The sequence below is a fragment of the Nipponia nippon genome, unplaced genomic scaffold (genome assembly GCF_047370975.1).
Source record: "Nipponia nippon isolate SJK-2023a ecotype South Korea unplaced genomic scaffold, ASM4737097v1 scaffold_30, whole genome shotgun sequence".
Lineage (NCBI taxonomy): Eukaryota > Metazoa > Chordata > Aves > Pelecaniformes > Threskiornithidae > Nipponia > Nipponia nippon.
Genome location: NW_028262348.1, coordinates 5895222 through 6017117, shown reverse-complemented (window position 1 = coordinate 6017117; position 121896 = coordinate 5895222). Strand labels below are relative to the sequence as shown.

Genomic DNA, 121896 nt, shown 5'->3' with positions numbered 1-121896 from the left:
ACTTCAATTCCCATTATTTGCACTGGTTCACAAGTTCTCCCATCCATTCAGCTTGTAACCCTTGGCAGCTTTAGCGAACCTGTTCCGGCACTGCTCAGCATCAGCCTTGCTGTTGACAAAGGGGTTCAGGCCCATCTGTGTGAATATAGTTAGTTATACTTAGGTATCTGTAAAGCTCAAGTTCCAGGCTGCCTTTGCACAGCTGCCCCAGCCCCTTGAGGGGTCCCAGTTTCTGTGGGTGCGGCCGGAGCCCATCCTCATGAACAAACACTCATGCTAGAGGAGCAAAGCTGCTCTCGGTGGTGCCCGGTGGACCCGGCCAGGCATTGGGCAGCTCATGCGTGCCCACCCTGCTCCAGCAGCACATGCTGGTGGCTGGGAAGCTGGGCTCCCAGCACGGTGACTCGCTGTGCCCAGGTCCTGCCCCACAATGCCAGAGAGCAGCTGCGGGCAGGGTCTGCACGCACCGGGCATAGCCCACCGCTGCTCTTGCAGGGCTCGGGAGGAATGTGGCTGCAGGGTGGCAGGACTCTCCCTTTCCCCAGGCTTTTAGGGGGCTTTCCTAAGCATCGTCTGGGTGAGCAGCTTCCCCACGTGGAGTCTTGGTGAGGGACACACAGCAAAAAACAACCAGACCCATCACAGAACCAGTATTTATGAAGGTGACCAAGTCAGCCCGTTGCTCACAAGCCACTACACAGAGGTGCGAAGCAGGGCCACAGCACGGCGGGGACGTGCCGCTCCATCTGCAGCAGCGGCAGCGAGGTGGGACGTGGAGCAGCGCTGGCAGAGAGGGGTTTACCAGGGAGCCGGCGCATTGTACAGGGACTCCCCCATGGCCTCTCTAGGCCCCCCCTAGGGACTGGCCAGCAAGAAGCAATGGGACTGGCTTGCCCACAGTCCCTGGCTCCTCGCAGGATGCAAATGACATTGCACATCCAGCACAGCTGCAGGGAGCAGGGTGTCCATGCTGTGAGGCCTGGCAGTTTGGCAACCTCATGCTTGACTGATTGTTTCCGCCATGTATTTCTTCCAAAACGTGCTAAAACCCTCTTCCCTTCCACTTTAGGCTGCCCATGGGCAAACCAGCCAGGGGTTGCTGCAGCAGTGCTGCTGGGACCCCCTCCCTCCAGGACACCACGGCAGCCAGGGTGAGTCCCAGAGCACAGGGATGCTTGCTGGGGAGGGGCAACATTGAAAAGCACCCACAGAGCCCATCCCGAGCCACTGAGAGCCTGTGGCAGGCTCACAGCGGGCTCAGCCCTCCCTGCCAGGGCAGGCGGCAGTGCAGGCTGTGCTGCTGGGGTGCAGGGGAAGGGGGGAGCTGGCTCCAGGCAGCCCAGCCCAGGGATGCTGCTGGGGACCACCGGGGACAAGGCAACAAATTTGGGGTCATGAGCCCCCACACCCAGCACAGGGCTCGGGCAAAAGCCTGGCCCTGGCAGGACCATGCAAGGACCTTCCAGAAGCACGGCCCCCAGCCCACCCTGAAACAGCTGATGCCAGGGACTGGGAAGATGCAGTTGGGCTTCTGCTGTGCCAGCCCGCACTGGCTTTGCTGGGGTCCCTGCCCAGCCACTCGCTCTGGCCACGTCCTTTCTCCATCTCATGTCCCCAGCTGCTCCTTGGCCCCCCTTAGCCCCAGCCTTTTAGGAGAGTGGCCCTGGGGATGGGGACGGCAGGGATGCCGGTGGGGAAGCGCATTTGGCCCCTGCCTCCTTCTGCGAGTGGGCTCAGCAGGAGGCAGGGGACTCCACAGGGCTGCAGCAAGATCCCACGCTGCAGCCAGGATGAGACCCAGGACAAGTAGTGTTGGGCTGCCTGCCCCGGTCCCCAGGGACCTGCTGCACCCCTCTGCATCTCCGGCTGCGCAGATGGGCCAGCAGAAAGGAACTTTGCTGCATGGAGCCTGGGTGTGCTCAGGGGAAGGTGGTGAGGATGCGGCTCCTCATGAACAGGGCAGGCACTGGGCTGAGGGGGCTGAGACCCAGTTCCTGAGTGCTGGGGATGGGGAGGGAGGGAGCCAGCCCTTCCCCATGCTGTGCAGGGAGCTGGTGGGGAAGGGCAAGCATCCTCGACATCTCCGGATGGAGCCACAAGCCCAGGGCAGCCCCAGTGGCTCTGCTGCCAAAGGGACCAGGAAGAGGAGAGGGGGTCTCTGGCCTTGCCATGGCGAGTGGATCAGATGCTCCCATAGCCAGGTGCCCCCGTCCTCCGGGGTGTCATCTCTTGCAGTCTTCAGTGTCGGTGTCCGGCAGCCCGGCGGCAGGCTGGGAGCTGGGCTGGACCGCCTGCACCGTCTCCTCCAGGCTGCCACTGGGGAACACCACGTAGCGGGCGCTGACGCGCTGCGGCCTGGGCTCCCGCAGGTTCTCCTTGCTGTGCCAGATACCGTAACCGAAGTACACGAGCAGGCCTGCAGCAAGGGACAGGGAGAGCAGCGGCTTCAGCAGAGGCCGGTGGCTGGCACAGATGCAGCCGGCATCCCAGTGGAGGAGCACAAGCCATGGCATCAGGGAGGCTTAAACAAGCTCCTTGCAGGTGGAAAAGGATCATGTAGCGTGTTAAGAGCAAGGGGGGCAACCCCAGTCCCGGGGGAGGGGAAGCCCCTTGCTGGGAAGGGCTCCTTAAGTCCCAGGGAGTCGCCTCAGGAGCAGGGGCTGGTTCTGGTCCAGAGCTTGAATGGGGATCCAAACCTTAATGGGAACAAATTGTAACACTCTGGGAACCAGAGAGGGCCAAGGAGGTGCTGGGAGACCTCAGCTTATGTCTCCAAAGGGGAATCAGAGACGGAAAGGGGCACAATGCTCTTTATAAACCCATCACCGGGGGAAAAGAGCTGCCAAAGCCACCAGCCGGTGCCGAGACAAGCCCTGTTCCCCTCTCCCCCGAAGCAGCCGCCGCCTTCACGGGGCTCCCGCTGCCATGGGAGCACTCACCTAAGAGCAGCCAGATGGCAAAGCGGAGCCATGTCATGTAGCTGAGCTTCAGCATGAGATAGATATTGAGGACGATACTCAGCGCTGGGGAGAGAGGTACCAGGGGGATCTGCGGGAGAAACAGAGCCAGGGGGTGGTGAGACCATCCTTAAAACCATAGAGACAAAAGCCAGCACTGGTAAATGCAGGGGACAAAGTGACTTTCACCCTGGGCTTTCTGAAAATTACTTTTTTTTCCATGAAAAAGGCAGCCAAAAGAAATAACGGCCAGTTAGGGAGCCAGGAGCTGGGAGCCAGGCTGCATGCCAGGCTGGCAGGGTGGTCGCAGATTCTGGAAACAGCCCAGAGGCACTGTCACAAGGACCAAACAAGCCCCCAGCTCAATCCAGAGCCAACGTGGTCCTTGCTGGAGAAGCTGAGGCAGGGGCATGGCAAGGAGGTGGTGTTACTACTGGTATTAACTGTCCATGTGGCTGTACTGCACCAGGGCCCAGATGGGGCTGGTGAGGGAAACTGGAGAGGGGGCAGCACAAGAAGCACAAAAGTGATTTGGAGGCTGAAGAAAAGAGCTCCACTGCGAAGCTCGAGGGCAGGCCAAAGGCTGAAGGACTTGGGATGGGCAGGAGGGGAGCAGGGGGGCTGTGGGGATGTGGAGAAGGGAGCTCAGGGCAGGCAGAAGCAATCCCACGGGATGGACATGGAGCTGCTGGGGATGTGCCCTCCCAGGGACTGGTGTCTGTGCAGAGTGACACCACAGGCACCAACACCTCCCCATACCCAGTGCTTGCTGATGCCCTCTTCCTCCTCCTCCTTCAGCAGTTGTGGTGCTTTCACCAGACAAGGATGACCGTGGCCTCCTGTGGGTCCATCAGAGCTGCTCCCACCCCACTGACCCTGGCAGAGGGACAAATTGTGCCTGCGCCCCTGGGCGTACCTGGAAGGTCTGCATGCCGTGCTGCTGCTCGTGCGCCCAGATGAGGAGGAGGCTGAGCAGGAAGCCCAGGCTGAAGAGGACCAGCAGCAGGGAGTAGCTCCAGGTGGGCAGGTGGAGGTGGGTGTTGCCAAACACCAAGATAGAGCAGAGGCAGATGGCGGACACCATCAGGGTCACCACGGCCACCGTGACCACCTCGCCTGGGTAGAAGTCACTGAGGAACTCCAGGTAGGGCTCAAAAGCTGCCTTCAGCTGCCCCGGCTCCCGGTGCTCTTTGCTCTTGTCCCTGTCCACCAGCTGGAGCTTGTCAGAGAAGGACTCGTACTCCTTCAGCTCACCGGCGGATGGACCCTCACGAGGCTCGGGGCTGGGCCGACCACCGGCCGCTGGAGCAGGGGCGTCCACCTTCTGCTGCTGGAAGCGCAGGACAATGATGCTCGCGGCCACGAAGGTGTAGGCCAGCAGCGTGCCAATGGACAGGAACTGCACCAGGGCTTCCAGGTCAAAGACAAGGGCCAACAGGGCCATGAGTAGCCCGAAGACTACAATGCCGACCACGGGCACCTGCGTGCGGGGATGCACTCGGGAGAAGACCTGGAAGAAGAGCCCGTCCTCGGCCATGGCGTAGACAATGCGCGGCAGGGAGAAGAGGTTGCTCAGCAGGACCGTGTTCATTGCTGAGGGAAGGGCAGAAGAAGGAGGACCACGTCAGACCCAAACCACCCTGGTTCCCAGCCCCCATCACGAGCGAGGCAGGCAGCTCCCACTGCCGCTGCCTGTACTCACCGCAGATGGAGCCAGCAGCCACCAGGAACCCTGCCCAGGCATAGCCCCTCCTGTAAAAGGCATCCGCCAGGGCAGAGTCAGGGTCCAGCGTGTGCCAGGGCACCATCAGCGTCAGCACCACCGACACCAGGATGTAGGCCCCAGTGGCCAGCCCCAAGGAGAAAGCGATGGCCCTGGGGACAGCCCTCTGTGGGTTCCTGGCCTCTTCGCTGGAGGCCGCAATGACATCAAAGCCCACGAAGGCATAGAAGCAGGTGGCTGTGCCAGCCATGATGCCTGACAGCCCATACGGGGCAAAGCCGCCCTCCTGGGCACTCCAGTTCTTGGGCTGTGCGAGGATGAAGCCCATGATGAGAATGAAGAGGATGACACCCATGCTGATAGCTGAGAAGACATGGTTGAGCCAGGAGGACACTTTGGCCCCAAAGGAGATGAAGGCGGTAGCTACCAGCAGGATGGCAGCCGCCAGAAAGTCGGGGTAGTGGGCCAGGAATGGCACCTGCCAGGCACCCACATGGGTCTCGGTGAAGTTCTTTATCTTGTGGTTGAAGATGGAGTCCAGGTAGCCGCTCCAGGCCCTGGCCACCGCGGCTCCTCCAATCATGTACTCCAGCAGCACGTTCCAGCCGATGAGGAAGGCCCAGATCTCACCCACGGACACGTAGGTGAACATGTAGGCAGAGCCTGTCTTGGGTACCCGGGCTCCAAACTCAGCATAGCAGAGAGCAGCCAGGAGTGAGGCAAAGCCAGCAATGATGAAGGAGATGATGACAGCGGGGCCGGCGATCTCCTTGGCCACAGTGCCCGTAAGGACATACAGCCCAGAGCCCACCATGCCCCCGATGCCCAGCAGTGTCAAGTCAATGGTGGAAAGGCATCTGTTGAAGGACGTCTCCATCATGTCATCCTCCAAGGTCTTCACCCGGTTGAGTTTCTGGCAGAAACGGGTAAGGTCGGCGGAGCGAGGCAGCCATCTTGCCATCCCGGCGGCAGCAGGCCCTGCCCTCCGGCAGGGTGAGGGGTCCACAGCAGCGAGACCCTGCCTGGAGACCTGGCAGGGAGGAGCAGGAAGGTGTGAGCATCCCATCCCGCAAGGAGGTATTGGGTGGTGGGGACAGGGTGGAAAAGCCACTGTGGCGCATTCAAGGTGTCCCTCACTCCTCAGCCAGCGTGGGGCTCAGCACTGGAGCATGTCCTCCTGTAGGGTGGTGGCACAGGACAGCCAGCCACCCCACACAGGGACCTGTGCTTGTGTGCCAGGTGGGAGGAAAACCACAGCACCCCCAGGGCAGCATCCCCCAAGCTTTTATTTTCAAAACAGAGCTGCATTAAAGCCCAAACCAGGCTGCTCTGGCCCTGCTGAAGGTTTCTTTGCTGCTTCCCCTCCACCTTATTCAACATCTGCCTGACCTCCCTGGCATGTTGGGAGCCCACCGAGGGGCCACACAGCGTCTCCTGGCTCCCAGCATCTCGCTGCTTCCCCAGGGAAAGCCCGGGCGTGGCGCGGAGGCGTGCAGCAGGAAGTCCAGAGCGGCTCCAGCGAGGACGTGGGCGTCCCCCGCCAGACCAGGAACCACATCCAGCGCCTGGGGACCAGCCCCGGCTGGCAGCCGCTGCCGGGAGAGTGGGAGGGTGCAGCTCTGGGGACCTTCAGGTGCTGCTTCATGGCTGTTCCGTGGGGTGGTCTGTGATTTTGGGGATGCTCTCCCCTTCCAGCCGCCCTCCTCCCCGTGCCAGGATACGGGTCTGCCTGCATCCCCAAACCATGGATCCTGCTCAGAGGGCTCATGCTGCTCGGTGCAGCCCTGCTCCCTGGGTCCGTCTGTCTCGGAGGCCAAAAGGTCCCAGAAAGGCCAGCGCGAGCTGATGCCACGATGCTGGCCCGTGGGGACAACAGGCCTGTTGGCACCAGCCGTGCTGGCCGAGACCCCCCCAGCTCCGCTTGCCGCCTGCATCGGAGTCCCCATGAACGGAGGGACTGGCAGTACTGGGGTGCCCGACACCAACGCACCCAACAGCTGCGGCAGGACGCGGAGCTCGGCACCCGCTGGGCAAGCGAGCATCCCTCCCGGGGTGGGGGGGTGGTCGCGGGTGGGGATCCCCGGGCCGGGGCGTGTGTTCAGCCTCCGGATTCATCCCCGGGCGGGGAGATGGGAAAGTTTCGCCCCTGCTCAGCCCACCGCGATGCCGCTCCTCGGGCGGCGCCGAGCCCCCGCCCCAGCCCCGCTCCCGCCGAGCCGCAGCGCCCGCGGGGCGCCCCCACGCACCGCCCCCGGCCCCGCTCCCGCTCCCGGCCCCGCTCCCGCTCCCGGCCCCGCCGGGTCCCGCTCACCTGCGCGGGCGCGGCCAGCGGCCCCGGCCCCCACCTGCTCCGCGCCGCCGCCGCCGCCGCCGCCGCCGCCGCCTCCCGCCCCGGCTCCGCCTCCCCGGCCCGGCGGAAGGGCGGGGGCCCGGCGCGGCGGCTGCGGGGAGCCCCCGGGGGGAAGCAGCAGCCGGGGCGGGAGCCTCCGGAGCCCGGCCTGCTCCGAGCCCCGGGATGCTGCAAGGGCAGGGCGGGCGGGCGGCACCAGCCGCAGCCCCAGGGGTGTCTCTGTCGGAGCTGGGAGCAGAGGTTGGGGTAACGGGGGAGCATCCCCCGAACCCCACGGAGAGGCTGACAAATTTTTGGCAATGCGCCGAGAGCGTGGCGGTGGGTCCCCCACGACCTCGTTGCTGCAGGCTGGACACCGGCCCCGTGGGGTGCATGTGCTGGGCTGGAGCACTGCAGCCTGAGCCACACACAGAGGGAACAGGGAAGGGTGGAGTAATTATCCCAAATCCCAGCCGATGGACACAGTTCTGGATGGAGTGAAGGGCTGAGACCCTGCTCCTCTTCTCCTTGGCTGTTCCAAGGAGGAATCTGCCTCTACCCCCTATGCTCTGGAGCTGCTGCCTGGACGACAGGGACCTCCTCCGTGCTCAGGTATTTGTCATGAAGAAGCAGAGGTGCAGGGGAAAGCGGCTGGAGGGGCAGCAGGGGAAGGTGAGCTCTTGAACAGGCCCGTCCAGCTCACGGTCCTGCCGCCCAGGAGTGAAGAAAGCCAGTACCTGGGCAAGAGCACAAAACCCGAGCAAAAGCATGTAGTGCTTCCACCTGCCTCGAAGTACCTGCCGCTCGGTGAAGGGGAATCACCACTCTCCATCTCTAAGTCAAAAGGCATTTCTTTTCCAGAAGTGTCTCACCTCCTCTTGAACCAACATAAACCTTCTGCTTCTCCAGCCCGCGTGGCAAGGAATTTCCCAAGCAATCTCCAGCTCCACCTAAACCTGCCTTTTACAGGCTTCATGTAACACCCCAGCTCTTCTGTTTGAAGAGAGTGAAGTCCCTCTCCCTGTCACCAGCAGTTTTATCTCTAGCCTGTCCCTTCTTGGGCACCTCATTTTGAGACAGAGGAGTCCAGCTTGGCTGGAAGGTAGTCCAGACCTCTGGTGTCCCCAGGGCCTTTGCAGAGCCTGTTCCAGCTCTACTGTACCCTTCTTGGGATGAAGGGACCTGTGTTTGGGTACTAGTGCATCAGCGACTTCACAGCAGCAAAGTGTATTTCATTTTCTTCTCTGCTCCCTGCCTAATGTCTAATTTGGTTTTCTGATGGCTACTGAGCACTAAAGCTGATGTTTCCTCAGACCCATCAGCCATCACCCCAAATGTCACTCACTCCTGAGTGGTAATGGCCAACTCAGAACCCACCGTGCAACACTAAGGGCTCCCACCTGCAGAAATTCACCCTTATCCATGCTGAATTGACCTCCTTACATGGAGGGGACCCCACTATCCTCCTCATCAGCCCAAAGTATAAAAAAATGGAAGCAGGAAACAGGACTTGTTCCCTTCTACCACTCATCATCCTCCTTCCTCCAGCTCATGGGTGAACACAGGGCTGGCACAGAGCCGTAGCTCTGCCATCAGCCACCTTGTACCAGAACGGGAACTCGATCCTCTCCTGCATACCCTCTCCATGTGGCTTCTGGCACATGAGGTGACTTGGGCATGAACTTAAGGTCCAGCTCCGTGGGTGGCTGGAACCACTTGAGCTGCCACCAAAGGGGTCCCCAACCATGCACTCCTGGGACACCGGTCAAGAGCTCAGGGGCTGCACAGGTAGCTGAAACAAGGAGATGAGACAGCCAAAATCTGGTAATCCTTCGCAGCACTTCCAGCTCCTTTGGGTCACTCTCACCAGGTCTGACCCCAGCCCAGCTGTCACCAGCAATAACACAACTGCAGCAGCATGAGCACAGCCAGTGCTGTAGGAAAGCGTCACCCTCTAGTGACACAAAGGCACTTGCTTGGAAAAATATCTGTGCAGCCTCAGCGTTGTACCGCCCAGCAACGCTTTGTGGGGGGGCTGAGCAAGTTTTCCTCTGCTGAAATTGTGCTTACCAAATACTCCCTGATTATGAGCTATCCCAGGCATTTTATTCCCTTAAGTTAACCTGTTCCACCAATTAACCACATCTGGCCACCCTGCCGCTCTCCACCTTGCATGGAAAACCTTTCTGAAACACAACCTGACTGCAGGCATGGAAAATTTCAGCTTGGATCGGCTGCCTGGCAGAGCCATCTGCAACCAGATGGTGGGAGCAGGAAGCCCGAGAGCTGCCGTTGTCATGGCAGTGCCGGAGCAGCCCACCGCGGTCCCCAGCACCAGCTGCCCCTGGGAGAGACGGCAGCAGAGATGGCAGTGACCGGCTCTTCTGGCTTTTGGCGAGCTTGGAACCAAGGTGGGGTCCACTTTTTGTGGCACAGGGCAGCAAAGCGGGGCTGAACCCACCAGCAGCAATCCCAGCCTGCTGCATTAGCCGCCCCCGAGCTTCTCCAGCCACAGCATTGGCTCTCCCGCTGCTCCAGCAATGCAAGAGTGCTCATGTCAAAGAAGGGGGGTTCCTTCTGGAGGCAGCCCTACCCCCCCACATCCAGGCAGTCAGTCTCCTTTCCTGCAATCGGACCCATTGTTCATCCCTGCCTTCCTCATCCTCACCTTGGGAAGCAATTTGGCCAAGCTCTGGCCACACACAGAGGAACACGGATGCCTTCACCCGGTCAGCACCAGAGACTACTCTGTATGTGTCCTCACAGGCAGGATGAAGGTGTCTCCAGAGGAGAACGTTGCCCACTCTGCTCCTTGCCATTTTAGCAGTCGAGTGCACGGCTCCCAGCTGAGGGTCAAGTGGCAACACAGTTCAAGGTGGTTCGTGGGGATCCTGCAATGGTGCAGGTCCCACATCAGCCCACTTTCCAGCTGGGGATTTTTGTCCAGGAGGTGGAGACCCCACAAGAGCAGCACTGCTTGTCCCCAGCTGCTGAACCACAGTGGCACGTTCCCATGGGGAGGAAACACCCACCCGTGATGGAAACGGGACGGAGCCTCAGCCCTGAATTTGCAAAAGCCTTATTGGTCCTTGTAGCTGCTGATCTTCAGTGTGTTTGCCTACAGCAGTGAGCAATGCCTCCACCACCACCGCTCCCTACCAAAAGGCCACCCACAAGCTCTTCTAACACCTTTGCAGGTTTCCTTACTTTAGCTGGTTCTCCAACTCTAGAGCTGGCTTGCTCTAGCTTCAGTGATCTGCTTTCACGTGAACATAAGGGCTCGCAGTACCTTGGGCAAGGGGTACCTACCCATTTCCCAGCCTCAGTAATTAACAGCGTACTGACTCTTCTCACCCGGCCTTCTGCTGTGAAAAGAGATTGCTGCAGTAATAGCAGAGGATGCAGGCAAGAGCAAACAGTAACGCAAAGGAGATGTCTCCCAAATACAAGCCTTGCTCTGGGAATGCCAGAAAACCCTTAAACAGTGACCCGTGTGTAATCAAAGCCCTTCAATGCACGGTGGCCCAAGTCTTTGAACCATCCCCAACAGCTTCTCTGACTTGAACTTCATCCATGAAGAACAGAACTGATTACAGACTCTCCCTTGGACCATCGGGTTTCCTGTGGGCAGCCAACATTGCACACTGCCTGGCACCAACACATTTCTTACACACTTGAAGCGATCTTTTACCAAGTTCTCAGCAAGTGCCCCACCTACTTCTGTGCACCGAGTCCCAGGGATGCGACTCAGGCTCTCGGGGTCATCAGCTCAGCCCTGAGAGGTCTCAGAAACACTCAAGGTTCCCCCCCCCGCCCCAGCTTTAATCTAGTGCACCCCAAACCCCACACTCATCAAGCAGGGATGGGACAAACGTAATCGCAATCACTGATATTTAGAAAGCTGCAGCCCTGGAAGGCAGGACAGAGTATTTTATTTCTCTCCTTTTGGAAACTGGTTTAAAGTAACAAAGCAAAAGCTCTCAAGCCTTCACTGCTATCCAAGCTGGGTGGGAACACTGCAAACATCACAGTCTAGTAACACTGGGCAGAGGCCTGAAATCCTCCTTTAATAAAGCTGATGCTGGTATCTGCCTAGAAGTCTCTCTGGGAAGGGTCTGCGTGTTGAAGAGGCTGTTTCTGCCTCAACACACACAGAAGCATCTTCTTGTAGATAAACCTTGGACTTTTTATCCCCAGCTGCCAACCATCTGTGATGGCAAGGCAGCACCGGATGGCGAGCCCACTTTGCTTCCCTGTCCAATACGGCAGCTACTCACCATTCCCTACCAGAGACACTTGCTCCTCCTTCTCGAAGCGGAAGAGGAGATCGCAATTTGGAGATCAGATTGCTCACCCATTCAGCTTGATTCACCTAAACACAGGGGTCACCCATATACGGCTGGGCTGGGTTTGCTGCCTCAGTGTCTGGCCCAGTCTTCCTTGGCATAGTAAATGGCCTCACCGTCACTGCAGCCTGTCTGTGGCAGATTAACACCCTCTGTCATCTCTCGTCTTAGCGAGATGTGCAGCATGCATCTTGCTCCGAGAACCAGAGAAGCAGTCTGGTGCTCCCCAACCAATCTACTGCTCTGGGGGTCTGCCTGCTCCAGCTCTAAGGTTATCTAAGGGCCTCAGCTATTTCTTCTACAGCCAGTAGCCTCTTCCTGACACAATATAAAGAAAATGCATTAGCAGTCTATTCTTTAGAGGGAAGTCAGAAGAAAACTCTGGAAAGTAAACAGCAGATTTGCTCGTTCAGGAAAAAGCCTTCTCGGACTCGGATTCCTTCTGTTGTAACTTCCGAATCAGCTCCAGTAAATTCATCTGTAAAGTCAACTCCTGCAAAGGAAGAGACATTTTTGCAAGAATAAGATGATCCCATTCCCTGCTGCAGGAAGCAGAAAGGACTGGTTTGTACCACCCACTCAAGAGCTGCTAATCTTCAGGGAACAAAAGAAAAAACATGCAAATACAAAACAAAGCCTTCATCTCATTTAAGCATTTTTATAAAACACAGGGCAGTAATATCTTAAGAGATCTGCTGCAAACTGCAGCTGTCTTAGGAATTCCAGGGCTTTACGATTCATTAATGATTCAGAAATGTACGTTCTTCTTGACCGTGATTTAGTGATAAATGCAGTGAGGGCCAGCCAGTTCTGCAGGTTTCCCCTTCTGGAGCAGCCTCCAGGAGCTGGGCAGCTGCGTCCCCTCGCACAGGCACAGCCACACACCCCAGAGGAGGTTCTCCGGGTCGGCACAGCTCCCTCCCCTCATCCTTCAGCAGCACCTTCAATACCCTGGTCCTTTTCCAGCACAGAAGGGCAGGAAGCAGGAGGGATCGCTTTGGGTACTCTCTAAGTGGAGTCTAAGCCACGTGCAACACGCTGCTGTGCTGGTGCATCAAATTCCCTTTAGGTATTTCATTCCCCTTCAAAAACTCCCTTTTCCATGACTGTAATCAAATGGAGACCACCGTCTCCCATAGTCACCAACATCAGCTTACGGTTTCCTTACCATCTGCTTGTTCTTTACTCACAGTTAGCTCACAAGCCACTTCGCACAGAGACTGCACAGTGGCGTAGCTAATGCAGTGAACCCTGTTCCATGACTCAGGCTTGCAGACATTACATTATGGAAATAAAAATCTATTTTTGTAAAAATATATCAGCTGCGTAAGCAGGCACTTTATACAAGGGACCTGGAGGAAACACATCAGCTGATGGCAAATGCATGCAGAACAGATTCCAGCAGTGATTTCTTATACGATGGTGGCATTCACAGGTACAAGCCAAGGTCTGGGTCTGGTTTGCCAGCTATCGTAAAGGCAAACATAAACAAAACCCAGCAAACAGGAACTCTGTTAAGAGTTAGTACTTACAAAAATAACATAAAAGGCAGGGGCAGGAGGGGAAAGAGCTTCTTTCATTGAACAGATAAGGAACGGCAGCACAGGAAAAAGAAGAGGCTTGTTCAATGCTACACAACCAGGAATCGTGTGGGTTTTAGAAAATGCCTGTTTAACTAACTTAGTTTAAGCTGTCTTTTCTCACTAGTAGGTCTTTATCAAAGTGAAATTTAATCAGCTGAAAAAACAGAGTTAAGAACAGCCTGTTTCTGCATTCCCTGCAAACTTCTGTGGCATTATAATGAGACTTTGAAAGTTTTATTTTTTCATTCCTGCGGTGGCGTTAAGACAACAGAGAAAAACCCAGGCGATTGCTCACAAGTTTTAAGAGCAGATGCACTGGGGAAACAGAACAATTTTCTAATCACAGTCTGAGATCATCATCTCCAGCAAGTCACACGCAAGAATTAACAAGATGCCTAATAAAAAGACTTCTTGAAGGCAATTTGTACAGCTAAGCTAGGTACAAAAGTGAAAAACCTATGCAGCCACTTATTTTAGTATTATTCAGACCCATTCAAGAGTCACAGGACTGCAGGCTGTTGGCACAGCATTTCTTCCCTCCACACTGGGAAAGATATTGCAGAAAGCTGGGGATGTTGCCCCGTCTAATGGGTTTCTGCTCCTTCATTACGAACCTGGTATTAGGTCTGCCCAGGGCAGATTGCCCATCAGCTGATGAGGCGAAGGATGGATCACTCTTTCTGACCCAGCGATTCAGAATTCATTAAGAACAAGATTTTAAAATAAAATATAAAGATATTAACACAAGAGTACTGTCAGATCTTACACTCCCCGCCTGAACACCAACCTGTGGGTTGGTGGTGATGTAGAAGCCAGACACCCCAGCCTTCTCCAGAGTGCTCTGTTGGTCTATCACTTTTTGGTCCAGTTCCAAGACTATCTTCTCATCCATCATTCGCTGTTCCTCTCGAATTCGTTGCTCCACAGCCTGAAAAAGATAACAGTCGACAGAAAAGAAGTGGAATATCTGCCATCCTCCTATCTTTTTCTCATCTCTAAGTCTTTTACTGAAACCAAAGAGCACTCCTGAAGCACTCCTGCTCTGACGAGCCCAAGGACAGCAGAGGGCAGCAAGCACAGCCCCAGATCTTACCTCCTCCACTTGCCATGTCTCATAGCAAAGCTACCACTCAAGAAAATGCAGGGAAGTCACTGGGACCAGCCTGCTTTCTGTGTGCTTGGAGGTCAGGAAAGACCACGAGCAACAGATTGGTATCTGAATGACTTTTCCTGATGAGCCAAGGTCTGAGCAGCAGGCTGTGGCTGAGCACTCCAGCAGCATGGGCTCAAAAGAAGTCAGCAGTCCAAGAATCCCACACCCCTCACAGGTATGAGGCTGAAGAAAGACTTTGAGGAGTAACACAGGCCACCGAAGCCCATCAGGGTGCCAGCTCGGACACCTCCCTGAACCTCCATGTTCCCTGAACACAGAGCTGGAGCTGTAAATCACACCCAGATCCCATTTATTCACTAAGAGAGCTGAACTCAAAAACCTAACTGTGCAACTGGAAAGCCCATTTATTTTGTATTGACAACAGCAAGCTGAAATCTTGCTTGGGACTACAGTGTGCTGGGGCTCTACGTTTAGCAGACTGAGGACATTATCAAACGAGGACTTTGCAAAATAGCCCCAACCAGGAGAACACAGCCCCTCCTGCCTCACCGACATCTGCCTAAACCTCAGCCGAGAAAACTCTGCATGGCCTCTGAAGAAGAAACGGAGCACAGCGAGCATGTCCTACGTCAAAGGCACGCTGGAAATCAGGAATGGTGGTCATGCTCTAGGAGCGCTTGCATGTTCTGCTAGCTGCAGAAAGGGGCACTGCTAGTCAGGTCTGGAGGAAACCTCAACCTACCAGAAACTCTGCAGGAGAGGGGAGAAGAGAGCAGAAGGATTGTAGAGGATAAGGAGAGCCCAGCTCAAATAAAAAGCCACATGTGCATGGAGGTGAGGCAATACAACCTTACTGGGTTGCACTGAGCAACAGACTTCTTTCGCAAGCCACAGGGAAAGTCAGGAAGCATCAAATCCCATCTAAACACAAAGGAAGGCTCCTTCTCTTGCAAGAAATAAATGGCACAAGTTTCAACACTTCACTCATGCAACACCACCCCTTTGTAACACAGTAAAAATGCAGGCGTTTAGCTGGAAATATTCACAGGGGTAAGTTATCCTCACTGCACAGAAAGGGAGACGTCACAAAGTCCAGGATTTCCTACACCAGTGGCTGGTGGTTTAAGAGACCTGGGCAGATCCACCCGAGAAGGGAGCCGAAAGCCTGTGCACTGCTACAAGTCCTGGGGAAAATCCAGAATGTGAATGACAGAGGTCTTGGTCCTGAACAGCCTGGAAAAGAGCCGAGGTTTGTCTTCAGCAGAGATGTTATCAGTGGTTGCCTGCAAAAGGCCTGACCTAAACGAAGAGCAATTATTACTTACATGGAGCAGGAGCTACCTCATGTAACCTTTCTTGGATGTACAGCAGTCAATTAGAGTCTTACATTTTTAATTATGTCCATATGTTCGGGAAAGCTTCGCAGAACTACACGCTATTAAGGAGGATGCAGGACTGTGATCCACCAAAAGATTACCATACATCAGCTGCTCCACAGAAAATACTTGGAGCATTACCTTATTAGAATAAATGTGAAGAAATTCGAGACAACTTAAACCTCAATAAAAGGTGAGGTAGAAGGGCTAATTGCCTCCTTCACTATGGGATGCTAATGAACCTAAGAAAGCTCTGTCCTTACACATTCTTCAGTGTAGAGGTTTGCACTCTTTATGGAAGATATGAAGGATTCAAACCCCTTGCTCCCCAAAGACTTCGTTTCCTCCCAGCCACCTTGGGGGAAGGAGGAGGCACCACACCATCGTCTCCTCCACTTACTGTGCTGGAGCAGTGACTTTCCTTGGGTTTGAAAAAAACAGATTTAAGTGCCTACGTACTGTTTAGGGTTGGCACCTGCTTCTGGGCTACAGAAGAATGCCAAAATCTTGGAGAAAAATAAGGCTTAAACACAAACTTTGGCGTCATCTCTGGTGGCTGGTGACCCTGTATGATGGGCAAAGCTTTTCAGAATGCTATGGGTTCCACTAGGAAGCCAGACATCTAAAAACTACATCTTGTATTACCCTTCCTGGGAGCCCAATCCCAAGCTATCTCATGGGAGCTGGTCTTCGAAGCCTTTAACCACAGAGGGCAGCTCCAATTAGACACGTACCAATTATTACTGCGATGATCAATCTATTCCCGAAATGCTCTACAGCAAAAATATCAGAGCATAAAAAAGGGAAGAAGTAACTCTAGTAACACCTGGCAGAGCAAAACAGAAGAGAAAGGTGGGGGAAGGTGGAAGGAAGCAGGAAGAAGTTGCACATCAGGTAAGACAAGGGGAAATGACCCATATATGGTCTACTTAATGAGTGAAGACAACATTGGAAACGCTTTAAAACAGACAGTATAGCTTATTACTTGCTGCAAGTACAAGTTATTTAGAGACAGAAGTAACAGGGACAGCTAATAGAGGGACAGCTAACAGAGGTCCAGCCTGGCTTTAGTCACCTTGATAGGAAACAAGGGATGTGGAAACACCAAAACAAAAGATCCAGCAGCGAGTGCTGGCGCGGTGCTTGTCGTGGGCAAAGGTCAGGAAAGAGCCTGTATTTAAACAGTTATCTGTTTGCCTTCTGTGGAGTAAAGTATATCCCCTCTACATTTAAACTCCATCGATCAAGATAACTAGCTACTTGCAATTTCCTTTACCTTATAAAACTGCCTCTGTCTTATCACTAATATACAGATAACTCCTTTGGGACTGAACGGGCTACTCGTGCTGAAGTGCCTTTCTCCAAATACCTTGGGATGCTTGAAGAAACTATTTCTATGCTTATGTATCTCCAGGCAGTTCCTCCTTATCAGTGCTACTAAGCAAAATGTGATTTTTTTGAGTATTCTCTGCTTTCTACTTGCTGTGACGTAATGGCAGATTTCACGTACCTTCTCCGTGTTTTCTATCAACTTGCTGCCTATCTGTATACAGGCTTCAGCCCGTCTTATAACGAAGACTCGTTAAAGCACTGTGGAGAACATCGCTCTTTTGGAGTGGGCTCCTGAACTGCCATGATTCCCACATCACGCCTGGACCACGGCTATCCCAGATGGCAAGAGCCTGGGCCCCCCTGCTCTTGGAAGGACAAATGGCAGAGCAAGAGGAGGGGACCCCCAAGTCAGGGTGGGGAACCTAGGGCTGTGCTAGCAAAACCCGACAGGACGGCTGGCGGCTCCCACGGCTGCAGGGGGACAGGGACACAGACGGACAGGACTAGTTAAACCCTCTGGAGATGCTGCGATGCTCCTGTGATGCAGGAGCATTCCTGCAGCAAAGCATGAGTCCCCCGGGGAAGGGACACAACCTCCGCGCTGGGGGAGGGCTGTGCCCGGCCTGGTCCCCCCTTACCTCCATCTCCCGCTGCTGGGCGGCACGGAGGAGAGGCAGGTTGTGGGGCCTGCAGCACTGCTGGGCCTCCTTGTGTCGGTGGAAGAGCTCCTGCTTCATCCCTACGACGGGGACAGGCTGCGGGTCAGGGCACGCCACCGCCATGTCCCCTCCCGCCCCGCTACGTGTGTCCCCACCACCTCCCCGCAGTGCCCCGGGCCTGCCCCTCAGTGTGCCCCCCCACCTCCCCCCAGTGCCCCCACAACTTGCCCACCCCACTGTCACCCCTCCGCCCCCCCGGATCCCCTGGGCCTGCCTCCCCTCCGCCGCGTCCCCATCACCTCCCCGCGGTGCCCTCACCGCCTGCTGCCCCCCACTGCCCCAGGACCGCCACCCAGTGCCCCCCCCCCCCCAAGCGCCCCGGGATCGCCCCCCGCTGCCCCGGGCCTGCCCTCACCCGGTGCCCCTCCCGCCTCCCGCCCCGGTGCTCCTGATCTGCCCCCCCCGGCGCCCCCCGCCCCCGGACCGCGGTGCTCGCTGTGCAGCTGCAGGCGCTGGCTGTAGAGGTTCTTCTCGGTGAGGTGCTGGATCTCCAGCAGGCCCTGCACGATCTCGAAGACGGTCCCGTCCAGCAGCGCTAACGCCAGGTCGCTCAGCGTCGTGTAGGAAAGGCGCTGCTGGCAGGCGCTGCCGGTACCGGCGACGGCACCGGGTCAGCTCCGGTTCCGCTTCCGGTTCACCGTCCCCTCCGCCGCCCTTCGCTCACCTGGGCAGCGCCTTCACCAGCGCCTGCAGCTCCGACAGCAGCCGGTAGTGCCGCTCCTGCTGCCGGGAGAGCTGCTGCTCCGCCGCCGCCTCATACCCCCCCACCCCGCCGCCGCCGCCGAACTGCTCCATGGCCCCGCCGTGCGCCGCCGCCCCGTGCGCATGCGCGCCACGCCCACCGCCACGCCCTCCATCCCCGTCCCCGCCCTCCATCCCGGCGCTGCAGCCGGGGCCGCGGCCTGAGCATCTCCCGTGGGAGCCGGGCCCGGAGGGGCGGCAGCGGCGGCAGCCGGCATTCCCGCACTTCCCCTGGGATCCGTCTGCGTGGGCGCAGCGGTGCCTCAATGGCTCGAGTCGAGCCATTGAGGCACCGCTGCGCCTGCCGGTAGAGAAGGGCGAGACCACTCGGCTGCAAGGGTCCCTTCTAATCCCTTCAAACACACGGAGTTTATTAAGTTCATTTTGACTTCAAACGCACGACTGGGATGGCAATGGTTTCTTTTCGTGAGCGCTCGGGTGCAGGTAATGAGATCAATGTTTAGCGCAGGCCGAGTTGCAAATTCGTTTCAGTAGCAGGCATGAAAAGGGTCCTGGCTTGAATTAGCAAAATGAAAGATCCACTGAAATGTATTAAAAAATGCCTAAAAAGTATCGGTTTAAACATGACTTCAAAGCTTACAAAAGCTGCGCTGCCTGCTCGAGGGGAGTAGAAACATCCGTGTTACAGAAGAACACGGAGCGTCCCCAGGGAAATGGGGCATCCCTAAAATCTCCCTGAATATAAATTGCTCTTTTTTTTCCCCCTGGTTGATTGCCTCGGATTTCCATGCAAGGATCCCCAAATCCCAAATCCTGGAGAGGCTTTGGGTGTGCTGATTGCAGATCCCTCTGCCACTGGGCTGCTCAGACCACTGCCTTGCACAGTTAACCCTGCCGTGTCCGTCTGTCCTGCCCATCCCTTGCCTGCTCTTCCCCCAGCCTGGCAGCAAGGTCCCCGGGAAATGGCTGCACCATATTTTGAACAGGCAAATCACCTCAACCCCATCCTTGGCAACTGCCAAGAGGTTTTTGCCGCGCTGGAGCTCCCGGAGGCAGAGCTGTGGCACAGAGCCTGGGTGGCTGCAGCCTGCTGAGCTGCTGGGGAAGAGGAAACAGGGTCTTTTAAATTAAAAGCTATTAGCCGTGCTGCTCAGCTCCAGCTGGGGTGATATGAAAGACCAGGATAAAAGCATTCCCAACACTTTCCCATCCTCCGCCACAAAGATTTGACAGCAGCTTTTGCTAAATATCCTCCCCTGGTGTCACCTGAACCCAGGGTTTTGCTGTCCCAGGATGTTTCTCCGGCAATACAACCTGAAATCCTTTCAGCAGCCGTGGATGCTCGGGGATGGAGGGGCCAAGACTTCACCTGGTACCAGCACAGGACCAGGCAAGCTGTCTGCCCCCAACACGGCTGCCTGCACTGGTGAGGACCTGAGTGCAGCCTGCCTTGTCCCCATCCAAGCATCACATGGCCAGTGTCACGGCACAGAGCAGACCCTGCCTTGATCTTGCCACCTTCACCACCTCGCTGAGGCTTCTGCTCTCTTCCCAAGGCCATTTCGAGGGGGAGTTGAAGCCCGGTGGTGTCTGGGCATGGGGAGGGTTGTCTTGACCCCAGACTGAGCAGCAGGGTCTTGACCTTGACCCTGAGCAGCACCAGACTGGAGGGGAGAGCCCATGCATGAGGCTCAGAGGGCCGGCATGGCCATGAGAGCTGTGCACAGCAGCCACAGGGAGCCTGTGCACCCCTGCGAGTGGAAAGGGGAGGAGAGGGGGGGCTCAGCCTGGGGAAGGGGGGAGCACGTTCCCAGGGACAAGCTCCAGCAGTGCTGGCAAAGGAGCAAGGTGTTATCCAGTGCCTTTGCACCCTTAGCGAAGGTGTCGCACTTGAGCCGGTGGAGGGAGGGGGGACCCCGGGGCCTCTGCTCTGCCACGGACATTCCTCTCCCTTCCTTTGTGCTGCAGGAAATCTGCGCTTCCTCCCTTCCCAGCGCTGCTCCCCGCTCAATCGCTACCAGATGTGGGTCCCATGCGCTTCTCATTAGCCCAGCAGGCTCTGAGCGCTGCCTTCTGCAGCCTGGCGGGCTGGGGCCTGCACAGGCTGGGCTTTTGGGGGACCTGGTGCAGATATCTGAGCCAGTGTGCATGCCATGATGTAGCTGGCCCTAGTTTGCGTAGAGCTTGTGCTGCCTTCGTGCTGGGCTGGGATGTGGTGGAATGCTGGCGGTGATTCAGGGTGAGCTTGCCGTCGTGGATGGAGCTGGAGCTGGGGGACAGGGCTCTCCGCTGGGACCTGCACAAGGGCCATGGAGACAGAGGGACAAGGGGCACTGGTGCTTCAAGTCAAGGGAAGATGCTCAGTGAGCCGAACTGCAGCTGGGTCTCCCATTGGGGACAATCTGCAGCCCCAGGCTGGGTCTAGGAGCATGGGAGAGGTGGGTGGGTGGCACGCATGGGGACCAGGGCTGGAGAGCACGGGGTGACCTGGGGGTGTCCCATGCTCCGTATGCATCAGGAGGCCCAGGCAGGGAGCATATCATGATGTGCTGGGATGTGCATGAGGCTCCTGGGGTGTGGGCTCAAGTTGGGGTGGGGGAGTCCCCAACCAGGTGACGGTGTCAGCAGTGGTACCACAAGCAGCTCAGGTGGCACAGCATGGCAGGAGAAAGCATGGGCCCTTCCCACACTCCCCAGGACCTGCTAGCACACAGGAGAAGACTACAGCAGCTGGACCCAGGGGCTTGAGAGCAGAAATGGCCCTGCAGTTGGCTTGTGATGTCCAGGAGGAGCCTTAACCTGGCCTGGATTGAGCTACGGAGGTACAAAAGGGGTGAGAAAGCTGCTTCTGTCCTTCCCCACCCTGCCACCCCCACTGTAGAGCTCGCCCTGGCGAGAGGGGCTAGGGAAGAGCCCAATGGGACCTGCAGGTGGTCCCACCACATCATCACGCTCTGGCTGCCACTGGTCCCTGTGCATGGAGGCATGCGCCTGGCCAGGCAGGATGAGGCCACATTCGGGTGTTCACAGCTGTGGGGCTCCGCACCAGGAGGGCGGGATGCTCCTTGCCTTGGCACAGAGGGAGCCAGGGACTGATCCTGGCTCACTGCTTCTTCTTGAGCCCCCAAAACTGCAGGGCTTTCCTCACACCGTTGGTGAAGAGGCGGGTGGGGAGAAGCAGGGGGACAAGCACACATCCTGGGATGGAGGGATGGGATGTGCAGGGACATCCAGAGGGCCAAAGGAACTCTGTTTCCCACTGGAGATGCTCGCCTCTCCCCTGAGTAAAGGGACCCCGTGGTGTTCAGGCTTCTTGCACTCACCCGCAGGAAAAACATCTCCCGGCATGGAGAGATTTCCAAAGGTGTCCGCTGCCCATTTAGGGAAGGGATGCCTGGATGTTACCTTCCCCCAAAGGGCATGTTTGCTTGTTCAGAAATGCTGGAAAACAGGATTTTTATGGCCTTGCTGGACCCCAAGTCGAGCAGAGATGGCAGCAGGAGCGGGGTGCCCACGTGCACGGAGCAGGACAGCTCATTTTTGCAACTGGAGCACATTGCAATTAGGAATAAACCTCCAGAGAAACCTGAGTGCAAACCCGTCTGCAGGAGATGGCTGCCCCAGCCTGGTGTCCCTGCGGGAGAGCCGCCACGTCACCACGGCTCTGAGTCACCGCTCAGGAGCCGGGAGCTCCCCCCGTGGCCGCTCAGCCTTCGGTGAGCATGGTTTCAAGCGGGCATCCAGCTGTCACCGAAAGAGGCCGATGCACCACGGCTTTTGCTCCGAATGTGGCTTTATTGGTTTTACTGTGGGGTGGGGGACAAGGCAGCATCATCTGGGGCTCGGGCCAGGAGCTGGCGACCATCCCACTCTCCGCGGCATGGCTACGGATTGGGTTGGCTGTGCCGAAGCCGGTGATTCGACAGCAGCTCTGCCCAAGCCACGGTGTGCTCGGTTAGTCCCCGGCTGGTACCCGAGCTGGGGATGGAGCCAGGGTGCTTCTGGAGCAGCAAACCCCCCACAGGACCAGGTCTTCGGGTGGCTTCTCTACTCAGGGCCGGATCCTGCCCTCCTCACGCAGCTTTGGATGGTTTCCCCAAGTCTCCTTCAGCTCCTCCTTGGACCCTCCAAGAGCTGCATCAGCCCCCTGCACCCCTGGGGAAGGGGCTCCAGCACCAGCCCCCCCATCCCCATACTGTGCTGGGCATGTGGTCACCCATCGTGGTGTATTTGCTGCCCATCACCAGCCTCCTTCCCTCCTTTTTTGGGCCACTTTAACCTTGTGTCTGACCTCAGCCTTGTGCACACTCATCCCCTGGGTAAGGGGAGCTCATGGCCAGGACTGCCAGAGCCTCACGGCCTCGGGCTCACCGGATTTATTCCAATTTAAACACAGTGGAGTAAATGTGTTTCCCCCACTCTGGCCTCTGGAGCTGAATATCTGAACGGGAATTTCACCCCTGAGCTGCAGCTAAAATAAGATCTGGATTGAGGTGGTCGCTGGCTCTCGGTGGTGGCGGGTGAAACCTCCGTGCTCCCTTCCCAACCAGCTGCCGATGTAGCTGGCGGAGCAAGGGCTACCAAGCTGGAAAAGCTGGGTTTGACACGCTGGGAGGAGCATGCGTGGTCGGAAACATGTTGGAAAACATGGCCAGGCTTTGGTTGCCTCGGCTGAGCATCCATGGGGACTCGAAGGAGATGCTACACACACACACCCCCTGACTGCACATCCTTCAGCGAGAGGAGACATGGATGCTCAGCCAGGGTGAATTTGTGCTAGTTGTGGCTCAGCAGCCCAGGAGCTCCTCATGTCTCCCCTCCCTGCAGGGCAGAGGGGTTGTCAGAAAGTCTGTTTGACACAGGGTGACAGGTCTATACCACCCCATACTGCCTGTGCGGCCCTGCCTGGCGGCCCTGGGCTCGCTCTGGGCAAGGGACGGGAGCTGCTTCCCCCACACACTGCTGGAGGGGCTCCCGGCTGGCACGGGTGCTCCTGGGTCACTGCACCTGGGAGGGAGATGGTGTGAGAGAGAGAAGCATGTGGACTTGGCTGGGAGTTATGCGCAGGGGCCAGAGGCTGCAAAGGGTGAAAGGGTGCAAAGGATGCAGAGGGATGCAAGGGTGCAGCAGGATGCAAGGGATGCAAAGGGTGCAAAGGGATGCAGCAGACTCTGCAGCCAGCCCCTTCTATCCCTTAGCCTGGAGCCGCCCATTTGCCAGCTGTGCCCCTCTATTTCAGCGGCCTGAGTTTTGGGGAATGGGCAGTGACCCAAATTTGTGGGGCCTGTCTTCTGGGCTAAGGGTGCTGCAGGGGGTCCATCTTGCTGTGCCCCAGCAGTCCCCACACTAGAAGGGGAAAGCTTCAGGCCACGCTCCCTTCCCCTAAGGATATTTTCAGGGTCTTCAAGCATCCCAGGGGGACCAAACCCCCGTCCCACCGAGGTGGCTGCTGCTCCTCACCTGCAGACAAGGCGCCTATTCAGCCCTGCGCCCCGACCCGTCGCCCCTGCATCCTGTGCAGCTCTGCAGGGGGAGCACAGCCAGCCCCCAGCAGCAGCCGAGGCTGATCATGTGGCTCCTAATGAAATCCAGACCCTGGCAGAGCGATGACATTGCGCCGTGATTTGTGCTCCCATACAGACTAAACAAGGTCGGGCGCATTACGGCATGTGGCTGGGCCAGCACAGGCGTGGGGATAAATCAGGTAGCAACGGTGTGGATGCCTCTGCCTTTCTTCTGCCTAATTCTTCTTCTTCTGCTGCTTGAAGCACTTGGATTCAAGTGCACTTGTGCTTTCTGTAATGCAAAAATTAGGGATTTTTCCAAAATGATGCCGGACAGAGCTTCCAGAGGCTGGAGTAAAGGCTCAGGCTCTTGGATCTGCTCAGGGATGGCTCTGTGTGCTAGAAATGCGTTTGCAGCCCAAAGCGCTGCAGCTGCTGAGATTTGTGCCTTTGCTCTGTGTAGTTCATTATGGCCAGGGATTAATTGGTGCCCTGGATCACATGCAAACACTTCCGCTACTCCATTCGGTGAGGGAGAGTCTTAAAATGGAGCCAAAGTGGGTTTGCTCAGCAGGCTGCCTGGGGAGGTGTTGCATGCATGCCTGATGCCTGCTGAGCGGGGGGCTCCAGCTGCAGATCCCCCTGAGCTGCCCTGGGCTGCTCAGGGCACAGCACTGTCTGCCCAAAATGACACATTCACATGCACCCCATCCTTTGGGCTGGAGGTTCAAGGGGCTGCAGAGCGTCCCCTGGAGACCCCAACGAGCCAAGAGCATGTCTCCAGTTCGAAGCCCACCCTTCAGCTTGGCCCATGCAATGTGCTGCAGCAGATGATGGGGCAGAGGAGTGTGATCGTGGCCTTTTGCCCAGCCCTGGGTGCTCGTTAGTGGGGACAAAATGGCTTTAGGGAGGTGCCAGGTCCCACTCGCAGAGCCAGGAGTTTCTGCTGGGCTCAGGATGGTGCAGGGAGGTAAAGTCCCCACCAGACACACTGCTGCCCTGCTCCCCCAGTGGGTCCATGCTGGGGGACCCCCGCGCCTGTGGTTCCCCGTACCCCAGGTCCTCAGGGAGATGCCCAGCACGGCACTTGATTCAACATCACAAAAACCCGGTCTGTGGACATGGTGTCCGGAGGTGCCTGGGTGGCGCTGTGACGTGGCCGGTGGTGGCAGGGCTGGCACCTGGATGCTGTGGGCTGGGGGCTGGCTCAGCCTGGCCTGGCCATGCTCACCTTCAGCTCCTGGAGCTTATATAAATATATAAGTATACAAGTGTGTATATATATACACATATATATTAATATATGTATATAAAAATAAATAGAAATATATACAAATGTATGTGTGTATTTATATAAAATATATAAGTGCATATACCTATACTTATATATTTATAATTGTATATATTATATACTCCAGGAGTATATAGGAGATTGTGTGTGTGCATATATATGAAAATAACTATATAACAAAAATTTACTCCTGGAGTGTATAGGAGTGTAAATATATTTTTTAATATATATATATGTATTTGTGTGTGTATAGATGTATATATAAAAAAAAAAATACTTACTCCTGGAGTATATATTTATATCGATGTCCTGTGTCTCGTGGCATCTCAGGCACAGGGAAAGGCTGCAGTGACAAAACCACCTCCCCAGCAGCCCTCTATGGGGGAAAAGTCTGCAAACAATCACGAAAAGGCTCCGTCAACCCAAGGGAAAGCTGCAGATGCTGGTTCAAGATGTTCATGCCACTCCAGGGCTGGTGGCACAGGGTCCTGGAGCCACAGCCCACTCTCATGGGGACCCCTGGGACCCCAGAGCACTGGGCACAGCTTTCTCCTTCCCGCTGGGGGCTGATGCTGGTGCTGGGCATCCCATGGGACCGCAGTGCCTGTGCTTGTGGCACCGCAGGCTCCTTCATGCCTGCGGCTGGCAGCAGCTGAGCCCTGCCCCAGGAGCAGAGCTGGTGGGCAGAGGGTGGTCACGCAAGCAGGAGACAATGCCTGCAAAAAGGCTGCTATGTATTGCAACTCAAATGCTAATGGAGTCCTCTGGGGACGTTGATGAGGTCACCGATGGCTGCAGTGAGGCATGTGAAATGATTTTGGTGGCGTTGCAGTGGCTGCTCCTCTTTGGGGTCCCAGTCTGCAGGGCAGTCTGCTCAGCCCGGCTGTGGGGAGCCCCGTGCCAGCTAGATGCTGGCTGTGTGAGGATGTCACTGACGTGTCCAGGGGACATTCCAGTGCCCCCAGCCTGGCCGTCCCTGCAGCTGAGTGTCCTGGGGAAGGCAACCAGGGACCATTACATCCACTTTTGGGGGTAAAGGAAGAATTTCTCCATGTGTAGCACGCACCCACGCAAAGCCACTACATGCAGTGTAGGCTGAATGTATATTTATACCCCTATCAGTTTACCCTGGCTTGTGCTGTAGCACTGGTGGAGCTGATGGAGCTCCCCAAGCCCCTCACAATCTCCCCTCCAGCATGAAATACCCCTGGCACTGCTGTCCCCTCTCCCAACAAGCACTGAGAGAGGAATTGCCTATATAATTTTGGGTGCCTGTTGTCTCACACGTGTTTCGTTCTCATTGGAGTTCCCTTCCGAGTTTATTTTTGGTAGGGCCTGAAACAGGAAATGAATTGCTGGCAACGGGCTCGCTTTTATCACTGCTCGCTGGCCAAGCCAAAACAAATGCGCCGTTGTCCAACCCAATTGCTCCTTCTTCAGTTTGGGAAACTCGGACGAAATGTGAAGACCCATGTTACAGTGTTGGTGGAGGAGAGGACAGGCCACAAGTGCCACCACGCTCCTCTGCTTCCCCTGGCCGAGGTCCTGGTGGAGACGAGGGCTGGTGGCCACTGGGCAGGTCCTGCTCCATCACAGCATCTCCTGCCAGCCTCATCCACTGCTTCTCCTCAGCCATGGGAGTCCATGCAACGTGCTTAGTCAAGCCATCACATTGTCACCAAAAACCCCTGACCTGTCTGTCAGGGAAGGTGGCTCCTGAAGGTGGCTTCAGGAGAAAGTGGCTTCTGCTCCATCCTTGGTGAGCAGAAGACTAGTTTTTCTCTACATTATGATTTCCTCCTGTGATTGAATTCAGCTGGTTTTTCCTTGAGGTGAAAGGTTTCTGCATGTCCAAGAGAGCAGTGGAGAGCAGCTAAGAAAAGCAAGTGTATTTATGCTGTGTATGATCTTTCTGGTGGGACTCACAGCTGCAGGGGAAATTTTTTTATGGTTTTCAGCCTCTGCTGATTTGTGGACCCTAAACAAAGTCCCCTCACAGGTGTCTATTGCAGGGTGCTGTCAGTCAGAGATAACCAAAGTGCAGTGGTAGGAGGAAAGCCTGCAGGCCCTGGTAGGATGCTTGGAAAGGACATTCATGGTCACAGTATGTGAAAAAATCAGCCCTTCATGATGTCTTCATGAGGCAATGCCTCATCCATTGCAATGGTGATGTCCTTCATGGCCGGTGGCATCACAGGACATTTCTTGGAGAAACATCTGACCCATCTGAGCTGGAAGGACCCTGCTGAAAATAACCTGAAGGCTATGGTGGACCTCAGGTTAAACATCAGCTTGTTGTTGCTCTTCTCCAGAGTCAGGCAAAGTCCATAGTGGGGGACATTGGGAAGGGCATGGGCAGCCACCTGAAGGAAGCTGCTGCCTCTCCACCCAGCAGGGTTCAGACATCAGCCTCCCAGTTCAAGACAGATGTGAAGAAACTGGAGAGGCCTGGAGGTGGGCTATCAACATGGTCACGTAGCTGGCACACATTGTGCCAGGAGAGGTGGAAGGGGCTGGGCTGGGTTAGCCTGGCCACGAGGAGGTGAAGGGGGTCTGAGAACAACCATCAGCTAAGATGATGGAGTCAAATCTTTCTTGGTGGTGCCAGACAATACGATGGGGGACAACACATGTCCACGTGGTGCATTGCTGCCCTGGTTGGGCTGGAGCCTCCAGTGACCTGCCAGGATGCATGTCAGCATCTGTGATGTGGGATTTTTACATTTACCTGTAGGCTGCTCACTTGCAGGCTCTCTTCTGGCTTGGTGGGGCTATGGTCGGAGCCCGTGGATGGGCTCATGCCTGGGTGAAGCTCTGCTGTCCCAGGATAGCCTGGGGGGACTGGGGCAAGCTTACAGTACCCAACCTTCCTGGGGCACCAGCCCCAGCTTTGCTGCCTGCACAAGTGAGAAAGTGCCTGAGAGGAGGCTTGGGCTATTCCCAAATTCACCTTGCTGGGTCGCCATCATGAGCATCGTGGCTGGTTCCTCCCAGATGCTCTTTAGTGCTGATGTGAAGAGGTTTGTACAGGACAGCATGATGTCTGTGACAACCTCTTTCCTCTTTAATTTTATTTATTTTTGCACTTTTATTGCCTGGATTCAACGCCTTTCCTTCTCCCAGACCTTTCTGAGCCTCCTGGAAGCCTCTTCTGTTTCTCCAACGGCCTCTGTGGTGGAGGGATAGGGACTTCAGTACCATCACAGGTCTCATAGACTCAGTAAGCCCACTTTTCTATTGATTTTGTCTGTTTCAGCTTTGGTGACATTGAGCTGATTCATCACTTCCCATTACTCTGCTGTGTGATGGTCCAGTAGTTTCAGCTGTCATCTTTCATCTTCCCAAGTAAAACCTGAAGGAAAGGGGAGGGAGAGTGAAGGAACTCTGAAAGGTGGCAACGCCAATGAGTCGCGTGATGTCCCACCCCTTTATTCTTCAGCTTTTTGCTATGAGATGATGCTTCCCCAGCCAGTGTCACAGATACTGCGCTGTCTCCAGCTCTGTGATGCTGAGCGATGCCAGGGAGTGTGTCGGAGCCCTGTCCTCTCTCAAGTGCATTGCTAGGCTGGCTGCAGTCCTGGTTCCAGGTGTTTTTATCCCATTCTGGTGTCCACCAGCTGCCTCCATCACCTCCAAGATTGCCCCACAGTTGGCCTTTTGGTCTGGTGGTCTTCTCCTGGGCCATCATCCCTTACCGTGCACAGAAATCAGGATGGCTCAACAGCGGGCACCAGTGCTCCTGGCTTCCATGGCAGCAGAGTCCCGTTTTCATTTCTCATGGCAGGGAGGGTCCCCTCCAGCCCATGGCTCTGGCTCCTCCAGGGACAGCCAGGCAGAGCAGTGGGTGCTGCAGCCCCACGGGCTGGCGAAGGCTCTGACTGAGGCTGAAGGAGCCTGGCAGGAACAGAGCCACTGCCCCAAAGGACCCAGAGCCCCTCTGCCTTCACCAGCTGCATTTATAGCTCTACAGGCAGTGTGCCCTGGGCAAGGGCCAGCAGTGGCAGGGCAGGCAGTGCTTTGCTGCCCTCGGTCTCCTGGGGGAGGCTGCAGACCACCGCTGCCTGCCCGCCGCAGACCCAGGCAGTGACACAAAGCACAGGCAGCGTGCGGGTAGCGTGCAGGCAGAGTGTGAGCAAAGCACAGGCAGAGAGCAGGCAGAGCATAGGTAGCAGGCAGGGAGCTTGCAAAATGCATGCAGAGATTAGGTAGCATGCAGGCAGTGCACAGGCAAAGTGACAGAAGCATGCAGGTAGTGTGCAGGCAGGGTGCAGGCAAATTGCAGGCAGGACTGCTCAGGAATCTTGGGCAAAAGCTGTGTGGGAGAAAGCACATCTCAGCTGGTCCCTGGGCTTGTCCCAGCCTTGCCACATGGCAGCACGGTGCCTGGGGCTGCGTGGAGAGCCCAAACGCTGCCAGGGTTGGTTGCCCCCTGGAAGAGGGGGTTAGAAAGGTGGGGGTCAGAGCCCTGCATGCCACTGCCAGCCCCCCGTGTCCGCCCACATTTGTGTCCCAGCACCCCGAGCACCCAGCTGGGGGTGGACTCTCTTTGCCTGGTGGCCAGAGCTCTCTTGAGCCCCAGGGTCCAATCCTGGCTACATGGGAGAGGGTCTGATCACAAGCCCAGTCCCCCCCTCCCAAGGCTCTTGCTGGACTGGGGAGGATGCTGGATACTGGGGGGGGGGATGAGGGGCTCCTAATCTTGCCCCTAGGGCTGGTCTCTGCTGCCAGGCGAGCACGTAGCAGCAGCCTCAGTGGGGACCTGCCTCCCCACCCTGCCTACCTGCCTGTGACCACCTGCCTGTACTTGCTGCAAGGTCACCCATCCCCCCACTGTATCCCACTCAGGACCAGGCTGAGCATCCAAGCTAGACCAGGTGAAGCCCAGCACGTCACCTGCCTGTGGGGAGTGTGGGGCACAGAGAGACGGCACCCGGCTACAGAATACATTTTTATTAGGAAAGCACTCTGCAGAGGTGCCAGGCTCTGTCGTACCAAACTAATCCCTCCAACTCCACTAGATGGAATGCGGGAGCCTGAAGGGCATCCAGCTCTGGCCATAAACAGTGCTTTCCTCTTGGCCAGAAGCAACCCCAGGGGCGGATGGGAGGGAGGCATCGGTCGAAACCAGCTCGACCCCACACCGGGCATGGCACGGCTGTGGTGCAACTGGCAATGGAGAGCTGTGCCTGGAGCCCAGGGTGCTGGGGCAGGGGTTTGCCGCCGGTGTTGGATGCGGGAACATCTCCGGCAATGCCCTAGGTGCCAAGCAGCAGCACCCTCCCTCTCCCGTGCACCGTGAGCCCAACAGACCAGAGTGGGGCGCGGGAAGCGAGCGGCTCCATTACTGCAGAATATACCGTGGGTACGTCTAGTACAACAAGCGCTGCTTATGCGATTGATAATACTGCTACAAAAAAGTGGGGGGGGATATGCCACGCACGGACCCCCCCAGGTTGGTGGCCGGGCCGGCTCCCTGCGGTTCTGCCCTGCGTGGGGAAGGCAAGATGCCAGACCTGGGCAGGGAGCAGGCAGCAGGGCATGGATGGGGAGGACCAGGTCCTGGGGCAGGGGACACTAAAGGAAAAAGGGGGATGAGAGAGATGGAGGGGGGGGAAAATGGAGGCTCAAGGCACTTCCAATGCCCCCTGCCCAGTCCAGGCTTCCCCGACCACTGGCCATGCTGGCAAACGTCCTTCCTCCCAGCGTGCAGCTGGCCGGTGCGGGGCCAGTGCCCAGCTCCTGGTCACTGCACTGCCTGAGCAGGCACAGTGGCTGCTCTGGGCTGCTCCAGGCTGGCTTCTCGGCTCTTCTTCCTGGGAGGCTTTTTAATGGGGGTTTTCTTGGCCACTTGCTCGTTGGGGAGAGCCTGGTCCTGGCTGCTGCCGGTGCTTGGCTTCTCCACCCGCTTGGGCTCCCCGGCTGCTGGCTCAGCCGCCCCGGGGATCAGTTTCTGCAGATGGGGAGAGGTGGGCAGCAAGGGCTTGCTGGTCTTCTGGCTGCCGGCGGCCACCGAGCGCTTGGCTTTCTGTGGAGGGGTGGGCTTCTCCCGCTGGGTGCCCACCCCATTTGCCCGGATGCCTCCGTCCCCCTTGTTGAGGCTCTGAGTCTTTTCCTTCAGCTGGGCAGCCAGCTCGGAGGCCAGGTGGGGATGGAGGGGCTCAGAGCGGGATTTGCTGGCACCAGGGCTGCGGGGAGCATCCCTGTTTTCCCCGGCCCGCCGCTCCGGCTGGAAGGCGCCCATCTTTCGGAAGGCATTCTGCACCGCCCCGTTGATGCTCTCTGTTGGCTCCGAGCTGGCTTTGCTCCTCTGCTTGGGCTTCGAGGGTGACTGGGGCTCCCCAGTGAGGCTGGCTTTGCCCTCGGGGACACCAGGCTCCTTCGGTTGCTTCTGAGCTTTCTCCTTGCCCCGCATGCCGCCCTTCTCCTCTGCTCTGGTTTGCACACTGGCCGACGTCTCACTTGGGCTCCTCTTCCTCTTGGCCAAGCCCTGGCCTTGCTCAGGGCTGCCAGACTGGGCAGCCGCTCGCTCTGGGGACCGGCTGGGTGCTGGCAGCGAGTTGGACTGGCTGGAGTTGTACCTGCCATGGATCCAGGAGACTTTGGGCTTCGTGGCTGGGTCTGGGGGACGGGGCTTGGTCCTCTCTGGCGATGGCGGCTTCCCAGGGTTGCGGGGCTCTGTGACAGCATCGTCTTCCTCCTTGGACTGCTTGGAAAGACGGGCGACCCGGGCGTAGAGCGCGGCACCGGCCGAGCCCGAGCCGCAGGAGGAGCGCTCGCTGTCTGAGGACTTGAGCAGGGGCGTTTCGCTGCTGTCAGCCGGGAAGGCTCTGACGGAGCCCGTCTCCTTCAGGAAGGTGTATTCACCTGCTTCCTCCCCACTGGCCGGGGCCACCAGCTTGTCCCCAGGGCTGGCGGGTGTCCCCCTGTCCCTGCTGTCACCTACACTCTCTGTGGAAGGAGAGCACAGGGGTGTCAGGCAGGGATGTGTCCAGAGAGGGGAAGGACCGAGATGCTCCTGCAGCACAGTGGGATGCCATCACACCTGGTTCCCCCCCGCACCCTGATGTGTCCCCAGGTCCCCCTGTCCCCTCCTCCAAGTCAGGGACCCCAGCACAAGAATGCTCTTAAAACAACCCCAGAGCAGCAAATGCCAGAGGATGGAGCTCTGAAACCACGTCGGAGGCAACATTAGCACCTGCATCCCTTCCCGGCACAAGGAGCCAGGGTGACACGGTCCCCACCATGCAAAGGTGACACCTCTCTACTGAGCAGGAGGTGGCCCCTGGTGATGGCCCCAAAGTCCCCTGGGGAAGCACCCCGTCCCCCTGCTCACCTTCGTGGGGGACGCAGTACACCGGCCCCTCATCTGTGGTGTCGAAGGAGGAGAAGGAGCCACGGGATGACCAGGATGGGGAAGGCTGCTCCACCACAGATGGCGGCTCGATGAAGCTGCAGTTCAGGGTGTTCTCCAGGTCGTGGTGGGCCACTGTGAGGGCAAGGAACGTCTGTCAGTGCCTGTCCTGCTGGATGCCCCTGGCCACCATGCCAGCCAGGAGGGTGGGATGCTGCACAGCTCCTCCCTGCCCAACTTGCTGGCGGCTCCTGGGGACAGTGACAGCATCCCAGGCATGGGGACAGCTCTCACCACACATGCCTACCAGGTCCCCCAGCCAAGTGCCCGCATGCAGAGGCCATCAACCAGCAACAGTGGTGACCAGCATCCCCCACGCTTGGGGACAAGTGGCTGTGGACAGCAGAGCCTGTGCAAGCCTTACACCTCCCATCTATCCCCTCCTTCCACTGCAGGTCTCCAGCTGCCCAAATCAAGGATGCACATGGCAGAGGTGGCACATAAGCCACCCAAACCCCTGGGTCCCATGAGGACCCGGCAAGCATCCCAGTGGTCACCCATGAGCTGCACAACACAGCATGGCCACCCCATAAAGAAAGTCCCGGTGCTGCAACCGTCCCCTTCCTGGGGAAAGAAATGAGCTGCCAGCTTTAATTGCACTCATTTCCACTTCAGCATCACCGTTTGCATTTGCCTTTTCCTTCTGCTTCTGCAAAAGGAGGTAGAAGGATGGTAAAAAGGTGCCTGTGGCAGGGGAATGCGCAGCACCCTTTTTTCCCAGTTCTTCCGCTTTTCAGTCCCTTTGCCAGCTTCTCCCATCCTGAAGCTGAGGAGGAGCATCTGCCCCTCACCCCGGTACTGCCCCCTCTGCCACAGGGGCCGCCCACAGAGAAGCCATGCAGAAGAGAAAAACCACCAGAGAGGAAAAACTTTGTGTTAAAAATATTTTCAGTTTCAATGGTAAAAAAAAAAAAAAAGGCTGAGCAGTGACAGTTGTCTGGGCTGGGAGGGACTGGTTTTTCTGTTTGATCATTTTTAAGGTTTTTTGATGGATAAGTCCGTGTCCCAACCCATCCCATGGTGCTTTCCTGGGTGCCTGCAGCTTTGGCATCATCCTCGGGGTACTCGCAGGACCAACCCTCCCAGAGAGCTGGGCAGCATCAGATGCTCTTGTCCCCATCCCCTGCCTGCTGGCTTTTGTCCCCCAAGGTGGTGGCAAGGGCTGCAGCCCAGGCAGAGCCCTCCTTTGCAGCAAGGGCTGCAAAATCCCAGCGTGCAGGGCAGGTTCCCCCAGTGCAGCAGCTGTACATCAACATTTTCAGGTATTTGTAACCTTTGCCCACACATCCCAACCATCTAAGTCATGCTGCACTTTCCTGCTCGGACTGTTTGATTCTTGCACCATATCCCTGTTTTACAATAAAATAACTCTAAGTGTTATTGGGATGCCCACGCAAACATTTATTCTTTATTAGGGAATCTGGCTTCAGAGATACAGGGTAATTAAAATGATGGCAGCGATGCATGCTCGCCCCTGCAAGGTTTGGCTTCTTGAAGAAAGGAAAAAAAAAAAAAAAAAGCAGCGATATTTAAAGAGCAAACGGCCTGGAGAGGGGGAAGCAGCAGTTTCAACATGGCTTTCCTTGTAATAAAAACCAAAAAGGGAAAATTAAAAGCAGCCGGCTGGAAGCAGATGAAGGGAGATGCTTCCTGAGAGTGGGTGTGACGAGCGGCTGGGACTCACAGCCACGACCTGTCTCTGGGACTCGAATGAGACCCAGGATATGGCCAAAGGATAAAAAGAGGATGTGCAGTGCACCCGGAGCCAGGTGTAGGTGCTCCTGCATGGTCCCCTGGGATTTATCCCCCCCTGGCCAATATATCACGGGCTGATGAGACTGGGAGAAATGCGCCCATTTCCCTTGGGTTCCCTCCTGCTGCTTCTCCCCAAAACTTCCCAGGGTCACAGCATCAGGGTGCTGACCCCAGCCCTGCTTGCACAGTGGCCGATTGGTGTCAAGACCAGGACAAAGCGGTGAGGAGCCACAGAAGGGCTGTGGGAAGGTGGCCCTGGAGCGCTCCTGGCTGCCCTCTCCCACTCATCCCAAGCTCCCCACAGTTGACATCACTGTCGGGGCTGGTTGAGCTTTGCCGCTCAAAGGAGATGCGGCGGTGGGGTGCTGGAGTGGTGCAGAGCGTGGGTTAGCCCTGGCATCCGTGGAGGGACACACAACTGAGACCCATGCTGGTACCACTGACCGTCCCAGGTGAGCAAACCCTGTGAAACTTGAGGGATGCCCAAACCCTGCCACCATGGCCACTGGTGTCAGCCCAGGATGTGGCTGTGCAGGCTGGCACCTCAGGGGCAACCCCCAAGGAGATGCTGCAGATCCAAAGCTGGTGCTGACGTGGGAAGCAGCTTTTGAGGGGTGCACCTGGGGCTCCAGCCACCCGATGAGCTTCGGTGGGGCTTCACAACCTGCTGCCCCACCTGGGGAGGTTCTACCATGCATGGGCTTGTGCTCACTGGTGGCGACCATGGTCAGGTTTGAGCTCAGAGGGGAAAATCTGCCCGGCGCTAGCAAATGCATGGCCGTGGCGGCAGCTGTGCAAGAATATGAGCAGACCTGGAGTGACCATCTACCAGGTGTCCTCGGCCTCAGTCAGCAATGGCTTCACCGTGACATCCCCCAGGGTCCTGAGCACCTCCAGCGCTGACCTGGCACTTGGGATGGGGCATTTCAGCATCCCCTGGACCCCCCCACCAGGGCAGGACCAATGTGGGGAACAGGTGGCCTCTGCCACCGTGTACTGGCCATCGCGGCTTCCAGGTGGAGCCACGTGCTGATGTGGCACCGTGGTCACTAGGCATCACAGGGATGCAGCTGCTGTGGGCACCCTGGCAGGTCTCCCTTGCCCAGGGCATCCCCAGACCCAGCGGGGGCTGAAGGCATCACTGGACCCTGCACCAGAGGGACCAGGAGCGGCTGAAGACCACACAAGCTCTGCTGTGCCGTGTAGGATAACACGATGAACACAAGACAACCCCTGACCAAAGCCTTTCCCTGCAATGAAATAACAACCCGTAACCGTGTGAACAGGCTCCGGGAATAGCCCCAGTCCGCCTGGGACCCGAGACCATCCCGAGCATCCCTCCGGCACCAGCACTGCATCCTCAGCCTTTCCCAGGGCAGCTGCTGCCCTGTTTACACAGAGCAGCTGGGTGGGCGCCAGCTGCCTCTGGGCCGGTGCAGGGAAGGCGCAGGCAAGCTTGAGCCCCCCTGCCCTTGCTGCACACAGGCACCCTCTGTCCTCCCCGAGCCCTGCCCAGCCCTTTCCACAAACACGGTCTCTGTTATCCTCTGTTATCCTTGCAGCAGGAATGTTTCTTCGGCCCTGGCGCACCCTGCTGCGGGGCAGGGCTTTGCCGTGCCTCACACGGTGAGGAGTCGTTCCCCCTGCTTTGATGCTGGAGCTTGGGCACAGCGTGCTGGGATGGGGGCCACCTCTGTCACCCCCCCGTCTGGGATGGGAGATTTAGCCTCACGCCGAGCTGCTGCATGCCAGGATGCGGCTGCTCGGGGCATCCTGCCAGCACTGCACACCTGGGGAGGTGCTGAGCTTGGGGGGACATGGGGCTGAGTCCCATGCTGGCATGCTGGGGAGTGCTGCCTTCACCCCCTGGTTTATTCAACAGGGTCCTCTCTGAGGCAGCACATCCCCATCCTCACGCTGGGTTGAGCACAGGGAAGTTTCAGAGTGTGCGGGGTACAGTGTTCCCCAGCTGCCTGGATGTGGGGGGTCCCCAACAGCCCCAACACCCTCGGATCAGGAGCTCTGCTGGGTGTGAGCAGCCCCTCTATGACCCCGCTTCATGCCTGGGCAGCACAGGGAGCTCACCCAAAATCTCTGCCCCTCCATCCTCAACTCTGCTGTGCACAGCAGAGGGGTGGGCTCGAGCCCCAGTTTGGATGCTCTGGCCCCATGCAAAGCTGGAGCAGGGTGAGGTCAGGACCAAAAGGACAAACAAGGCATTTCGCAGCTGCAACAGGGACTGTTCCTCCACCTGGGGAATGCAAAAACCTCACAAAACAGCTCAGGGGAGCTCCAGGCACCAGGTACCTGCCCCCGTGAGGCAAAAGGATGCACTTTAGAAGCTGCAGACTGAGAAAGGGCTGAGCTCCTGTGAGCCAGGCAGCTCACACCAAGCATTGCAACAGTCCCAGGGACCTGTGTGTCCCTGTGACTGCTGCACCGTGCTCACTGCCCTGAGTTTGGGGCTGGAAAGGATGCTGTGAGTCACGTGTGCTGCGGTGCTAGGAGTAAAGCCCCCGGGGTTTGACTCTCTGCCCCCTCCCCAAACCCCAGCACCTTACCTACGACCTTGGGTAACTTCTGGCGGCGCAGGGGGATGCGCGGGAGCTTCATGCCAATCCGACTGAAACGCCCGCACAAGCGTCTCGGTGGCTTCTTGGCTGCTGCTGGGTCCTGGCTGGAGCTGCAAGAGAAGGCAACGGCCCCATCAGAGGCACTGGCACCCGCTCCGTGGCGGAGACAGCTTTCACAGGGTGTGACAGCAAATCAGGAGCTCAGGGATGCTGCAAATGCAAAGGGGTTTTGGGGAAGAGCCTGGGGTGGCTCAGGGCAGGAGGGTGCCCAGGGCACAGGGGGGCAGGGACCTCCCGGGGCTGCTGCCAGCCCCAGGAACCAGCTTGCACATTGCACCGGGATGCAGAACCGGGGGACGATAGCAGAGCTGGATTCAGTTGTGGCCATCGGCAGCCCGGCCCTAAAACACCCGCAACACCAGGTCAAGACTCTGAATCTTTAAAAAAAAATAAAAATCATCCCAACCCAAAAACAAACACATGGCTTCTCTTTATTTGCTCTCTGGTTTTGAAGCCTCCTGAAGCCGAGGTTTCAAGCAATTATCTGCAGCCGCAGGAGTGAGCGGTTTCGCATGTTGATGCAAGGCAACCTGCAACGTGCCCGCTGCTGCTGCGGTCCCTTGGGATGCGCTGGCAAGGGACCCAGCTGTTTGGAGACATCGCAGGGGTCCAGGCACCCCGAGAGAGAGGAATCTATTTTGAGCCATTTGCCCTCTCCCTGTGCAATATTTCACCACGCGGGGCTGCATTTGTGCTTTTATCTGCAGGATAATTACATGCAGCCCCCAGGCTCCCCAGGCCAGATGTGCCGGGCTGGGATTGAGCTGGCAGGGCTGCAAGGGGAGGCTTCCGGAAAATTCCCGTGCAGTGGCTGGCGGCACGAGGGGGAGCTTTCTCCGCAGCCGGAGGAGCTCCCATGGCCCACTCATCCTTTGCTGAGCAGCACAAGACTTCCCTCCCTGCAATGGGGCTGTCCCCATCCCCATCCCTGTGGCAGGATGTCACCCAGTGCTGCTGAAATGCTGCTGGCATCCTGACCTTGCTGCAGGAACTCACCCTCCCTGCCCCAAACGTCCCTGTGCAGGACAGCTGGCAGTGCCACAGCCCATCACCCCACCAGGTCTCACCCTGTGGCCCAGGGGTTTGTTCTGGGGGTCTCGGTCACGTCTTGATGTATTTTAGGGTTCCCTTTGCAGATCAGCTCCAGCCCCCCAGAGACTGGAGGGGACCTGGTGGGTTTCCATGCATCGATGGCCCATGAGAGGGAAACAAATCAGGGAGAGCGGGAAGGGGGTCCCCAGGCAGGGCTCACCCCAAGCCCCTCCATCAGCCTCCCAGCTGGGTGCTGCCCTGAGGATGCAGCGGGACTTGCTCAGACCCTGGGGACTCAAAGGGTGCATGGTGCTGGGTGTGCAGCACTGCTCTGCCTCAGTTTCCCCACAGCGCTGCTGTCCCAGTGAGGTCCCTGCATCCTCCCACCAGTCCCAGCCCCACACCAGGCACTGACGTCCCCAGCTGTGCCCAGACCTGCAGCTCCCCGCACTGCTCAGGCTTCGACGCAGAGTGCAGCAAGAGCCTGCCCAGCCCCAGCACTCACCCATGGGCTTCGTCCTTCTTGCGGCAGACGCAGCAGCAGCAGAGCAGGGAGAGCAGGAGGATGAGCAGCAGTGCCAGGAGGGCTCCTGCCCCGATCACTCCCATCCGCTGGTTGGCCTCTGCAAGACAAAACCGTCCGGCTCAGCCCCGGTGATGGCCCCACAGCGGAGCCCGGTGCCCTGACCCGTGCCCGACAGTACTCACCCATGTGGCAGGCACCCGTCAGCGGGTCACAGGCGCCGTCATGGCAGCTGCAGGCTTCGGCACAGTTGGCTCCATAGCGGCCAGGTGGGCAAGTCAGGTTACAGCTGGAGGGAAGACGCCAGGTGAGAGCCCTCGCCACCCCTGCTGCTGCCCTCTCCCAAACCCTCTGTGCTCTGGGGAAAAGCAGGGGCCACTTCTCCAGGCTGCTCCAACATAGTCCCCCTGCACCCTGGGGACCCCGTAACCCCCAGGGAGCAGCAGCCCATTGCCTGCACAGTGGCGTCACTCATTGCTCGGGGATTTGGCCCACTTGGAGCTCAAATGCTCTCACTGCTCCCTGTGCGGGACTCTGCAATTAGGTGCGGCAATTACAAAAGGTCATTAACCCAGCAGTTGCATCTAAAGACAACCTGGTGTCACCTGGGGGGTTTTCAGCTCAGCTTGGTGGTGATGTGGCTGTGGCACGGTCACAGGCAGAGCCACGGTGGCCATGAGCTGGGAAAGTGCCCAGATTGATTTTATTTTTTTGGCCTCCAAGAAGGAAAAAAAACCTGAGCAGCCTCAAGGCATCCGCTCTGTTGGGGCAGACCCTCCTGGTTCGGCTAAGCCCAGCGTCAAATCTCCACCGCTGGTAAAATGACCTCCTTGACAGCGTCACCAAGGTGATGGGGACACACATGAACAGGCACCGACCCACAAGCATAAAGGGCTTGAGCACAGAAAACATGCAATGGGCACATGCCAAAGCAACCGGGGCTCTTGGTGTCAGTGGGACCAAGCAGACCTGCCACCCCTGCGGTGGGACAAGGCACTGCGGTGCAGGACCCAGATGGATTCAGGGTATGCTGGAAGCATGGCCGAGCACCAAACCCTCCACCAGCTGCTCACTGAAAGCAGCATCCTGCCTGGAGCTGCTGCAGCCGTAAGGAGCCAGCGGGCCCCAGCCCAAACCTGCTCCCCTGGGGACGCAGCTGCCCCACAGCCCTCGGCGCCGTGCCTGGAGGCGGCTCAACCCATTTCACGGCCTGCCGACTTGCAAAGCGCCACCCCAGCCGAGCCTCGTGCCCGCCAGGTGCTGCGTGTATGCCGGGATGGGCGCTGAGCCCCTGCGGCCGCTCTGAGCAGCTGTGCTGGGGCAGCAAATGCTGCAGGATGGGAGCTGGGATATTTCCCTGGCAATCCAAAACCCCTCACCCCGCCACTTGGACCCACATTTCTGCCCCAGGCTGAAGAGAGAGAGGAGAGGGGGGCAATTTTTTCTCAAGAGGGTCCAGACACCTCTGGGAACGCTGCAGAGGGGATAAAATATTCGTAGTGTGCACAAAGAGGTTTAGCAGCCTTTCCTTTAGCATCCTCCTGGCGTAGAGCTGAGAGGACAGCCCTGCAGGGTGAGGACATCCCTTCTGCCTTCCTTCCAGAAATCGTTCCCTTTTTAGCAAAATTATACACTGCTGACAAAAACACTAGTTTGCACATAGTCACAGGGATCTGCCTGAGCACCAAGTCCCCAAGCCTGCCCGGTGTGCACCCGTATGGCACAGCTCAGCCCGTGGTTACAGCTCCAGGATGCTGCTGGGGCTGGGGCTGCATCCAGAGCATCAGCGGTTCCCACATCCCGAGCATCACTGGTTCCCACATCCCCAGTACTGCGCCAGGGCCTCAGAACAATTTAATTCACGTGCTGCCCTCCAGCGCTGTGCTGAAATCGCTGCCACACACCCCCAGTGAGCACCAGGACCATCTTACCTCTGGCTTTGCTACCAAAGGTGGCAACGATGCCCAGGACAGGCATCCTGAGCTGGCACTGGTGCCCAGCCGGGCTGCCTCCCTTCTCGACTCTGCAGCTCTGCTGGCAGCACAACTGGTCGGCAAAGCCCCAAAAAACCCCACCCAAAATCCAAACGCTCCCTGTTTCTAAGTCCCGAGAGAAATGCCAGCACGGGCAGGATGCTGGTCCCAAATCCCTGCTGCCAGCCTCACAGTTAATTCCCAGGAAAATCCAAGCAACACCTGGCAGGACCTGGGGGAGCTGGTATGCATGCCCTGGCTGGGTGGGAAATGCTTTCCTCGCCTTTTCAAACAGCACTTCAGTCCCACGCTGGAAAAAAACACCAGGGGATGTACGCAGGGGATGTATGCAGGACTCCAATGTCCCTTGTGCCCCTTCCTTGGGCAGGGGAAAGGGCAAGGACCCAGCTCTTCCCAGGGATGAGGAAGACCCCGGCTGAAGCCACAGCTCACAGCAGGAGCACTCCGCAGATGCCATGCCCGTGAGGCTATTTGCTATTCTGGGATGTGGTTTTCTCTCTCTTTTTGGCTAGAAATTCCACCCCGGACTTAAAAAAAAAGAAACAAAAACCAAACCACTGTTTTGTCGACAGCATTTGTTTTTCCCAAATGCCGTTTCCTAAGCAAAATCCCTCTCTCGCAGCATTACCTTGCTGCTAACAGCTCCACGAGCACGTCCTTTCCCCTCTGCTCCAAAAATCATCTGAATTATTGCCCATGAGCACTTCCACCTCAGGAAACCTCTTGGCTGGGAACCGCGTAGGACCCAAGGGGGCAGGAGGTGCCCAAGCATCACCCATGCCCTGGGATGCACCCCAAAGTGTGGCTCACTTACTAGGTGCCATGGGAGCCTGGGTGGCAGAGGCACTGGCCGGTCTCGAAGTGGCACTGGCCGTTGACGCAGTCACTGCAGACGAAGGCACAGTTCTCCCCATACGTCCCGTTTCGGCACTTGGTTTCACACCTGGGGAGGGATGAGGGCAGGCGGCTGGAGCACCCCCAGCTCCCGGGGACCTCTAGCATCCCTCCTGCCTGCAGGCAGGGAGATGGGGCTGTGCATTGTCAGCCCCACTCAGGTGCTGCAAAGCCCCAGACCCAATCCTGGGCACAAGAGCCTGTGGGAAAGCATCCCAGCTTCACAGCTGAGCCCTACCGCGAGCACCCAACATTACCTGGGGGCATGGAGCTGGGGTCTCACAGGCTCTCTCTTGTCCCATGGCCATGCCAGCAGGCTCAGCCCATCCGTGCCCTCCCCTCCTGGCTGCAGAAACCCACAGCCACCCCTGGTCCCCAGACAGGAAGCAGCAGTGAGGCTGGGCATCACCCCACCGGGGCCCAAACCTGCACCCACCCACACTCACCGATCTCCGATCCAGCCCGGGTTGCAGTGGGAGCACTTGCCGTTGATGTGGTTGCAGGTGTGGCCGTCCTTGCAGGGGGGACAGAGCTTCTCACAGCCCTCTCCGTAGAAGCCGGGTGAGCAGGGCTGGTCGCACTTGGTGCCGTTCCAGCCCGCCTCGCAGGTCAGGCAGCGCCCGTCCGCCACGGTGCACGGCTGCAGGCTCTTGCACTGCCCGCACCTGCAATGGCCAAGGAGGAGTCTGTCACCTGGTGCAGCATCCCCGAAACCTCCCTGCCACCTCCCACCAAGCCCACTGTGCCAGATCAGGCCTAATGGGGTCTGGCCACTCACCGCCTCCTGCAGCCTTGGCCGTAGAAGCCAGCTGGGCACGGCTCGCGGCAATACTTCCCTCGGTAGCCCGGCTCGCACGTGCAGGTCCCATCCACCTGGTTGCACCTGCCCTTGTAGCACTGGCAGTAACGGTCACAGCGGGGCCCGAACGTCCGCTCCCGGCACTGGCAGCGCCCCGTGAACTGCTCACAGGGTGAGTTGTTGCAGGAGCACTGGTTGTTGCAACCGCGGCCCCACCAGCCTGGCTGGCACAGGCAGTTGCCCGTCTGCTGGTCACACTGGGAGTTGTGGCTGCAATAGCAGGAGCTGGAGCATTGGGGTCCCCACCAGTTGGGCTCACATGTACATTTGCCCGTCTTCTGGTCACACTTGCCGTGCTTGCAGAGGCAGACGTTCTCGCATTTGGGACCCCAGCGGTTGGGGTTGCAGGTGCACTGGCCTGTCACATCCTCGCATTGCCCGTTGGGGTGGCAGCTGCACATCTCCTTGCAGTCGGGACCCCAGAACTGCCGGGGACACTCTGAGGGCAGAGCTGTCAGCCCTGGCACTGCCCATGGGACAACCCCACCACTGGGCACTGGTGGAGACCCCTGGCCCCAACAGGACCTCTCGACCGCAGTACCCCCCCCCCCTCCCAGCACACTGGATCTCAGAGGAGAACCCTCCAAAGGGACAATGCCCTGGGGACAAAGCCAGGGGGACAGGCAAGGGTAGACCAAGAGCATGTGCAGCCCCATCTCTGATGCTCTGCTCTGGAAAGTCACCCTTGGATAAGCCAGCACCCCAGAGCCACCCCAGCAAAGCCCACTGAGGACATACAGGCGCCTGCCGGTACTCACTGGTGTCGCAGTTGGCGCCGAAGTAGCCGTGGCGGCAGCGGCACTCGCTGGGCCTGACGCACACCTCGTTCTCCTTGCAGGTGAAGTTCCCCTCGCACACGGCTGGACAGACGGACAGACAGCAGGCATGAGCACAAATGCCACGGGGCTCGTCTCTGCTCCCTCAAGCCCCCCCCTAGTCCCGCAGAGCAGGGGAAAGGGTGCGCGGTGGCAGTCCGGGTGCTGCTGAGCTGTGGCACTGTGTCTGTCCTGGCAAGCACCCGGGCAGGCTGAACCGGACCCTCGCCAGAAAAATGCCACCAGCCTCCTGTCACCCTGTTCAGCTCCATCTCTGCCTCCCAGCTCAGCCCTGTCCTTGTCCATCAGCATCCTGCCACCCAGCCCAGCTCCATCCTGGCCACTAGCCTCCTGCCACCCAGCTCAACAGCATCACTGCCACCAGCCTCCTGCCACCCAGCCCAGGCTTGTCCCTGCCACCGGCTGCACCCAGTGGCAGCATCCCTCGCTCAGCTCCGTATTGCCTGCAGAGGCAGTTCTGTGCAGGGGCTGCCTGCAGGCACCAGGGGAAAACGGGTACATGGGGTGGGGGGGTTGCCGGCAGCCACTAGCACGATCCCCCTGTCCCCCTCCCTGCACTCCTTACAGACCGCAGCAGTATAACTGCCACCCCCACAACCGCCTCTCCCGTGCAGGCCACCAGTCCCCAAAGGCCACCAGCCCCACTCCTGCCGAGGGGACCTTGCGCTGGGGCCAATTCCCAGAACGGGGCAGGCGCAGAACGTGCGACAGGCAGCACCGCAGTGCAGGCAGGCGCAGGCAGACCCTGCATGGCCCTGGACAAGCCTCCTTAGCCACCGGGAGAGGGAGAGCAGACCACCCATCCCATCCACCTTACCTGGGAGTTCTTAGACCTACGGTGATGGATACTATAGAAACCCCTAAAATAGACAGATTACACAGGTTAGGAGCAGTGAGTCTAATGGTTAGAGCAAGTTGGGGCAGGGATGAGATGGGGACAGCTCGCTGGTGGGACTGTCCTCCCCCCTGCTGTCCTGGCAGACCCTGTCCTTCTCCCTTCCTGCTGGCACGCCGAAGGGACCGCATCCTGTTCCCGGTGCGCGGGCACCCAACGCATGCAGCGAGCGGTTACAAGGGCTCATGCACGGTGGGTTAGTTGGTTACGTGGTCTTTGCCGCCAGCTGCAAACTGTTGGCACCCTGGGCTGGTGTGCAGAGCTCCTCCAGCTCTCCTGGGGCAAGGTGAGCCCTGTGGCCAGCTGAGACTGTGGGGAGTAGCACAGAAACCCCCAAACAGCCACCTGCATCATGGTGGCAGTGCAGGGGATGAGAGCTCCAGGGGCTTCATGCTGAGCACCCATGCCGGGCTTGCCGTGGCCCCTGGTAAGAGCTGTAACGCCTGGCGTGGCCCCAGCTGGGGCTGTCCTGCCTGCAGGCTTGGTGGGCCCTGCCTGACAGCCTGCCTGCCCCGGCAGCCTCTCCCCAGTGGGGCTATGATGGACACGTGCCTGGTCCTGGCGGCTGCTCCACCGCCGGCGGCTCTGGCTTGGCTCCCCATGTTGCTGCAGCACCCATGGGAACTCTCTGGGTCTCATCCCTGCAGCTGCACCTTCCCTGTCCCCACGCTTCACCCTGGGGGACACCTCGCTGTCCCTTAGGTTCCAGAGCAGCACCCCCAAATCCTTAGATCCAAAGCTGGCTGGTATGGAGAGAAACCCCCCAGCCTGGGAGTGGGGGTGATGCTTCCCAGAGGAGCCCACTGGGGGCTGGGGCACCCCAGACCATCACTGTGGGGGCAGGGGGTACCCCAGGGCTGGGCTCTCTGACCAGCACCCCAACACTGGGGCTGAGCACCCATTCCATCCACACACTGCTGGCATTGAGCACTGCAGGGAAGCAGGACAGCCTCCAACATCCCCAGGGAGCTTGGCTGCAGGCAGAGGTCCCCGGGACAGGGGGTCCCCGCTGTGGGGCACATCAGGATGGTCCCTGACAGCGCTGGTGAGGCCAGGAGGGCTCAGCAAAGGATAGGCAGATGAGCAGTGTCCAACGAAGCAAAAGGCCAGCGCTTACCTATTAAACACTCGCTTCCTTGTTGCCTCCATCCTGGGCAGCACACGAGCACTGAGGAGCTGCAGGAGGAAAAAAACACCACAAATGGTTATGACCTTCAGAACGCCCTGGTCCTTCCCAAAAACCCACCAGGAGCACTGACGCCGTGATGGTGAGAGGTCCTGCTCCCAGTTAGTTGAACCCTGGCAGGGGGCTGCTGCACCCCCATGGGGCAAGGAGAGCTCACCCCCACCGAGCATGGGGGGCTCCCATGGCACCGGCTTGAGATGCCGCACGAGCCAGCCAAAGCAATGCCGGGAGTGAGGACAGGACAAGTTCCTTCCGTTAATCAAGACCAATGAAACAACAAAAGTCACATTTGCAACCGTTATTGTTAAAAACAAAAAAATCCCAAAGACTCCTACAAACTGGGAAAACAGGGAAGACTCTAAACGTCCCAGGGGAAAACCAACTGCTCTGCACCCAAGGGTCCGGCAAAGCAGCCTGCTCCCGGGACGGGATCGGTGCCTGCAGCCAGACGCCCACCTTGTCTCCCCTTGGCGCTGGACCTCCCCGCTCAGGAGGGTGCTGCAGTGAGCGGGGACCGGAGTATGCGCACCTCTTCTCTGCCTGCCTGCACCCTGCTGCCCTCTTCTGCCTGCCTGCACGCTGCTGCCTGCATGCACCCCACTGCCTGCCTGCACTTCCCTGCCCTCCTCTGTCTGTATATACCCTGCTGCCTCCATGCTCCCTGCTGCCCACATGCACCCCACTGCTCTCCACTGCCTGTCTGGACCCTGCTGCCTGCCTGCACTCCACTGCCCTCCTCTGCCTGCCTGCACCCCCATGTACGAGCTGGGCAATGGCAACTGCAGGATGGGTCCCTGAGCTCTTGGGTGTCCTGGAGTGCCACCAGCTCCAGGAATCACTGTGCACAGGATCATCATCCAAAGCGTTTTTGGCACAAGCTTGACCCCGGGCAACACCAAGATGGGGGTCTCAGACCCCCGTGGAGGCTCAGCCAGGGACACCCTGCAGGGACGGGACATGTGGGGACTAAGAAGGGACACCTCACCCACACTTGTTCAATGACTCCCCCCAGGCGAATGGCTGGAGGCTCACAATACTCCAACCCAGGTGTGGGGGACACGCTCCCCGTGCCATGACACTGCAGGGACCCCCTGGGCGGGGGAACACTGCTCATCCCCGGGGTGACCCGCACTGCCTGGTCCCCGATGGCAACCGGAGTGATGCTGGAAGGTTATAAACGGCCTGAGCGGACGCTGCAGTCGAGGAAAACTTCACCCGGGCTGGTCCGGCGGCGCAGCCTGGAATGCGTTTTTCTTTTTCTTTTTTTTTTCCCTTTTCCTCTTTATATGTAACAAATGTAGAAGAGGAGGAGGAGACAGCGAGGAAGTATTCGCTCAAAACCCAGCGCAGTCACAGGACCACGTCTGGCTGCCAGACCGACTTGTCCTGGGGCTGGGGAGGGAGCTGTCAGCAGCCCCCCAGCCAAACGCGGGTACCGGGGAGGCTGGACACAGCTCCCACCGCTGGCCCCTGATCGGGCAGCACCCGCATGGCCGAGCCGGGAGCATCACGTCCCTCTTTTTGCAGCGGACGGTGAAAAATTGGAAAGGAGGCAGAAAAGAACCACAAAAATGATTCAAGGCCTGGAAAAAATGCCTTGCAGCCGGAGCCCAAAATAGCTCCATCTATTCAGGCCGTCGAAGCAGTCGCGAGACGCTGCAATGGCAGCTGGCCCGTACCCCCTGCGCGGGGACCCCGGGGCTCGAGTGGGGGGTTCTGCTCTGGCCAAGTATGCAAGGGGATGCATGGTGTTAACGGCAAGGGGGGGTCAACCACCAAACCACCTCCCTGAGGACCGGGTAGGCTGGAGACAAGGTTCTTCTCTGCAACAGGCTTCAGGCTGCCCTTCCCGAAAAGCCTCGCCAGCTGCGCTGGGATGCTCGGGCACAGGCGGGGAACGGTCCGCGGTGCCCTGACCCTCCCATGGCACAGCCAAAGCACCCGCTGTCCCACCTGGGGTTGCTTTCACCTCTTCACCCTTTAGAAATTCAGTGTTTGGTGGGTTTTAGATGAAACCATCGCAAGTTTGCAAGGGGAAACCCCTCCACTTGGGAAACCTCCTCCCTCGAACAGCTCAGCCGGGCCATCAAAACGGGCATCACAGATGATGCACCAAAAAGCATTAGCCATGATGAAAGCCCTGAGCCGATGGCAGGGAGCCGGGAGCCGCTGAAACACGGCAGCAGGAGGGAAAAACCCTTCCCCTGCCGCAAGCCGGAGGAGGCAAGCGGGACTACGATCACCACCAGCCAGGACCCCAGCCCACCCACTGCCTCTCTGGATGCAGGATTCGTGCTTATCTTTTAACAGATAGCTAATCTCTCCTTCACCATGCCCGCCGATGGCGTCCCGCACCCCTCCACTCAGCCCCCGCCTCATTTATCAGCAGCTTTGACAGCAAATAAACTTGCTCTCATTGCAAGGAGAGGCAGCTGGGATGCGGCACGGGGTAACTGGTGCTCCCAGTGCAGCACATGGACTGGTCCCTGAGCGCAGCCAGCCTCAGGTAGGGTCGGTGCTGCTGCAGAGGTGACCGGCACCCATCAGGGCGTGGGTCTAAAACACGTCTCGTGGTCTCAGCTTCTCCAAAGACAGCTTGCTCCATGTGCCCCATGACCACTGCAACTGGGAGAACTGGGAGATCTGTTTAAAAGCTTGCTCCTGACCCACAGGGACATGTCACCGCAGACATGCACAGTGCAAATACATTTTCTATTTCTTTTTCTTTTCTTCAAAGCACTACAAATGCTGGGAAAAAGAAGAAAGAAAAGCTGCCTCCAAGGTGTGGCCGGGGCTTGGGAGCTTTGCTGATGTGGAGGAAAAGGAGCGGGGATGTGGGCAGAGCCGGAGCTGTGACCTGCAGGGACGAGTGCTCGATGCCAGCGCCCCTGGCACATGGCCACATCCTGCTCACGTCGAGCATCAGCGGGACATAGGATCTTCGCAAATGCTCCAGGGGTTTCTGTGGAGGCAGAATATTTTTCTTGCAGATTAATACCCCACATTGCTCCCTAAAGCATGTGCCCTTTACCTACAGCTACAGAGAGGGCTCCTGAGGCAGGAGGGATGGCTTCTTGTCCAGACCAACGCAGCTGCCCCTAATTAACGAGGAACAGGCTCACACCTCCAAAAGCAGGAGCGAGATCCCAGGACTTGGGTGGCAGCTGCTGCCCGTGGTCCCAGGTGAGACCTCCCTGCTCTCAGCCCACCGGACGGAGCTGCAGAAGAGCCCTGTGGGCACGCAGCGCGTCCCCAAAGCCCAGAGCATCGCCGTCACCTTCCCCAGCCACACGCCCATCCCCATTGCTCCCCACCCTGCTGTTCCTCCCGAGCATCACCCCAGCACTGAGCTCCTTCTTTCTCCTTGTCTCCCATCACTCAGTGCCACCCAGCTCCCTCTGTGTGGCACACAGGGCTCTTGGGACCCCCAGGTCCCAGCCAGTGGCACTGCCCCCCAGCTGATGCCAGCCGCAGCTCCCCGGCCCAAAACCAGCCTCGGGGTGCAGGCGAAGAGAGATCCCCTGGTGCAGGCAAGGGTAGGATGGCGTATGCAGACGGAACCCCTTCAGGCAGAGAAAGAAAAGAAAAATGTTTAAAACCAAAGATTACCAAAGGAGAGCATTAGTGAGAGCACGACAGGGACAAAGCAATGCCCACGTGTGCAGGGCTCTCATCAGCCTGCATCCCAAATGGCAGCTTTGGAGAGGGTCACGCCAACTTGTAATTGATTATAAAAGAGCTTCAAATTTAGGAGCAAGTTGCATTTAGTACACAGAACTTTAACACCAAATAGCCCCCTTTCTCCTACCCGCTAGCTGGATCTCAGGAGGTCGCAGGAGAGGCTGAAGCAGAATCCTCCTCTTGAGTCCTCCAAAACCTGCAGCAGGCATCCCCGAGGGATGCCTGGATGTGCTCGGCAGAGCCTGGCACTTGCACAACCACACGGCCACAAGTCCAACCAGCAGCTTTACCGAGCTCGGGGCAGGGACACCAGGACCTCCTCCCCAAGCCACCTCCAGCCTGGCTGCCCCCGGCCCCCAGCACAAGGCAGGACCTGCAGCACCTGCCCTGGGTTCTTGGGGCCACCAAGGTGGGTTTGGATGGTGATATATGGGGTGTCCTCCATGCCGAGGGGAGCAGCACAGTAAAGACGGGGGTGGGTGCCAGGCATGTGGGTGGGGAGGGAAGAAGGGTTTGCAGAAGGGTGAGAGGTGGAAAACGATATAAACATCATCTCAGCTTCCTAGGGACCATCCCCTCCCCACCTTGTCTGGCTCCTAGGCTGCCTCCAGGCCCTGTTTGCCACGGGAGGATGGAGACCACCACCTGCCCACCCCAAACACCCTGTTCTGCTCGCCAGCGAGTGCCTCCTGTGCACCCCACGGCTGGCACAGGGAGCGAGTCTGAGCCCTACGGCGCTGGGTGCAGCATCTCCCCCACCTCCATCCAGCGGGGATGGGGGGAGTCCCTGTGCAAGGGGGAGCACCCAGGCACCCCATCCCCAGCACCTGGGGCAGGATACTGGGAACAGCAGGGGGACACTGTTCACGTCCCCTCTGCCACCCCGGGACATGGTGGCAGTTTTGCTGGGAACCAGCTTAGCAGATCACGGGCAGCCGAGGAGGGACTGCTCCCCGCATCCTCCCCTGCTGAGGAATGGCACGGGGCCGGGAGCTGCGGCCGCTCTGGCTCGTGAAATGCCTCCTTAGGAAACTCAGCCTGTAATTTGAGGAGGGGGCACCAGCGCCCTGCGGCCCTGCTGAATGAAGCCATTATGTGGGCCCCTCTCACTCACAGCACATGTTTTCCTTGTGGACTCGTCTGACCTCATGGGTGAGATGTAAAGGTGCATTTATGGCCTGGGCCCCCCATAAAGGGCAGGGGATCCTGCTCTCCCAGCAAGGAGGGAGTGGCTGTGGGTCCTCTCCCCGCTTTGCTGGGGCCAGCCTGGCTGAGGAGCCTGGCCAGCACCAAGCCCGAGCTCTGCAGAGAAGCTTGGTCCACGGTGATGCTCTGCAAAGCGACCCATGGTACATGGAGAGCACTAGGAGTGGGGACAAGGCAATGCCATCTCTCAGGGCCCTGCCCCCAGCCAGGCCGGCAGGATGTGACCCCCGGGGAGAGCCAGGCAGTGCCAGCACCCACTTTCTGAAGCCAAACCTAAGGGTCCTGGAGCTGCCAACTCTGCCATTCCAAGCAGCCCGGGGCAGCTCCACCAGGATACCCGGAGCATCCTGCATCCTGCCAGCCCAGGCTCGGCTGTGGGACTGGCCCCGGAGGGTGCAGGACCGCCCCCCCCCAGTGCAACCCGATCCCCGGAGGCACCCAGGACGAGCTCCCCACGGCAGAACCGGCCCGGGGGAAGCAGGATTGGCCCCCCACAGCACGACCCGATCCCCGGAGGCACCCAAGACCAGCTCCCCGCATCAGAACCGGCCCTGGGGAGAGCACGACCGACCCCGGAGGCATCCAGGACCGGCTCCCCACAACACGCCCGGCCCCTGCGGGATGCAGGACCGGCCCCGGGGCACGCAGGACCGGCTGCCCACAGCAAGACTGACCCAAGGGGGAGCAGGACCGGCCCCGGTGTGCCCAGCACCGGCTCCCCGCAGCACGCCCGGGGAGCAGAACCGGCCCCCCCGCTCCCGGCCCTGCTCGGGCTGAGCTCCTCGCCCCTTCCCCGGCGCCCGGTTCCCCCCGCCGCAGCCCCGCACAAGACGGACTTCGTCTTGGAAGGCGCCCAGCGCCGCGGCTGGCCCGGGGGAGGGGAGCGGCGAACCCCCCCTCCCCAGCCCCGCCGCACCCCACCGCGCCCCGGCCCCCCACCCGCGGGCCGGGGGTCCCGCCCCGCCCGGGCACACCTGCCCGCCCCGCCGCTCCTACCCGCCGGCCCTGCAGACGTTCCTGCCGCGGGGGCTCAGCTCCTGCGCGGCTCCGCGGCTCAGCAGCAGCAGCAAGGGCAGCAGCACCGCGACTCCGGCTCGGGCGCGGCGGGGCGGTCGCAACCCACGGGCCGCCATGACCGTCGGAGCGGCGGGGCCCGGCTTGACCCGGCCCATCCCATACGGGGCCGGGCGCTCTCCCCCCCTCCCGCCAGCCCCGGCTCCGCCGTGCCCGGTACCCGCCCTGCCCCGGCTGCTGCTCGGCGGGCGGAAGCCGCAGTGCGAGGGCTCCGCCGCCGCCTCCCCCGCGCCCCTCTCGGCAGCGGCGGGAGGGGCCCCGCCGCCAGCCAGGAAATTCCGCATTGGTTCCCCTGACGGCGGGCCAGGCTCCGGGGGCCGCCGGCCGCCGCCTCCCCAGCCGTGGGGCAGCACCGCCCCGACGGCCTCGACGGTCCCGGGGGGGTCTCTACCGGGTAGGCAGCCCCGCGGAACCGGCGGAGGGTTTCCAAGGGCGGGGGGGGGGGGGAGGCTGCGAAGTCCTGGCTTCCAGTTCAGCCCGGGGGTCCAGTAGCTCCCGGGAGTCCTGGGAGTCCAATGGCTCTGGAGTTTGGATGGTCCCGGGGTCCGGCAGCACCGGGGTTTGGCTCTCATGGTCGTTTGGCAGCTCCAGGTCGCCGGGAGTCCTGGGAGTCTGGCAGCCCCGAGGATTCGGCAGCTCCAGGGGCCCGACAGCTCTGGGTGTCCAAGAGCCCCGGGGTCTGGCGGCCCCGGGGGTCTGGCAGTGTCAGGTGCCCAAGAGCCCTGGGTGCCCGACAGTCCCGGAGTCTGTCTGTCCTGGTGGTCTGGCTGTCCTGGGTGCCTGACAGCCCTGGGATCTGGCTGTCCCAGGGGTCTGGCAGCCCCAGGGGCCCAACAGCCCCAGGTGCGTGACAGCCCCAGGGTCCAGCTGTCCTGGTGGTCTGGCAGCTTCAGGTGCCTAGGAGTCCCTGGGAGTCTGGCAGCCCCGGAGTCTGGGATCCAGCAGCTCCAGGTGGCTGACAACCCTGGGCGCCCAAGAGCCCCAGGATCTGGCTGTCCCAGGAATCTGGCAGCCCCAAGTACCCACCAGTCCCAGGATCCAGCTGTTCTGGCACCAAGCAGCTCAAGGTGTGCAACAGCCCCAGGATCTGTCTGTCCCGGGGGTCTGGCAGCCCTGGGTGCGCAGCAGCCCTGGGGTCCGGCTGTCCTGGTGGCCTAGCTGTCCTGGTCATCTGGCAGCTCCAGGTGTCTAACAGCCTGGACAGTGTCCAGGTGTCCGACAGCCCCTGGACCAGCCTGTTGGGAGCCAGGCAGGGACCCATGGGAGCCAAGCAGTGCCTGCAGTGGCAGGGCCAAGGGGGCACGACCCTGAACAGTGACCGAAGGGCTTCAGAGCAGCCACTGGTTAACCCACCATAAGGACACAGATGGGAATTGAGGGGACACACTGGGCACCCGCAGTGCTCCCTCACCCCTGGCCCAGTGGGGCAGCCTGGGCAATAAGCTTCCTTGGCCTGACAGTATAGCCATACTGAATGGGCCAGGGCTCCCTTGGCCACCACCCTGTCCCAGCTGGCTTTTCAGCATCATGGTCACTGCAGGAGATGGCTCAAGCTTGTCTGAGCTCCAGGGACATCCGATAGCTGTATGGTGAAAGCATGGACAGAGGATACCCCAACCATCTCCCATGTGGTAGGACAAAAGCAGCTAAATAGCTGCATCAATATCCTGCCACGTGCTGGCTGCATCCAAGGAGCTGTGGAAGGGTGTATGGACAGTGTGCATCTCTCGCAGAGCTGGGTCTGAGGGTCATGCATCTCTGGGGGTTTCCTGCAGATGTGGAGCCTCCATCACACTAGGCGTGGGTTGGGCAGCATCCTTCTGGAGAGGCTTAGGGAGTCCTGGGTGGTGCCTTGAGTACCTTCCCAGCCGAGCAAAGAGTAAATGAGTTCGGTGGATTCTCACCACCAATGTCCTTCAGTGTTTGCAGTACGTGGGGCTGATGTGCTTTTTCTCCTGCTCAGACAAGAGATTCCCAACGGGGAAGTCTCTGGTGGTCTTGCTGGTGGGAATTATTCTTTTTTGCAGTTACATCCCAATAAATGTGCCTGCAAGAGTCTCGCTGACCTCCCAATGCCCAGCCATGAGCAGTAGCTTGTGCAAAGTGCACAGACGGTTTCAAATCTACAGGACTACCCCCTGCAAACATGCGTTCTTTGCATTGGCTTTCAGAGACTTCCCCAGAAGCCACCAACAACCTGCAATTTTGACAGTCCAGATTTGTAACATCCTGGTCCAGCACCTTGTCTGGCAGGATGCAGCAAGCTCAGGTGCCCTGTGGCCACTGCAGGGAGCAGCCAGGACCCTCCGTGGCATGAAGCTGGGAAGGCAAAGCCGGGCACATTCCTCCTTCCCGCTGAGTGACATTGGCATTGGGCCACTGGCGGGGACTTGGATGTCAGTAACCATACCTGAGGTTGCCTTTTCCCCATTCCCTGTACCATGGGTGTATCGGCACATTGTGGCTGACATCCCACTGGCAGCATCCTTGGTGCAGAGGAAAGGTCTGGTGGTTTACCCAGTATAACCCACCGACTTTCCTTTTCAGACCTGAGCTTTCAAATGGGCTTGTGACAATTTGGTAGCCCCCCCTTTTTCCCCTCTGCAGCACCAGTACCTTTCACATGCCCCCAGTCCCCTCCCGCACATTCAGCAGCACTGGGAAGCTTCCCCTGCTCCACATCCCTGTCCCCCAGTTCACTCGCAGGACCTGTCTGGAGGGTGCCCAGAAACACGTGGGTGGCCCTGCTTGGCTGCACTGATGTGTGAGGAGTTTCCTCAGGATGACTCTCAGCCCCGGGTTGAGCTCAGCATCCCTTTCTGTCTGGGAAAGCAGGCTGGGGAGGGAGTTAACTCCAAAGTTAGGCAGGAAGCCAGGCTTAGCGGTTGCATCCCCATGCCTCCCCTGGCAACCATGCCCACCTGGAGCTGTGGCCTCGCTCTGGCTGTTTCCATAACCGGGATTCCCTTCCTATCTGCTTGCTCCATCACCTTCCTGCTGTGCTGAGTGTGCCTGGTCCTCCTCTGCCCCCCCCCCCCCCCCCCCCCCCCAGATGAGCCAGGGCAGGCTCGCACTGCCACACTTTTCCCACACTGTTGCTTTGTGCAAGGACGCTTTTGATTTTGGCTGTTTTCTGGCTTCAGTAAACAGTTTTCTCTTCCTGAAGGCAGCAGGTCCTGTGCTGCTCTGTTTTTACCAGGTCTAACCCACACCAGGGCAGGGGTTGGGCCATAGCCAGGGAGATAAGCTGGTCCCTCAGGATATGCTGCCAGTTGGTAGCCAGAGGCTGGAGAAGCTGCTGAGGGTGCTGCAGGGGAGGAGGCGGAGGGAGGATTTACGGTGCTCAGGGGGGTATCATGGTCTGCGCTGGCTGGTGCTGCCAGGGCTGGGGAATCACACGTCCCATGGGTATCAGCCACCCATCCTGCCTCTTCCTCTGACCCCAGCGAGGCTGTTGCCCGTGCCAGCACCCTGCAAGCACAGCTTGATGCTTTCCATTACACCACTGTTTGCAGTTCCTTTTTCAGATTTCAGGCTGGAAATGCCCCGCCAGGTGCTTGTCTCCCATTGAACTGTGTTTTGGAAAATATCAGAGAAAAAAGAAACCCCAGCACTATAGTATTTCTGAACACAAAACTAAGGAAAAATATGATGTTTTGTTGACGGTTCGCAAATCTCTGCAGCTGTTTCACCGGGCAGGACTGCACGGCAGGGCAGCGGGGAGTCATACGATACGAGGCGCTCATCACCATCCTGCCGGGACGTAGCCAGGCTCTGCTCCTTGGAAGAAGCCCCCGCTCACGTGTGCGCTTGGGCTGCTCACAGCATTTGAACACAAGGCTGCTGAGATGGTTGCTGCAAGGATACGGGCTCTTTCCCCATGCAACTCCCCCTGCTGCTGTAGCCAGCATCCTTGCAAGCGAGCGTGCTGCAGCACCAGCTACTGGCATAACCGCCACTGTTTCATGCCTCCCCTTCCTTCGGGACAAGCAGAAAGCAGCTTCCAGCAGCAAGAGCTGGAAGGGTGGGGAAAGCCTGAGATACAGGGAGGGTTTGGTTGGGTAAACACACCCAGAAATAAAAGGAGCGGTTGTGGTTTTCTGGCTGAGCGTGGATAAAGGTTGCTGGGAACACGGGGATCTGGGGGGTTTCAAGGGCATCCAGGGCCCTAGGTAGACAGGAGGCAGCATCCTGCACCCCGACCCCATACGCAGCCCCTGCAAACAGCAGCACATGCACAGCAGAGGCATGCTGCAGAGCGCCCTGGAGGTGCACAAGTTCTGTCTGTCCTGGGAAGAGTGCTGAGGAGGGGGTTAACTCCAAAAAAGGGAGTCTTTTGATCAAGAGGGGCTGTGTACAGATACATGAAGCTGCTGGCATGGAAGCTGCAACATCTGCTCCTGCAATAGCTACGCAGGTGGCCAGGCGTCTTTGCAGAAGCCTGCAGCAGACAACAGCTGCTCATATATCCAGCCAGCCCTGGGTCCACCCACACCGGCAAAGCCCAGGCCCTGGGGCAGCAGCACACTCCATGCCACTGCCGCAGCATCCTGCATGGGCTGGAGAGGCAGCCTGGTGCTGGGAGCGCATCTCCTCTCCTCCCCAAAATACCAGGAGCCCAGCTGCTGCCTGCTCCAGCACTGCTTTTAAATACCAGGAGCCCTGGCCCCATGCTCCAGCCATGCTCCCTGCTCCTCCAGGTGTTTTTTAAGGCATGGGAGACTCAGCTAGGGAAAAAGGCAGTAGCTGAACGCCTCTGGAAAGCCTAAACTTCACCCCTTTGGCTTGAGTAGCTTGCCAGAAGTAGAGAGAACAACCCAGGGAAAAAGGAGATGCTGCCTTATAGCTGTCAGGCAGGGAAGCCCAGAGATGCTCATGGTCCTGCAGAGCCCAAAATGAACCCAGCAGAAACTGCCCCTAATTTGAGGCAGTGAAAGCCTGCAGGGTGCATGTCCCCCAAAAGCAGATCTCAGGGTAGGGAGAGGCTCTCTCAGAGCTGCCACCGCCCTCCATGAGCAGCACGGAGGAGCGGTGGGGACTCATATGATACGAGGCGCCCATCACCATCCTGCCGGGATGCAGCCAGGCTCTGCTCCATGGAAGAAACCCCTGCTCACGTGTGCACTTGGGCTGCTCATGGCATTTGAGCACAAGGCTGCTGAGATGGTTGCTGCAAGGATACGGGCTCTTTCCCCATGCAACTCGCCCTGCTGCTCCATTCCCAGGCCTGGAGAAGTTTGGCCTCACTCGGTGCAGCCCATTTCCAGCTCCTTTCCACAAGCCCTGGCCCTGGCTCAGGCCAAAGGGTGCAGCTGGAGGGGGCTGAGAACAGGCACTAACCCCCTATTTGAGACCAGGGTAGTGAAGCAGAGCCCAGGGACAGGGAGCTGCCCAGTAACTCCAAGAGAGAGACAGGAGCAAGAACAGTTACGATTTAATCATCACCATTCTCTGCAAATCCAGTGTGCAGCAGAGCTGAGCTGTGGTCCAGATCCTGGTGCTTCCCCGTGGCCATCACCCCTGCCTGCAGCAGACCTGGTCCAGCAGCGGAGCTGGGACTGCTGGCCAGTTCCTCTCACCCCTCCTGCCCCACTGAGGACAGACAACCCTGGGCAGCTTTGGCTCTGCCCAGCTTGGTGGGATGAGGGGAGAGCCTGGTCCTGCCCAGCTCTGGGCTGTGCAAAGCTGGTAAGCAGCCAGGTAGTGTCTGCCCTGGGACAGGTAGCAGGGACCGATCCTGCCCCTGCCCAGTGACCCTTCACAGGTCACTGTGGCCTCTGCTTTGGCGTCTGCCTCCATGGAGCTGGAAGAGACCAAGCCCCAGCCCTGGCAGAGACTGGAAGAGCTTTTGGCTGAGGCCAGCTTGTCCCCAGGTCACCCAGCCCACCCTGGACCTGAGCCTGTGGCATGAAACAGGCAGCGAAACCTCCCCGTGCAACCCTGCAAGGGGAAAACCCTGGGACAGCACTCACTGAGGTGAGGGAACGCTGGAAGGAAACCCCAGCATCTCCCCAGAGAGAGCCCAGGGCAAGCACAGCTCAGGAGCCCCTGGGATGGCAGAGGGACATCCCTCAGGGCAGTGCCAGCTGGGGCAACCCTACAGTAGTATGGTTCAAACAGCAACAAGGATGCTTCCCCTCCCAGGGCAAAGGGTGCTGGGGGGAAATTGCAGCAGAACTAGAATGGGTAACAGCAATAGTGGTTATAGGTGAAGGCACAACAGACCCCAGGCTGGATGCCACAGGTGGGGTTAGTGGTTGGGGCTGAAGAGGCTGCCGGTGAGGAGCCGCCTCTTGACCTCTCTCCAGAGAAGGTCCCGCTCCCGGTTTGCCCTCTGCATGAAGCCCCTGTTCTCCTGGGCTCTCCGGGACAGGTAGGGCAGCACCTCATTCACCGGGCCATAGGGCACGTACTTGTAGACAGGGAAGCCAGCCTGACCTGGAGGGAGAGAGGCAGGTCAGGGAAGTACCAAGAAAGAAAAATAATAGAAAAAAGCAAAAAATAAAAAAGGAGAAAGGCAAAAAATAAAAAAAGAAAAAAGGCAAAAAAGAAAAAAAAATAGATAAAAAAGGAAAAAGCCTCTCCCGTACTTCTTGGGCTGTGCCGATGGAGCTAGGGATGGCGAGTGGGAGGGTCGCAGCGGCCGGAGGCTGCGGTTGAGCACCGGGGAGGGGAAGCCTGGGAGCGCCCCAGCCAGTCCTGGCTGAGCCTGCCCGGGCAGGGGGAGCGGCAGTGCGTCCCTCCCCGGCTCAGCACGGGGAGCTTGGGAACGCGCCGGGGGGAGCAGGCCGAGGTCACCGGGAGCCCTGGGAATGTCGGCAGCCAGGGCCGGGCCAATTCAAGAAGCATTCAAGCAGAAACATCAAGTTAACACATTTTTCCAGCATGACCAGAGGAGGTTGCAGACAGGCAGCCAAACCCCACTTGCAAGGGGAACTCCAGGACAGAGCAGCATCCACACTGGACAACTGCCCGGCCTGCCTCCTGCTGCTCTCCTGGCCTCAGGTCTCCACTCCGGACACTGGTGCAGGCAGGGGGATCAGTCCCTGACCTGAGCTGGGCTACCTGGACCCTTGCATGTCCCTCTGTCCGAGCCCCTGGGAGCTTTGCTCTGCTGCCTGGGCCAGCAGCAAAGGAGAGGACAAGGTCACACAAGAGCCTGTTGCCAACCCGCTAGCAGAGAGCCCAGAACTTGGTGTGCACCTCCAGCAGAGCAAAGCAACACTCCCAGACCAAGGAGGTACATGAGGGGTTTGCTGGCTGCCAGGACCTGGTTCTGCCCCATCTAGGAGTACCCCAGTCTCAGCTCGTAGTGCAAAGCAGGAATCTCCCTGCCCAGCCACCATGGTCTCATGGGGCCTCCAAGAGACAGATGTAATTCTCCATCTATATCCCCATCTACATGTTCCTCAAACCCCGTACAGGGGTCACAGCACTCCACACAGCTGCAGAAGAGGCAACAAGGCACTGTCCTCAGCCAGTCCTGCTCTGACAGACCCATAGCCAGGCTCCATCCATCCTTCAGACCCCACAGCAGCTGCTGAGGGGGACCCCAGGGGTCAAGGTGCGGCAGGAGCACATATGCCAAGTCCCCCCTGCTCCCAGCACTCACCCAGGGGGAAGGTGATCTGGTCACACATGCCCAGCAGCTGCCCAAAGTACACCTTCTTCTCCGAGGGATGGATGCCAAGATCCATCATCCTGCAAGCCAAGCCTTGGCATTAGGGAAGAGCAGAGACAGCAGAGCACGCAGAGGCAGCATGCCCCACCAGAGGAGCGGGGATCATCTCCATGTATGAGAGCACAGCACTGACCGCATCCCAGATGGATGCCAGGATGCAAGGACTTGAGGGATTTGTTTTTAAAACAGTCTCTGGGCTGGGCCATGGGGCCAGGTCTGCAGCCGCTGTGGGCTACTGTGCTGCGCCCCAGCTCCGAGCCTCAACCGAAGCCCTGAGCACCAGATGGGAGCTAGGATCCCACCAAGTGAGCGGAGAGGAGACCTGACAAGCCACAGCACATCTCACTGCAGCTCTGCTAGGCCCCCACATCCCTCGAGCCCCCAGTCCCTGCCGCACCATGCCGTCTCCCCGGCACCCACCTGCGCAGGGTGAACTTCACCGAGTCCTCATTGTGAGATGCCACCATCACATTGGCTTTCCGGCTGTGCTTGATCTCCTCCAGGATATAGTCCAGGCACCTGTAGGACAGTATGAGACTGCGTGGTGAGGCCACCGGAGCCTGTGCCCGGTGGGGTGGGAAGGGGGAACGTGGCTAGGGTTGTACCCTACCTGTGGTACATCTCATTGGTCTTCTCGTAGGTGGGGTTGATGGGATCCTCATAGCCAATCCGGGCTGCCCTCTCCCGCTCCTGCTCCATGTAGGCGCCACGGACCAGCTTGGTGCCAAAGTGCCAGCCCTCCCGGCGCGACAGCTCCACATCCACCGTCACATTGTCGTAAGCCTCCTGGGACCAGATGGAAGAAATGGCACAGGCTCATCACATCAGTGCCACCTCCACCCTGCACCTCCAGCCAGCCAGCCCTGGAGTTGTGCCATTGCATTGCCGTGGCTTCAGGAGCCAAGGTCTCCGCCCAGCTGCTCCAGCAGATCCTTCCTGCCCAGCTTCCTGCTGGATCTCACCTTCAGGTAGCACTGGTAGGTGTTGAAGATGATCGCCCGATCCCTGTTGAAGCGTCGCTGCATCTCCAGAGTGAGGCGGCTGATAGCTGGCTGGAAGTAGCTCTGCTCCGCGTCCACCATCAGCCTCACGCCCTTCTCCGTGGCTCTCTGGGGGGGTGAATGACATGCAGGTTGGTCTGATGGGGCCACCTGCCACACACCTCCCCTCTCTGTGGTGGCGCCTGTACCCAGCTCCCCCAGCCCTAGCACCCCTGACCTTGGCAAGGACGTCCATCCGCTGCAGCATCCGCTTCATCTGCAGATCCTCCTCCTCAGTGAAGCGTGAGAGCAGAGGCTCCAGCTGCCCGGTCTGAAACGAGATCAGCTTGTGGCACCCTGCCTGCCTATGGCCAACCCTGCCCACAGGAGACAGAAACCCGCACTAGGGAGGCACGCGTTGGTGGCCAAAGGCAGGGAGGAGGCAGACTACACAGAGGGATGAGTCCTTGCAGCACCCTAACCTTGAAGCAGCAGCAGGGGACCAGAATGGGGGACAGGGACAGGCACTGGCAGCGCCCTCCCTGTGGGGCCACTCCAGGGGTGGCAGAGAAGGGTACCCACCTGCATGTTGGGGACGAGCAGCAGCTTGGAGAGCTTGGTGCGGCTGTCGATCAGGCTGTTCCAGTCTAGCAGGTCCACAGTGCTGGGAGCAGAGAGCCAGGTCTGTACTGGTGTCTTGCAGGGGCAGGGGGGTCTCTGCCAGCTCCCAGCCCCCACCAGCAAGCCAGGTGCACAGCATGTGCCACCATGACCCATCTTGTCACCTCCACCCAAACCTCCTCTCTGATTGGTTGCTGTGCTGAGCCAGCGCTGGCCTTTGGAGGCCTCTCCTTGCTGCTACCCCACTGCCCCAAGAACAGGGACAAGGTCCCCCAGCGTCCCCATCCCGCAGCACCCCCCAGGTCAGAGGCAGCTTACCCGCTCACACCCAGGTTCTCGCCTGTGAACCAGTGCTGGCTCTCTGCCTTGGTCGCGATGCCGAGGTTGGCCAGGGCCTCCTGCCACCAAAAGGAGCATCAGCGCCAAGGGGCTACAGGAGTCTTACTGCTCCAGGCTCAGAGGTGTAACAGGTTAGGGCTGCTCTGGGATCCCTACGGCCACCAGCCACCTCCAGCAGCACATCTCCGGCAGCACAGCCTCCTCCCTTGGACATCACTCGCCTCACCTGCAGCTTCTCCACCTCCAGCTTCATCTCCAGCGCTGCTCGCCCAGCCTGGCCCTGCTCTGCAGCCATTTGATGGAAGAACCTCCGCCACTTCACCAGCACCTCTGAGAACTGCAGCTACAGGGACAGAGCTCTAGGTGAGACAGCTGGGCTGGAGCCCAGCTGGCTCAGAGCATCCTGCAGTGGAGGCTTTGCAGGATCGTGCCCAATCTGAGACAGACCTGGACCCTACAGCAGGGGACCTTGGCCAAGCAGGGGCTAAGCCTAACAGTACAGACCCCCACACGCCCTCATGCTGGCACCTCTAAACTTCTGAGCTCTTCATGTGCCCCTAAAGTTGAGGCAGGGTCTCCAGGGTGGTCTCAGGCACACAGGGGACAGCCTGTTGGTGCCTGCTCCTCTCTGCCATCAGTAGAGATACCACTGCAGCAAGCCTGGCACCCCAAAGCACCTGCCCCCTCCAGATGCATCATCCATAGCCTTGGCTCTGACCCACCTTGCCCCGGTCACAGCTATAGCACTCACCAGGAACTGAGGTCTGCCCAGCGCAGTCAGCTTGATGGCCGAGAAGCCGTCCTCTGAGCTGCCACCTGGATGGAGCCACACAGACAGAGCTAGCCAGACAGGCAGGGTGCTTGGGCAGAAGGGAGGTACCCGAGATACAGCGGTGGGCTGCAGGCTCCCTGCAGTCCCTAAGCACAGTGGGGCTGCTCAGAACATGTGGAGCACTTACCTGAGGCATCGATGCAGCGGAGGAAAGTCTCCATGTGCTGGTCACACTTGGCCTCGTCAGCATAGAAATACGTGCGGGCACTGATGACCCCACCGCGGCGATCCCCAAATCCCCGATGGGCTCGGTACTGCTTCTCTCTTTGCTCTGCTCCTGGGGTGGAAGAGGATGGAGATGGGCCACACAGCCCTGCTGAGCTCCTACAAGCCTCCCCGAGAGCTTCTGCCATGGGCACAGGGGAGAGGGGCTCTGTCTTGGACCTCAAAAGAGCTCCCGAGGGCTGCAACATGCCCTGCCTGCTACTCTGTTGCCTGAGCAAGGGCTCAGCCTTTGCTGAGGAGCAGGGCTGGCCAAGAACCGAGATGTTCTTCATCCAGCTCGTGTTTTGAGGCTGTGGGAGCTGGGTCCTTCCCCCACACCAGGCCCACAGTGCCTGGGTCAGCTGGACCTTCAGGCAGATATTCTGTCAGCAGGAGAGGCTGGGTCACTCACCTCCCATCTCCTTCTCGGCTGCAGAGGTGCAGGAGCTAAGAAGAGAAACAGGGAAGATAAGGGCCAGGTCAGCAACCCCTCGCAACCCCATGCTGGTGGCCAGGGCAGCTGCGAGGCTGCCCCACCACCAGCCTGGCGTTGGACCCTGGTCTTCCCTTGCCATCCCATTGCCAATGGATCAAACGCTGCTCAGTGCGAGCTCCACTGGCTGGTCAGATGCCCCAAACCCGCTCATGGAAGGCAACAGGGTTTCAACATCCAGGCAAGTGTTACCTGGAGGCCCTGAGGCAGCACAAGGAGGATGCTCTGTCCCAGGGTCCAGAGCTGCTCTCAAACAGCCCACCCCACAGCAAGGACAAGGTCAGCCCTGGTGGGGCTGGGTGCTCTGTCTCTACCACACCAGCCCACAGTCCTCACCGTGGTGGTGTGCCGCACCTCATCCCAACACCTCCCCACCCTACAGGCACCAGTGGCCAAACCACGAAGCAAGGAGCTCCTCCAGACTCAGGGCACATCAAGATGTAGGATGCCCTGCTGCAGCTCAGCTGCCCTGCGTTACTCTGCACCTTGGCATTAGCCAACAACTTACAAACAAGGTCTGAGCTTAAACTCCAGCTGACCTCGGATGTAATTTCAAGCCCAAGCTCTTTGCCACAGAGATAACAGGGCTGTCCCAAGGGGACGCTGGCCAAGTCATGAGATCCTCCTTGAGCTTGAACAGCTAAGCCTTCTTGCTGACACCCTAAATCCAGCCTGCAGGCCAGAGGTCTCACCCAGGAACACTACCCGCCCCTGGAGAGCATCCCTGAGCAACAGCAGAGCCATCTCCTCCAGGAGATCCATGCCTTGGAGTCACTGTCCCAAAATCGGCTATGCCTAACAGTGGGAAAACACACTGTGAGGCAAGCAGCAAAACCACCCAGCTGAAGCCAGAGGACTTGCACAAGAGAGCGGAGAGGCACGTGCCATGGTCCCGGAACATGTTCTCCCACACAGAAACCCTGTGACAGGGATTAGGGGCTGCTGGAAGCATAAACAAGCAGAGACAAGCCCTTTCTTCCTGCTCCCCAGAGCCAGGAAGAGCCTCACATTGCTCAAAGTGCAGCAAAGCCTGGCATAAACCAGGGCAGGAGCAGCTAGAGCTCACAGGGAGCAGCAGGCACCATGTGTGGAAGGCTCTGCTCCATGATTATGCTACCCTGAGGACAGGTCAAGAAGCTTTCTGCCCCTGAATACAGACGGTGGAGGAAAGGAAGGAGGAGACATCATACACACAGGGATGGGATGCAATAGCAAAGCCCACAGGGGATGGAAGGTCCCCTTGGAGCAGGCAGTGTGGTACAGGGGAAGGCCTCAGCTGGACATGCTGCTGGGACTCTGAAGACATGTCAGGAGAGACGGGTCCTGCAGGCAGGTCCCAGCCACAGCACAGCAGGACAGCTCTGAACCCCAGAGCACACCTTGCATCCAACACCCAAGATGCTGGGGACAAGTGGCAGGGAGCAAAGCCTCGTCCGACCTACCCAGGGTGAATGCACACAGCTAAATTAGCAAACAGCACCCTTGAATGTGAAGTGGTTTGTGTTCCTGAAGACAAACACACCCTCTTCAGCAGCATTCCTGCTGCATGACTGCACTGAGCCCTTCATCCCCGAGGGGGGCATTCAAAGCAGTGCCATGGTGCTCACTTTATTGTTCTGCATCAAGCAAAATAAAAGAAGCTCCTTTCAGCTGAAGAAATAGCTCTTTCTGGATATCATCTGCTTTCTTTGCAATATTAGTCTTGGCCAGCAAAGCCGTTCCTACACCAAGCAAGTGCCACTTAACCCAGTTTATACCTGGCCACCCCTTCTGCAAACCGAGAGCAAGTCTCCCAGAGCAGGACACATCTCCAGGCACTGCCCAAACGTTTCTGGCAAGCTGTAACCAGAAAGGAGCCACCTGCAAGGCACGCTTAGGACCTGGGAGCTCACACTTGCCCACAGCATGCACAAACCAAGCCCTCCGAGCACTGCAAAGCAGGCTGTGAAGACTTGATGCAGCCTGCTGGATTGCTGGGAAGGGTAATGCAGCTGACACAGCAGACTTGGGCTTTCAGGAAGTTTTTGATCAGGCTCAAATAAGCAATCTCAGGGAGAAGCACAAAGGTCCCCTTGTCAGAAATAAGTAGGCAATAATCCATTTTGCCCTGGAGGTTACCAGGAGAGTGCCACGAGCACAGTGTCTTTACTTTGCTTGTCAGCAGATAGGTCTGGCAGAGGGGATGAGGGAACACCAGGGAGAAGATGTCCCTGATTTACCACATCCAAGGAAAAACTCCTGGTCACATGAAGCCCAGACCAGAGCTACAGGTGATGCTTAAAACCCTGCAGGTAGGAACAAAGCAAAGCTCTTGGCAGAAGAGAGTCCTTCGAGCCTACCCCATGCATGAGTTGCCAGCACTCAGCAGCCCAGGACCACTGCAGGACCTCCTTGCACAGCTTCAAGCTAAATAAACTACCCCGTGATCCCAGGGACCCACAGCACGTGCAGGCAGAGCATTGGGCATGGGTGGCAGCAGCACTGGGAGCAGGAGGAGAAGGGGAGGAGGTGGTTTTTGGAGGCTGATTAGCCAGGCTAGATCACAATCCCATGCTGGGGCAGATATCAGGTGTCCACACAAGAAATCTCAAGAGAAAGCAAAGTCCACATGCTGTGTGGCAGAGTCGTTCGGGGTGTCTGACAGCACTTGCAGGCAGGATTGTCCTTCCCCATGTTAGCACAACCCCAACCCATCTCCTGGCTCGGGATGTCCATGGGCCAGCAACAGCCCCAAGGCTGCAAGGGGACCACAACCACCTCCACTATGGGGGGGGACCTCCTTGTTCCCCCCCCACGGGGAGCAGAAGCCCCTGCCCAGCCACAGCACTGCCTCTCCACATCCCACCCAGGGCTGCACCCATCCCGAAGCCCCCAGCCCACATGCTGCCCAGGGAACGGAGCAGCAGTATCCTGCCCGCAGGACACCTTTCTCCAGCTGCGCCACCACGACCTGACAGCAGCCTTCAGCACACAGCCAAGGACTCCTGGGACAAGCTGTCAGAGTGCTGGATGCCAGCCCAGGCAGGACAGGGCAGGTATGAGCCTGCAGCAGACAGGATAAGCCGGTGCCTGCCCGCGTTGCATTGCTGTTCCCAACCGGAAAGCCTCTTACAAGGAGCAGCCAGGGCCCATTGCTGGGGAGAAAAGGGCATTTCTCTGCTGTAATCTTCAGCTTGCTGCAGAGGAGCAGGCTGCACTGGTAAAACCAGCACAGTTCTGCCTGCAGGAGCTCTGCCTGGGGGGAAACAACAGCAGATGGCACCAGGAGGCCAAAAAAACCAGCTGGCTGCATCTGGTTTGTACATCTGCTTCCTGGCTGGCAGCGGGGCAAAGCCCCAAAGCGCTCATGGCAGGGAAGGATGCAGCTCCCGAGTCCAGCAGCCACAAGCCCTGGAACACTCACCCCTCTCAACCATGCACAGCCCAGCTCGGCACCATCCCTGGCAGAAGCACTGGTAATTTGGGGTTTTGCCCCTGAACAGAGCCAAGGAGGACCCAGAACGATGCTTGGCATAGGCCAGGGTTCAACACAGCCCTTCCAATGCCACCCCTGCCTCCCCTGGGCTTTGTCCCTGCTCTGTGACATCCCTGGGTGACCACCAGGATGGCATTTTTTTTTCTCTGCCCATTTGATGGAGCAAATCCTGCTGAGCCTTGGGCAGGGTGGTAGGGTCCAGTGTGTGGTTTTGCCAAGCTCTCCTGGGTGGGAATGACCGACAGAGCACAGGTAGAGCTCACCTAGCAAGGAGTCCCACGCATGCAACCCCCAAATCTGCTCCGGGGCAGGGCTAGCGTAGCCCAGACAGCTCACAAACCACCTACACCCCACCATCAGCAGGCAGAATACAGGTGCAGGCAGAGCCTGCCCACGAAAGCCCTTGGTGGTCAACCACAGGAAGCACTTGGCATAGGCACAGCCTGGCAGCACCAGCACCACCAGCTCAGCCCCACAGGGATGCTGAGCAATGTGCCCGGACCACAGCTGCATGCCCAGACCACAGCTGCATGCCCAGGGAAGAAACCAGCTGTTCCTGAAAACACCACTGCTCCATGCCTTCAAGAGAGCCACCCCCCCCTCCCCAGGCTACAAGCAGGGTATTTTAAAGCTTTTATATTTAAAAAAAAAAGCAGTTTACAGCTCAATCTGCAAAGGGCTGGGATGGGCACAGCCCTTTTCTTTTTCATCCTGCAAAGGCAGGACCTTCGCACTGACAGGGATTTCCAGTAGCAGTGACAAGCAGCAATGGGGGGGGTCCCCGATAAGCAGTGCCCAGGTGGGGAGCAGAGATAAGGCTCCTGGCGCTGGCTGGGAGGAGTCCAGCAGCAGCACCTGCATCACCACACCAACCGGAAACCCCACTTGCAAGTCACCCCAAAAAGCTGTTTCCATTGTATTTTTAACATCATGTGACAAGCATGTGGCAGCCAGATGGTGTCCCTGGCTGTGGACAGGGACACAGGGCTGTTGCAGCCTTGCCCGGCGGAGCACTGCATCCCCAGCCTGCGCCTGCCGGCAGGGCCACCCTTCTCCTGGGTGGGGGGGACACCGCCCACCCTGGTGATCATGGGTGCCAGCCAGCAGCCCATCGATAGGGTGAGCTGAGCTGCCCAAAACTGGAGCCCAAATAGTGGAAAGTTACCAGCAGCTTTGGGCCAGCGCCTGCCCTTGGCAGAGGGCAGCAGGCATGGAACGCTGCCCGGGCAGGAAGGGGGCAGTGTGGGAAGGGGGTGCGACCTGGGGGGGGGGGGGGGGAACACCACCCCTGCTTGAGGGGGGTGGAAATGGTGCGGGATGGGGTGGGGGATGGAGGGGGAAGCACCCTTGAAGAGGAGACCAGCAACCCAGCGGGGGGGGGAAGGGGAGTAGAGGGGGGAAAGGGAGTAGAGGGGGGAAAGGGAGTAGAGGGGGGAAGCACCCCAGTGTGTGCAGTGGGGTGGGTGCAGCACCCCAGTGTGGAGAGAATGAAGAATGGGGGTCTAACCCCAGTGCATGCAGGGGGGTGGAGAAGGGCAGCACCCCAGAGAGGATGGGGGGGGAACAGAGGTGGGCAGCACCTCAGTGTGTGCAGGAGGGTGGAGAGGAACAGCACCCTGGCCGGGGGCGGCAGCATCCCAGTGTGTGCAGGGGGAACAGATGGAGACAGAGGGGGTGCAGCAGCCCAGGGGGCACCACCCCAGCGTGGAGGGCAGCACCCCGCTGTGCGCAGGGGGGCTGAGGGGGACAGGACCCGGTGTGGGGCGGGGCAGCCCCCCGGGAGGGAGGATGGGGGGGGGCAGCCCCCCAGCGCGTTTGGGGAGGACGAGGGGCGGCGGCCGGGGGCGATGCCCGGGCCGGGGAGCGCAGCGGGAGGCGGGGCGGTGACGCATCGCAGCCCCGGCTCCGCAGCCAATGGGAGCGGGGGGGATGGGCGGGCGCAGCCAATCGCAGAGCGGCCAAGTCCCGCGCCCGCTGCACGCCGTGCCCGCGCCCTCCCGCCGCCGCGGCCCGGCACTCACTCCAGCTCCTTGCGCTCGGCCTCCTCGGCGCTCAGGTCCTCCTCCACGCTGTAGTCCAGCACGGCGCCCACGCCGAAGGCCTGGTTCCGCCGGATGAGCGGTTTGATGGCCTCCTGGTCCTCCCCGGCCACGAACTGCCCGTAGAAGGTCATCTTCATCAGCCGCTCGAACAGCGTCTGCCCCAGCACCCGCTGGCACACCTGCAGCAGCTGCGGGACAACGGCAACTCAGCGCCCCGCCGGCCAGCACCCGGCCCGCAGCGGACACTCCCCCACGCCCCCCCCCGGAACAAGAGCCCCCCCAGGCCCGGCACCGGCGCACCCCTCCCGGAGCCGGAGCCCCCCCCCTCCGGTCCGAGAATGGCAACCCCCGGAGCCGGCAGCCCCCCCGCCCGGCTTGGGACCGGCATCCCCCCTGGAGCAGGCAGCCCCCCAGGCCTGGCACCCCACCCGGAGCGGGAACCCCCCTGCCCGGGATCGCCCACTCCCCCGGAGCGGTCAGCCCCCCCGGCCGGGGACCGGCGCCCCCCGCCACCCACCTCCCGGTTGTGCTCCACCAGCGGCCCCACAGTGCACAGCCCCAGCACCAGCAGCCCCCGCAGCAGCTCCCCGTTGCTCTTGCTGCGGAACGCCTCCCGCGGGTCCCCGAAATCCACGGCGGGCGGCGGTCCCCGCTCCGCACCCCGCGGAGGGGGAGGCGGCGGCACCGGCCGGGCCCCCCTGCCCGCAGCCGGCGGCGGAGCGGCCCCGCGGGGAGCGGCGGCGGGCGCGGAGCGCGGGCGGCGGGGAACGCCCAGGCGGGCGGTGGCGCAGAGCGCCCGAGCCGCGCTCGCTGGAGCCATGGGCACGGCGAGGCCGCCCGCACCGCGCCGCCGCCTTAAGTACGGCCCGCCCGGCGCCGCCCCCCGGGGCTCCCCGCCGACACGGCCGCGCCCGCCAGGGCCGCGGGGCCCCCGCTCCGCCCCGCGCTCCGGGTCTGCCGCGGCACCGGCACCACCACCACCCTGCCCGGCGGGGCCCCTCTCCCGCAGCCCCCAGCCTGCTGCCTTCCCCGTTCCCATCCCCTCGGGGCAGGTCCCCTCCGCCCCCCCGGAGGCGCATCCCTTCCGAGAAGTCCCGGGGAGGGCATAGACGGGCAGGGGCGGCCCGAGGGGAGCCCCGGGTGAGGCTGATGGAAGCCCTGTCCCCTTGGAGCAGTCCTGAAGAGAGGTGAAGGGAACCCCGTGCCCCTGGAGGAGCCCCAGGGAGAGATATGGAGGTGCCAAGGGAGCCCTGAAGTGGTCCCCATCCCACCAGAGCGGCCCTGAGGGGAGCACCGGGGCCAACCCTGCAGGGCCAAGGGGCTTCTGTCCGCTTAGAGCAGCCCCAGGGAGGGTCAAAGGGTGCCCCAAAAGGGTCCCAGTCCCTTCATAGCAATCTGGGGCAGGCTGTGGCATGTCCAGCCCGCAAAGCTGGGAGGCCCTTGGGCAGGGTATCTCAGAGCCCAGGGACCTGTTATGGGAGAGATGTTCCTCGAAGCCCCTGTGCTTGCTCCTCCTGGTCTGTGCATGAATGATTTGAGGGTTTCAGCTGAATCCTCATTCGTTTGGTCACGGTTCATGAGTGCAGGGGTGCTTGGGGCTGCTTGAGCCAGCAGACGGGCTCCCTCAGCATGGGCTGGGGCAGTTGGGCTTCACCTGCGCCGTGGAGCCCCACCGTGGAGAGGGCCGGCAGGGCCTTGGGAGGTTCCCAGGCAGGGCCGAGTGTCGGTGCCGCTCCTGGCAGGCATTTGCCTGAGCTGTTCCTGCCAGGCGCACCCAGTGCCGAACTCCGGACATCACCCAGCACCTCCTTGGCACCCCGTGGCCAGATACGCTCCTGACTCTCGGCCAGGGGAGCAGAGAGCACGGACCTCCCTTCCTTTTTGCAGGACTGTTTTCCAGCAGCAAGTCTCACAGGTGCATCCCCTCTCCATGCCCACATCCCTTCTCCGTGCCCACTTCCCTTCTCCGTGCCCATGTCCCCTCTCTGTGACCGTGTCCCCTCTCCATGCCGACTTCTCCAGCCCCAATTTTGCAGTGGCTCCCGGAGGACGACTCCGGGCTCATGCAGACCTGCCCAAACCCAGCTCCTCAGTGACATCTTGTGCCTGGGGATGCTCAGCGCAGGCAGCATCGGCCAGGCAGGAGGGGAGCAGTCAGCAGCAGACCTGGGAGGTTTGCAGGGGTGGGAAACCATGTCCTGAGTGGGGTGGAAAGGAAGAGCCTGAAGCTTTGAGAAGGCTCCAGCAGCTGCGATGCAAAACTTTTCTTGCCCAAAGCAACCCCCAGAACAGCAAACTGTAACCACTGTAAAAGTCTGGCCCCGTCTGGATGAGGTACAGCTACCACAGGGCCAGCGGTACAGGAAAAAATTGGTTAGAGCAAATGTTTTTTCCTCCATGACCCAGCACTGGCACTGCTGTAATTAGCAGTGCAACCACGGAGGTTCCTTGAGCTCATTTGCAAGGTTTCCTTTTGGGACGTCACATCCTTCCATGGTGAGAGCCAGACAGTGGCATTGCCCGCTAACAGAGCCGGGTAGGAAATGAGCTATGACAAAGCATCGATTTCCTTCAAAATATTTCCAATGCTGCATTAACTCTTTTGTGCTATTTAGAGTAAAATAATTCACATGAAGTTCCTTGCCACAACAAGGTTGTGCACGTGAAGTCTCAGGCTGCAGTTCAAACTCCCATTGAAAAAAAAGCCAACATTACACTAAGCTGCATTAAAGCCTGAAGAGCAGATGCTACCACTGCAATTAAAAACTTTTAATCAGCTATAACTTTTGCTCCTTTTTTAGCCTCAGTGGTGTCAGGCCAAGCCATGACTCCCTGTTAACCAACCGCTACAGCCAGACCCTCCTGCCACGGCAAGGAGCTCCTTTCTCAGCCAGGTGCCACAGAGAAAATTCCCTTGAAAGGCTCTAATGGCATCAGCCACCCCCAGGAAATACTAGCCTGATCTTAGCAGGGAAAGTTTCTGAGTGCTGCCCGTTGTGCCGGCAGAGCTGGCAGCCCCGCGGTGTCGGTGGAGCCTCCAGGCTGGGAGGGGGAGTTGGTGGTGCATGACCAGGTCTGAGTTTCTGGACAAACTTCAGTTTCAGATCCGAATGCAAAGATGAAATGTAAAAAAAGACACGTCTTGGTGAAAGCGAAATCTGATTTTATCTTGGGGTGGCTGCTCCCACAGCAGGGGGGATCCCTGAGCTGGCAGCCCCACCGACGGCTGGGAGACCAACAAGGGATGCTCAAGGCTGCTGTGGGGACTGTGCTAAGTCCCTGTGGGTCACCGCACCACGGCCCTGCAGAGCACTGACCCCCAGCTCCCGAAACCCTTCAGCTGTGACTTTATGCCCTTCAGGCCACTGTTCCCATACCCCACCATGTCCAGGCAGATGCTACTGGCACAGAGGGGGATGGTGCATGCTCAAGGGCTGCTCCTACTGGCACAGTGGCTGCAGCTGGCCCATGCGTGGCATGGGAAGCCTGGTCTAGCCCACGGCACGGGTACCCACATCACGAATGCAACCACACTGCTGTATCCTCCATGGGGAACGTGCCCCAGGCCTGATAACATGCATCGGAGTCCTTCAGCAGGCACGCTCAGCCACACCAGCGATGGCACTGAGCCGGGGAGAGGCTGTTATCGATGGCTTGAGAAGCCATAAGATGTAAAGAAACAAATTTGAATGCAAGACAAATAGGCAAGAAGGGGATTTAGTGCAGGAGGAGATGGCAGTTTGGAAAAGGGGAGGCCACGGCATGCATATTTCATGGGCCGGTGCTCAGCAGAGAGGCATTTTTGACACTGAGAAAATAACAGATGGCAACAAGTGACAGCAGCCGCTCACGGCACCTGGGAGGGAGAGTTATGAGATGAAAATTGCTCCTCCTGCCTTTCGGCAGAAGTGGCCACGGGTGCACGACCTGGGGGCTGCTGGGCTGTGCTGTATCGCTGGGGCGGAGGGATCAGCCTTCCTCACCATCATCTTCCTCCAGCTCAGTGCTGGGGTAGGGGCAATCCTGCTCCATCATCAGGACTGGGGCTTGATCCTCACTGTCCTGTAGCTCTGCCAGCCCTCGAGCCCTGCCTGCTCCAGCAACCCTTGCTGTGCCGGGCACCCTGTGCTCCCAGCATCCATCCTCTGCAGTTTCCCTGGAGAGTGCTGATTCAGATCCTCCTCCATCAGGCATTTCTCATGCTGATCACACACCTGACTCATGCCCAGCACCAGCGGTACCAAACTGCTTCCACTCCAGGCCAGCATGCTGGGAGGGACATCTACACCCTTGCCAGCAAGCAGGCAGGGGTGTGGGGAATGGTGTGGACCCTCAGCCGGCATCTAGCTCTGCTAAATGTGTCCCTTGGAGCAAGACATGATGGAGCAGCCAGGAGCTGCAGCCCTTCCCCAGCATGGGTCAGGGGCAGCCGTCTGCCATGGCAGCAAAACCCAGGAGAAGGCGGAGGTGGGGATGGTGCTTCCCAGGTTGCAACTGTATGTGGCTTGTCGTCTGGTTGAGGGTTATTTTTCTTCACAAGAAGCTTCATCTCCTGCTGTCCCACTCTTCAGGGAGACCCCCAGACCCAGTAATATCCACATCGATGGGAATAAAACCCCTGTGGGGTGCACAGGAGCTCCCAGCACTAGGAAAGGGTGCATTTAGATGATGAGTTGGTTCTTTCTAGCCCCTCCAAGCAGCCCTGTCACCCTCTTGGCAGAGGCTCTGGCTCGTGCCACAGTACAGAACACTGCAAGCGTGGCTCCACGTTGCTGTGCTGCACCGGCAGTGGGGTGGAGGAGCCAGCCTGTCCTCCCATAGCCGGGGAGGGGGGGAACTGTGTCCTTCCTCTTCCTCCGGTGCTAAAGAGGCCCCTGGAGGTTTAACTGCTGCAGCGAGGGTAGTGGTGAACCCCATCCCAGCACTGCGCAGGCAGGGTGAGGCTGTAGCACTCGTGTTCTGCCTCTACGGGTCCAGAGTTTTTGGGGCTTGCTGGTGGTCACCCGGGGAGTCACAGGGCAGGAGCTCCAGCTCCTGGGGTGTTTCTGTGGGTTGGGATCCCTGGCAGGAGCAGCTGAGAGCTGCCACAGACCCTGCTGACAGAAAGAGGTGCTGGGGGGCTCCTCTTGCAGCTGATCTCCTGGCCGTCTTGGACCTTGCTCCCCCAGCATGGTTGAGATTCGGGAAGCTGGGCTGGGCTCCGATCCCTGGCATTTTCCACTTGCATCCCAACGATTTTCAGTGAATCACTTGCAGCCTAAGAAATAGATGTCCTCTTCATTCTCCCTCTGAGTTCCTGCGGGTCTGGTGCGGCTCAGCAGCCATGAGAAAATAGCCGAGTGAATTCCTATCTCCATAAAGGTCAAAGCTATAAAAAAGAAGGAGGTTGCCTCTGAAAGAGCACCTAGGAAATATCCAAGGCAGGAAAAGGCACATCAGACTTCCCACATCAGGTAATTTTTTTTTTTGCAGAGGGTCCCTCTGGTTTTCCATCTGCGGGTGGAAGTGGTTTGTGTGAGATGTCCATGAGTGTGCCTGGGGGGAAAGGAAGGTCAGCGAATGCCTGAAACAATTTTGCTGCACTTACGGCTGAGAAAGGATCGTGCCGGAAGGTTTCTGTGGAAGTGGGGTCCGGGGAATAGACATAAAAAGCCTTTTTTCCAGGCTGACTCTCTTGGCGGGTGGGTTGTTTATGGAGCCTGGATGCCAGAGCGCCTGGAAAGGAGCCAGCTCTATTTTAGCCCTTTGTAAATGATTTAAACACCTCGTACTGGGGGAGCATTCCCGGGAAAGCAGTGGGGAGGGGAAGGCAAGGGAGAAGAGCGCTTAGGGGGAGAGGCAGGGCTGGGCGGAGGGAAGGGGCTCTCGGCTCTGCTTGCCTGGTGGAGCAGGGGTGTGGGTCCCTAAGAGATGGGTGGAAGGCAAAAGGGGCCAACCCAGGGCAGGGACAGCAGGAGCATTTGGTGGGGGACTGGCTGTGTCCCTCCTGCCCCCATCAAGAGCTTCTCCTGAGATGTGAACCCAGGGAGATGTGTGCCTGGGGCTGGCAGTTCCTGGGGCCAGTTGCCTCCAAGGACAGCTTGCCAGCAAGCATGTTCCCAAATGTCTCAGCTTCCTCCCAGATGATGCTACTAAGGAGCCCCTCTACTCCTTTTTGCAGCCCTTGCCTGCAAGGAGCATCCCCTGGCCAGGCCCACAGAACCAGGCTCCCCACGCTGAGCCGAGCCGAAGACCCCTGAGGTGAGGGTACAGGAACCTGGCATGCCAGGGGCTCGGGGCAGGGCTCCCTGCAGCAATCTGGGGGCAACCAGACATCACCGGACTTGGGAGAAGCAGTGCTCTCAAGGCTGTAGCAGATGAACTCAAGCCACCCTTACCCTTGAGAACCTGCCTGTTCCTTATTGATTAATGTGGTGGCTCATTTTTCTAAAAATACACTCTTAACTACTGTGCCTTGGGAAGCAGAGATGTCTTGCAGCAAAATCTCATCGATTTGAGGGCTGCTAGAGCTGCAGCGAAGCCCCTTTGGTCGCAGATCCTTGATGTCCACTACCCAGAGACCGCTCCTCTCTGGAGGCAGGGTTTGGTCTGGTTCAGGGGACGAGTCGATTCCTAGCTCGCAGCAGCCGATTGATACTTGCCTTTTTCCAAGTGTCACTTATTTTTGCTTCTTAACTTCCCGTGTATTTAATTGAGAGAAGGTAGCACTGAGTGGCAGTTAGACTTCCCTTCCAGTGGAACAAAGTGGAAGGAAAAATGTTTCTTTTCCCCTTGCGCTTCTGAGATGTCCATAGGGAAAGGGGAAAAGCTGTTGTGTTTTCTTTATTTTTGTGTTGTTTTCCTGCCTTCCTCCATTTCATAGGCAAATACTTTGTAGGAAATTTCATGCTTTCCCTTATTCTCCTGTCCCAGGGAAGTACCGAGCTGCTCCCCACAAAGGGAGAGCACCCAGGGAAAGGGTCTGATGCTCTCCTCTAAGCACAAGATCCCATAAGGGCTGAAAATAATTTAAAAAAAATAGTAAATAGAATAGAAAATAGATTGACTTTTCTGGGGTTGTTTCAGCTCTCCAGGCTCAGCCACCTGCACTGGGACCAAGTGGCTTGCCAGGTCCTGGAGATGGAGAGGGGGTCGCTTGAGGGTCTTGCGGTCCTCCATCCTCCCACCAGCACTGTGACCTCTCTGACAGCCAGGCACAGCCTGAGAAGGGGTGGACAGGGCCTTCTGGGACAAATTGAGGAGAAAAAGGGAAAAGTGACTGAGGCTGCTGGCTGCTAGCGCTGGCCGTGCCTGCCTACCTCCCCGGCCAGTGCAGCCAGCAGCAAGCCATCCATCATCTGACAGATCAGCTGGGTACCATGCTCCATCCCCATCTGCTGCCATCCAGGCTCCATATCTGCCATGTCTCCCATCCTCCTCCATCTCCCCTGCAGTCTCTGCCCTGTGATTCCAGCCAGCCCCTGCCCCTGAGCTGAGATGAGCATTGCAGAGCCAGGGGATGCTCAGAGAGGGTTCATCCACTTTTGCATCTCTAACATCCATAGGCGTTAGGAGAGAGCCCTGAACTACATGCCCAAAGACACGTATCCTCGCTCACCACATGGGCTGCAGATCCTTGCTGACCTACTCATATTTTTTGTCACCCTTTATACCTGCTGTGTAGCCACCACCCCTGTGCCTCCCACCTCGCTGAACCAGCTCTTTGCTTCCCCATGGGCTTCTCTATTGTATTCACCTTTCCCCAAGAGAAGGCTTTGCAATTTGCTTTTGCAGTCCCCCGGAGAGCAGGGGCAGAGCCGAGGTGTTGCTCTGGGGTGACATTTCACTGACCCTTTCTCTTGCTGCAGCACTTGCTGCCCACCTTCGATTTTCGGCACCAGACGGAGCAGGGCGTTCAGATGATGGCATCCTTCCTCCCCAGCCTGAGTCCCCCTGCTCTCCCCATCCTGCATGATGAACATGGCGTGGGAAAAACAGGCTGTGCAGCTGGTGTCACTTCAAGATGTATTTTACTGCCCAGAAATGCTGATTTTTTCAAGGCTGAATCCCATCTTTCACTCTGGTGGTTGTGTGGCTTCATTTTGCACATTCAAAATTCCTTCTGGTTGGATTTTTCTGTGCAATTTCTTAATTCTTTGCCCAAGGAAGTATCAAAGGGAGCATCCCTTCTTGGAGGGATTCAAGCCACAGCCACATGCTCCTCCAAGGGGGAGGGCGACCTGGAAATGCCAGAGGCCCCCATGGCTCTGCCATCCCTGAGCCCTGTTCCTGCTGTCACACAGCCGTGACAGCCACCCCAGGACTGCAGGACAAGGGAGAGCCCAGGACGGAGCCCACCCAGTGCTCTGGAGGATGCTCCCACTGAGGACAGTGAGAGGACACCAGGCCTGGCACAGCAGCACTGGCAGCCACCACCAAAACTCGCACCCTGACTGTATGAGAACTCAAATCATTTTTCAACGTCACCGGCCAAATTTCTGCAGATTTTCCTGGGGACAGGAGAAGGCAACACGCCAAGTCCCTGTTCCACAAGCTGGCGATGTGACAGCTTTCCACTGGAGTGACTGATTTTTTTTTTCTTAATGCAGGCCGAACAAAGTCATTTTCTCTCATTAGAGCTGCTGATACAGCTGGAAAAAGTGAGCTCGCTCTCTGAAAGCTCATCTGCTGCTCTGACGAAAGGCACCAGCCCCCCAGCAGACCTCTGGGTGTTTGGCTGCTCCAGCTTCAGCACTCCTTGTCCCTCTGGCTGTGACTCTTTGCACTGAAACTTGGAAAGAAAAAGTCTCCGGGATGGAAAATTTCAGGCCTAAAGGGTAAAGTTGGACAAAATCCAGGCAGGACTTGGCAGACAACAAGACAACAAAGATTCTTCCTCTTGCTGACATTTTTGCTTCTGTGCCTTCGAGAGCCACTCTACATCTCTGCTCCAGCCGGGTCATGTTCTGCCAGCGTAAGAGGTGATGTTACCACCACAACAGATGACTTTGGGGTTTCCCAAGTTTTCTTGTCTCTGAACCTGTGGATATTCCAGAAGCAGACACTGCAGTGGCCTCACATCTTGTGGGGATGGCTGTCCCATCACCCCATCCCACTCCCTTGCCAGCCCAGAGGTGGCTGGAGGGCTTTGCTCCTCTGGCTGCTTGTGCACAGCAGATGCTGTCCATCCATTGCTGCACCAGAACAACCCTAACACATCTCAGATAAACCACCTGGTGGAAATGAGGTGCTGAGATCTTATTGCAAGCTCTGGTTATGGGCAACCAAATGCAAACTGCTACTCAACACATCCATGCATTGCAAGCTGGCTCTTGGATGCACATGAGGTTGCTTTTAACAAGGAATGTGCTGGAAAACTAGTGTGACTCCATCTCCCTCCTGTGAATTCTTGCACTCAGGTCTTGCCAGAAGGACAAGTCAGCCCATCCCTGCAAGGCTTGAGGAGCTCTGCAGAAGGACCTTTGTGGGCTGTGCTGAGTCCTGAGCTCCTCTGCAGCGGGAGGGACCCCACAGCACTCCATGGTGACTGAGTCACTCCTCCAGAAAGCCCCCAGATGCTGAGGCTAAAGTCAGACTGAATTTATCGACAGAGAAACAGCTGTACAAGGAAATTGGATCTGAGTCACTCCAAGGGTTTAAACCTTTTTTGTGTTGCTAAAAAGGCTTTTTTTTTTTTTTTTTTTTTTTTTTTTTAAGTGCAAGGCAGCTAGTTCAAGGTGAGAAAAAGCAGGTTGAAGATGAGAGATGAACGTGCTCTGAGGTAAGCTCGGGGTTGCCATCACCACACCTCGTGTGGGATTGCTCTCAGCTCCTTCCCTCCGGGGAGCACTGTGGCACCTCTTTTTCCCTGCATTTTGGAGAGAACGGATTTATGTTGCTTATCCAGGAACAGAAATATAGCTCTAACAAAACACATGTGAGGGGTCTTGGCATGTGAGATAGTGCCTGTGAAGGTCTCTTGTTGCCCCCTCCGTTGACCAGGTTCCTTCGTCCAGGGGATGACCAGAGGCCAGAGCTGCACCAGAACCCACGTATGGCCAGGAAAAGGGCTGCTCAGAGCTTATCAAGAGGTGAATGCATCTGCGTCAGGGACCAGAGACGGTCAAACCACCGCGATGCAGATGTGGTCATCAGGAGATGTTCCTGCTGCTTCTTGGGTCCCGCCACCCACGTGAGACAGCGGCGCCCTTTGGACACGTTTTTGGGGGAGCACACAGCAATGGCAGTGGTTGCTGGCCAGCGGGGCGGCTGCGGCTAAGGGTGCAGGCAGGGAGCAGGCAGGAGGCTGCGCTGGTGCTGGGCGATGGGGTGGTGAGTGCCGGGGGGGGGGGAAAGGATGCGGGGGGGGGCGGCAGTAGCGCCTCACCGCCGCTGGGTGGCGCTGCGGCTCCGCCCGCCGCGCCGGTGCCCGTGGTGCCGGTAGCGGGGGGTGGTTGGGGGTACGGCAGCAGTGCCCGACCTGCGCTACCCAGCTCCCCGCAGCATCCCCCCGCTCTGCAGCCAAGTACGGCCCCGCACAGCCCCCGGTGCTCTCCGGTACCTCTCCGGTTTCCCTCCCGGGTGACCCCCGCGGGGCACAGCTGGTCGCTCCGGCTGTCCAGGGGAGGGGCGAGAGCGGAGGGCGGCCGTGCTGGAGATGCGCTGGGTGTTTTACCGAAACCTCTGCCCACAGTAAGGCTGCTGGGGCTCCTCAGGGAGGACCGGCTGCCATGCCGTGGTCAGGCAGCCACGGAGGGGCTTGTCCTGCTTTCCGCTCTACTTTCTCTTGGTTGCCTTCATGCCCCAGCCCAGGATCTGGGCCACTCTTGAAGTGGTTGCTCCCTTGAATTCATCCCTCTGCAGCCCCTCAGGCTCCTCCAGCCCCTGCCCTGGCCTCCCTGCCTCCAGCACAGCACTGCAGGCCCTTCGGTTCTCTTTAAAAACTCAAGCTATTGCCGCTCCAGCTGTGCAACAGCCAAGGCATCCCGGTGTCCAGTCCTCCAGCCTGAGCACTGCACTGCCCTGTAGCCCGGTGCATGGCAGAGAAGGTGCATTTGGCTCTCCCGTAGGCAAAATTCTCCGTTCACTCCAGCCTGGGAATGTGAGATGGCAGGGAGTTGGGAAACACCCCAAGGAGCCCTAATGTAGGTGTACCAGGTGGCACTGAGATGCCAGGCTGCCCTTTGGTGGCTGCATCTGCTCCCCGCCTACTCTTCCCTGCCTGGCATCACACAGGGCTCCTGCAGGGTGCTGGGAGAGGGGAGGTGGGCTGGGGACACCCGGATCCATCCCTGTTCACTCTCATGGGGCATGGCAGCTCCTCCCAAGCACGTCATGGCCAGCTCCACCAGTGTCAGTACAAGAAGGACATTGAGGTGCTGGAGCATGTCCGAAGAAGGGCAATGAAGTTGGTGAAGGGTCTGGAGCACAAGTCTTACGAGGAGCGGCTGAGGGAGCTGGGGTTGTTTAGCTTGGAGAAGAGGAGGCTGAGGGGAGACCTTATTGCTCTATACAACTACCTGAAAGGAGGTTGTAGCGAGGTGGGGGTCGGTCTCTTCTCCCTAGTAACAAGCGATAGGATGAGAGGAAATGGCCTCAAGCTGCGCCAGGGGAGGTTTAGGTTGGATATTAGAAAAAACCTCTTCACCGCAAGGGTAGTCGGGCATTAGAACAGGCTGCCCAGGGAAGTGGTTGAGTCTCCATCCCTGGAGGTATTTAAAAGATGGGTAGACGTGGTGCTCGAGGACATGGTTTAATGGTGGACTTGGCAGTGATAGGTCAACAGTTGGACTCGATGATCTTAAGGGAAGGGTCTTTTCCAACCTTAACGATTCTATGATTTATGTGTGTGGGATGAAGGTGTGGCAGTGCAGGGGGTGCAGATGGGAGCACACACAGGGCTGTGCACAAGAGCGTGTGTGTGTGTACATCTGTGGCAACGTGTGTGTGAGGGGTGTTCATGCAGGCTGAGGGGTGTTTATTGGGGAGCACGCATGTCGGAGGGCTGGAGGAGTCAGGGGTGTGTGTGCATGGAGCAGTGCCCAGCAAGACAAAGGTGGGTCTATCAGCCCTGCACTTGGGCACGCACTGCTCTGGCCTCAGGGATGCCTGACTGGTGCAGGGCTCCTTGCCAGGCCATCCTCCATGTGCCTCATCCCAGTCCAAGTGGCAATGGCATTTTATTGCTGCTGCTGGGGACAGTAGCTGAAACTGCTGTGGAAAGCATCCAGGAGGAGCTCCCAGCCCATCCATCACACACTGACTTGGCATTTATGAGGGATCTGAAGCAATAAATTCTCCCTGGGACGTGCCTGGGAGTCGGTGTCAAGGACGGGCTCGGTAAAACCTCTGCAGGCGCCGTGTGCCTGCATGGCAGCTGCTGGCCAGTGCTGCACAGCCCGTGCTTGTTGCCTGCTCCCTCCCAGCACCCACAGGACCACCCTTGGGCTGGCCCAGGCTGAGGGTCCTGCCCTTTCCCAGGCTCAAGTGTCCCCTTGGCCATGCTGCAGCATGCCAATCTGCGAGTCTGGCCTCACGCTGCTGGCCAGGCAGAGGTAGGGACAGTCGTGGTTATGAGCTTCTCTCCAGGACAGACGCAGCTGCCACAGCCTGGCTCTCTGATGCAAGCAATTATTGGAGAACTAGTTTTATTTTAAAGACAAGCAAGGTGGCATCTGGAGTGTTGGCACCCAGTTGTGGGCTACCCAGTACAAGACAGATGTTGGCATACTGGACCGAGCCCAATGAAGAGCTGTGAAGATGATTAAGCCATTGGAGCTCATCATGAGAGAAGCAGTACTCTCCATCCTTGGAGATATTCAAAACCCAATGGGTGATGGCCCTGAGCAGCCTGCTCTAGGCGACCCTGCCTGAGCAGGGGGTTCCACTAGACCATCTCCAGAGGTTCCTCCAACCTCAGCAGGTCTGTGAATCTGTAATGAGATTGTTGAGCCCTGGAAAGATGGGGCAATGTCCAAGACCAGAAAACGAATGGAAATAAGAAGATGGTCCACACCCTTTCTTGGTTTTTTTTGGAAGCACCTCTAGTTGCAGAGGATGGACAGCAATGAAGGGCCAAGCTGGGTGGTGGTGGGGAATGGAATGGAACTATTCTCCCAGACCTCCTTTTGGCTGTACAGCGTCACCAGAGGGCATCAATGGGGAACGTGGCATGTTCCCAAAGATAACAACAGTTCAGGCACAGTGCCACATTTCTCTGCCCGTTACTGGATCATGGTAACAAAAAAGATGATAAACAATACACAAATTGTCCAAAATTTGGCATTTTTTCTGTGAAGGGTGCTGGGATTCTGATTAGACCTGGTTTTATCGTGACATTTTGCTCTGTGAGAAAACTCTTCTTGGCTGTGCCCAACGCTATGTGTTGCTCAGCAGAGCACAGACGGCCTGACAACAATTTGGCTGCTAAAACTTCTAAAAATAAAAGCCGTCATTTCTTCTTTTTTTTTTTTCCCTCCAAAGAAATATTGCAGCATCACACCTTCCTCCCAGTCCAAACTGTCAAGCCTCTTCAGGCGGAGGGGCTGCATGCACGATGCTGAACTCCAAGATTGTGTCATTTTGGTTGTCTGCAACGTTTCGTTCTGAGAACGGGGTATTTTCTCAGGTCTTGGCAGTGGTGGAGGAAACAAGAAGCAAAGGTCACGGGGTGGATTCAAACACTTGTTGTTGGTTGGGGCTGCCCAGAGAGGAGCTTTTTGGGGGACCCCTCTGGAAACCATCTGCCCAGATGAGGAGGTGGGGCTGAAGCTCACCTCTCTGCTCTCTGGGGCGGTGGATGATTCCTGTGGTTTTGTGCTGGACTGGTTTAAACTGGGGGCTCCATCACGCAGCATCACCCCTCTTTGTAGCGGGGCAGCTACCTGGGGCTTGTGGCTCTGCAGGGGACCAGCACTTCTGCTGAGACCATGGCTCCTTGTACGCTGCCCTGGGGGCTGAGCTGGCAGACAGAGCTGAAGCTGTCACTGATCATTGCTTAAAAGCCAGGAAGCTCAAGAGTGGGGCTGGAGTGAGAATTGAATTTTTAATTTAGTGCATGAACCATAATTAAAAAATAATAATAGATTCTTTTCATCTGAATATGTATATATCTATTTAACAGGGCTTTACTCAAAGCCATGCATTTCCCATCACCTGAAATGTCCAGTTAAGAGGAATCACTTTAGTTCACAGATGTTGTGAAGGGGCTGGAGAAGGGTGTCAGCCCTCCCCATGGGGTTTGGTGCTGGGAGAGACGGGAGATGTGCAGGGCTGAGCAGGGGACAGCAGGGCCAGTCACAGCTGTCCCGGGACTCTCCTCCACACGCTCCTGCTTGCTGCATCTCTCTGAAGATCCAGTGCTCGATCTCCCCAGCCCCATGGTCTTGCCACCGGTGGGTGTTTTACCACTGCACTTGCAGGCAGCTCCATCAGCCACCCCCCAGGAGTATTCGCCTTCATCGCACCGCCGCTGCCCACACGGTCCCTGTCCTCCTTCCCAAGGGAAACTGGTCACCACTAAGCGTCTGCTGGGGGACTGAGGATGCCTGGTGGCTTTGGGGATCCACCCAGGTGTCACCCCTGTGTTTTGACATGCCCACCAGCCACGCTGCTGGAGAGAAAAGGCATCCAGCCCTCCCCGGGACGGACCCTGCCAGCCCCTTTGCAGCCTGCTCTCAGCCTGCCAGCGGAGCACGGCTGGCTTCGCTTTGAGCACCAGTTTGCACTTAGTTTTAACCACCTCCCAGGGTTTTCACTCAAATTGTATTTCCCTGCCTTGTTTATGAGAATGCCACGCAGGACAGCACCAGAGGCTTTACCTTAAGATGTATCACATCCACTGCTGTCTCTTCCTCCACTAGACCAATTACCCTGGCAAAGAGGGAAATTAGATCACTCTGACACGATTCATTCTCGATAAAACTGTGTTGGCTGGTTTTTATTCTTTATTTTTATCACATTATTGTCCTCTAGGTGTTTAGAAATGGATTGTTCAATAATTTGTTCCAAAATTTTTCAAGGAACTGAGGCCAGGCTGGCTAATCTGTAACTCCCCAACCTCTTCATCTCCTTTTTTTTTCTTTCTTTTTTTTTTTTTACAGATAGACTTCTGCACTTCTCTGGGATCTCTCAAGTCTTCGAAATTTGTCACAAACTAGTGCTAATAGTTCAGAGATTGCTTAAATTTTCCAGCATAGTTTTTCTTTCTGACTATTCATATACATTGAGCTTATCTTGGCATCCTGTAACTGCTTCCTTCCTGACATTGACCTCAGCTCCTATCCCCTTGCTAATGATAATTGCCCTAGATACTGGTTACAGCCTTCTACTGCAAAAAACATGGTGAGGAAGGCACTATTTACTTCTCTGTATAAACTCTTTGCCTCTTTTATCCATCAAAGACATGAATGCCAACTCTCTCTTCTCTCCATTACACTTCCAGTGTGTTTCTGGAACTTCTTTTGTTGCTTTTTATGCTCCTCTCTGGCTGTAACTCACTTGGCTCCTTAGCCTTTCTCGTTCTACCCCCATGTGCTTGACCTTTCCCTTTACACTCATCCTTATACCCTCATTCCCATTTTTATAGGATTCCTTTCTGATTTTCAGGACACTAAAGTGCTCCTGATGCAGCAATATTGGTCTTTTACTGTTGTCCTGTGGTTCCTCTGCATCAGGGTGTTTAGCTGCTGTGCACCTAATATACTCTTTTTAGTAACTTCCTGCACTCTTTAGCACTCCTGTATTTCTTTTTTTCCTTAGGATGCCCTCCCAAGGGACTCTTGCTGGTGGTAAAACATCCCCACAAGTTCGTTAAGTTTGTGTTTGTGCAGCCAACTTGTCTTTTTTTTGTATGCTCTCTTTCTTTTAATGTCAAAACCAATGAACCATGCTGTTTGTGATTGCTGTCCTCCACATGATGCTCAACCGGTCCTTCCATATTGGTCAGAAGCAAGGCTGGAAAAGCCACCCCCACCCTACCTCCCCAGTCCCACCACTTTCTGGCAGAAAAAACGGCCAGAGAACTTTCCAAATGTTGTCTGGGTAGGCTATGTCCTCCTGCATTTGTTTTGTGATGGAATGTCAAAATGAGATGGTTTAGACATAAAAAGTTGCTGTTTATTTAGCCAACTGCTTGCTGAATGAGGCCTTAACTTGAGAATAATTGCAGATAAAATGAAGCTATATTTTTGATGAATAAATTGTTCTTCTTTCAAATGTGCTCAATTTGAGGTTTAGTGCTATGATAAATCTTCACTAACTTCTGTTCCTGAGAGAAGCAGCAGACAGGGAGGGAACATGCCCAGCCCCAGTGCGGGACAGATGGTCCACGCAGCAATCCTGCAGGAATGGAGCCTCCTCCCTGCCGGCGAGAGCGATGGGGACCTGCCAGGTCTGAGCATGGGAGCCTTCCTCATGGTCTGCACAGCCCAAAACTGTAATGGGAAGGGGGAGAGGTGGGTTGAAGACTGGTTGTCACCTGGAGGAAATGTGCCCAAAATGCCACGCTTGCTCTCTAGCCAGAGTCAGTCCATCCATCATCCCTTCATCCAATCCTCCATCCATCCCTCCAACTGTCCTTCCATCCATCCATCCATCCATCCGCTACCTTTAAAAATGTAATGTGGGAAAAAGGACTATGTATTCTGCAAAACCCTTTGAGCCAAGGAGGCAGAGGTGCACAAACCAAGACAGGTCTGAAGGTGCTGCGGCAGCCTGGCCGAGGCTGTGGGTGCAGCCCCATGCTAGCAGCCAGGAAAAGGTCAACACTGGTGAATGGGGGCTGGGATGGAGGACAAGGACTCACCCAGGGGCTGGAAGATGGAAGGAAGCCAGGAATGGTGAGGAGTCAGAGCCACCAGAAGATAATTTCCTATCCCAAAATGTGAAGCCATGTTCTGCATCAACAGAAAACAAAGTTGTAGCCTCTGCAGTCAACAATACTCAATTAACTCATGAGGAAACGTGATGGGAGTAGCCCACTCACTGAACTGACACATCCAGAAACAACGGCCACCACCAGTCCTGTCACATCCTCAGGACAGTGAGGACTGTCACAGTGGGAAGGTCCTCCCAGCACCGCCTTTCTCACCCCACGTCCTTGCTGGTGCTGCCCATCATCTGGGACCACTGGATTGGGGCTGGAGAGAAATGGCCAGTCCTCATGGGGATCATGCCAGCCCAGAGTGAAGGAGGGGAACTTCTGCCCTACTGGGAGAGATGGTGATGCCCATTACTGCACGTTGTCCTGCTCCTCACATCTCTCCCCAGGCCCGAGAGGAGTGTGGGCTCTGCCCTTTGCCTGGCACAGTCTGGGCAACTCAGTACCTGGGGCCACAGGCATGGCCCTGTTTGGGGACATCTGCTGCTTGTGCCACCAGGGAGGGCAGCACAGGGCAGGGCCAGTCCCTGACCTGGGTGGCTGTGAGGGCTGCCCAGACCTGCCATTGCAATGGCCACAGCTCGGAGGGCCACGCGTCACAGATGTGACCTCAAAAGGGAAACGCTAAGCTGCTCTGCTTTCGGAGAAGCTTAGCACTTAAAGCTGATTTCAACAGCTTTTGCCTAAAGTTTTAAGACCCATCACTAATCAGCAGCTGGTTTATGGCTGTTGTAAAAGATCAGAAAAAAATACGGAAATCTCCTGAAGTTGGGGGGGAGCGCTTCCCAGCTCCCGCATCCATCACCGGTGGTGCTGACATTTACGAGCGCAGGGAGCCATAAATCCACGCGGGGCCGACACCGGCCTGGGACTCGGTGCTGAAGGGGAAGTGTTGTGTCTGAATCTGTGTCCTGCCCTGGGAGAAACTTTATTAATGTTTCGCACAGTGAACCAGACGCATCCAAGCCCTGGGACATTCATCTCCAGATTTTGCAGGCTCTCCTGCCCGCTCCTGCCGCAGCCTGGTGCTCCTGCCAGGTGATTTTCTGCTCCCGAGCCTCCTTCAGGCAGGAGAGCTGGGTGTTTTGTTGGGAGGGGGGACAGGCAGCAGCATATTTTGCTGTGATTTCAGTTAACGTCCTGCCTCCTTTGCTTTGTGGAGCAGCTCTGGTGCAAACTGCATCCCTCCTCAGACTTGGAAAGGAATGAAGGAATTGGGTCCAGACTGGTCCCCTATGCAGAACTGCTTGTTCCCTAGACGAAGCTCCTCTGCCTCAGATCCTGGGATGCTCTGGGCCATGGGGAAAAGCCCCTTCGAGGGATGGCCTTGGTGTGAGGGGGTCTCTTTTTACTCTACAAGTGCAGTTAGTGTGTCCAGGCACTGCTGCTGTAGGAACCCACTGGGGAAGGCTCCCAGCTCTGCACTTCAGGCTTGTGGTAAAATCCAGCCCGAGGGGAAGGTGCTACTGGCAGCACAGCAGTGTCCCTGCTCCGGTCTCTGGGGACAGCTGGGACCTCCTGGGGCAGTGGGAGCTGAACTGCAGCAGGGGAGCAGAGGAGCTGGGAGGGACCCCAGCCAGCTCGCGGCACTGGGTCTGGCAGCCGTCTGTGGGTCTGCTTAGCCTGGTGGAACCCCGAGCTGAGCCTGCTGCCAGCAGAAACCAGAGCCAGCCATCTACCCTACGGCTGACAGCCATCCCACAGCACCCTGTATGTGCATCAGCCTTGCTGCATGATGGTAATCACCTACCACGACCAAGCCTCCTGTCCTCACCAGTGCAGTACCAGGGTCCTTTCCATGTCAGCCAAGGAGCAAGAATAAACATGGAGCAGCTGAAGTGAGGGGAGGCCTGAAGTGAAGTGAGGGAATGGTTTGATCCCCATCCTGGTAAGCACAAGCAGAATGAGGTGCCCGCGCAAGCTAGCAACTTGCGTCAAGGATGCCTTGGCCACCAACAAGGCCGTGTGCTCGCTCAGCCACCAGCATTCCAGCAGCCCTGCTTCCAGGGCGAGGCCTTGCTCCATCGCCTTGTAAAATATTTTTTTTGCAAACCTAAGGAAACCGCGCGTGTGTGTGCGGGGGGAGAGATCTGAGACATCCCCAGCCACCGTGTTCGCTCCGATTACACATAAATTGACATCTTGTAAGAGAGCTGTCCAGAATACTGAGTAATTATAGCTCATACTGAATCACAGAGGAATGTAGGCACAACATCTCTCTTACAAATCATTGCAAAGACCCTGCAGATTAAATCCTTCTTCCCCCCCCATAAAGGGCTACATTTGTGCTGTAAACAGTAAAAATAGCAAGAGCTGTTATTAACGAGGATGTACCACAACTGCTGACTCCAATGCAAAAGGCGTCTCCATATGGTCATTGCAGTTGAAGGACAAAAACAATATTTTACGTTTCTCACAGTTATTGTTCATCAAATGTTTATGAAAATGCATAATGACTGTGTATGATGAGCTCGTTGTTCAATAAAGGGAATGAAATGAAGACCCATGTGAATTTCCAACCCAAATACTAAAGACCATTAAATTAATAGCTTAATTATGTGATAAATTTCAAAACATTTTCTAAAATGCATTTTATTTTTATTTAACCTAATAACATGTTTATCTGCAACTCTTTCTGGGATTTGTACAATAAACCCACAGCAACAGTGATGCTTCCCCAAGTCTCAGTTTCTATTTTTATTGCCCTTCTGGAAGCTGCCGAGGGCCCAGGTCCTGCTGCCATTCAGTCCCACGGCATGCACCGGGGCTGGGGGTGTGTGATGCACAGACGGGCTCCAAGCAGGGCTCTGAATCACTTATCTCAGAAACGCTGAATGCATTACGGTGCTGATCCCCCTCTGCCAGGACCCGCGTGGGTTTATTCTCCTACTCACACACTCCGAGGTGCCTTCCTGCCAGCTCAGGGCCATGCGCAGGCTGTGATATTCAAGTATCACAGTGTATGCAAGTGATATTCAACATTGCATTTTTCCAAGCAACTAATTTCTGTTCATTAACTTCACTTCCTCACTGTCCAACCATCCAGCTTCATGCAAAGTCCACTACTGTGTGCAGCTGTACTCAGCTCTAACGAGTCAGCGACTGGATCCTCCAGCCAAGGACGGCATCCCCACTTTGGCACGGGTATTGACAGACTGGAAGATAACCAGAAAAGAGTTGCAGGAAGGGCAGAGTGGCTGGAAAACCTGCCTTACCCTGGGAGGTGAAGGGGCAGGTCACAAGGTAACCTGCCTGCAGTGCAGAAGTCCTTGCTTTGGGAGAACAGTGCTGGTAAGAGACAGGTATTTGGATAAGCAGCACAGCACATAGAGAAGAGCTGGTGGTGGAAACAGACACTAGGATGAGTCAGACCAGAAATAAAAAAAGAGCATGAAGCTCAATTAAGGCTCTGTCAGATTTGGTGTTGCTGACAATCTTCTACCAGGGAGCTGTCAGGGAACTTTGGGTCTCTGCCCACTGCATCAGTGCTTCGAGGTCAGTGGAGAGAGAGGCTGAGAGATGGTCTGAGATAAACCCTGTGGGTTTGGGATGTGTGGGGATTGCTGGGGCCGTGGCTGTTCCTCCACGTCCTCTTCCCTTGCCTGCGCCTGTGTCCTCATCCCCTTGAAGCTGCATGCCCCCGTGCACCTCCAGTCTCCTCCTGCACATCCCTCATGGTGCCCGCTCACCCGAAATACCAGTACTCACCTCATGGCCCAAGGAAACCCTCTGGGAATGGGTCATGTAGAAGTTTTGAGAGCAGCTGGTCGTGTCCCATCACTGTCCTCTCATGGCCGGGCTCGGGGCTCAGTCTGTGCACATTGCTTTGGACAGCCAGGGCAGTTTCTCTCCAAATCCATGACATAAACCAGCAATTGGGGTGTCTTCCATTCCACTTTCTGGCTGCACTATAAGTGGAAACGTCCCTGCATGCAGTTAATGTGTCAGGCAAGTAGATTTGAGGCTTGTGCTCCTCAGCAGATCCACTAAATGCTCTCTGAAACACAGCTACAGGTAATTCAGTAATAACCAATGCCCCATTAACAGCAAGCAAGGCCTTGCAGCAGGCTTCTGAGAGGCATCATGCAATTAGCTGAAACTTCTGTAAACTATAAATATATAATTAGAGTCTGTCTAACAAATTACAGCAGTGGAGCGGGGGGTGTATGCACAATTCCCAGGTACAAACGCCTCCCTGGCTGAGAGGAGCACATTTGAGCAGTGTCTCAGCGTTTATGCCCACTTAATATTCCACTTGCAAAAAGGTGTTTTATTAAATGACAATTTGAAACTTAATTGTATTAATTTTCCATTGATTGCATATCTAATTCTAAATGAACTCACTGGCACCTCACTTCCCTACCTGCATGTTGAATTAATTTCAACAGTCGACATACTTGCAAACACAAAAGCTGACGGAGTCACAGGCTTGTCACCTGTGTGTCACTCATTTATGCAGGTGCTGAATACTCACCCTTTGCACCCAAAGAAAGGGGCCAATGCTTTTGCTCTGCAGAGGCTGGTGCTCTCATGGGTTTCCATTCAGTCAGTGCTCTTGGCCCGACCTTGGCTCTGGGCTCTTGGTCCTCTGCTCATTGAAGCCCTGTTGGAGGAAAGCTCATGGTTCATGCCAGGCATGCCAGGCTTGTCACAAACAGCCACTGTCAGCAGGAGGGGGTCTCTGGGAGCTGGTGTCCCACCACAGAAACCTGCTGGTGTCCATGGCCTCATGCTTGCTCTAGGGATGGCCAAGCCTCTACAGGAGCAGGATTGCTCTGCTCTTGGAAGGAAGAAGTGCCTCTGGCCAGGACCTCCTCCATGTCCCTGGATTTCTCTTCTGTGCTTTACCATGGGGCTGTAGCACTCTGTCCATGGCCACCACTGGTCCTGAGCCAGCTTCCTGGCCCTCCTGCCTTGGTGGTACCCCTGTGTATCCAAGTGCTGAAGTGCACAGTGGCTGGACAGGTGGGTGCAAAGCCCCAGGGGTGTACAGAAGGGTGGGATGGACTGCGAAAACCCAATGAAGTGACCACATTTCATCTGCCATCAACCACAGCAACTGTTGCCCTGCTTGGTGGGTCCTTCTGCCCACCTGCCCTTGACTGGGACTGTCCTTGTCATCAGGAGCCATGCTGGGTCAGTGGCCCTGTCTGGTGAACTGAACTCCCTGGGGCAGGGATCCAGCACATGGGAGGATCCATGATGCAGCTGAAATCCCCTCCTGCCAGCACAAGAATGAGCCCAGATGTTTCTCCAAACAGCCTTTGAGGTATGGGAGATGCTGTGCAGCTCCTGCCCCTCAATATCCTCATGTCCTCTGATGCTGGATCAGCAGATGTTTCTTCATCCCCAACTGGGATACTCACTTTCTTCATCCCCAACCCATTCAGGGGTTAGCCCAGATCCTCCTGGCTTTGGCTGAAACGTGACTGGAGAAAGGAGAGGTTCCTAAGAAGCACCGTCTGCAGGTGCTGAGCGAGGACCTTGCTGAGCCCATGAGAAACACTATAGGCTGTTCTCAGTGCTCTGCTGCCTGACCCTCCCCAGCCCCAAATCTGTGTCTTCCTAACGAAAGCAAAGAGCACACATCTCACTCACGAACACTCATGCCTTTGTTCCCACTCCCAGAGCAGCTTCTCCATCCACACTAGGCCATGAGCGGATGTCCCTGGATGGGCAGGTCCCTAGTCCCAGGTCCCAGTTCCCTGCATGGGCAGGGTGATGGTGAGAGCCTGCAGGGAAGGTGGGAGCTGTCTAGTGGCCAGGACGGGGGTGGTGGTGCTTTCCTTCAAAGGGACGTGAGAGACCTTTGGCTGGGGGACTGTAGGATAACAGCCTGTGTGTGAAACAGGCTGCTGAGACAGGCACACGGTGCAGCATCGCCCAGTAGGTCTTTGGGGCACAGGGATGTGTGCTCTGAGCCGCACATGCTGGGAATGGCCACAGGAGCTCTATGATGTCCTTGCCCCAGGCACCAGTGTCCCTGCTCCTGCTGCACCCTGGCTCAGCGTCCCTGCTGAACACAGAGATCATCACTTTTATAGGCACTACAGCAGTCATTGCTTTATTCGAATGGAGGCTTCTTATGGTTTAATATCATTAAATACAGATGCAACTTGTATTCTCTAAAGCCATAATGCCCCTTCCTGTTACTGCCTTACAATTAACTGGGCTATAAAGCTTTCAAACATATTGCAGACACTAATTCAACTGGATGGTGAAGAAACATGTTTTTATTGGGCAATTACAGTGCTTGGAACATGTTCCAGTCCGCATGATATCTTCCCAATAGAAACAGCGGCTACCAGGCCATGCCACTAAGAAAGGTTCAAAGGTGGTATCAAAACAGCTGTGTCTCCAGGCTGCGGGGATGGTTTTAGTTACATCTTAATAAAAAGCTAACCAGGAGTGATGTCAAAGCTCATGAAAGCAGAGAGTGCAGCGAGCCGTGCAGATTGGAGCTGGGCAGCTCCTTTGCACCTCCGCTCTGCGCTGCCTGCCCAGCCATCCTCCATCATGCTGCTGATGCCCATCTGCTCACTCTGCTGCTCCCAGTTTAGTTTCAGATGCCTGGTCTGTGCCCTCCACACTCAGCCCACACCTCGTGTTTTGGTGTCTGGAAAGCTGTGTGGAGAATCCCTCCAGCCCCCTACTCCTGGCAGACCTTGAGGGCGGCGTGCAGGTTGCTGGACAGGAGGACAAGTGGGGACATGGCAGCTCTCTGGGTCTTGGTCTCATGCATGGGATCCTGATCCTTCAGCAGAGACCTGTCCCAGTGCCAGGGCACACTGGGCAGGGGGGTGAGGAAAGGTCCTGAGCTGGGTGTTACTGGGCTGCCAGGGGAGTAAGGGAGCCTGGGGAAGCTGGGACGGGCCCTGGGACCATTGCTATGATGGTCCAGGTCTCCAGGTAGGAGAGGGTCCTCATCTCCTGTGGTACCTGCAGGTTGTCCCAGAGACAGTGCCTTTGCTCCTGACATGGGAGACACATGACATGACATGACATGACATGGTACACATCAGATATGTAGGTATGCCTGGGCATGTGTCTAGGCAGGATGAGAGCAGGCATGAGTTTCTTCAACTACGCTGAGTGCAGGGCTTTTTCTGGAGAACATCCGCCCACCAAAGCATCTCTACACATCCCTACAGGCCCTTGGAAAGGTGAATCTAAACACTGTAAGCAAACATGCCACAAGGGATACGACTGGGCAAGCACAAGAGAGACAAAGGCAGGTGACCACATCCTTACAGCACCCTCAACCCATTCAGACTGACTTGCTTTGGGGCTGTGCTGGAGCCACGTGGCTTTGCTGAACCTAAGTTTCCCTGCAAAAACATGGCTGATGATATTTGTCTGCTGGAGCTGTTAGAGGGTGTCAGGCTGTGAGCCAAGGGGGGATCTGTGACACAGGTGATGGTCCAGAGAGGGGCTGGGTGCTTGCTCTTGCTGTAGTGTAACAACTGCTGGTTCCAGCTGTGTCTCACTGCGTCCTGAGAAGCATCAGGAAAAATTGCTTTTTTGTTGTCTGCAAGGTCCAGCAAGACACTATCCACTTTCTGGGAAATTCCCTGGCTGGCAGAAGCAGTGCAAAGCAAAATGGACAGATATGGGTGTGAGCATCCACTGTGCTCCCATGGGGACTTTTCTGGAAGAGGTATGACACTGAGATTTCCCTGCACCATTCAGGAATGGAGCCCTTGATCTGGGGCAGAAGGAGGCTAAATCCACCACCCCACTGATTGATCCCATCCATGACACAGCCACCTTGGTAATGAGCCTGCTCTCAGGCACAACTGAGTAGAGCCTGTTCCTGCCTCTTCTCCAGACGCGGTTTTTCTGTGGTGTCCAGCTCCCATGGAAACACAAATTCACTCCCACAGTGGTGCTGGCTGCGTCTCAAAGCTGGCAATGAATGCCTTTTGCTGCTGATGGCCATGGGTGGTGCAAGCATCCTTGCTGGGAAAAGTGAAAGGACAACCTGGTTGGAGAACGACTTTCTCCTCTCTTCTCAGCAAAGGGGTTATTTCCTCAGTGTGGAGAAGGGAGGTTGACGTGTCACCCTCCCGGCAGACCATGCTAATGCCAGCTCAGCCCTCCCCATGTCCTCTGGTGGGAGCAGAGGCTTTTTATACCTCTACAAACATCCAGTCCCTGAGCTCTTGGGGCTGGGTGAGAGCAGGTCCCAGACAGCAGCTGGGGCCTGCAGGGGCAATGCATCCCCGTCCCAGTTTCAAGAATGCTCTGTGCCACAGGACAGGTAACGGATGGGATGGAGCCTGTTCAGAGACTCCTTGATAAATCTGTGCCAAAAGGTAGCAAATACTTGAATATTCACAGGACGCAGGTCTGGTATCCTGGTCTGCATCCTCCCAGGTGCACAGCCATTCCCACTATGGTGCTTTGCTACCCTGCACAAAATAACAGGTCATATGAAGATGGTTCAAGGGAAGGGGTGGAAGAAGTGCTTCCTTGTCACATGCAGTACCTCTGCTGGTGCAGCCACCCAGGGAGTGATCTCAACCAGGTCTCCTTCATGAATAACAGATGCTTCAGCCTGTCTGCAGAGTGGAAGACCTGGTGACATGAGATGTGGATGCTCAGCAGGCCTGGAAGGTAAGACATTCAATACTGAGGAAGGGAAAAGCAGTCCGGGTGAGTCTTTGCCCTTGAGAGCTTTTTCTGGTTGTCCCTGGAGGTCAGTCACAGCAACCACCAACGCAAGTGGCATGGCCAGGAGCAGCAGGTGGGTGGTTGTTGGGCTGAGGACAACTATTGGTGCTGGCATGGCCCTGCCACACAGCCGAGCCTGAACAGCTTCTGCAAGCAGGAAGATATGAGTGGGGCATTCAATTTGGGGGTTTCTTTGGAGTTAATAACCACATTTGTGAAAGAAGTTGGAGTCAAATACTCCCTCTTGACCACACTGATTTACACAGCCCAGACTGGGAGTAAGAGCGGACTATATTCGTATCCCTTTTTATTTTTTTCCCATTTTGGAAATGGAGAAAATTTGTTCAGTCTCAAAGGAAAATGTTTTTATTTCTGCTATAATAGCAGAACTTTGTATCCATGTTTATCCTTGATATGACTGCTGCTTTCATGGTATTGCCTTCAAGAAATAGTTTCTCATTTGTATGTTTCTCTCTGGAGAGGAAGGTCATATCCTTCATGAATGGGAAAAATAATTAGAGAAGTAATTCAGCAGTTGCCTGATAGGTCAGATAGTGGAAATAAATATACAGGTTAGTGCGTTATTATGATTATGGTTTTTGCTCCTTCAGTGAGTCATGAAGAAAACATGTTGTATTAAAAAAAGATTAATTTTATCACCCGCTGGTGGAGCAGAGGGTATGTAGCCACACAGTGTGCTCAGCAGCAGTCTGCACACAGCCTGGGAGCCTCTCATCCACAGCTCTCCAGAGTAACTTCACCTCCTGTCTGCAGTCGTGAAGGACACCATTGCACGGGACTCAGGTGTGGTCAGCAAAGCCTGCTTGTAAAAAGACATGTGTGACACAGGTAAGCGAGTGGACATTTCTTTTCCCCAAACTTTTGCAAAAGGTGCAGCTGCTATTATTTGGTGCATGGGGAGGAAAAAATGAAGCCCCACTTCACCAGTGATGAGCCTCCCCAGCATCTCTTATGACATCTGCTGGGTTTAGGCACTTCCCAGGCAAGACACCACTGAGCAGCACCTCTGGACATCCTCTCCCATCACTCTACAACTTGCAGGAGGCACTGGCAGCTCATGCCTTGCCCTTTCCCTGAATGCGCCTGTCTGGGAGTGGGCTGAGAAGGCTTGTGAAACTGGCACAGTGTTTGGAGGCTCATTAGCGGATTTATGCTCCCTGCAATCCTTCAACTGAAAGCGCAGCATTACTGTGGGGGATGCTCATCTCTGCGAGTCCCCAGCACTGCTCTGAGCCTAAGGGGCAGGAACAGGAGCAGCATCTCCTGGCACAGCATCCTATGGGTGGGAAGGCATGATGTCCCTCCACTGCAGCCTCAGAGCTGGAGCGAGTGTGGTGGCACCACCAAAGCAGCATTCGTGCTTGTAGCTATTTACTGCTTGCAAAGGAGCTACAGCCTAAGAATTGTTCACAGGAATGAACAAGTAACAAATTCATTCAAGAAAGCCACAATCTGCTCATGGCTAATTCAAGAACAGAAAGAGAGGAGAACTGGTGCATGTGATGAATTATTCACACAGTGCCAAGGGGGGGTGCATGAAGTACGTGGTGCAGAGGTGTGATGCAGGCATGGCTTGGACTTCACAGCCTCAAGTAGGGTGTAGCCTAAACTGGCCCCAAGCCTGGCAGCAAATTCCTCTCCTTGCTCTGGAAATAGGGAGAGGCAAGCAAAATGCCTGACTGTCAAAGCTAGGTGCAGGCAGTGAGGTACCTATGTATGTGCCCACGCATTAGGATGTAAATTACTGTGCAGCAGGCAATGAGGTTACACCTGGGAGGAGAAGTAGACATGTGCATTAGATGCTACTGAACTGGGAAATAAAACCTACCAGCAGTCCAAGAGAGTCTGAGCAACCACCCGAGGCAGCAGGTTGCACAGAATATGAGTGTGCCTTGGTCTCAACAGCTTTTGGTGGTGCTGGGTTTAGCTCTGGCGGCGTACCTGTGACCTGCCAGGCCAGGATGATTACTGCCATTGAATTGCCTAAATGCAGCTCCAGAACTACATGAGAGACAAGGAGCAGAAGGGAGTGAGAAAGGGGGAAAGTGCAGGAGGACAAAAATGGGACTGACATTCGACAGAGAGGCTGAAGATCATGGTGGAGCTGGGCTGGAGGCAAGGAAAGAGTAGGAGGAACGCATATGGGAGGTGGAGGGGCCAAGGATCCTGAAGTGTTTGATAAACCTGATCCTGGGAGCCATAACCACAGACTGATGAAATGGGTGTTTTTTTCTATGGGATTGGACACAGATACAGTCTAGACCATCCCACAAAGGGGTCACCCCCAGGGCTGGAGGCTTCTGGATTGTCATGGTCCAGCCTGGCTGGGAAATCTGCCTTGGAGCTGGGGCTGTGCAGACACAGGTCAGCTGCTTCCCAGGAGTCCTGCTGGACTCAGGAACTCCTCAAACTGAACGTCAGCAGGCACAAATATAACCTTGGGCACAGACCAGATCGGGGAATTAGACATCACCAGCAGCCATCTGGCCACTGCTGCTGGGGGGCTTAAAGCTAGCAGGGAAAAATGAGATTAGTCAGGACGAAGAACAGACATTTTTGGCCAGGAGTGACCAGAAAAACAAATCCTTAAGCCAAAGGTAGTCCAGGTGAAGAAACAAAGTGCCATTTTCCTCATAAAAGAAGTTTTTTACCCAAGAGTCTCTCTGGTCTCCATGGATGAGATGGGAATGGAGCAGAAGGAGGGTAACCACTCTCCATCCCCTCTTCTGGAGTGCCCTGAGCCCTTTGCACTTCCCTGCCTGTGGTCAGCCCTGGCAGGGGGGTTTATGATGACTGTAGGTGCTCTCCAGCTCCAGCCTGCTCTGTGTGATAAGGCTTTGAGCATCCCCCTTCTGCAAATGCCATCTCTGCTCCTCAGAAGCCTGAAGGACATTTCAGTGCCCTGTGCTCCAGCCCATGGTGCATTGGATTTGTCTCTCCCCTTTCTTTCTGAAACCTAACGCTGATTGGTGACAGGTCTCCTTGCTGCAGGGCTTGGGGAGGGGAACCTCCATTAACCTGCCCAGTGCCTGTGAGAGGAGCCACTGACCCTGCTGTTTCTTACGGCTTTGTAATTTAATTTGAGTTTATTGACTTGTTTGTCACAGTCCAGGAGCAATCACTGTGGTGCTGGGGATCCAGTGCTTGGGAGATGCTGCTGACAGTTATGTGCTCTTCCTGCTTCTCCTGGCCAGCCTGGAGCAAACCGCAGAGGCACAGTGGCTGTGGATGGGATGCGAGCAGACCCAGGGGGCTGTCATCCACATCACCCACAATGCCAGGCTGTATCTTTGGGAGGGCTCATGTTGACAGTGCCTGTCCTCCACATTCATGTTAGGAAGGCAGCCTAGCAAGTGATTCGTTAATCAGGGGCATCTGTTGGCAGCTTTCTGCAGAGCTCTGATGTCTAGAAGCACTTTTGCATCTCAGTGGCATTTTCTGAGTGATGGAGGGAGCAGTGAGGAGCATTAGGATAGGGAGTGCTTCATTAAATGGGCCTTCCTAGGGCAGGAGCAGTCCTGCTGTTGGGATGGACATCTTCCCTCAGAGGGCAGAACGTGCTCATGTGTGATGGGGGGACACAATGAGGAAGGTGGGAGGCATGTGGTCCTGCTGCAGGGCTGAAGGGACCTTACTAGGAGCTGCTGGGCTTGGCTGTGAGCAGACCGTTATGCAGAAGCCATCTCCCAGGGGGCTCATCTCTGGTGCCACACAGCTTTCTCACTGCCAAAGGAGCAAGTCCCATCATTCACTTCCAAGTCTCTGCTCTCCAGCCCTCCAGCTGGATGGAGCCTTTGACCCAAAATCCAGCATGAGCCTGGACCCAGAGGCAGGCTCGGTGTGCTCTACAGCATGCAGGACCCCTCTTTCCCCAGTCACACTGTAGATGCTGTATGTAGATAGTCAACGTGCTGACCGCAGGTCACTGCATTCATCAGATCATGGACCTGTCAGGCCTCATCAGCTCCAGGGATGATGGGGACATCACCAGATGCTGCAGTAGAAGGTACAGCACCAGGGGTTGCATGTGTGGGATAATTCTGGTTTCTGAGAGCTAGAGACTGCTTCCTCCCAAGGTACCAGGCAATGAGTCTCTGCCAGAATCGCTGCTGTGCTCAACAGCACGTGGATAATCTTGTTATCTGTGTAAATGTACAAGACCTGCTTCAGTCTTGCTAAATTCCAAGACCAAAATGTCTTCTGGTACTGGGGAGGCCCACAGGCGCCTCCTGCAAGAAGGTGTTGCCTCTCCCCATGGGAGCTGCTGCTTTCCAGTTCCACGGGTTGTCCTTGGATTATGAGGTAGGGAGAACAGATGCTGCCAATCACTCTTTTCTAGATCATTTATCCTATCATCATGCCCCTCTTGCCTGTCCCTTCTCCAAAAAGCATCCCCAGGCTACCAGACCTCTCTTCATGGCTGAGCTGGTCCAGGCTCCAGTTCTCCAGGAGGAGTTCAGCTCTGCTGCTTTCTTCTAGTGGCCCCATTTGCCTGGTTTAAACCATGACATCAGCACAAACTGAAATTTTCAACCATCCACATTTGCTATCAGACTGTATAGGGGCATCACATGCAGTTTCCTTTGTGGCAGGTGCCCTTGCCACGGGACGCCTGTTTTCTGAATATGGTTGTCTAAAACCCATGCACCTCTTCCATCCCATCAGTGTGCCGTCACAAGAAGTGATACAAGCACTGAGTGTGGCTAAATGTGTTGTGTTGGCTTTTTTGTGTAGCCTTGTTCAAGTCCACCTGGAGTCGACTTCCACGGGTCAACCTCACCTAGGGTTTCACTGCAACATTCAGAGGATCTGAGGGCCATGGAAGGGGATTTTTCCCAGCAGAAGCCCCCTTGGCCACAAGCTTCCACACAGTTTTTTTGCTGCTTTGATAAATGCTTCAGGGAAGGTTCTGGGGACAGGCATGAGGCTTTTTGGTTTACATGGCTGGAACATCCCCAAAGTGCCCAGGGAAGCTCAAGCTCCTTGGCCAGAATGGGACATCTGGAGAGGGTGCTGCTCACAAGAAGCACCAGGTTTAAATCCCTGGGTGATGTGATACTGCTGGGAGGAGCAGTGAGATCTGTTGAGCAAAACCTAGAGATGGCCCTGGGCAGACCTTCAGTGTGGATGCTGCCAGAGATGCTGCTTCACGGGGAGGTGGGGACCAGCCTCCCATGCCAACCTCCCACTCTTGCTGGGAAAGCTGGGTCCCTGAGGAGCAGGGAGACTTGTTGCACGTTGGGGCTGCTATCTGAAGGAGGCTGCAGCAGAGCTATTTTTCTGAATGCTCATTGTTTGCTGTGGGAGATAAGGCTGCTGGGAGTGCTCTGATAGCAGTGCCTTCTGCAAATATTTGGCGAGTGCATTTGATTCCTTCTGAACAGAGACCACCAGCATGCTCTGTCCGTAATGGAGATTGTTTTCCAGGTTGTCAGGGAAATTCTGTTTGTTGTCTCCATCTGGAGCTGTTTTCAATTGCAAGCTCATGTCCTCAGCCCACATACATTTTGGTCTTGACCCAGCCTGGGACTGACGCAGCAGTGCCAATCACAAGAGATGGAAACCTCCCTGTACCCTCCTGGCCAGGAGTACAAGCAGGAGCTGGGATGCAGCAATGCCTGATGGACTGTCCTTATGGTCTGTCTGGTGACAGGGACACCTACCAGTGTCCATTTGCTGTCCAGGCTGGTCCAGAAGGGCTCTGGAAGCAGAGGAGTGCCCAGGAGGCCAGGGCAGGGCAAGGCACACAGAGCACTGGGGCACCCAGGCTGGTGTCCCGTTATGAGACCCCTGAGGTCTACCCTACTCCTTGCTCAAGCTTTGCTTTAAATGAGTCTTCTCCAGCATCACCCTGGCTGTGAAGAGAGCTGTTCCCAGAGGCACATATCATGCTTCCGCTCGCCTGTCTTAGGCTATTTCTCCTGCCCTCCTGTTAGTCAAACTAGTGTCTCATATGATGGACCTGCAGGACGTTGAGAGACTTGCAGAGAGCTGTGGTGGTCCCAGATGTCCTGCTGCTCTCGAGCTCTCCAGACCATTCCCTCCAGGTATTGTTTTTGACCTGATGGATTTCTGACCCTGTCTGTCACCCTGGGATGCAGCCTGGCTCCAGAGGTGATTTCTCACTGATGCCACATCCAGTGATGGGAGTATTAAGTTTTGCTGTACTCTGGCAAATGCATTTTATCGATTGAGGTTTTTGGTGGCAGCTGGGGTGCAGGAGGCTCTGGAGGCACATCCCCACCTGCAGAAGCTCCGACCGAGCGGGCAGCCCATCTGTAGGGTGAGAGTGTGGGGTGACAAGCCCTCTGCTCTGCTGCAGCAAGACCAGCTCTTTCCTCAGCTCCCACTGCCCTCAGCAAGCAAACAAGGAGATTGCATATCTACCTGCTGGTAGATTTTCCTGAATGCGTGTCACTGTGTCACTGCACAAGATGTCTTGTTTTCTCAGACAAAAATGTAATTATGAACAACAAGCCTTTGGCCTCTATCCTGTGGTGAAAGATCCTTTCTTTAAGGGATGCCAGGGTTTCCCCAAGGAGTGGGGAAGCTTTGCTGGATGAGGATCTTTGTAAGCAAGGTGCTCCAAGCAGGGAAGAAGAAACAAGGGGGACACAAGTTCAAGCAAGGATCCTTGCAGCTACCTGGTCTCCAGCATGTCACAGCTGATCACATTTCAGCCACTCAGGCCTTGTACAGAGACAAGTCGTTTGCCTTCAGTTCAAGCATCCTCAGGACAGCATCCCAGTCCAGGAGACGTGGAGACCTGAGGAAGGCAGCGCTGCCTGTGGGAGTCTGAGCACCTGCCTCCCCTGCCCACTCACTAGGGTATTTCTCTGCTAATTAAAGCTCCTTCCAGCACAAAGTATTTTCTCCAAAGGAAGGTGCTTATGTGGGATGATTAAGTCAGCCTGCAGACTTCTGATTTATCAAGATAGACATGTTGAGCTCTTTCAACTCCCTCCTTTCCCCATCCATCTCATCACTGACTGGCCTCCAGTCTGCACAGGCAGGCTGGATGCAGTATGCACATCATTTTTGGCTGTACTGTGCTCAGAGGTGAAATCACTGCCCTCCTCTCTCTGTCCCCTAGCCCACCCAAGAACAGCACAGGGGGTCCTGCACGCACTTACAATGACCCACAGGTGATCTGCAGAGCCCTATTTGCAGACCTGTAGGACCCCTTGATAAAGCACTTGGCTGTAACACAACACTTACGGGAAAGGGTCCAATTTCCTGGGCAATCCCAGTCTCTCTTCAACCCTGCCGAGAGCTCCATGTGATTTATCAATGTCTCCATTCTTTGCGTCAGCCACAAATTTTTTATGAATGAGTTTTTAATATGTATGTTCGAATCATTGATGAAAATATTGACTGTTTTAAGCCTCCTGCTACAAAACATTATGAGAAACACAGATTTAATGACAGCTCCCTATCAGCGACTGCTGTCTGAGCTCTTACCCAAGTCTCAGTCTGTCTCACGTGTTTCTCCCTGACGCAGCCGAGTGCTCATTTTTAATCATCCATGCAGCACTAAGTCAGGCACACTCTGCAACCTGAAGTATATCACATCTATTCAGTTACTTTTATCAACCACACATGTAATCTCCTCTGTGAATGAAATGAAGGCTGAAAAGACCTGTTTTCCATAAAATCATGTCGTTTGGACTTAATTCTCCAGCTTCCTTTCAACTGACTCCTGTATCACTTTCCCTTGGCTTTGCCCACATCTGATGCTCAGAGGTAGACTCACCCAGACTGCATTCTCCTTTGGGATGGTCTGGTGCAGCTTCCCCAGTGGTCCAAGATTTACAGGGGATGCTCCTGATCATCCCTCTCCAGATCCGCCCGTAGTGTTACATATCCCCATTTGATGCCGTTTCGCACCATCCTCGATCTTAAAAATGTTGAGTTTTTCAGCATCCTTTTGTGACACAGACATAAAGGCAGCCCACAAACATTTATTGCATTTCTGCCCTATCAAGAGTTTGGTCATCTCTATAAAGAAAACCTCTGCACTACTTTTTTTCTTTCACAGAGCATTTCAATTGCCTTCTCACTGTCATTCATTCACTAAAAGTCATGCATTTTTAACTGATGAGTGTAGCATCTCGTATCAATTTTCTGTACTTCATAACTTCTAATTCAAAATCAATGGTTACCTATTTCCCCCCCTACACTCCATTTTGTTATATATTGCTTTTTTTATTTCTAATAGCTGCCTCCACTTCATCACTGAAGAGGATGGGCATCTGGCCAAACACGTCCTCTTACTTGATTATGGAATTATGGCTCTTGCCCTGTAAGAAAAAAATCCCTGGTTTTGCTCTGATTTTTCTGTCAATTTTTTGTCCTTCCCACTCAATTCTTCTTGAAATTCACCTCCCTGCTGGGATGTTGTCCTTCTGTAACACCAGGAGAGCCACTTCTGGTGGTGGGTCCGTCCGTCTGCAACAGCACTGGGGAGAAGCATGGCTCTGCCTGCTTCTCCAGGGTCCCTTCTACCTCCATGTCCAGTAATTCTACAGCTATGATAATTACAGGAGTCTTTGACTTTCACGCTGGTAATTACTTTCCCTACCACCTTCCTGCTGGGTACCTCCCAGCCAAGTTAACGACTCTAGAGGTGGATTTCCAATCACTACAGGTCTCCTGACCAACCTGCTCCCACCTGTGTGTGTTTTTCCCAGCAATATATGCAGTTTGCTTTTCACAGGACTGACTATATCAGTGTCCAGATAAAAGGCCCCTTGGGACTGATGTGGAAGGACTGATCCCCTCCAAAAGGCAGAGGCATCCCATTCTGGTGCTGGGGAGAATTGCTGCCCATCTCCATCAAGCCAGAGCACTTCTGGGGCACGCCTCCAGTGAGAGCCCCTGCTCCTCAAGAGCCTTCAACCCTGAAAAAAGAACAGGGCAAATTGAAATTAATAATTTATGAGTAACAGTAACAATTTCCACCATTCAAGGAAGCAAAAGAAATTGTTCCATAAACATTTTTCTTTTCAATTTCCTACCAGTTACTTGAAATTTGATTTTCATCTAGTTTGTTTCATCAGACCTCCCTGGAGTGATTTAAAATGTGTCGCCGGCAATTACCTAGCCGCAGAAAGAAAGAAACGGCAGTGGGGCAGCTCCATTTCACCGGCCCAAAAGGAACCAGGAGGAAGAGGGTTTGGGTTGCTGGCAGAGAAACAATTAGGCAGCACCAGAAATTGCTTGTCAGAAGTTTGGCTAGCACATTGTTGGCCACACTCAGCTGCATGGCACTGCCTTTGGCGTGGCAAGGACAACACGGTCCACTTCATGGGGCCTGTGGAAGAGGTTCAGGGACTGTGGGCAGCAGCAGGAGGCCATCTGATTGTGTACAAGCCTGGCGCATCATCTCCTCTCCAAATTGCCAGTGGGTCCAGCATACAGCTGGGTCTGGAGTCTCAGCACCTCTGAAGTCCTCTGTTGAAGCCTCCCATTTCTAACCCTGATGCGGCTGGGGTTGGTTTCCACCATGTGCTCTGGTTCTGCCTTTGCTGGAATGAGGGGTCCTCTGGGCTTGGCATGTGTTTGCCCAAGGGCACCCATCCTGCAGGGTGCTGTGTGCAGGTGGGAGCTGGCTCGGCTTGGGTGCACAACTCATGGGGTTAATTCTGCCACTCTGCAACCCTGACTTAGCTGTCCCACATGTTTTCTAATTTGGGCTCTGCCTCTGTCCCTCTCCTAGGGATATTCTGCACCTTTTCCAAGTAGCAAAAGCCCATCTCTTCTGCAGGTCCAGGTATCTCTGATGCTAAAGCACAAGCAGTCCAGGGTCTCCATCCCTTTTTTTTGCAGCTATTCTCCCACATGGGTGATCTAGCACCACCCCGCACTGTTCAAGACTGCTTGCATCTCAGCAAGAGCGATTCCTCCTGTCTCCAATTTCCTCCAAGAGCTGTAGTCCTTCAAGTGGCCCCAGGCTGTCCATGCTGGTTGCTGGCAGGGAGCTGCTGGTAGAGCTGGGGTGGCTCATCCTTGCTCTGTGCCATGCCCCGTCGGTGGGGGATGTTTATCTAGAGAGCAAAGATGGGGGTTATTCTGCAGATTGAGTCTGTGGAGGGAAGGACTAGAAAAGTTGCTTGGGGAAAAGGCCACTGGAGCCCCTTGGCTGGATATCCATGTCTACAATGAACTTTGCCTCTGGTTTAAATACCACAGACTGAGAGCAGGAAAATGATCATCTGGGAACAAGTGACTCAAGGGGCTGGAAGGCAGGTGATGAACAAACTTCCACAGCATGCAGTGAATCACTGCTCTGAATGTCCCTGGGCATGGAGGTCCTGATGCTAGGGGCCTGGGGAAGGTGGGGAGGGCAAGCTGCTCATCCCAAAGGCTACACCAAAATTTTGCTATCCTCCCGATAATTGCAGAAGACAAGTGCTGAATAGGCAGCAGCCCTCAATGGACATCATCCAAGCCTGGAAGTGTTTACAGTGTCAGCTCTTTGAGCATAATAGGGAATTACATGAATAGGCTGGCTGAGTTTTAAAAGTAATAGCTTTGTTAAAAGCAGTTAGGATCAGGTGCTGCTCGTCAGTGCCACGGCTGTCTCATAGTCGTGGCAGACATGGGTTTGCCATCCTGTGACTCTCTAGCCAAGTAACACAATTATTTCCCTTCTGAAATAAACTACAATAAATGAATACAGAAATTAAAAACAATTCACAGCACCTGTTATGTAGGAGCGTACTGATTGCCTAATGCCTTTGCTTAGAGCATGGCAGCTCTAATCTCTCCATGCTGTCAATGAGCTGTTCTCTTGATCTTTTGCTTTTAAATAAAGACCCAGGATGGCGATAACTGCTCTGAGTGTGAATTCATTATCTGGCGGGGATGGGTGCAGGAAGGTGGGAGGAAACCTGTGACTGCAATAAGGAGAGAGGCAGCATGGGCTCCCTGTGTGGTGCAGTGCTCATGCTCTCCCCCAGCCCCAAGGGAGAGCTTAGCACACATCAGAGGCAAGTACCACCATGCGTGAAGGGCAGATGTTCCCCTGTGGAGAAGAAAATGCACAGTGGGATGTGTAGGACTCATGCCAGGGGTTCAAGAGGGACCTGGCTTTGCAGGGATCAGACCCTCTTGGTTGGGCAGACAGACCCAGTGATGGGCTCAGGTAACTTTGTGTTTAGGATATTATCTGACACCACTTCTTACCATGACATCCACCACCCTGCCCCACAGACCCCATGCAGCAGAACATACTGCAACAGCAGTGTCACATCACTTCACTGTAAGGGCTAAAAGAGGTTTCTTTGGAGGTCTTATTTTTAGCTTTTCACCCAGCTGCATTGCTCTGAAGACTGATAAGTGCACTCTGGAAGCTAATTAGAAGTTTCTTGCAAAGTTTGACTAAAATTGGTCAAATTGGTATGGAGATCCAGGTCAGGAGGCATTACTGAGATTTGGAATTGCTCCTTAAATCACAGGTTTTGGAGTAGGTTCATCTGTCTTAAATAGAAAAACCTTTCACATTTTCCACTGGACAGCCCAGGCCAAGGCAGGAGAGCAACAGTAAATAAGCACTGCTGCTAATGAGGTTTTTAGTTAAGGGTTAGAAGTACACCTTCTGGTGGCAATTTTCAGTGTAGAGATCACAGGTGGGAAAAGCTCCTGATTTGCTTTTAATATCTTTTTATTAAACAAAGAGTAGGCAAAGACACAGAACTCAGTTCCTCTTCTCTGCTGCTCTCTGGTGCAAGGGGATGATATGGCAGCCCGATGATACCTCACAACCATTGACTCCATCCCTCATTGACTCCATCCCTCTACTGACTCCCTCTTGCTGTGGGGCCAGCGAGCTGGATGGGGTGGGAGAGGGAGGTGACCATGAAGGGTATGATGTGTTGGGAAGGCAGAGCTTTGCTGCAGAGGAGAGATGAGGAATGAGCCAAAGTTTGGGTGTCTTGTGGCCATAGTTAGGTTGGGTGTGTGGAGACCACGGTCTGTGGATTAAGCGGCTGGGTGAAATGCTGGTGTCTCCAAGGAATGGGAACGCATGTGTGGAGATGCTTTATGCAGGGGGTGAGGCAGAGCTCTCACTTGATGCTGGTGATGGGGTAGATCCGCAGCAGGGGGGTATTGGAGGGGCAGTCTAGACTGGACATCACCCACTATTGGGAAGAGGCACCACAGACACAGGGACACATCCATCCTCCAGCTGCATGCCCAAGGAGACACCACCATGCCAGTGTCTCAGCTGTCCACATTGCCTTCCGTGACGGCAGGCTCAGCCCAGCTCCCCTCAGCAGACCTGAGGGTGGATGACCACCCCTTCCTTTCATTGCCAGCTGGCCCATTCCCTTGGCCCACCAAGACCAGCATGTGCATTTACTCAGCTGTTCTCCCATGTGTTGAGTCTCATGTCGTTGCCCTGTCTGCAGAACCCCATGAGCTGTGTCAGGGGATGTCCACCATCCCCTGGTGGCAGTGTGAGGATGCTGTCTCTGCTCTGCCTGCTCAAACCAACAGACTCAGTGGAGGTGGTGGGAGGTGGTGTCGAGTTCCGCTTGGCTGTCTCCATCCTTTAACATAAAGCTCCCAGGGCAAAGCATAACCTGATTTCAGTGCTGGAGCCCCACACCAGAGATGAATATGGCAAAAGATGGTTTGTGGGACTGCAGCGATGCCTTGGGCTACAAAGACATTGACTGAAAGCATGAGGAGCGCTGACAATTTGCTGTGTTTTTCCAGTGTTTGATGGTAGATAACAGCCTTTCTAAGCAGATTATTAATACAAATTCAGTGGCCACATATGGGACTTTCCTTTGTTTGCTGTAGGGATGTTGATTTGAGCTCAAAGCAGGCTTCCTCCTCACTGCTACACCCAACGCCGGCAGAGCTGCTGCCTTTGCCAGCTCTCACCGGGTGCATGTTGGGTTGCTGTTCTGCTGTTTCAGAGAAGACAGAGCCCTGAAAAATTCATGTGACATTCTAGAAGGAAAAAAAACAAACTTAATTTGGGTTTTCATGACATGCGAGCCCTCTATTAGGCCTTGTAAACTTTTTCTGACACTACCACTTCATGAAAACTTTGATTTCAGCTGTTGACTAAATCTTTAATCTCCCTCTACCTGCTAGGTCTGTCTCCTTTTCTTACTTAAAAAAACATTTTGGATTTGTCTTCGATGGCATCTTTCAAATGTCAGCAGTTACGAGACTAACATGGAATGCAAAGGCCTTGGCAAACAGTCTTTTAAAGAGCTGGGGCATATAAATTTAAAGGCGTGATATAATCTAGGAGGAATCCATCAGCTAGGGGAGCCTCTTGCATCAAGTGTATTGAGAACTAAGCACAATATGAGCAGAAGGAAAATTGCTTTTTCCCTTTTGAATTTTTATTCACTTACCAGCAATATTTACTAGTAGCAGGCAGAACCTATTTTTCATTTTCCGGGGAGATGGAAGAATTCTGGTGCCACTCATCTTGTCACCAAATTAAATCTGTCAACTTGCTGCCAGGTCGCTGTGATATTAATGATACACTTGTAATCCCTTTCGTTTGGGAGGCCTGTGGATGGAGAAGTGAGACACTTGACCATTGTTCACACATTGTAATAGAAGGAAAAATAGCACTTCTGAAATCCTGGGAAATTGCAGCTCCCTCTGTCATTTATTCCCTTTACGTTAACAGAACCAGGCTGCAATTAGCTCTCACAGCTCAGTGTGTGGACAACTCACCATCGCCAGCTTCATTTGGAAATTAGTCAGAGGATGGTGGCCAGGCACTCATGCTGCTCTGTGCTTCCATCTTTTAATAAGCCAGGACCAGCCCGGGGACGAGTGCGGTGGCTGCTCTGGCCTCGCATCTCTTCTTTCTGGCAGGGTGGTTGTCGCCTCCTCCTTGGGCTGCTGTGGGGATGAGGAGCCACCAGCGCTAATTGCCTTCCACTGGGACAAACTCCCAGCACATAACGAAAGAAAAGCCCCCAGGGCCGTTTGTCCAGAATAAAGGAATCCTAGTTAACCTGAGAAAACTTGGAGTGAGAGGGGCCAGGCTGGGAAGATGTTTTGGGTCGTCGTTGGTATTATCCATCCTCATTTTGTCAGCCCTGTCCCTCAGAAAGCCATTCCCCTGGGACACAGCTCAGCAATGTCCTGCCCCAGGTGACATTGCTTCAAGGCCAGCTGTGAGCGCAGCACCCGGGGAGTCCCTCCATCCACCCCCTTTTGCTTCCTACCATGACAAGCTGCGCCAGCTCTTCAGCATCCCGTGGCCGCCAGTAGGGATGAAGCTGGTGCTGCTTATGGGGCTTGCGACTTACCCACAGCGGTGCAATCCCTGTGGCCCTAAGGGAGGGACCCATCTTTCAGGTTTGCTCTTTCAGGGCTGCAAAGGGAGCACAAAGGCGGAGGATGTGCCACAGCGTTCCCTGCTCCATTTCCCCAAATGGAGTTTCTCTCCTTGCAAGGTGCAATTACAGGAGAGAGGTGTCCCTTGCTTTCAGGAGGAGTAGGACAGCCGTAGTCTTTGCCCTGGAGCAGGGCTGGTGTCACATCATGTGCTGCTGTGATTTTGGTTAGCAAGGACCCTGCTGTGACTGGGAGGTGGGGTGGCACCAGGGTTCCAGGGAGGCCTGAAATCTTCAGTGTTTATAATGAGCCAGCTGGGTGACTCAGGGGCAGGTGTCTTGCAACATCTGGAAAAGAGTCCTGCTCTCTTTTTACAGTGAGGATTCCTCAGTATTTCAGCTGGAAACGTCCTCTCATTCAAAGCTCCCAGAGATACCTGCTGAGTTCCAGCTAGAGCTGGTCAGGAGAGAGCTGGGACATCCTTACGAGGCTTTGGCAGAACCACTTATTTCTCGGGACAGCTACAGATAAGCACAACTCCAGCAAACCTGAGCCCTTTCAAAATGCTGCACATAGCTCAGATTTTCTGTGCCCCTTTTCCCCAAAGCTTTGGGCTCTCCAAAACTTGGATGTAGAAGGGATGCTTTGGAAATGGAGCTGCTGAGGAAACGGCTGAACTTCCAGTGATGGATTTGGCTTCGAACTTCCCTGATGAGACAGTCTCTGGGCTCTGGCTGTGATATCCCAGGGGCTGTTATTAACCATGGAGAGAAGAGTCCTTCATGCTAACCTGACTGGCCATCTCCCAGACCAGAATGCCAGGCTCCATGGCTGTGCCTTGCATCCCATCACCTCCTGGCTGCTTCTGAATAGGACTGGAGCAGCCCCGCGGTGAATTGGCCTTGGACCCGCCCCCCCCGCCCCAGCAGCTGCCCCAGGCAGCGACTGCATCTCCAGGGCAGGATGGAGGGAGTCAGGGAGGCTTCCTAAGATTACACCATGTCTGTGCCCTTCCTGCTCACCATCTCCTGATTAGCATTCCTTTTGCACACTTAATTAGCACATTCTTGCCTTTAAGTTATGGGCTGCTTTTCTATATTTACACCCTCCTAAAACATCAAGGGAGAGGTCTATAAACTACATCTCATGAAAAACATTAATTGTGTGAACTCTTTCTAGGATTTATAATGTTCGGTTTGCTACCCACTATGCAGGGAGCCGGCTCGTGCACACACACACACAGACTGAAAGATTTACACGTACACACATACTACATCTATTCACATGTTGAACTATTGCCGTGCACATACACACACACATTCACATATGGTATCCATCATCCCCAAGCCAGGGCTACCCAGCCCACCCATGCACACATGGAGCAGCACGTCTGTGAAAAGCAGTTGTCCAACAGGTAACCCAGCGTCTCCTAATCAGACTGCAGGCACTGTTGGGGTGGGAGGCTGTAATGGGATTCAGCTGCCTGTAAATCTCCCAGCAGAGCTATTAGTGTGTGCAGAGCACCTGGTTTATAGAGCATGTGGGTCTTATCTCAGCCCAGGCAGGACATGTCACCCCTTGCAGTCACTGTTTTTCAGAAGATAATTTCATGCTGGTGGGAAGTACTGGCAAATTTGCCAGCCTTCCTGAGAGCCTGGTAGCACAGACTGTGAGCACTAACCTGCCACTGGGGCACGGCACAGGCAAAATGGAGTTTGAACAACCTGGCACCACAATCCTGCACCCTTGGGATTTGCTGAGACTCCTTTAAAAGTGCAAGGGAAAAGGAGCATCCCAGTAAGGGATCTCATGGCAGAGGTCCCAGCCGTCTCAGAGCTGTGCTCACGAACATCCATGCCTCTCTGCATATAGTATTGGACTATAGTTTTAATAGCAATCAATATATTCCTACCCTCTGTATTTGTCTAATCTCTTTTTAAAGTCTCTGTAGCTTCCCCAGCATCCTGTGGCCCTGAGTCCCACCAGTTAAAGATGCATTGTGCCTAAATCTGTTTTTTCAAGTCTGCCATCTCGTCAGGCTGTGATGCCCCAAGGTTCAGACCACACCAGGGGCAGCTGCAAAGGTCCAGCCTGAGCAGGTCCATGCTACCTTCCCTCTGGTCCCCTGGAGAGAGGCTGAGGCCAGATTTCTTGTGCCCTCAGAGCTGCTGTGCTCCCAGGGCAGGGGATCTCACACTCCATCCTGCTCTGCCTCCTGGGGTTAGGCACTGTGCTTTCTGGCTGCGTGGCACAGCTTTTCCTCCAAGCACCAGTCCCTACTCCTTTACTCCCCTGCAGCAGTCTGAAGCATTCCTGTGTCCCAGGCTTCCTGCAGGGATGGCTGTACACGAGCTGGGGGCTATGAGACATTTGGCACACGTTCCCTCCATTTACATGTAGCTATTGAACTCTCATTAACAATTAAAGTGCAGCCAAGACCTCAGATAATGAGAAAAAAATGTCACCCTGAAATCTGAGCTGGCCTGGTGCCTCCTGCTAAGTGCTGAGCAGCTCACACCAAGACTGCTCTTCATGCCAGCACTGCTGCCCAGTCCCATGGACTGGTGGAGAGGATCCCTGCTGCTCCATGAAGGATGGATTCCTCCACCATGCAAGGATATTGAACCTGGAGGAGAGACCCAAGAAGCTCAAGCTCTCAAGGCTCTGCCACCCTTAGACATCTCTGGAAAGGAGCATTGCCAGCATCTCCAGAGCAGGAGTCCTGGAGCCCTCCTCCAAGGTGGGATCTGTGCTGGCCTGACCTGAGGGCAGGTGTGGGCCCCACAGCGTGGTGTGTGCATCACCTCATGTACAGGTGACGCCTGGCTTGACGGCAGTCCAAAATATGAAGGATACGTGAGTTGCCCCAAGGGCTGTGCAGGAGGAGGAGTCGGACCTAAAGAAAAGGGACCATGGAGATGCCAGGGCACTGGCAGCAGGTGTGGGCTTTTGTGGACCTCTGCACTTTCCTTGGGGACCTCCCCTCTCCAGGATGTGTCAGAAGAGGAGTGCTAACCCATGTTGTTCAGAGCTGGTGTTCGTTTTACTCTTATTACACATAGAAACCTCATGGCCCTCAGGTGCAATTAGGCACAGTCAGAGCCCCCATTTCTGTAAAGGACACTATGACAGTCCATCATATTTCAGAGGGTCTGACTGGATGGCACTGGGCAGCTCATCCATGATGACTGTAGGGGACACATGTAAAATGTCTGAACTTCGGGCTAATATATCGGTCTAGCAGGGAGAAACAAGCAGGGTGAAGACATTTTGAACTCTCAGTCCCTCCTACTGAGTGGGTCCAAATGGAGTACAGTGTTTTGCAAACATCATGCCATGCACACTTGCCCAGCACCCCAGGCAGCGTGCCACACTCAGCAGAAGTGAGCACTGTCTGGTTATGAAGTGAGGGATGTGCATGCCATCTTCAGTTACTTACTGTGTCATCCCAGGAAAAATGCAACAACACAGACAGTATTTCTTCACCTTTTACAGGAGGTTTTATATCTATCTGGAATTTATATATTACTGTTTCTGACACTGTCTCATGATTTTTTTTTTTTTTTTAAGTAATATGAAGAAATTGCTTGTGTGTGAGGATTCCCCATGGACACCAGCAAACCTTCCCAGTGGGAGAAACCTGGCAGGAGGTTTGCTGTTGAGTTCTGCCTCCCAGGTCTCCAGCGCTGGCATTTCTGCCACTCTGTTGTTGCATTGTGCCATGGCAGCAATATGTAGTCACTCTGCGTCTGTTTTCCATAGACTGAGTGGTTATTTCCTGTGGTTTTTTTCATATGTGTTTGGATACGGAGACCCACTCCACATCCACAGGGCTACTTTTGATCTGCTACAGACCATGGAGGAAACCAGAAACCCATCAGCCACCTTTAAGAAGCAGGGAGAGAAACCTACCTTTAAGAAGTGGGGAGAGAAGCCTTGTGTTTCCACAGGGATTGTAGCCTCAAAAAGGTCCTGCATAGCCAAGGTTGAAGCATCACTTCTTGAGTGCTTGGAGACAGTGTCCCATGGTCCTGGCAGGGCTGCAAGTTGCTGATGAAGGAGGGTGCATGCCAAACACCAGGGCTGTGAATGGGGGCAGTGTGAGGCAGAGCTCCTACCGAGATCTGAGTCATTATTCCTCAGGGGACTAATGACTCCAGGGAATAATGACTGGAGAGGAGTCACTGGAGTCGACGGAGAGGAGCGGGGTGCCCAGCCAGGCAGGACTGCAGTGATCCTTTCCTTGGCGTGGTCAGTCAGAGTTCCAAGAGACGAGACAGACCTCAGCTTGCTTGATGTGACTCTATCCCAGACCAGCTTATGAGAATAAAGACGTGTTGTATTCATCGCCAGTTTGGATGCTCACTGTTCTTTCTTTGGAGCCTGTCAGCTCATTTCATTCAGCATGACCCAGAAGGGGATGGCTCAGGCAGAAATACTTGGCACACAGGGTTAAGTAAGAAACAGAAAATTCCTGCAGAGGAGAAAAAGTATGAGCAAAACTGAGTACAGGAAAACAGATGTAAAAATGTGAATGGAAATTTTAGCTTATGTAAGAACAGTTTTGGTGCCCAGAGGGTTACCCCTAAAGAAAGGAAATCTCAGAAAAACTCTTGTAGTCTCGGAAGAACAGTATTCAGAAATTAGAAAATCCATATATAGAAAAAGGAAAAATGTTTGGGGATTGATATCAAATTAGAAGAATCCTAGAAAATAGATATAGGAAGTGACAGGCATGAGTAAAGCCTACGTTTGGGCTTTATTTGCACTGTCTTGCAGTAGGATTTGTGTGCCTGGTACTTTTGAGCTCCTCTGCAAAGCCCTGCCCAGCAAAAGACTCCACCACCCGCAGCAGGGAAGGTGTTGCTGAAGCTGGCTGAGATGGAAGATATTTGGATATGGGATGTACAGCTTCAGGTGCACTCCTTTGCAAGGCAGGAGTTTTGTTTGAACTTCATATGGTGGATTCGAGCTCTATTTCTACTTTCCCCAGCTTGTTTCTTGTTTCTTGCCAGGTCCTGTTTCTTTTCTGTAATGGAATAGTGACAGATTGCTGGAACGTCCACGCGCTGTGTAGCCACTTACAGAAACGCATGCACAAGTGATCTCAGACAGGCTTTCCCTACTGAGATCCTTGTAGTAGAAATTGTGCCATTGATTTTCCAGCATCCTATGAGCAATATTTATTTTCACATTTGCCAAATGCATATACTCTTTTGTACAACAGCAATGCACATCACCTTACCATTCATCAGGTGGCTAAGTGTTCCCAGGCAAGACACAGAGCCATTCTGCACCTGCTCATCTGGAAGGGGAAATGAAGAACACTACATCCAGCTGAAAAGGAGGAGGAGGGAATTTAGACAGACAGCATTTAATAATGGGCCTAGAATATGGCCAGTAACCAGAAACAGCAGTTTTGCACTTGCAAAAAGCTCTATCCTGATTATTTTAATGTCCATGAGGAATCAGGGCCTCTGATTTAGCTCTTATTTGAAAAATAGCAACTCCTATTCAACCAGGCAGCTTAACAGGCTGCAGTGCCAAAGTCAAGGAGAGAAACCTCCGTTCCAGTGCCTGTGGTGCTGTGCAACCAGCACATCTTGCTAGTTTTAATATTACAGTAGTGTTCTGCTGCTGGCTGCAGAATTATCAGCAGTGCAGGCATCTCCAAAAACCCCACCCAGGGGGATTCTGGTGGATCTGCTGCTCATCTGGGACCTTTTGCTTCCCTATGAGTCTTTCAAAACATCCCAGAGATTTCAGCCTAGTCACAGTCCACACCTTGACCTGAGTGGGAAGGGGAGATATTTACTGACAAGACTTTCCAGAAGGATGAGATGGGCTCTATGTTCCTATGGCCTCCAGAAGATGGCTGGCCAAATTGTTCAAGATGGAAGAAATGTCTGCAGCTATTTGAGAGCTTGGTCAAAAAAGACCATCCTGTAGGGAAACGTGGGTCTGAGGCTCCTGCTCCAAGGCTGGAAGGTGAATGCACCTCGCTAGGAGACTTTTCAGCCTCTGTGTATCTTTGCAGGGCCTCAGTAGTTACCCCAGGGACCTTGCCAAGACACATGGGCTGAGTCACTGCTGTTAATGTTACCCCGTTGTCCTTCCCCCAACCAGGGCTCCCCTTTCTGTCTGCTCTGGGACACTGCTGGGTAGGTAACACCTCAGGTCATGCCCATGCTCACAACCCTCTCTGGTCCTTGGGATGCCTCTCCACATCCGGGGGCTGGGTATGCAGTGCTGTGGGTGACCCCTTCCCTGGGCAAAACAGGGGTGCTGCTGCAGTCTTTGCATCACCAGAGAACCGGGCAAAGGAGCTTTTAGTTTAGTGGCTGATTTTTGGAAGAGCTTCCTCAGGAAAAAGCTGCCCTTGCTTCCTCCAGACAGTCTGGAGCCTGGCAGGGACCTCTCCTGGCTGAGGCACTTGACCTCAGCAAAGAGAGCTGGAAATGGGGTGCCTGTGGTCCAGGGAAGACAAGGTCTGATTGGTCTAACAAAAGCACCTCTTCATGTTTCTGATTTGTTTTTTTGGGCTGAAGCACTCAAATCCCTCTCTGCAGCTTCCACACTCCTTGCTCCATCGGTGCCTGTGTCACCTTCAGCCTGACCCCAATGTGCCGTGCCGTTTGGACCCTCTGTGCAATGTGGCAGCTCAGAGGGGAGGAGATGGGGCAAAGCATGGTGGACCTGAGCTCCACCTGGCTTCTCCTTCATCCCATTGCCTTGGGCTCTGCTACTTCCCCCCTATCCATGCCCAACCTTTTTTCCCCTCTTATTTCCCCTATGTTACATACGCTTTTATTCCCCCCCCCCCCCATCTTTCTTCTTCCCAAGCAGTGCTCTGGCCTGTGCTTGCTCACAACCAGCAAGGTGGTTCTGGGGGCTCAAAACAATCTTGTGAAGAACAGCATTTTTCTGTCCTCCAGACAGCATTTCTTTATTTGGCAACCTTGCAAAACCCAGTTAATATAACCACAAATAAAAATGTGCATAACAGGACATATATTAAGAGAGAACTGGCTAAATCCTCAGTGGGTGTAAGTCAGTGTGGCATCACTAGCTTCCAAGGGGCTACCCTGATTTACACCCGCTGAGCTCAGGCCAAACATTTACATTTACAGTGTACAGACATGATAAAATGAAATAAAAACAAAATACTAAACCCGATTCCATCTTAAAGCTTTATGTGAGCCATAAATGGGTTTGAAATAAATCATGTACCTCTCATGGGTCTTATAAGTCAGACCACTCAGCTTCCAGAGGAGCGTGGTGCAAAGCCAATTGCTCACCCCACCTGTTTAATCACGTGGAGATTTGTTACTCTGTGGAGGTGTACTCCATACAAAGCACCGCTTGCCTTGGATGAAGAGTCAAACACTCGAAAGTCAAGGGATGCTGGAATTAGGACTGCACGGGGAATAAGAACTTACTTTTCCTGGTGCTTCTGAGTTATGAAATACCCTCTAGCCACAGCCATGGCTGGTTTTCCCCACCTCATTCATTTTTTGTGGCTTCATAATTTTTTTCAGATTTTATGATTTACGGAAAATTCCTTTAGATGTTGGCTGAGACACTAAATAGCATTTCCCTTACAGACGATCTACCACTGTGTTAAATTTCAGGTTCATACAGGGGGCATCTGACATTACCGTTGTTCAAAGAGATGGAAAGACAGCAGCTAAATTATTCCTAATCTTGTCTCCTAGGCTGTTTAAAACATGGTTGTGTTTTTTTAAAAAATATATATACCCCTAGGCAGAGAGCATGGGTTGAAAGGAGAGGTTGGTGGGACAGGTGCAGTTAAAAGTAGCTAAAAGCAGACTTAAAAGGGCAGCTGTGGCTCCTGCCTTCAGTGAAGCCTGCTCGATGTTTTGGGGCTTGCAGAACAGAATATCTATTTTCTCTGCTGCTTTTTTAAGGCTTTTCCTCAAGTCCTTCCATGATTGCAGTGTGCATGGGGCTGGGTCATCCCTGGTGTCTGTGCTCACTTTTGCAGCTAATGTGCAGAAAGGCAGCTTATTGGCTCAGGGTTGCTGCATTTTGCAACAGTTTGTGTTAACTTCTTCTTAGCGATGTTTGAGTGACCTTGACACAGGGCAACAAAATCCTTCCTGACACAGTGCAGAAAAAAACTGGGGACAAGGACATTTCTCGTGAAGGGAATTTTGCTGGTCAGTTTTGTCCACGTGCCCCTGTAATGAACCCTCCTGCTTTTCAGCAACGGCCACTACGTGGACTTTCAGATGACTCAGGAAAAGCATCTGGCTTGTGGATTCACAAGCCTTTGGTGCAGGGTGTACCCAGGCAGCTCCAGCAGTCCGTGGGCCAGCTGCCAGGCTCTACCCAGAAGCTCCTTGCTGCATGCTGCAGCCAGCCTGCTTTCTCTGATAAAGTGAGCTAGCTTGGGAGGTTTCACCCGATCTTGCCACTGGGACGCACGCCCAGGGAGGGGCTCTGGACCCCAGCTGCACCAGCAGACAGAGAAGGGGGGGGGCATGAGTGCATCACACCTCCACGGTGTCTGATTGCAGGGGACAGATGTGTAGCTCACCCAGCACCTGCAGTGTCTCCACCAAGCCCCTGCCTTCTCACATATAAGTTTTTAATGGTCCAGGTTATGTTCTGAATGGGACACAACAGACATCCTGGAACCGGGACCCTGGCAAGGCTGTTTATCCAAAACCTCTGGCATCGCTGTTTACTAAGAAAAAAAAAAGAAGAAAAAATGCTGCAAACTTACATGACAAGCCAAATCCTGGGATTTATTGCTGCCTCCTGAGGGATTAGAGTAGCAGGAAGGAGCTGAGCCTGTGTTTTCTTTCTGATGGGTGATTGCAGTGGATACTGTCTCTTCTTAGCCTTCCCTGACAAGAGCTTTGGCTTTCCTTCATGCATCTAAGCTGTGTGATAAATTGTTGGGGTGATCCCATAGACCTTTGCAGCAGCTTAAGTTACTGTGTGGTTTTGTCGCTTCCCAAAGTACCTGGTGAAGCGGGAAGCAGCCCTCCCGTGACTGCGCATGACCCCACTCCTGTGTCATTTCGGCTGGGGCTCTTTGCTGTTTCTGTGCTTTCGAGTGCCTTGTTACACTTGTCTCTGCAACGGTGATGTTTGCCGCACAGCACCTGTATGCCATGGCATGATCCGGGCTGTCCTTGGATTGCTCCCTCCAGGTCCTTCTGGCCCCATTTGTGGGCTACATGGGCTCAAAGGGATGGACTCTGTGCCTGCCCCTGTGTGACTTTCAGGCACTGGAACCACTGAATTACATCTCTTGTCTCTTCGATGCTGCACTGCCCAGCACAGGGACTGTCCCCTTTGGTGTCTGCAAAACGCCAGGCAGACATATGGCCCCATAATGGAGCTAGGCATTATTATCATATCAATACCCCATTATCATAATGAAACCCAAGGCAGGAAGCAGACGGCTGTACATGGAACAAAGCCTACCAGATGCAGCCAATTCCTTTATTACCAGTTTTGACAGGATCACAGAGTGCACGGCAAAGCATTTCCACTCCTCCAGAGTCATCCCCCCCTCCTTTCATGTTGATACACACTTGTGAACCTGCACACATACGTGTAAATCCAATTATTTGCTAGCACCACCCGCCCTCCACCCATATGAAGACAATAAAGGGCAATGTATGACTCAATGACTGTGCTGGATAATCACTGCAGCAGATCTGACAGTGATACATACATTGTATTTTTAAAAAGTCTTCATTCTGTCAGCCCTTCATTCACAAGTGATGCATTTCATAAGGAGTTTTCCCCAGAGATTCCCCTTGTCTCTTCTCACCCTGATCCTGCCAGACAACGGCATCTCTCCTGCCTCTGCCAGGGAGTGTTGTCCTTCTCGCATCCCTGTGTAGCCCTCCACTCTTTTGCTAAACCAGCCCGCGTCTTGGCTCCTTCCCTGACACCATTACGGAGTCAGGAGGCAGAGGGACTGCAGCAAAGGTACCGCGTCTTAGCTCGGATAAAACGTGTGATAGAAAAGCTCACAAAACCTTCCTGGCAAAGCATCAGATGTCCTTGGCTTTGAGAGCTGTGCAGTCAGCTAGAGAAGGAGCAGCAGTCCGTAAAGTGGGAGTGCTCTCCAGAGCCAAGGGCCAGCCGACTGGGCTCTGCACAGGGATGGGTGCAGTCTGGATTTCACTGGGCAGGCAGGATGAGCACCAGCCTTGTTAGTGTGATTATGCCAGAGTTTATTTGTGCTACAGAACCACTTGAGGGGGGTTCAGGTGCCATGGAAATGCCAGTCAGGCTGCAGGGGCTGGTTTTGGACATGTTGTTGAGAGGCAGCCAATGACCATCTACATCTGGGAGATGGACCCATGGATGTGGCTGATGCACAAAAGCTGACACAAAACCCCAATTGGGCAGAGAGAGCGTGCCTGGCAGCTCTTGAGTTTGGGTGCTATAGGAGCTGTCTGAGAGCAGCCCTTGGTCCTTGTGCACGTGCCATGGGAGGGGGACTACGAGAACCTGAGACAAAAGGATGTGGTGGCCATGGGTGTTTGGCCATGCTCCGGCTGGTCTGAGAAGGGGAAGCAGCTCCCAAGCTAAAATGTAGATCTTTGCAGCTGTCCCAAACGAAGCTGAAAGTGCTGAGAGACTGAAATATCTCAGGCAGGACACTTCTCCCGATTTTTTTGTCCAGCACGACCCTCTGAGTCTGTCCTTAGGGAGGGGAGCCAGAGAGATTGGACCTAGATGGTCCCAAACATCCCTCTTCTCCTTCCCTTCAGAAGTAGGGGAGAAACACCTGGGAAGCACAAAACATGTAACAGGGAAGAAGGACTCAGGGTGTGACAAACACAGCATGCCAAAAGGACTCAACACTGGGACTTATCTCAGAGAGCACAAATGTGGTAGGGCTGCTATGGGAGGAGATGGAAAATAGCAGGCAATAGCCAAGAATGGCTGGAGCAGAGTTGCTTGGTCGAAGGCTGGGGACGACCAAACCAGTGTGGACCAGTACAAGGGCTGTGGTCCCTGTCAAAGCCCCAGCATGCATGGGAATTTAGGTAGGGCTAAACACCCCTGGGAACCCAAGTAATGCAGTTTCAGCTCAATCCTGGCTGGCAGGAGAGGCGGAAGGAGCACGGTGCCAAGGCAAAGTGGCGTTTGGACTTCAGAGGTGTGGTATGAAAAGGCACTTCAAAACAACCGATCTTAAGACGCCCAGGTCTTTATGACAGTGCATGGTCATTGGGCATTGGTAATGAGCCTTAGTTGTTAGAAATCAAAGATTAGGCCTTTTTATTCAAAGATAAAGCAGAAGAGCTGGTACCCCCCAAGTACTCGGTAAACAAATACAGCCTGGAGAGGAAAGGAGCCAAGCTCAGATCTTGTAATGTGATCCAGGGGGAACCAGATTGATTTTGTAAAAGTTCTGTCAATGCATTTTAGCAAATCAGTACATCCCATTTGGCCTGGCTTTCCTCAAGTAGGTCACTGGTTAATCTGATGCAGGCTATGAGCCACTTTCTTTTTATTCTTTGATTTTGCTTTTCTAGCAGGTATGGTTTTGCAACCAGCATGATAAAAGTGTATTTATTGCAGGCACCTGAAAGCATTCTGCTCCAATAGGTGTCTGTATTTCATTTCAAGCACATCAGGATGTCCCTAATTCCCCAGCCATGGGAAGTTGGGCGTTGTGAACTTTGGAATAAATTTTTATAAGTTCTCTAGTAGGGCCATAGTGAAGCTGAATTTTAAAAGCTAAGGTAAAATGTCTGCTTCTCCAGTTAGAATAATCTCTCTTAGCAATGAATGGTGAAAACATCTGTATTATGTGTGCAAATGAAGTTATTGCAATTAAAAGTTATGCAAGCAGGAAAATTCTCAGAAGTCTCCAAAAGAGCAGGGAAAATATCATTAATAGACTCTGGGAATAAGGGTTGTGAAAGGCAGAGACTTGGGAAATATTTACTGCAATATATTAAAAGAAGCAGGAAGGCAACTTACTGAAAATATTTTTTTTTGGTAGTAATTTGGAGGATGCATTAGAAAATTTTCTTTTGGAAGCACAAGGCAACAAGGAAGTATTTGATGTTTTTGTGATCCATGTTTGTTACTGTAGGTTCTGAGATAAGCACACTCTTTGAATGTTTGTGATGGATAAATCAGCTGGGAAATGATGAATGTTATTTGCTTTCAAAATTAATGCCCTGTCCAATTAATAGGCGGTTCATAGCTCTTTTGGAGCTATTATTTCAGGCTGCCTTCAGGTGCAGGGAAGAGATTGCTGCATTTGATTCACATTTGCAAGTTTCTCCAGCAAGCATCAATGCTATAAACTTTTATTTGCAATGAAAGTTTAGATTATGGAACACTCTGAGGATGACTTCACTAATTACCTCACATCTGAAATAAAATGTGGGAGCAAGGCTGTGTGTGCAAATTGCATGCACAATGGGAGATGCTGTTTGGGACTGGGACACAGCCTGTGAATACTGCTGCTGCAGTATGGTGAGGCAGCTCTCACAGCAGAGAGCAACCACTGTTCTCCTTCCTGATCCGTACAATAAACTGAGCCCCCTGGAGACAGTCCTAGCACATAGAAAGTGATGTTACCATCCTCCATCCCTTTGACTCAAATGAAATATCCATAGTACATGATATGGAAGTCATGGAGTATCTTGGACTTGCTTCACTACTGTTGGTGCTCAAACTTGTTCAGCAAAAATAGACGTAAAGCTGACAGACCCTGCTTTTGAGTGCATATATCTGAAGGGGATTCTATAAACTTCTATTGGCAGCTGAAACAGAATATAGAAAAACAGGATGAAGATGAAATGAGCCCATCTATCCATCTCCCCTCCAAAGTGCATCAGCTTGACGGATGCTCACCTAACAGACTATTAACAAACCCCTGATTAGGAGGATTTCTCTGACTACCTATTCCAGTGCTCTGCTCTTCAGATTATAAGAAGGTTTCTCCAAATACCAGGTCGTGTTTAAGCTTTGCTGGATTTCAGGCTCAGACCTTTCTTGAACTTACAATTTTTTTGCACTCACCATCTTTGATCTCCTGTTGTATCAGGAGCAAAACCAAAATTATGTGCAATTAAGGCCTCACAAGAGCTGAAGCTGTATGAACAAGTTCAAACCGAATGGAGAACGCTTAGGCACTGTTTCACTGCTCATTTTGCTTCAAGAAACAGCTACTAGAAAAAAAGGAAAGTTTGAAGGCAGCTTTTCTTGACAATTGCTTACTCTGAAGCTCCTGAAGAGTTTCACATTTTTCATGCAAGTCAAGCGGAAGAGGCTAAGTGCACCCAGCTGTAGTACAGAAAATTGGGGAGTGCTGCAGTCCATGTAGAAAATAAAACCCATGAGCAATATGCTTTTAAGCGGATGGCACACAAAGAAGATAAAATCATAGGATTACTTGCGATTGATCTAGAGAGAAGAGCCAATCTTGCAATTTTGGGGGCTTGCTGAGTCTCTGATAAAAGACAAGTCTGTGACTGAGATCTGAGGATGAGGAAACACAGGGAGAAAGAGAGTGAGAAATGCTGTACGGGAAGACCCAGTTGTAACTCTTTACAAAATAGTCACAATTTGCTGAGCAAAAAGATCTCTGTGATTGGAGAATTTGGTCACTGGGAGGAAAAAAAGGGGAGTCCAGGTGCCGCCAGATGGGACTCATGCCGTGGAAGGAAACCTTCCCAAATTTCTGAATACAACGACTATTTGGAAAAGTGCCTGATGTCATCAGGCATCTGGTATGTGCCAAGGATGGCTCCTTATCTGAGCCCATCACCCAGTGACTTTGCCAGCAGGGATGGGGGTCTGACCGGCTTCGCCAGAGCTGCAGGTGCTTGCAAGGCTGATGCTCAATTTGGGTGGATAAGCCCTGCCCTCCACTGTGGCAAGGGTGTCTACTCTGAGCCCATGTGGATGTGGATCAAGCAGGCATGGGGGATGGTTTGGCAGAGCTAATGGGGGGCAGAAGGTGAGCAGGGCACACTGGACATCCTTGTAGAGCGCATTTACGCCTGCGGCACAAAACCAGCCGGGTGTCCTGAACTTTTAGACGAGTGTAGGCAGCATCTCTGATGACAGATTTTCACTTACAAACTCCCAGGTAATGGATGATGAAGACAAATTGCCATGTTATGTAATTTAAAATGAATTTTGCCTGTACAGCACAGGCAACGAAATGTGTTCATTTCCACAAAATGGCCGATCTGTCACATTAACCTGAGTCCTCATCGTCTCTCCAATCAAGTCTAATAGTGGGAATTGGAGATCTGATTGTTTTAAAAAATGAATTTATCATATCCTTAATTTCCATCTCCTATGAAGAGTCAGCTTTAATGTTTGTTTGTCGAGAACCCAGCCAGTGCTTTCCTTCAGACGAAGCTGGCATGGGCA

The 121896-nt window shown here is 55.5% G+C and overlaps 4 protein-coding genes across 7 annotated transcripts; all 4 read right to left on the bottom strand.

Annotated features, from left to right (window-relative positions):
• Nucleotides 1-635: 635 nt before the first annotated feature.
• On the bottom strand, nucleotides 636-7079 carry SLC7A4 (solute carrier family 7 member 4). Its single transcript, XM_087768577.1, has 5 exons — nucleotides 6992-7079; nucleotides 4660-5710; nucleotides 3874-4550; nucleotides 2940-3048; nucleotides 636-2416 (listed from the first exon to the last, which is right to left on the bottom strand). Exons 2-5 carry the CDS (start codon nucleotides 5639-5641, stop codon nucleotides 2223-2225), a joined length of 1962 nt encoding a protein of 653 aa, XP_087624703.1. The 5' UTR covers nucleotides 5642-5710; nucleotides 6992-7079; the 3' UTR covers nucleotides 636-2222.
• A 3817-nt stretch (nucleotides 7080-10896) lies between these two features.
• On the bottom strand, nucleotides 10897-18289 carry DGCR6L (DiGeorge syndrome critical region gene 6 like). 3 transcript variants are annotated; one of them, XM_087768795.1, is made up of 5 exons: nucleotides 18144-18289; nucleotides 17904-18064; nucleotides 17399-17499; nucleotides 13705-13866; nucleotides 10897-11848 (listed from the first exon to the last, which is right to left on the bottom strand). In XM_087768795.1, exons 1-5 carry the CDS (start codon nucleotides 18272-18274, stop codon nucleotides 11765-11767), a joined length of 639 nt encoding a protein of 212 aa, XP_087624921.1. In that variant the 5' UTR covers nucleotides 18275-18289; the 3' UTR covers nucleotides 10897-11764. The 3 variants fall into 3 exon arrangements, with proteins under 3 accessions (XP_087624921.1, XP_087624923.1, XP_087624922.1); XM_087768797.1 differs by having other exon boundaries at nucleotides 10897-11894; nucleotides 13726-13866; XM_087768796.1 differs by having other exon boundaries at nucleotides 13726-13866.
• Nucleotides 18290-29911: 11622 nt separating this feature from the next.
• SCARF2 (scavenger receptor class F member 2) lies at nucleotides 29912-51321 on the bottom strand. Of its 2 annotated transcripts, none has more exons than XM_087768771.1 (11): nucleotides 50878-51321; nucleotides 44926-44984; nucleotides 43731-43773; nucleotides 42836-42937; nucleotides 41665-41883; nucleotides 41139-41267; nucleotides 38516-38619; nucleotides 38313-38430; nucleotides 36704-36825; nucleotides 32310-32462; nucleotides 29912-31924 (listed from the first exon to the last, which is right to left on the bottom strand). In XM_087768771.1, exons 1-11 carry the CDS (start codon nucleotides 51237-51239, stop codon nucleotides 30720-30722), a joined length of 2616 nt encoding a protein of 871 aa, XP_087624897.1. In that variant the 5' UTR covers nucleotides 51240-51321; the 3' UTR covers nucleotides 29912-30719. The 2 variants fall into 2 exon arrangements, with proteins under 2 accessions (XP_087624897.1, XP_087624896.1); XM_087768770.1 differs by lacking the exon at nucleotides 43731-43773 and adding an exon at nucleotides 41997-42516 and having other exon boundaries at nucleotides 50878-51319.
• A 5051-nt stretch (nucleotides 51322-56372) lies between these two features.
• PRODH (proline dehydrogenase 1) lies at nucleotides 56373-68442 on the bottom strand. The gene is made up of 14 exons (XM_087768794.1): nucleotides 68140-68442; nucleotides 67602-67810; nucleotides 62025-62059; nucleotides 61536-61685; nucleotides 61328-61392; nucleotides 60803-60919; nucleotides 60556-60635; nucleotides 60199-60280; nucleotides 59855-59947; nucleotides 59599-59745; nucleotides 59247-59422; nucleotides 59057-59155; nucleotides 58568-58656; nucleotides 56373-57393 (listed from the first exon to the last, which is right to left on the bottom strand). Exons 1-14 carry the CDS (start codon nucleotides 68440-68442, stop codon nucleotides 57206-57208), a joined length of 1833 nt encoding a protein of 610 aa, XP_087624920.1. The 3' UTR covers nucleotides 56373-57205.
• Between the last annotated feature and the right edge of the window lie 53454 nt (nucleotides 68443-121896).

Coding starts and splice junctions, on each gene's coding strand:
- SCARF2 (XM_087768770.1), bottom strand. CDS start 51,239: ATGCGGAATTTCCTGGCTGGCGGCGGGGCCCCTCCCGCCGCTGCCGAG. Junction 38,431..38,515: donor GACGGGTGCCTGCCACATGG/GTGAGTACTGTC, acceptor TTTGTCTTGCAG/AGGCCAACCAGCGGATGGGA. Junction 31,925..32,309: donor GTACTGCGTCCCCCACGAAG/GTGAGCAGGGGG, acceptor CTCCTTCCACAG/AGAGTGTAGGTGACAGCAGG.
- DGCR6L (XM_087768797.1), bottom strand. CDS start 18,274: ATGGAGCAGTTCGGCGGCGGCGGCGGGGTGGGGGGGTATGAGGCGGCG. Junction 17,500..17,903: donor GCTGCACAGCGAGCACCGCG/GTCCGGGGGCGG, acceptor TCCCCGTCGTAG/GGATGAAGCAGGAGCTCTTC. Junction 11,895..13,725: donor ACATCACCACCAACCCACAG/GTTGGTGTTCAG, acceptor TTCCTGCAGCAG/GGAATGGGATCATCTTATTC.
- SLC7A4 (XM_087768577.1), bottom strand. CDS start 5,641: ATGGCAAGATGGCTGCCTCGCTCCGCCGACCTTACCCGTTTCTGCCAG. Junction 4,551..4,659: donor GGCTGCTGGCTCCATCTGCG/GTGAGTACAGGC, acceptor CCCTTCCCTCAG/CAATGAACACGGTCCTGCTG. Junction 3,049..3,873: donor ACGGCATGCAGACCTTCCAG/GTACGCCCAGGG, acceptor TTTCTCCCGCAG/ATCCCCCTGGTACCTCTCTC.
- PRODH (XM_087768794.1), bottom strand. CDS start 68,442: ATGGCTCCAGCGAGCGCGGCTCGGGCGCTCTGCGCCACCGCCCGCCTG. Junction 60,920..61,327: donor TGGGCAGACCTCAGTTCCTG/GTGAGTGCTATA, acceptor CTGTCCCTGTAG/CTGCAGTTCTCAGAGGTGCT. Junction 59,423..59,598: donor CCTACCAGTGCTACCTGAAG/GTGAGATCCAGC, acceptor ATCTGGTCCCAG/GAGGCTTACGACAATGTGAC.